At 41.5% G+C, this 144,179-nt stretch overlaps 1 protein-coding gene across 3 annotated transcripts; it reads left to right on the top strand.

Moving 5' to 3' along the window:
* The first annotated feature begins 31,036 nt into the window (after positions 1-31,036).
* On the top strand, positions 31,037-136,630 carry ocrl (OCRL inositol polyphosphate-5-phosphatase). Of its 3 annotated transcripts, XM_080187588.1 has the most exons (24): positions 31,037-31,182; positions 38,266-38,345; positions 66,114-66,205; positions 75,596-75,634; positions 79,414-79,521; positions 84,980-85,099; positions 87,334-87,442; positions 91,173-91,334; positions 92,456-92,557; positions 94,711-94,825; positions 95,253-95,369; positions 99,839-100,026; positions 101,397-101,508; positions 102,359-102,468; positions 104,896-105,031; positions 109,035-109,145; positions 111,470-111,635; positions 113,721-113,956; positions 116,078-116,101; positions 121,364-121,480; positions 125,399-125,483; positions 127,448-127,575; positions 129,574-129,685; positions 134,252-136,630. In XM_080187588.1, exons 1-24 carry the CDS (start codon positions 31,141-31,143, stop codon positions 134,374-134,376), a joined length of 2,736 nt encoding a protein of 911 aa, XP_080043714.1. In that variant the 5' UTR covers positions 31,037-31,140; the 3' UTR covers positions 134,377-136,630. The 3 variants fall into 3 exon arrangements, with proteins under 3 accessions (XP_080043714.1, XP_080043715.1, XP_080043716.1); XM_080187589.1 differs by lacking the exon at positions 116,078-116,101; XM_080187590.1 differs by lacking the exons at positions 31,037-31,182; positions 38,266-38,345 and adding an exon at positions 58,760-58,765.
* The last annotated feature ends 7,549 nt before the right edge of the window (positions 136,631-144,179 follow it).

Raw genomic sequence — 144,179 nt, 5'->3', positions numbered from 1 at the left:
AGGTTCGATCAAGGTATTTAATAAGGCATTAGATATGTATATAAATAGAAACAATGTGCAAGAGTTCAGGGAAAAGGCAGGAAATTGGCATGAAGTCACAATGTTCATTTAAAAAGCTGGTGCAGACACAATGGACTAAATGCCTCCTTTTGTGCTGTAACAACTCTATGATTATGTAGGCACCACAGTTCAGGAAAGTTGCCAATAGTGCAGAGGATGTTTGCCAGGACTCTACCAGGAAGGACTTTGGTTATGAGGAGAAATTGGAAAGTGCCCCTTAAAGCAGAGAAGGTTAAGATGTGACCTTATGGAGCTTTTTAGGATGATGAGAGGTTTTGATGAAGTAGATAGAGAAAAGTTACCTGTCTGGCAAGTGTGTCAATAATAAGAGATCATAGATTCAAAATAATTGGAAAAGATCTAGAGGGGAAGATAAGGAGAAATTGTGTCACTCGGAGAGTTGTCAGGGCCTGAAAAGGCATAGAAGCTGATTCTATAAATAACTTTAATAGAGAGTCAGAGTTGAAAATGAAGAACCTGCAGGGTTATGGACAAAAATCAGAGATGAAGAGTCAAACGTGACTGTTCTTTGAAAGACCCAGCACAGGCCTAATCAGCTAAACAGCCTCCTTCTGCACTGCAAATGTAATTAAAGGTGAAATCTTATGCCCTCCCTTGAGGCGAGTTTGGTTGTAGAGTGTCATTTAATCCGATTGACGGGGACAATGCCTCCTTCCCACCACCACCCCAATTGTCAAGGTGGGAGGGCCCATGGAGAACTTTCCCACCCTGCCATCAACTGAGGCCTTTAAATTGGCAATTAGTGCCCCTTGAAAAATTGTATCCCACTACCACTGGTACTACTTCAGCAGCAAGTGGGGTGTCATCAGCAGTGAGATGACATGCAAACACACAGGGAGTCGCTTGTGGCCTCCCAGGGGGCCTGACTTAGAGACATGGCACTGGGAAGGAGAGTTGCTGAGAGCCATCCCTTTGCCCTTGCTGCTGACCCCTCCTTCCCTGCACCCACCCTGTGACCCTCCCCTGTCCCTCACCCCTGACTTGGGGTCCAGCAATGATCCCTGGTCTCAGGTCGGTGTTGTATCAACAGCAGCCATCATTTCTAATTGCCCAGCAGCACTTGGTAAGTGGGATCTCTGCCCCCAAGGCACCTTTATCCCAGGGGAAGTCTCACAACTGGCCGGTCAAGTTGCTGAGTGGCACGCAATGAAGTCAGCTTTCCTGAAAGAGGGCTCTCGCCAGCTGGCAGCTGAAGCTCCTGCTGTCTCCACATGATTCTGGCCTAACTTTCTAATAGACACATCACTGATGAGTAAACATGACAGTATTTAATAGATAAAAGCAAAATACAGCACATGCTGGAATCTGAAACAAAAGCAGAAAATGCTGGAAAATCTCAGCAGGCCTGTCAGCATTTGTGGAGAGAGAATAGAGCCAACATTTTGAGTCTGGATGACCTTTCGTCAGTGCATTTAATAGAATTTACGACATTCCACAATCTCTTTGGCACTGGTAATTTTATCATTTTTACATTTATTCTTTTTTTCCTCGCTCTCTTAACCTAATCTTTCTTTTCCTTTCTATTTCTGTAGCTGATTTTACTCTAATTCACCCCCCACTCTAATTCTCTCACACTCAATCATTCCTCTTTTTCTCCTTCAGATCCATGAATCTCATTTTTAAGGAGAGAGGCTGTTGGAGACCCATCATGGTCCCAGGTGTCTTGTTGATGTTACCATGCTGCTATCTTGCATTTGCAACAACTTTTCATGAAAAAAAAATCTCAAATGTGCAGGACAAATACAATGCAAATGCTGCTTAATGTCCTGTCACTGCAAATTGCAGCCCATTACAGCTTATGTTCAACAAGATTAAATTCTAAAGTTTAGAATGATGCTGTGAGATAATATAAATATTTATTTTAAACAGATTAATCTGCTTTCAAATGCATTAATGCATTTGAGATTGATATGCATGTAGTCATAAAATTGATATGCATGTAGTTTTAAAACTGAGCCATAAAACTGGCCAGAGAGGACATCAACCGTGTCTATGCTGATGGTGAAGTGGGCAGCTCACACTCAAGAAAGGTCCCTGCACCAGCTTATCCCTCAGCACTGTGAGTGCTTTTTTGTCCTGTTTTAGAATGACCTGCCATAGACTAATTATCTCTCCTTTCTTTCGCAGGCACCTTGGGAAAGTTCCTGAAGGCATCCACAAGCTGCCTGCCTCACAACAGGGCATCTGAAGCAGGCCAGGGCCCTCCAAAGGGTGCCTGCCAAGATAATCACAAACAGCTGTGTGTAGCAGTCAACAGATGGCCAGCAGCTTCACTGTGGATGTCAGAATAAGGGTAGGAAAGTTAAAAAGATTTTGAAGGACAATAGTGTTCACAACACGTACATGACGTACATAGACATATTGCACATTTCCTCTTGTGTATGCCTCTTTTTTATGATGAGCTGTTTTGCTGTCAATCAGGTGCACTGATGTGGAGATGCCGGCGTAGGACTGGGGTAAATACAGTAAGAAGTCTCACAACACCAGGTTAATGTCTGTGTCGATATGCGCGATCTTCTTGGAGATCTTCTCCACTTGGCAGTTTGCGGTGTCAATGGTAGCCATGATGTGGAGATGCTGGCATTGGTATTAACCTGGTGTTGTGAGACTTCTTACTGTGTTTAAATCACCATGGTCCCTCCCCCAATTTATTGCACATGTCATTATCATGGGTGTCTTGTCTGTGCTGTGTATTATCAGATAACCATGATGTGGACATGCCGACGTTGGACTGGGGTAAACACAGTAAGAAGTCTCACAACATCAGGTTAAAGTCCAACAGGTTTATTTGGTAGCACAAGCTTTCGGAGCACTGCTCCTTCATCAGGTGAGTGAAATTTCAGTTCACAAACAGAGCATATGAAGACACAAACTCAATTTACAAAATAATGGTTGGAATGCGAGTCTTTACAAGTAATCAAGTCTTAAAGGTACAGACAATGCGAGTGGAGAGAGGGTTAAGCACAGGTTAAAGAAATGTGTATCATCTCCAGCCAGGACAGTTAGTGAGATTTTGTAATCCAGGCAAGTTGTGGGGGTTACAGATAGTGTGACATGAACCCAAGGTCCCAGTTGAGGCCGTCTTCATGTGTGTGGAACTTGGCTATCAGTCTCTGCTCAGTGACTCTGTGTTGTCGTGTGTTGTGAAGGCCGCCTTGGAGAACCTTTACCCGAAGATCAGAGGCAAATACCCATGACTGCTGAAGTGTTCCTCAACAAAAAGAGAATACTCTTGCCTGGTGATTATCGAGTGGTGTTTATTCATCTGTTGTCATAGTGTCTGCATGGTGTCCCCAATATACCATGCCTCGGGACATCCTTTCCTGCAGCGTATCAGGTAGACAACATTAGCCGAGTTGCAAGTGTAAGTACCGTGTACCTGATGGATGGTGTTCTCACGTGAGATGATTGCATCTGTGTCGATGATCCAGCACGTCTTGCAGAGGTTGCTGTGGCAGGGTTGTGTGGTCGTGGTCACTGTTCTCCTGAAAGCTGAGTAGTTTACTGTGGACAATTGTCTGTTTGAGGTTGTGCGTTTGTTTGAAGACAAGAAGTGGGCATGTGGGGGTGGTCTTGGCGAGATGTTCATCTTCATCAATAATATGTTGAAGGCTCCGGAGAAGATATCGTAGCTTCCCCGCTCCAGGGAAGCACTGGACGACAAAGAGTACTCTGTCTGCCGTGTCCCGTTTTTGTCTTCTGAGGAGGTCGATGCAGTTTTTCGCTGTGGTGCATCGGAACTGTCGATCGATAAGTTGAGCGCCATATCCCGTTCTTATGAGGGCATCTTTCAGCATCTGGAGGTGTCTGTTGCGATCGTCCTCATCTGACCAGTTCCTGTGTATATGGAGGGCTTGTCCATAGGGAATGGCTTCTTTAACATGTTTAGGGTGGAAGTGGAGCATCGTGAGGTTATCTGCGGGCTTGTGGTTCAGTGAAGTGCTGAGGTGATTGTCCTTGATGGAGATGCGTGTGTCCAAGAACGCAATTGATTTTGGAGAGTAGTCCATGGTGAATCTGACAGTGGGATGGAACTTGTGGATGTCATCATATAGTTGTTTCAGTGATTGTTCGCCATGAGGCCAATGGAAGAAAATGTCATTGATGTATCTAGTGTATAGCATCGATTCAGCCCAGGATATGGTGCTCGACTCATCGATCGAAAGTTCCCATGCGCCACAGTGAAAAACTGCACTGAACTCCTCAGAAGACAAACACGGGACATAGCGACAGAGTACCCATCGTTGTCTAGCACTTCCCTGGAGCGGAGAATCTACGACATCTTCTCTAGAGCCTTCAATATGCCATCGATGAAGACGAACAACTAGCCAAGGCTATACCCGCACGCCCACTTCTTGCCTTCAAACAACCGCACAACCTCAAACAGACCATTGTCCTCAGCAAACTACCAGCCTTCAGGAGAACAGTGACCACGACACCACACAACCCTGCCACAGCAACCTCTGCAAGTCATGCCGGATCATCGACAAGGATGCTATCATTTCACGTGAGAACACCATCCACCAGGTACACGGTATATATGCTTACAACTCAGCCAATGTTGTCCACCTGATACGCTGCAGGAAGGGATGTCCCGAAGCATGGAACACTGGGGAGACCATGCAGACGCTACGACAACAGATGAATGAACATCGCTCGACAATCACCAGGCAAGAGTATTCTCTTCCTGTTGGGAAACACTTCAGCGGTCATGGGCATTCGGGCTCTGATCTTCGGGTAAGCATTCTCCAAGGTGCCTTCACAACACACAATGCAGAGTCGCCGAGCAGAGACTGATAGCCAAGTTCCACACACATGAGGATGGCCTCAACCGGGATCTTGGGTCCATGTCACACTATCTGTAACCCCCATGACTTGCCTGGATTACAAAATCTCACTAACTGGAGGCAATACACATCTTTTTAACTTGTGCTTGAACCTCTCTCCACTCACATTGTCTGTACCTTTTAGACTTGATTACCTGTAAAGACTCGCATTCCAAACATTATTTTGTAAATTGAGTTTGTGTCTTTATATGCCCTGTTTGTGAACAGAACTCCTACCACCTGACGAAGGAGCAGTGCTCCGAAAGCTAGTGGCTTGTGCTACCAAATAAATGGACTTTGACCTGGTGTTGTGAGACTTCTCACTGTGTTATCAGATAACCACAGTATGTGCCCCTTTTCCAGATCATTCTTGACATCAATGATGCTTCAGCTTTAACGTTATTGTACTTGTGGAAGGAATCTCATTCACATGCTTTGCAGGATCGCATCATGTTTACTCTTGGCTGTGTAAGATTGAGGCAGAGGTGGGTTTTTTATTCATCCATGGGACATGAGCGTCGCTGACTGGCCAGCATTCATTGCCCATCCCTAGTTGCCCGAGGGCATTTTAGAGTCAACCACATTACTGTGGCTCTGGTGTCACATGGAGGCCAGACCAGGTAAAGATGGCAGATTTCCTTCCCTTTAGGACTTTAGTGAACCAAATGGGTTTTTCTGACAATTGACAATGGTTTCATGGTCATGAGTAGATTCCTAATTCCAGATTTTTTTTTATTGAATTCAAATCCCACCATCTGCCATGGAGGAGTTCGAATCTAGGTCCCAGGACATTACTGAGTTTCTGGATTAATAGTCTAGCAATAATACCACTAGGCCATCGTCTCTCCTATCTTGTCTTCATTCTTGAAAGGTGAAGGTGTAGTATACAAGCAGAGATATGTTCACGCATGGATAAGGCTGATAGATTGTACAACTGCACTGACTCTATCTCTTGGTAGGTTTTTCATACTATGAGCCCAAACTCAGAACTTGTGCACACTTTCTTAGCCATGCACTCTTTCAGAGCATACATCTGCTAAGCTCACCAATAATTGTGGGCGTCTTGCCACCTCAAAGTGGCAAGCTGTGCCCCTTTCAGCTACATTATTATTCTGGCTCAAAGGTCAAATCTCGTGCATCTCTCACCCTGTAGCAGTGTCTAATGAGGGAATAAGTTTCACATCACAAAGTTAAGATGCAGCTCTGTGCGTTCCCTCACCTGAGCACTTGTCAGGGTCACTGATTCCAAATGGTGATTTCTGATGGGCAATCGAGCCTTTGAGCATGTTCTGTCAGCACACGTTGTTCATTTGGACAGTGTGGAGGGCAGCAATGGGATAGGATTGAGGCTGTACCGAAGCCGAAATGGGCTCTTTATTCGCCTGACATTTGCCTTGAGGGCTTCATGATGTGTGTGCATTTTGGATTTGGCAATAACCAGAGCTGGCCATGAGGAAACGATGGCTGTGTTAAAGAGGAGATATTTTAATATCTGGCTGGCAAGTGTTTGATGTCATCATGCTCAGGTGGTCTCCAGCCCCCATAATAAGCTGAGGATACATATAGCCCCGGATCCCTAACTGAGCGTGCCAGATGTCATGTGATTAGGAAAAAATGTACCACAGAGAACCGAATCATCTCTAAATGTATTCACAGCAGCAGAACATCATCGCCTGCCTTGTCCCAAGTGTGAATTATCTGATTTTCCATCAACGTTACACAGAGCACATTGTTCCATTTGCTTCACATGGATCTCCTTTTGGAGTCTTGTCAGATTTAAGGAATACAGCTATCAGCCCACTGAGGATTGTGCAACAGCTTCTGCCTCTGTAGGCTGTCATTATGATGTGGAGATGCCAGCATTGGACTGGGGTAAACACAGTAAGAGGTCTCACAACACCAGGTTAAAGTCCAACAGGTTTATTTGGTGGTAAAAGCCACTAGCTTTTGGGATTTGCAGCAGTTCTCAGAACTTCCACTCACCTGACGAAGGGGCAAACCCCGAAAGCTAGTGGCGTTTACTACCAAATAAACCTGTTGGACTTTAACCTGGTGTTGTGAGACTTATTAGTGTGGCTGTCATTACAACAGGAATACTGGAAGGACGCTTGAATAGGCAGAACCTTCTTCTGTCTGATGCTGGGACACCATCCTCCAGTTAACACCTCATCTCAGCGAGGCTTCATCATTCTTCAAATGATCAGGATAATGTGAGCCTGATGTGTGACTATTCATTCCCGTATTGAATTGTGGGTGAAATGAAAGGAATAGTGACTGTGGTGTTCACACTGGTCCGTGATGGAGGGCATTTGTCCAAGACGGTGCTCACCTCTGCTCGTTATCCTCCTGGTGGAATCTGGTGGCAATGAGGGCCTCACATCAAAATTGCACCTTGAGGATCCCTATGGTGCACTGCACCAATGCTCTGGTAGCAGGGTGAACTTTGCGGTACCTTCACTCTGCAGGAGTCTTAGACGCCACAAGGGCATTATCAGCCATATCTTTTGAGGATGCCTTTGTCACTGAGCAGTGAGTCCTGGATCCTCTGTGGTCCCTAGAAGGTATCAGGGATCTGCAATTCTTTGAAAAGCAAAGGTAGTTTTAAGGGATTTATGTTTGTATTGGTAAACATTAGAAATAAGATATAGTTTTTAGTGAGTTTAATTTAATGTTTCTTTGCTTGGAAGGGTAAAACTGTATAATTAGACTCAAGCTGGACAAAGCTGCTTGTACAGGTAGAGGTTAGTTTCAATACCTATGGTGATTCTATTGTGCTTAGAAAGGGCTACAGCGCGAAGAGTAAATCAGTCAGAAAAGGTTTGCAGCTGTTGCTCAGCAACTGGAGGCCCTGTTAAAAGAAAAAACATGTTTTTTGTTCTTAGTTTTAGCTGAATATATTGCAGTTATAGGCAGGATATCAGGGAGTGAAGATCGCTCGACTCTGCCCGGAGAAAGATTGGACAGGATGAGAGCTGCAAAGAGGCAGGCTTCCTCAAGTACCAGTTGCTGCCTAGAGAACCAGAGAATTGGAGCAGAAAGCATGTCTAAGGCAACTGTAGTTAAAAGAACTGAGACCAAGGTATTGTTCAGAGAATTCAAGAAAGAGTAAACAAAGTAGTCTGAGTTAAAGAGACAATTGCAGTAACCAGATTTAAAGTGGGACAGCAGACTTCAGAATTAAAGCAATCGTTAACAGTTTGTACAACAGCCAAGAAAAATAAATCCTAAAGGGAGTGGTTTAAAATCCTGGATGGGATTCCCGGTCAAAAGTGGAGAGGAAGCTTGTTTAAAAGTGTCACTTGGAAAACCTGGACTGGAGTTTGGAATGCAAATCACTAAGGGAAAGTTATTATAAGAGAAGGTTTTAAAGTATGTTTTTGGGAATGGAGTTTGGAAACTCTCATGTGATCATCATGTAGGGAGATTCTGAGGAGAAATCCACAGACACTAACTTGGGTTCAGAGCAGAGGGTGTGTATTTGACCACAGTCATCTTGTGTGCTTAAACAGAATTTTGTTTGTTAATGAGACCATTACAGTTTAAGGCGTACTTTGTAATCCATGTTAATCTTAAAATCTGTATGTAATTGTTAAAATGAGGGGGGAGTAAAGGAGTATTGTACAATAATCCAATTTTTCATGTTTAATAAGTGTTTTGTCTTGTTGTTAAAACTAATTAGTGGTCCCGTGGCTCTGCTCTTCCATATTTCCAGGGTTCCATTCTGGAATCCTCCAGTTCAAATGTACCATCAACTGAGATTATAATATGATCTACTCAAGAGGTATAAGTCATGGACACTTCCTCCATTTATGGCACAAACCTGCATGATAAATTTCTTATTACTGAGAAGCTGTACATTGACCGAGCGTTAACCTTTCTAGTTTATGTATTTGTGGACCTTGGCATGAAAAGCATCCAAAATCTCATGAGTGCATTTGTGCTTGGACACTTGAACAATCCCACAGGGGTTCCTAGTGGAGCCCTGGACTGAGCCAATACTGTAGGAGTTCAGAGCAGCTGTTATTTTCACAGTCACCGCAATGGATTCCTCTCAGACTCCAGGGGTCCAATTCCTGGAAAATTTGGCAAATGTGAGTGTGGGAAATGTGGGTTTGTGGTGCTGTTGGCAACTGGTTCTCATTCACCTGCAGGTAAGACATGAGAGCTCTGTACACCCTGGCTTTTACGAGCTGCCTACACACAAATTTTCTGTGAAACTCAACCTCTGTTGGGAGGAGACCCTGATGACTCTTGGTCTTGAGGGTTTTACTCTTCCCTTTGGTGAAACAGACACCTCTGTCACAATCTTCTTCTCTCCGGCCTGCAAGCAATAATGAAGACAGCAATAAATCCAACATCCATCTTCCTGATGGTCCCTTCTCTGCAGTATCAATGAGCAATAGGCAAGGGTAGGTATTAGTCTTCAAAGTTTCTCTTCTTGTCAAAGACTCATCAGTGCATGCATGTCCAAGCACTTTGTTCCCATGGCAGAAAGTACCTCCCCATCCACCAAACATGACTGACTGCTATGTTGTTGCTTTAGCCAGGCAGTTGAATATGTGAATTTCAGCCCAGCACTGGGTGCCTCATTCACTGCACTCTAACATTAAACCTTTCGTAATAAATATCAGGGAAAATGTCTAGCCAGAAAATGAGATTATTTGAGGTGAGCCTGAGGCTTCTCTTCTGTGAAATGTCCAGTACCAAATTTCCAGCAGGCTTTTGAAGCTTGTCCAGATGTCCAATTGCTTTGGAATTCATCCTTACTCTGGGAAATATGCATAGAGTCATGGAGTCATAGAGGTTTACAGCATGGAAACAGGCCCTTCAGCCCAACTTGCCCATGCTGCCCCTTTGTTTTAACCACCAAGTTAGTCCCAGTTGCCTGCGTTTGGCCCACATCCCCCTATAGGCACCTTACCCACCTAACTGTCTAAACGCTTTTTAAAAGACAAAATTGTACCCATCTACTACCTCTGACAGCTTGCTCCAGATACTCACCACCCTCTGTGTGAAAAAATTGCCCCTCTGGACCCTTTTGTATCTCTCCTCTCTCACCTTAAACCTATGCCCTCTAATTTTAGACTCTCCTACCTTCGGGAAAAGATATTGACTATTTAGCTGATCTATGCCCCTCATTATTTTATAGACCTCTATAAGATCACTCCTCAGCCTCCTATGCCCAGAGAAAAAAGTCCCAGTCTATCCGGCCTCTCCTTATAACTCAAGCCATTAAATACTGGTAGCATCCTCGTAATTTTTTTCTACACTCTTTCTAGTTTAATAATATCCTTTCTATAATAGGGTGACCAGAACTGTACACAGTATTTCAAATGTGGCCTTACCAATGTTTTGTACGACTTCAACAAAACGTCTTAACTCATGTAATCAATGTTCTGACCAATGCTGAATGTCTTCTTCACTACTCTGTCTACCTGTGACACCACTTTCAAGAAGATATGAACCTCTACTCCTAGATCTCTTTGTTCTATAACACTCCCCAACGCCTACCATTAATTAAGAAAATCGTGCCCTGGTTCGATCTACCAAAATGCATCATCTCGCATTTATCTAAATTAAACTCCATCTGCCATTCGTAAGTCCACTGGCCCAGTTGATCAAGATCCTGCTGCAATCCTCAATAACCTTCTTCAATGTCCACTATGCCATCAACCTTGGTGTGATCTGCAAACTTATTAACCATGCTTCCTAAATTCTTATCCAAATCATTAATATAAATGACAAATAACAATGGACACAGCACTGATCCCTGAGGCACACCACTGGTCACACGCCTCCTGTTTGAAAAACAACCCTCTACAATCAATCTCTGCCTCCTGTCATCCAGCTAATTTTGTATCTATTGGCTACCTCACCCTGGATTCCTTGAGATTTAACTTTATGTAACAACCTACCAGGCAGTAACTTGTCAAAGGCCTTGCTAAAGTCCAGGTAGACAACATCAACTCCATTGCCCTCATTGACCTTCTTGGTTACCCTTTCAAAAAACTCAATCAAATTTGTATGACATGATTTTCCACTCACAAAGCCAAGCTGACTGTCCCTAATCAGTCCTTGCCTCTCTAAATGCCTGTAGATCCTGTCTCTCAAACTACTTACCCACCACAGATGTGAGGCTCACTGGCCTGTAGTTCCCAGGCTTTTCCCTGCAGCCCTTTTTAAACAAAGGCATCTGTGGCTGTAGATGGTTCAAATATCTCTGCTAGGGGACCCACAATTTCATCCCTAGCCTTCCACAACGTCCTGGAATATACACTTCATCAGGTCCTAGGGATTTATCATTGATGCATTGTAAGACTTCCAGCACCTCCTACTCTGTTATATATACACTCCTCAAGACATCACTATTTATTTCCCCAAGTTCCCTAACACACATGCCTTTCTCAACAGTAAATACTGATGAGAAATATTAACTTAGGATCTCGCCCATCTCTTGGGGATCTGCACATAAATTACATTGTTGATCCTTAAGTGGTCCTATCTTCTCCCAAGTTACTCTTTTGGCCTTTATGTATTTGTAGGATTTCTTTGGATTCTCCTTTGCCTTATCTGCCAAAGCAATCTCATGTCCTCTTTTTGCCCACCTGATTTCTCTCTTAACTACTCCAAATCCTCTTTATTCTTCAGGGGATCCACTTGATCCCAGCTGCCTATGCATGTCATGTGCCTCCTCCTTCTTCTTGACCAGGGCCTCAATATCCCAAGTCATCCAGGGTTTCCTACTCCTACCAGCCTTGCCTTTCACTCTAAGAGTAATGTGCTTACCCTGAACCCTGGTTAATACATTTTTAAAAGCCTCCCAGTTATCAGACATCCCTTTGCCTGCCAACAGACTCTTCCAATTAACTTTTGAAAGTTCCTGTCTGAAACCATCAAAATTGGCCTTGCCCCAATTTAAAACTTTAGCTTTTGGGCCAGAGCCATCGTTCTCCTTAGCTATCAAAAAACTAATGGAATTATGGTCACTCATCCCAAAGTGATCCCTCACTAACACTTCTGTCACCCGCTCTTCCTTATTTACCAAGAGGAGGTCAAGTTTTGCCCCCTCTCTAGTCAGGCCCATCCACATACTGAATGAGAAATCCTCCTGGATACACTCAACAAATTTCTCTCCATCCAACTGTCTAATACTATGGCTATCCTAGTCAATGTTGGGAAAGTTAAAATCCCCTACAATTACCACTTTATTTTTCTGGCAGCTATTTGTTAATTCCTCACGTATTTGCTCCTCAATTTCCTGCTGACCATTTGGGGGCCCATAGAAAAACCCTATCAAACTGATTTCCCCCTTCTTATTTCTCATTTCTACCCATATAGACTCAGTGGCTGAAACCCTCGGGTATATCCCGTCTCAATACGGCCATGAGGTTTTCCCTAAACAGAAGTGCAACTCCCCTTTCCCTCTTAACTCCTGTTTTATCTTTCCTATAGCATCTGTACCCTGGAACATTGAGCTGCCAGTCCTGTCCTTCCCTTAGCCATGTTTCAGTAGTAGCTATAATATCCAGTCCTATGCCCCCAACCATGCCCTGCATTCATCTGCTTTGCCCATCAGGCCTCTTGCATTGAAATAAATGCAGTTTGACCTGGACATGCCTTGCTCTCTGCCCTGCTTTTGCCTGACCAGTCTAGTATGAAGATTACTAACACTGCCTTTACTATTTAATGCGCTCTATTTAACTTCTGTGCTGTCCTCAACCTTCTCTTCTATCTCCCTACTACTTTGGGTCCCACCCCCCATGCCAAACTAGTATAAACCCTCCCAAGTGACTCTAGCAAATCTCCCCACCAGGATATTAGTCTCCCTCCAGTTCAGGTGTAACCCGTCCTTCTTGAACATGCTATGGACAAGGGGTTAAAACAAGGAGATTGATTAGTGTCACTTTGTGCGATGAATAAGCATCAATGCTTCACTTTGCTGGTTCCCTTCATTGTCACTGAAAGGTTCCTAACATGTCTCAGCTGTGCTCCTCATTTGGGAATATTTCTGCCCGGTTTCAAACCAGGGCCCTTCCACATGTGAGAGGAATGTGATAACCACTACACTACAGAAACATGTTTCTTTAATTGCGCCCCCCCCCCCCCCCGCCCCCATCCCAGCACATGCGCTTGCCCTCCAATCTGCCCACAAAGGCCTCACCAACAGAACTTCTCATTTTAATTTTGTTATGCGTCATTGCTGCAGGCAGGAGGATGGTGGTACAGAACTCTCACTGCCAGGCCAGCTTGAACCCACTCTGTGTAAGCAGAGAAACCCCCCCCATCAGGTTTCCCTCTCTCACAAACCTCTCAATCTTCCTCTATACTTGTTGCTCCCATCAGGTAGCATGGTGTTACAGTGGTTAGTATTACTGCCTCACAGTGTCAGGGACCTGGGTTCAATGCTCAGGAGATCAGGAGCTGACAAGCTGCAAGCACAAGACTTTTTGAACCCACTGTAAAGAGGAGCAGAAATTCCCAGGGAGAGTAACAGATTCAGATCAGAGACGATCTTTGATCCATCTAGCCCAGCAGTATTCCACTGGCTCATTTCTACAAACACTGAATCCTAATTGTTGATAAGAACATGTCTAGTTCCTTCTTAAACTTGTACCTTTGCTGGTAATATAAATTTAACTAACATCTTGCATCTTTTTGTGTTTGTTACAATCTGGACATCAGAAGATTTGGGAATTATTACTTTCTGGGTACTTCAACATGGCTTTTACAAAACCTTAACGATCCCTAAAATCTTCAGCTGCAGCTCAGTTGTAGGACTCTTGTTTCAAAATCAAAAGGTCATGGGTTCAAGGAATATTCCAGGACTGGAACACAATGGGCCCAATTTTACCATCACGTTGCGCCCACTTTTGGGCACGAAAACATGGTAAAGTCGGGCTTGAGGTAAGTAGCACGATCCGCGCCCGCCTCTGCACTAGTTCCCCCTTTACCAAAACGTGAAAATGTCCATGATTAGGAGCACGCCTGAAACAGGCATGATGACTATTTAAATGCATTTGCACTTGCACGCATTTAAATCGACTTAATGGGCTGTAAGCCCAACTTTACCTGCATTTCCCCCTTTACCACCACGTTCGCCCATCCAGAATTGGCATGTGACTGACATGCTCCGTAAAAGTCTAATTTGGGCACTCCAGTTAGTGAGGAGGTAGGTGCCTAGCGTCCAAAGGCTCTCTGCTTGAGATTGGTGAGAGGGGGAGAGGAAGGGGAGGGTCTGCTGCCGCTCTGCCTGAGATCAGTGGAGGGGAAGAGGCGTCCACTGCCTCTCTGCCTAAGATCGATGGTGAGGGGGGAAGAAGGGAAAGGGCCCGCGATCGGTCTGAGTGGTGGGGAGTGGTGCGATAAGGGGGGTCAGTAATGTTGTGGGTGTGGGGCAATGTCTGTGGGAGCCAGAAGGAAGTATTATCCGCACAGGAAGGGTGCAGCAGGGGAGCCGCAGTCTATCATTTTTTTTCTGAACATGTGCAGTTGGAGGTGCTGATCGAAGCTGCAGGGTTCTGGATGCATTAAATCCCTCCCAGAGACTTCTGCAGTGCGATTCGGAATTGCTGATATTTTTGCAGGCAGCATGAATATGAGGGTGCCTCAGAATGGGTCTAAAAGTTTCACTCCCAGTTTCAAATCTGCCCTGCCACTTAGAATCTAATTGGTAAAATAGAGCCCAATATGAAGGCTGATATTTCAGTACAACACTGAGGGAGTGCCAGTACTGCACTATCAGAGATGCTGACCAGAATTTTCCAATCCCCCCCCCACCACCTCGTCGACAGAGGCTGCTGGCCATTGTCCACCATTAGCATCTTCCATTCCCAGTGAACTCTATGGCATTCCGCATGGTTTGTCCACCCCGACTCGGTAACACCAGAAGCTCCAGCCAGCAGGAATGGCCAGAAACTCCTTCTCCCTGTCTTTCTGATGGGATGTTAAACGGGGGCCCTATTTGCCTGCTTGGATGGACTTAAAAGATCCCAATGACACTATTTTGAAGGTGTGTAAAGGAGTTATTCTTGGTATTCTGGCCAATACTTTTCCTTCAAACAACATCATCAAAAGCCAGTTAAGTGGTCACATTGCTATTTTTGGGAGTTTGTTGTCAACAAATTGGCTGCTACATTTCCTGCATGGCAACAGTGACTATATTTCAAAAAGGATGTGTATGGGGTGTCAGGGAGGGGTAATACCTCTGGTGGGGGAACATGTCGCATCCTTTTCAGTGTGGTTTGTCCAGCCTTTGTCCCCACCTGGTACTCAGTTCTCACCTGTGGCTCCCCGTGGCTGTTTGCGTGCAACAGCGGCCACACCCTGGGCAACGGCTTCGACAAGCCGGCTAAACCAGGTGAGGGTAGCCGACTGATCTCAACCCAGTCTCTCCCAGCGTGTGAAGACAGTCTCCGGCGAATGATGAGGAGATACAGCCTCTACTTGTTGAAAAATACCGTCTTCATCGGGCCTGTCAGAATGACCCCTCATCAGCTACCAAGAAAAATGCTTTTACCAGTGCTCGCAGGGCAGTCCAGAATAAACTGCGTAAAATGTGGGGTGCCTGGCTGAGCACCAAGGCAGATGAAAGACAGGGATACGCTGACAGGAACGACTTGAAACAGTTCTAAGAAGTCCTCAACAGTCTCTATGGACCTCAATCTCTCGGGAGCTCCCCCTTCAACTCTCATTATAGAGAAAGATCAGATCCTGCAGAGATGGGCTGAACACTTGGAAGCCATCCTCAACTGACTGTCATCTATTAACAATGAGGCAATAGACAGGACTCCCCAGGTCGATATCAACAGCGCCATGGATGACCCACCAGTAGCAGCCAAAGTCACGAATGCTGTCAGCCAGCTATCCAGCGGCAAAACCCCAGGGGCAGATGCCATACCCACAGAGATCTATAAAGCTGCTGGTCCTGTACTTATCAAGAAGCTCACCAAGTAGTTCCAGTCCTTTTGGAAGCAAGGATCCATTCTTCAGGAACTTAAAGATGCTTCCATCGTACACCTCTACAAGAGGAAGGGCAATCGGCAAGTACGTGACAGCCACCAAGGAATCTCGCTGCTCTCCATCACAGGAAAAACCCTCGCAAGAGTCCTGTTAAATCATCTGGTCACTCATCTGGAGCTGGGCCTGCTTCCAGAGTCACAGTGTGGCTTCCGCAAAGATCACGGGACTATTGACATGATTTTTGCTGCTCGCCAACTTCAGGAGAAGTGTCAGGAGCAGAATTGTGAGCTCTACACAACCTTTTTTGACCTTGCGAAAGCCTTTGATGTTGTAAGCCGACAAGGCCTGTGGAGGATCATGTCAAAGTTCAGCTGCTCCCTTAATTCATTCAGTTGGTACGTCAGTTCCAGGATGGCATGATGGCCAGAGTACTGGATGGCGGAGAATCCTCTGAGGCGTTCCCTGTCACCAGTGGTGTCAAACAGGGCTGTGTGCTCGCACCCACACTGTTCAGCATGATGTTTACTGCCATGCGTGAATGATACCTTCCAGGACAGTGTTGTTGGAACCAGCCTCAAGTACAGAGTGGATGGGAAGCTCTTCAACCTGAGGAGACTTCAAGCTATTACCAAAGTGAAAGAGACTGTTCTGAGAGACTTCCTCTTTGCTGATGATTATGCCCCATATACTGGCTCAGATGTGGAGATGCTGGTGTTGGACTGGGGTAAACACAGTAAGATGTCTCACAACACCAAGTTAAAGTCCAACAGGTTTATTTGGTAGTAAATACCACTAACTTTCAGAGAGCTGCTCCTGGCTTGCGACATCTCACTTACTGTCCTGTCTGGAGCTAATACACATTTCTTTAATCTATGCTTAATACTATCTCCACTCACATTGTCTGCAACTTTAAGACTTGATTAGCTGATTAGCTGTAAAAACTTGCATTCTAATCAGTATTCTGTAAACTGTGTGTGCCTTTATATGCCCTGTTTGTGATCAGAACTCCCCACTCACCTGACAAAGGAGCAGCTCTCCGAAAGCTAGTGGTGTTTACTACCAAATAAACTGTTGGACTTTAACCTGGTGTTGTGAGACTTCTTGCTGGCTCAGGGCCAGAGATGCAAGTCAGTATGGACAAATTTTCCACAGCTTGTGACAACTTTGGACTCACCATCAACATTAAAAAGACTGAGGTCATGCACCACCTTGCTCCTCATGCACCGTACACAGAATCCATAATCACAATCAAAGGGCAGAAACTACAGGCAATGAACCAGTTCACTTATCTTGGCAGCACTCCCAAGCAGTGAATATTGATACAGAAGTTAACTGCAGAATAACAAAGGCAAGTTCTGCTTTCGATAGACTGCGCTCCACTGTATGGGAACATCGAGGAATCAGCCCAGCAACAAAACTGAAGGTCTACAGTGCCACGTACTCACTACCCTGCTGTATACCTGTGAAACATGGACTGTGTATCGAAGGCATGCAAGACAGCTCAATCATTTCCACATGACTTGTCTTCACAGAATATTATGTATCAGATGGCAAGACAAAGTACCAGACACTGAAGTTCTCTCTAGAGCAAATCTCCCACCAGTCCACACACTGCTGATGAGAGCGCAGACCCGGTGGACTGGTCATGTCATCCATATGTCAGATGAGCGCATACCCAAGCAGCTCCTTTTTGGGGAAATCTCTGCTGGAAGACGCTCACATGGAGGGTAGAAGAAATGTTTCAAAGACACACTCAAGGCCTCCCTGAAGTCACTTGACATAGACACAACCACCTGGGAAACGCTGGCACAAAACCACCCTACCTGATGCTGCCTCATCTACAAAGGCTGTCAAGCTCACAAAGCAAGGTGTATTGCTGAAGCACAACTTAAACATGAGCTGCACAAGTCCAGAGCCACCAGCGCAACAACTACAGTGTCTACACAAGTCTGTCCAATATGTGCCAGGACATTCTGTGCCCGAATTGGCCTGATCAGTCATTTCGGACATACCACAACCAGCCTCAAAATGACTAATGGTGTCGAGGTCCTCATTGATGATGATGGGCGAACAACAATGTTTCAAAAAAGCACTCTGTTGATTGTAAATTACCTTGAAACATCCTAGTCATGGAAGATGCTATATATATGTTAGTCTTTCTTTTTAAATCTTTTTCCACTATGTGCCTATCTTGCAATGTTGTCCAAATTTATTTGAATTATGTTCAATGAGTTACCGTTTAAAATGCAATGGCACAAGAATAATGTTGGAAATATGTGCTAAGTGGAATCCTCAAAAAACTATGAAGACATGGGCCGGAATTTTACTGCCACGACTGACCTGGAATCGGGGTGGGCACAGCTTGCAGAATGGAATTGGCCTCAGGTGGGATTTTATGAGCCTCGCTTGAGCGAGGTCGTAAAATACCAGCAGCAGCGTGATCAGGTCAGTTTGATTCCAGTCATACTTGTTTCTCATTCCCTGATCTAAATGCCAGAGGGTTGTGAAAGCTGATGTCGAAACATTTCTGATTTCACTGGGAATCAAGGATTTGGGAAAGTAGAGTTGAGACAGAAGATTGATGATGATCTCATTAAATGCCAGAATGAGCTTGAGGGGCTGTATGTGTGATATATATATTGTATATTGAGGTTTGGGATGTGGACTGCCCCTTTAAGAGTGCAGGTCAGGTGACCCCTGGGCAATTAGCTCCTTTCAATGTGGGACCCTATTGGTCAATCTCAGACCTGAGTGTGAATTAGTGCACATTCAAGTTACCAAGACTACCTCATGATTCCTTATGTACCTTTAATCCATAAGGGCATATGTAATCATATGGTCTTCTTCTGTTCCTATTTTTTACATTCTTTGTGTTTTTCTCTTTACACAATGTTTATCATTCCATTTGAAAAGCATGCTTAGGTAAGGAACAAGACAGGTAGCTGAACAACTGAAAAAACAAAGTAAATTTGTGCTAAGGGCAGATTTGAAAAAAGTTGAAGAACAGAGGCAATGTGTACTCAAATCACCAAGAGGAACGTGTTGAGTAGGATGTCTTACAAAATGCTGGAACGAGGAAAAAACTATTGCTCATTGCAAAGTTCCTGTTTCTCTGTAAAACAACTTGTGTGTCATTCTAACGATTAACTTCCTCAAGGTCACTGTAAGGCATTTGTGCAAATAAAAGTAGATACTTACTCCTCCACTGAGGTGCCGAAGGTTATTTTCACCTTGTTTTTAACTATTCTTTTCCAGGATGCAGGTGAGAATTTATGCTGCACACTATGTGATGGTGCCTATGATTTGTTTTAATTTGATTTGATTTATCATTGTCACATATATTAAAGTGTAGTATCAACATGCTGCACTTGGTCGAAGTCATTAGGTTACATTTCAGCTTCATTTGAAGCAATTTTTTAAAGTGGCATCTCGGCCTTTTGGCTAAGATGTAAATTAGATCAAGCCTTGGAGGAGGAGCTACACCTATTCTAATCAGCTTGAATCATGTAGGTCAAGCCCAAGACAGGACGTGAGAGCCCTGTCTTGTCAGCTTGGATCGGGAATGTCCCAACTTGTTGGGACTCTGAGTTGGCTTTAATTTGACTTGATTGGATTGGAATAAAATAAACAAAAAAAAATTAATGTACAGTGAAAAGTATAGTTTCTTGCACACTATACAGATAAAACATACTGTGCATGGAGAAGGAAATGAGAGAATATGGAATCATGATGTATATTTGTCATTTTTAAAAAGATTCACCACAAAATTTGGCTCCATAGCTACTCCTTCATAGCTACTGCCACCTTGTCTTTGAAAAGTTTGTCTTTGAAAACTATGGGTTGCTTCAGCTCCACATTAACAGGAATCCCTGGATCAGCAACTGGCGAACACAGGTCCATCACAGGGTACACCTATTGATCTCCTGTATCAGGCCCAACTTTCTTCCTCAAATGATCCACATGCTTTCTTACACGGTGACCTTTCACTTCTACAACGTAAGAGACTGGTCCCCTTCTTTCTCTGATTTTGGCAGCCATCCATGCCAATATATGAGAATCTATGCTACACACCGGGCCCAATTTTACCATCACAACGTGCCTGTGTAAGGGCACGAAAACTTGGTAAAGTTGGACATGAGGTGAGTAGCTTGATCCGCGCCTGCCTCCATGCCAGTTCCCCCTTAACCAAGGCCTGAAAATGACCATAATTGAGACAGCGCCTGAAACGGGCATGACAGCCATTTAAATGCATTTAAATGGCTGCACACCCAACTTACTGACATGTTCCCCTTTGCCACCACTTTCACCCATATAGATTCGGCACAAAAAACCCACCTATGCCTCAATCTTACACAGCCAAGAATAACCATGATGCGATCCTGCAAAGCATGTGAATGAGATTCCTTCCACAAGTACAATAATGTTAAAGTTGAAGCATCATTGATGTCAAGCATGATCTGGAAAAGGGGCACACACTGTGGTTATCTAATAACACAGTAAGAAGTCTCACAACACCAGGTTAAAGTCCAACAGGTTTATTTGGTAGCACAAGCCACTAGCTTTCGGAGCACTGCTCCTTCATCAGGTGAGTAGGATTTCAGTTCACAAACAGGGCATATAAAGACACAAACTCAATTTACAAAATAATGGTTGGAATGCGAGTCTTTACAGGTAATCAAGTCTTAAAGGTACAGACAATGTGAGTGGAGAGAGGGTTAAGCACAGGTTAAGGAGATGTGTATTGTCTCCAGCCAGGACAGTTAGTGAGACTTTGCAAGCCCAGGGAAGTCATGGGGGTCACAGACAGTGTGACATGAACCCAAGATTCCGGTTGAGGCCGCCCTCATGTGTGCAGAACTTGGCTATCACTTTTTGCTCAGTGATTCTGCATTGAAACTGATAGCCAAGTTCCGCACACATGAGGACGGCCTCAATTGGAATTTTGGGTTCATGTCACACTAAATGTAACCCCCATGACTTGCTGGGTTTGCAAAATCTCACTAACTGTCCTGGCTGGAGACAATACACAACTCTTTAACCTGTGCTTAGCTCTCTCTCCATTCACATTGTCTGTACCTTTAAGACTTGATTACCTGTAAAGACTCGCATTCCAAACATTATTTTGTAAATTGAGTTTGTGTCTTTATATGCCCTGTTTGTGAACAAAATTCCCACTCACCTGATGAAGGGGCAATGCTCCGAAAGTTTGTGGCTTGTGCTACAAAGTAAACCTGTTAAACTTTAACCTGATGTTGTGACACTTCTTACTGTGTTTACCCCAGTCGAACGCTAGCATCTCCACATCATAACTCAACGCTAGCATTATTTAAAACACTCACCATGAAATTTTCACATGAGGTGCTTTGGCCTTTCTTTTGTTGCTACAGTGTCAGTGGAAATACTGTGTACTGTGTTCCTTGAGGAGCTCACACAAGTTACTGGAATCAGAGGGAGCTGTGCTAACCTTTCAAGGAGTTAAGTGGATTTTGAAAGCCTCTGTGCAGAAGGCTTTCTCTCAGTCATGACAACTTTAGCTGAAGTCCCTTTAGGGCTCCAGAGTGACAGAGAGATGGAGCGAAGGTAGTAGAGAGGGAAAGCTGTGCACAGAGGGAGATGCAGGAGGGTTCTCAATAAGAGGCCCTGGGTATTCAGATAACACATCTCCTGCTTCTGGCTTAGGAGGAGCAGGGTCTGAGGTGTCTTCTTCAGCAGCAAAATGATCACTGAATTGTGCGACTTCCTTCAACTGGGCCTGAAACTGCAGAACAAGACAAGCACAGCACATTCAGTGGCTCTGGCAACTTCAAAAGTGACTTGTTGTGGCTTCTAAACAAGAATTGATTTATTAACAATAACATATAAGATAAAGGCCTGGCAGAACTGCAGGATACATGTCTAATTGCTTCTCCTCCCTGGTTCCATCTGAGGTTGCACCCTATCCCAGGATGTGTACCCTTGCTCTCGATTGGCTCAACTTCCCACATGGCTTCTCCATAGAGCCTGACCTGATCACATGGCCCTCAAAGGATCACTCCCTTAAAAGGGGTCACATTCCCACATTCCTTCCGCCTCATTCCCGAGGCAACCTATGAATGAAAGAAAGCAAACATCATTAAACATTGATGTACATGACACATCAGGGACATCCTGAGGGAAAAACTCATCACAAAGCCAACTGTGTAATCGGAAATTGACTCAGGCAGCCAATGAAATTACTTGTAAATGCCGCCATTTTGCTTAATTCAGATTGCAATCCCATAAAAATCAATGCCACCAGGTCTACCCCAGAGTAAATAACTTCCCATATCTGATCAACACAGGAATCTTCAGATCACAGTTCTCAGAGCAGATCACGACTCAGTGTAACTTTATGGCCTGCATCTAGTTTTATTTATAAGTTGATCAAAAATCCCAGCATGCTTAACTCTCAGCCAGAGTAGCCCTTTTAAATGCAAGATTGTCATTATTTCTGTGTTAAAATCATTGCCGTAATCATTCTTTCTCCATCTACAGATCACATTGCCATCTGATGTCCCCTGTAATTCCTGAGATCCTTTCTCTGCATTCTCCAATGATAGAGCTATCTCAATGGCTTTCTTTAGATTTAAATTGGGTTCTACCAATAATTATTTTTGACTGTTACCCCATTAATTCCACAGGCCAGCCTATCTCAAAGCATATCATTCAGAGGAGCCCTAGGTCACAGTGCTTTGCTAATTTTCACAGCTTGGTCAGAAATTCAGTGACAGATCTCCAGGGTTTGCCTTGCCACATTAAAATGATGTCACTGGAGTATTAAAGATAGTTTAGGGTCATAATAGCTTTTAACCAAATCCCTCAGTTCATTAAAGCTTTTGGAGTCGGGGGCATCTGGATTGGTCAGGATTTTGATTACACTGAATGTCAGGACTCCACTTGTCATCAACAGGATTACTTTTTGCTTCACATCCCCGTCAATGCTGTTGGTACAAAAAAAATGCACGCATTCTGCATACTGGGCCCAGTCTTCTTTGCTTACATCGTAGGCTTCAAGTTTCATGAAATAGGTATTTTTCTTATCGGAGGATTACTTATCTCAATAGTAAAGGTTGTCTGAAGGGAAGAGAAAAAACTTGCTTTAGTCCTTGTTGCCAATGTAATAATCTTACTGAGGCCAGTCTCCTGTGATCAATCACCTTCTAATTTACAGTGATTTCTGAGTACCATCCAATGGCTGCAGAGTACAGGTCAGTCTTGAGTCTGTCAACTGAGTGGAGCTAGCTGGTTTCAAACCCTCTGATACTCCTTCCCTAATGGGCAAGCAATCGCCTAATAAGAAAGCTCATATTCAATGAGGTCCATAGGGGCATCTATTGATGATCCCCCATGCCGTCATTATACAAAAACTTGGATAAAAGCAGGCTAAAATGTAATGTAAAGTTTATTTATTAGTCACAAGGAAGACTTACATTAATACTGCAAAAATTACTGTGAAATTCCCCTCGTCACCACACACTAGTGCCTGTTCGGTGTATACGTATGTGAACTAATGCTAAGGTATCTGCATGCGTGTGACACAGAAGCAAAAAGGTAGCCAGTAGCAGTATTTTTTGCAGGTATCTCTCTGGAGAGTAACAAATTGAGAATTTTGTTCAGGTTAACAAATTTGGAGACCAGGTGTAACATCAGCACACTCAGGTTTGTTCATTATGAGCTGCCCAATCATGGAATCACATATAACAGTAAATGCTTAGCTACAGTGTAGAAGGAGGCCATTTGGCACATCGAGTCTGCACCAACCACAATCCCATCCAGGCCCTATCTCCATAATCTCTTGCATTTACCCTAGCAACTCCCCATGACACTAAGTGGCAACTTAGCATGGCCAATCCATCTAATGCACACATTTTTGGACTGTGGGAGGAAACTGGAACACCCGGAGAAACCCACACAGACACGGGGAGAATGTGCAAACTCCACATAGCTACCCAAGTCGGGAATCGAACCGGGTCCCTGGCAGTGTGAGGTGGTAATGCTAACTGTACCGCTTGATTTGGGTTTTGCAAACTCAGGGTCGTGGACTATGATCTGTGCTCTGCCTATTGAAACCAAGAAAAGGAACAAGCTCTTTGATTCAATCAACCAGTCGCTGGGATATAAAGCATTTCTTAAATAGTCTCCTTTTATAAACATTTTTGTGCCAACACTGGCCCAGTCACAAGGTTAGCTTAGCCACCATTCAGAAAATGTAGAATTCAAAACAAATTTTGTAACAACTTTTATTTACATTGTATATTTAAAACATCTCAAGGTACGCTACAAAGGAACCAAGAGAAAATGAATGTAGATATAAAGGAGATATTGGAGCAATTGCTAAAAGTTTGTCAAAGACATAGATTAAAAAAGTTGAAGATGAAGAGGAAAATAGAATGAGGAAATATAAAGGTGAGATTGTAAGAGTGTAGGAATAAATGCGTCATTTTCAGGTTGGCAGGCTGATAACATTCGAGTACCAAAAGGATTAGTACTGGAGCCTCAACTATTTACAATCTGTATTAATGATTAAACTGAGGACCAGCCTAATGTATCCAGGTTTGCTGGAGTCTAGAATGAGGCGGGCATAGTCTCAGGATAAGGGGACATTCATTTAAGATTGAGATTAGGACAAATGTTTTCACTTAGAGATTGTGTATCTTTGGAATTATCTACCTTAGAAAATTCTGAATGGTCAGTCATAGAGTATATTTTAGGCTGAGTGAACAGATCTTTGAATTCAAGGGAACCACAGGATAAGAGGATCAGGTGGAAAAATTAAGTTAAGTTTGATGATCAGCCACACACTTTTTGAACGGCAGAGCAGATTGAGGGGCAGTACTCCTGCTCCTATTTAATATGTTCTGGAATGATATTGTCATATTTTGTGAGAAGTATAAGAAAAATAAGCACTAGTGTTAACACTTATAAAAGATTAGAAAAACAGAGATATTGGAGATTCAAATATAGATCCTTTAAAATTGGGAGAACAAATTGATATAAATAAAAACATATGGAAGCTAAGATTTTGCAACTAAGAATCTCACTCCAAACCTAAGAGTAATACTGGATCTATATGAATTACTGTTTAAGTCCCAGTAATGAAATTGTGCCTACTTTTTTTGGACACTTTATTATAGCAAAAATGTCAAACTGTGGGTCGAGTACAAAAGAGATTGAATAAAATAAAAGGGATGAGAGACTTTGAAAATAAGGATAGACTAAGTAATTTTTAAATAAGAATAAAGAAATTATTGTGTAGATGTGCAAAATTGTAAGATTTTGATAATAGCATATAAATGTACGGTCATCATCAAATAATGTTTTTATGTAAGCAGCTATTAACACGTGGAACCAGACACAACGATGGAAGAAAATCCATAATAGTCTTTAAAAGAGAAATAGATAATATTTAAAAGAAGAAAATGTTTAAAGCTGTAGGAAAAAAGAAAGATATAATAAGACTAAGTCAATGGTTTTTAGCAAGCCAGTACAGACATGATTAGCTGAACAGTATCCATCCATTCTGTAAAATTCTGATTCTATTATGGAGATTTACAAATTCATCGATTATCCGCCTCTATACACTGCTGTTTTATCCCCTTTCCTTTTCCTCACCATTGGAAGCAAAACTCCAGTTATCTGCACTGTGCAGAGCTCTCTTCCTAAGCTTCTCTAATGCTCTTCACTCTCTACTGTTAGACCCATCTTTTCAACCAATCTTTCAGTTCTCTCTTCAAAGTCTTCCACACTCATTTAGCATTTATTCCCAACATTTTTTCTCTCTGTGGATACCCTGAGCCATTAAAAGTGCCAGAAAAAGGCACAATGTCATTATTATTGCACCCAATTTCAATTAAAAAAAGACTATAAATGGAATGTCGGTTTGTTCATGCACATTATATTAATCAAGCTATTGTTTTCCCAGAAGTTTCTTGATCAGTAACTCTCCTTCTCTTTCCCTCCCCTGGATTCACAAAAGAAGCAAACTGCCAGTTCCAGACTACTAAATTCTGAGAAAACTATGAATAATGAAACTCAAATTCTAGGGAAGTCAAGGCAGACAAAGGACTCATAGATATTAGCAGGTCCAAGGCTGGAATTTTACCAAGCTACTGGAGCTGGGCTGGGGGTGGGAGGGTTGGTAAAATGGCTTTAGAAAGGAAATCCGGTATAGTCCCATCACCATAGGACATTGCCAGTGGTGGGAGTAGCACTAGCTCATCTGCCAGCATACCCAATGTAGGTAGCCAATTAATTCAAATCAACTGGCCTATTGATGACCATTTTACTAGGCTTCCAGGATTCTATGGGCATCAGAATGGCTCCCTGCCACAGTGGGAGACTCAGTAAAAAGTCTGACAACACCAGGTTTTAGTCCAACCTATTTATTTGATAATATTCTCACAAGCTTTCGAGGGGTTACCCTCTTCGTCAGGTGAATGGAGACTCTCCATTCACCTGACGAAGAGGGTAACCCCTCGAAAGCTTGTGAGAATATTATCAAATAAATAGGTTGGACTAAAACCTGGTGTTGTCAGACTTTTTACTGTGTTTACGCCAGTCCAACGCCGGCATACCCACATCATGACTACAGTGGGAGACTGCCAGCTATATTTAAGTAGCCTTACAGCATCTTTCTGGTGTGAGAAACATTCCTTCCAGGAGGCTCCATGCAGCAAAAATGGGCTGCCTGATATCAATGCCCCCCCCACACCCCACCCCACCATTAGCCCCAACATTGCTGCTGGAGGGATCAACTGTCCAATTTTGCCAGGATCTGCCTGCCTGTCTGGCCTGGCACATGAACATTTCAACATGAAGATGCCATTTCTTTCCCCTCATTGCCTTAGCACTGGTTATCTATATTGGTGACACTGATCTCATAATGGGTTGCCACTAGTATAATATTGTAGTTCCAATTAATTTGCCTTGTAGGTTTGGACCAATATTGTGATCCATATTGGAACCAAGTTGTATGGAGAAAATCCTGGCCCAGATGTGTCCAATTCAAACATGATGCTAGATTAAGCTAGATGTGACTGAATCATCCATATTTGTTGGCCGTAATAGTTGTACTCTTTAATGGAGATGCAATTTCTAAATAAAGAGAACTGCATCTGAAAATACCATGTTATAGCGAGCAAACCATGAAAAATTTGGAATGTTTCAGTAAAGGTACAAAGTTAAAGGAAGCTGCAAAGAGCTTTGGAATCTGGATGACCAAGTAGTATAAGTGTTAACAACTGGAGGTTATATTAAGAAAGGTTATAGGTTTAATCAAATAAGAACCAAACTGAATAAAGTTTACAAAATGTAACACAACTTCTTTTTTATTAGCCAAAGTCTCCATGCAAAGATATGGAGAAAAATAACAATAGCAATAAATAAAAGCTTATCTGTGCAAGATCTGTTAAGCTAGAGAACAAGAAAACAAATTAAGTAAATTGATAGTAAATGCAATTGGCATGCTGCCCCAGGCATCCCAGAGTAAAGCCGAGCATTCCAGATGAAAGCAAAACACTCAACTTAGCTGAAGGGCAAAGTTACTTATTTCTACCCAAATTACATAGGGTAAGTTGGACATTTCAATCCTGGAATAAAAAATGCTACATCATTGGAGATGTTGGCCTTCAGATGAGAGCTTAACTGAAGGCTTTATCTTGGCTCTGATACATATTTGAAAATGAATAGTGAGTTCAATGTGTCCTGGCCAATATTCCTCCTTCAATGGGCTACACAAAAAAAAAGATGAACTGGTCATTCATTTTGTTGTTGTTTGTAAGATACTGCTGCAGGCAAAAAGCCAAATATGTTTACATAACTATATGTTTTCCAAGTAATTATTTCAAACACTCTGCTTGTCGTACTTTCAGAAATATCTCAATGTTACTGCTAAACTGTACATGTGCATGGAAGGTACTGCATAAGCCTTGTTTGTGTTAAATACCACATTAAAAAATGAAAGGTACTGCACATTGAGAAACTGGTGCTCACAATAATACTTTAAAGGCAACATTGATGGTAAGTTGTTAGATAAATTTAAGCCTATTTGTTTCGAGGGGACTAATTCAATAAAATATCTCCATTCAGCTGACCCCTCAGAAACCATCTCCATCTAATGTTTTGTATCAGTTTTAGCCGGAGAAACATAAAACAATTTGAAAAATGAATGAATCCTTGTTCTGTTAATTGTTCATTAAAAAGTTCATACCAAATTAAAATCAAAGTTGTTAACACAGTGATGGGTAATGTAGGCTAGTGATTGGGCCACGAGTGGCCCTTCTTTAATTTTTAGATTGAAGTCAGGCTTGTTAACTGATCATGATTCTATAAATAAGATTAAATTTAATATGCACTGAATATTTCACAATGAGTTGTAGAAAATTTTTAATGATTCATATATTAATAAAACTGCCAACAACTTCAAATGGTATAAACAAAAGAAACATTTATGGATTGGAGACAGAGGGAGTGCATGGCTCTCATAATCAATGTTGTGCACAATCAGGATGCACCTCTCTTCACTTGCCCTTTTTTAATGTCATACCTGTAGGAAAAAAACAAATGCAGTGAAAATCAGCAGAATGTGGCAACCCTACACGTGGGCAACTGTCAACAAAATGTTTTGTGGGCTATACTCAGAACCCAGGTGGACTTCATGTGGCCCCCAGGCTGCAGGTTGTTCACCAACGCTTTAACATCAACCTGCCCATCAAAATGAGTAACAATTACAAATACACAAGTATTTTAATAGTCTGTACAGAAAATAATTGAGATTGAAGCACTAACACAGAACAACACTGACTAGTAATGTTTGTTTAACTGGTGGGCTATTTTTTAACAGAAAGAAAATCCCACCCTCCCCCCACATTCACAATGTTTATAAATACTGTAACTACTGACACTGATCAGCCAGGCACCAGCAACAGTTGTACCTGTCCACGAGCACGCACACTTTCTCATGTCATTTTATGTTGAGAAATAGGTCACTGATACTTCTAATGTTTGACACTGCAATATATAAGCATTAATATTTTGTTTAAAGCATATATGTTGTACAGTTCTGAATGACCAGCTTCCCTACATTTTGGTGCGTTTGTATGACTTGTACTTGAAGGTAGAAGTGACAATTGTAGTGCATCTTATTTGGTCAACAATTTTCAGTGTGCTATACTATAGTTAATTCTTGTTTATCAAGGACAAAATATCAGAAGGTTTAGTAACTGCACTATATTCAATTACACTTTGCCAATTTAATACCTGCCTAACATATCTAACTAATATTTATGTGATGCAGACCATGGTACAATAATCTGTGCTGAGCTAGAGCCAGTGAGAGCAGAGATATTGCATAAGGACAATGTACTTTGAAAGGAAAATGCTAGATTGAAACACAACCTTACCTTTCTTCTGTATGATCTGCACCATTTTTGATTCACACAGTGGGAAATGCACTCGCTACAGTACTTGACCAAAAGGGTTTATTCAAATTAGTGATCTTTACACACATTCAAGAATTGGGGTGGAGAAAGCTATACTGAGAAGATCTGACAAAACATTTTTATGCAATTTCAGATTGCCAGGCTGTCTGCAACTTTTGCAGCCAGAATGGGTCCATGTTTCACAACTGTGCAATGTGTGTGAGGTTACAGCTTCTGTCCCATTAGTTGAAGAGACTGCTCTTCAACTTGTGGATCCAATTCAGTCACATATTTCTGACCTTTGTTGACTGGTAATGGAGAGTTGGATGTTGGGCACGTTGGAGAACCTCCTCCTGGATTTGTTGCTAAGCCTGTGCAAAGATAACAGTTTCAGCTTAGATGCAGCCTGTGGGGTTGATCATAGCTTTGGCCGTGCCTGGGTGGGGTTGGTGCTAGAGAAGGCCCATGTGTTCTGCCCAGTATACTTGAGATTTCCATGGCCAGTGGACATCTCAGTACCTGAAAATGTACGATAATTTCAGAAGATTCAAGCCAAAATGTTACAGCTGTTCATGCCAGCGGGATTTTCCCATCCCTTTGCAATGAACAGAAATTTGGCTGTGCGCCAAATTCTTTGACTTCGCTGCAATAGCAGCGTGAAGTGAACAGCCATTAAGATCACACCTAGAGTGTTTATTTCAGTCCAGTGTAAACTCAGTTTTTTTTATGTATGATTTGAGTTTAGTACCCTTCCTAAACTTTTTCCTTTGTTTTTAATGTCTCCTTATGGGTGCAGTTAATGAAAGAGCTGTCCCCATCAGAAAAATGTTAGTGACCAGATTCAGGAAAGCAAAAAGCTTTGCAACCTCTTTTAAATAAACTCAGTTGTTTATTTTGAGATAGTAAAATTTGTCATATTTAACTTGTAATCTATTGAGTGGCAATCCTGCCAACCTTTCTGTAATGACACAGGAAGCCCAATGAGAAACATAATCCATTACAGGATGTAAAGTAAAATCACTACTGTGCTGCAAACACACTAGTCTTTGCCATTCTTCTTGGCAAACCAATTACACACTACTTCCTGCCAGATTAGCAGGCTCAGTCTGGTTCAGCAGAGTGGCACACTGGTTAGCACTGCTGCCTTACAGAGGCAGGGTTTGATTCTGGCCTTGGGTGACCATGTGGAGTTTGCACTTTCTCCCTCTGTTTGTGTGTGTTTCTTCCAGATTCCTCCTGAACATGTGCAAGTTAGGTGGATTTGCCATGTTAGATGCACAGGGGTAATCCAATGGGAATGCAGCCCGGACATACTGTCTTCCACTTGCTTCCGTCAGGAAAAAAATATGAATGTCTGAGGTCATATTCCAACTGGCTCAAGAACAGCTTCTTCCTTGCGGCCATCAGACTTTTGAGTCAGCCTATCTTGTATTAAGTTGATCTTCCTCTACACCCTAGCTATAACTGTAACAGTTCATTCTGCACCCTCTCCTTTCCTTCTCTATGCACAGTATGCTTTGTCTGCACAGTGTGCAAAAAAATCCTTTTCATTGTATACTAATACATGTGACAATAATAAATCAAATCAAAATATGGTTAACTTTCAAATGGCCTAGCAAACCAAACCTGTCAGTTTAAGGGCAGTTAAGGGACAGGCTGTAAATCTGTCCCAGTGAAACGCCCGCTTCCTATGGGCGGCGCCGCTCTTGTCCTGCCTCCGTGGGAGGGCCGAGCTCGTTGGCGTTGGATGACGGTAGCACAGTGATGTCGCTGAGGTGAAGGCGCCCAGAGCCGTGGAGAAACAGCGGGTCTCGGGAGCTGCGTTTCGGGAGGTTGCAATGGAAAAGCCGGCACCCAGAGGGAGAGGGAAGTCCGTGATAATATCCTTCCAACTGGGGCAGGGCGAACACATCAGCCGGGGGGGTCCGGGACCTTAGCAACTGGGAGAGACAATAAACACAAGCCGGGGCCAGCTGGAGCGGCAAGGCCGGGCCGGGATCTTGCTGCCGGCTGTCACTGTACAGTCCCTGGGCCGGGATCTTGCTGCCGGCTGTCACTGTACAGTCCCTGGGCCGGGATCTTGCTGCTGGCTGTCACTGTACAGTCCCTGGGCCGGGATCCTACTGCCGGCTGTCACTGTGCAGTCCCTGGGCCGGGATCTTGCTGCCGGCTGTCACTGTGCAGTCCCTGGGCCGGGATCTTGCTGCTGGCTGTCACTGTACAGTCCCTGGGCCGGGATCCTACTGCCGGCTGTCACTGTGCAGTCCCTGGGCCGGGATCCTACTGCCGGCTGTCACTGTGCAGTCCCTGGGCCGGGATCTTGCTGCCGGCTGTCAATGTCCAGCCCCTGGGCTCCTTGCACCGATGCAACTTGTTCAGTCCTGCGACCATGTAAAATGTGCAGTGACTGTGATCTGTTTACTGTATAATTCATCCTTTGTGTGTGTGAGTGAGAGTGTGAGATTAATTGTAATCCGGATTTGGTTTCTGGAAATCTGTGCTTCCACTGTTCTTAGGAAATATTTGTTTCAATTTGTTGCCGAGTTGATGTTCAGGAGTCTGCCCCTTTTTCCCGCTTTGCCACTAACTGGATCAGGAATGTCCTCTTGAAAGCTCTTTCCAACTTCTCACAAAATAAAGAATTGCATTTGTGTTATGCTGATTTATGCATGGTATAGGGTCCCGAATATGATACCATTGCAACCCTTTGGTACTAAATCCAAATAGTACACCTTTGCCTGAGCACGAAACGAATGTAGATGGCTCATTGCGCCATGTGGGAACAGCACGGTTGAGTTCACCCTATCCTAACCTGATACCAGCCTGTGCAGTTGGGATCACAGATCAAACGGGAGTAGGATTCCTGATTATTTCCTTTGCTGCTTTTTCCCAACACCAGCAACTGAGCATGCACAGACCTTCTTGTCTGTATAGCTTAATGTAATTTCACGTGATGCTTTTGATAACGAGCTGAAATGACATCCTGTTGCAAACAACAAAATGGGTCATGCATTTGTGTGGTTTTAATAATTCAGTTTAAATGTTTGCCATCAAAGATTCCAATTTTTAAAATTAATTTGTAGGACATGGGTTTTGCTGACTGGCCAACATTTATTGCCCATCCCTAGTTGCCCTCGAAGGTGGTGATGATTGAATTGGTGCAGTCCATGTGCTGTGGGTTGACCAAAATATTGCTGGGGAGGGAATTCCAGGATTCTGACCCTGTGACTGTGAATATAATTATTCATAGAATTGATTATTGCTGCACAAGTACCAATGAATGAATAGTATGGAAATATATTTAATAGTATTAGATCACCCAGCTTTCAAATGAAAATCAAGTATTTTGATAGATTTACCAGATCTGATCTTGAAACAATAATGTACTTGTACCCCAAAACGGAAGTTCCTTGTTTCTCTGTTTTGCATAAATAAGATGTTAAGTAACTCTTGCTTTTCATAACTGCTTTATACCGGTGAATCTGCTGTGGTATTGCACATGGTACAAAACCACAAAAGGAACTAGGTAGATCCAGGCAGCTGGGAAAGAAGTAGAGTAAGCAGTGACATGCCAGCTAGTTACAAGCAATGCTCACGAACAGGATAAAACTCTTTACCACAGTCCCATGTGTGTGAATATGAAGTTAGTTTTAAACTGAAGTAGTTACTTTTTGGTTTTGCAGCATTTGGTTATTCTTATCCGCATTACTAACACTGTGTAGCACGCATTGATTGCAAAGTCAAGAGGCTTTTCTGCAATACTAACTTAAATGAATGAAATGTTTGCAACTCCTAAATTTCTTATCTTGCTTTCTGGTGATGAACGGTTGGCTTTATGATCAATTCATTTCTTATGAATCAAGATCCCTGCTAAGTTGTTGATGGATAATATCTAGTGGTTAGTAGACGCCAATAAGAGAATTAGTAGAAACACTAACCTGCACAGCGGTTTTTGGACAGTGATCAGAATTGGCAGGAACTCATCATCTTTTTCGATGTATGAATCCTCCTATAGCACACACCAAATAAACTGGAAGAGAATTACAAAATATCCACCCAGCTAACCAGCGACCACTGCTTTCTTTTGATAGGTATACGTCTTCCGTTAGGTATACGTTCTGCATCATCAATTGCAGTTATATTATCAAGAGTGTGTACTGTTTGTGCAATATGATAGCAATGGGTTAGAAGCCACACCAAAAGCCTCCTAGTTGTTTGTAACAGATTCCGTGATCTCACAGGTGCTTCTTGTTTAGGCATTGGAGAAAATACAGTCAAAGACATCCAAATAAATCTTTTGGATCAGAAATGTAAATCACAATTAGGTTAAATAAATTGTAGAAAAGTAAGCTTTTGGAACAACTTCATGAGTTATTATTCTAAGGAGTGCTTGTAAATTGATCACTAATAATGCTGCAGACACAAATTTGATAGTTGGGATCACACGTCCCAGTTCGGAGGAGAACTTAGAACAATTTAGATTTAAGTATATTTTGCCATCATTTGCTGAATGTTTGGAATGTGCTGCCTGTGGAAAATGAAAAATGGCATCAAATTCAGCAGGATAGATATTTGACAGTGAAATGGGGTTAAGAAGTATGATGCTGTTTATTTTGTTTTGCGTTTTGGCCAATCCGTTGATCTCCAGGGTTGCAGTACCTTTTCTAGAAGATGTCTCCATTTTAAATTTGCATTTCCTCATGGTACTTAGTTGTATTCGCCACACTAAATTTTAATAAATTGGACATCTGTTATGGTTATAGCATTATGGGCAGCACGGTGACACAGTGATTAGCATTGCTGCCTCACAGTGCCAGGGACCGGGGTTCGATTCCTGGCTTTGGTCCCTATCTGTGCAGAGTCTGCACGTTCTCCCCGTGTCTGCGTGGGTTTCCTCTGGGTGCTCTGGTTTCCTCCCACAGTCTGAAAGACATGCTGGTTAGGTGGATTGGCTATGCTAAATTCTCCGTCAGCATACCCGAACAGGTGCCAGAATGTGACGAATATGGGATTTTTGTAGTAACTTCATTGCAGTGTTAATGTAAGCCCACTTGTGACACTAATGAAATAAAAGAATTAATTAGTCTCCTCATGCAAATTGTGAAGCTGTACAGCAATGGTTCAGTGTTGGTACTCTCCACCTCTCAAGTCAAGAAGGTGTATGTTTAAATCTCACTCCAGAATCTGAAAAAAGTAAGTTGGCACTTCTGTCTAAGCAATGTGTTTTCTAAGGTATTGTTTTTTGGGTGAGACATTAAATTGAAGCTTTGTCTGCTAGTTCATTTGAGCATAAAAGGTCTTGCAGCACAATTCAGAAAATTGCAGGGAGTACATCTGTTGGCCTGACCAAGCTTTATCCATCAGCCAATACCACCAACAGTGGAGTACTTGGCCATTTATTTAATTACCATTTGTACAACCAAGTGAGAGAGAAGCAAATTTAAAAATACAAATATATCCTACCAGTTTGAACTTTAATTCCCCTCAGGCTATCCAAGGATAAAACAGGGTTTCAGAAATTTAGATATGATATTTAAAAAATAACCTTCCACGTTTACCATTGTTCTTATGTACAAACTAGCTGTACTATTTCTTTGCCCCCCGAGACATTTATAACTGGACCTTATTTCTCAGGCAGCTGGTGGGAAAATTGTTGCATTGTGCTACAGGAGTTGTATTAACTGGAGTGAGGCAACAATTGGCATGAATTTATGAAAAACTGGTGTAAAGGTTAACATGTAGTTCAAGAAAATAAGTTTATTTTAAACAATGCATATTTTTTACTGACTGAATTGCAATCTATACTTCTAGCAAGACAATTATAACTACAATGAATACAGCAAAACAAATTTCTGTAAACTCTGGTTATACATGGAATAGAAAATAATTTGTACAATTTCTATGGATGCTTGTTGATTTTTGGTGAATTCATGTTGATATGATTGTATTAATACTTCCTTCAGAAATTGTGGAGCACTTTAGTGATCCTATTTGTAATAATTCAGATGATACACTGTTCCAGAAGGACATAAGTATTGTGCAATGTTATGTACAATATGTTCTGTTGCTCTTTATGGTCACAGACCAACTGCTACCAATTAAGCATGAGGGAACCTAAATTTAGTTGACTCTTAGATTGCAGATCTGAATGCAGGCCTTTTTATTCTGGCGCTGAAAGAAGCGGAAAGTACTCAGAAGTGCCCATCAGGGACCTTAACCTGACTGAAAGAAAAAGCCATTTTCCTACCATTGATTGGGAATAGACTTGCATTGCTTTGTTTATTCTGGTACTGAAAGAACTTTTAAGGTAAAACCCAGCCACGTTATTGAATTTTTTTTGAAGGTTAGAAGAGGAAACAATTTTGCTGTGGGGTGTACTTGATTATGGGGACGAATCTATAGGTTAAGTGTGCATGCGAAACATCTTAAATATCAACAAAATAGATCTGGTATTGTCATTGAGCATAATATTGGATTACCCAGAATAGCAAAGGACATGTTAATATTTTAAATGCAGTCCTGTCCAAACACATTTGAGATTCACTATTATTGCAGAATGAGGTGGGAAAAAATCAAATCAACCTCAACATCAAGAAAGCTACTGATGCAGTTTGCAAAATCTCTGCAAATTGTTTGCATTCAGAATACACACATCTGATTAGGAGATCCAGTCGATGTTTTGGGGGAAAGGAGTGAAATCCTGGATTTTTGATCAAGCTTGAGGTGATGAAAAAATTTAACCAATAGAAAAAACATTTTAATAGCTAAAATATTGTGCCAATTTTCAGACCTACAGTAAAATAGTATTCAGTGCATTAGACTGTATCGTACTCCTATTATTATGATATAGAGATGCCAGTGTTGGACTGAGGTCGCACTGTGGCACAGTGGTTAGCACTGCTGCCTCTCAGCAGCAGGGACCTGGGTTGAATTCCCGGCTTAGGTCACTGTCTGTGCGGAGTCTGCACCTTCTCCCCATGTCTGCGTGAGTTTCCTCTGAGTGCTCCAGTTTCCTCCCACAGTCCAAAGATGTGCGGATTAGGTGGATTGGCCATGTTAAATTGCCCCTTAGTGTCAGGGGGACTCGGTAGGATAACAATGAGGGGTTATGGGAATAGGACATGGGTGGAATTATTGTCAGTACAGACTCAGTGGGCCAAATGGCCACCTCCTGCACTATAGGGTTTCTATGATTTGAAGATGAGAGGTCACATGACAGCAGGTTATAGTCCAAGAGGTTTATTTGGAATCGCAAGCTTTCGGACTGCTGGTCCTTCATCAGGTGAAGTGGAGAGAGGCATGCAGACACAAAATAAATAGGGGGAGTGACAATAGCCCGATACCCATAGGTAATCAACAGTGTCAACAGATAAGTACAGACTGTAGTGTAGTGAAGACCGACTGAAAAGCAAGTCTTTACAGGTAATCGCGAATGCTAATAGATAAGTGCAAGCAGTTGAGTGTAATCGGTATATATAAAGTGTCAACAGGCTGTATAACAAGTGAAGGAATGACCTAAGAATTTAAAACAGAGTTAATTACAAATGATCAAAGGGTTAAAAAAGGGGGTAGCATGGATATGTTGTGACAAAAGGCTTGTTTCCATGCTGTAAACATCTATGACTCTATAAGATGATGCTTAACACTATGCAAACTAATTTAGGCAGAGAGATCATCACACATAATTAAGATGTGCATGGTATCAAAATAGGACAGTCAGGAAGATTTTTTTCCCCTGCAGAATAGTATGGTGGGGTTACATGTAGCGCAATATGAACCCAAAATCTCGGTATCAGTTTCTGCTCAGCAATTCTGCGTTTTTGTGCATCTCGAAGGCCGCCTTGGAGAACACTTACCCAAAGTTTGGAGCTCACCCTTTAATTATTTGTGATTATCTTGCTGCCTTAAATTATCGGTTCTTAGATCATCCGTTCACTTGTTATACAACCTGTCTGCTTTTTACATACTGATTATGCTTAACTGCTTGCACTTATCTATTAGCATTCATGCTTACCTGTAAAGACTTGTTATTCAATTGGTCTACACTGTCTGTACTTTCACATTAACACTGTTGATTACCTATGAGTATTGGGTTATCGTCACTTTGCCTATATATTCTGTGCCTACGCGCCTCTCTTCACTTTACCTGACGAAGGAGCAGCGCTTTGAAAGCTTGTGACTTCAAATAAACCTGTTAGACTACGACCTAATGTTGTGTGACCTCTCATCTTTACCTTATTACAGGCATTTTCTGACTTAACCTTAAGCAGCGCCATCTGCTTTACAAGATAGAAAGTCAGCTAGTGACTTTGAATTCAAAGTTTATCAGCAAACCTAACTAACTTGTGATTTTTGTTTAAATTTACTCTGATTGTCGATTTAAAACAGAAAATCTTGGAACAGGTTAAAATACCTGTAGTCAGTTACCTATACATTCAATCCGGTATATTGTGTTACATTCCTTATTTTCAGTACTAAGTGAGAATCCAAGTTGGAAAATGGCTTTATTTGTTGCTCTTTTTTGATATTCTGTTCTGACTTTCCATTGACTAGTTTAATATACAATAACAGTTTGTATTGGAATATTTATACAGCACTTTACTGGCTTTTGATGAGTAGAACCCTTATTTCTTTGCTATTTTAAATAAGAAATTTGAGTTTATCAAATGCAAGTGGGATAATAAATGAACAGGCAGTCATGCAACACCAGTAAAAGTGTGAATAATTATAAGGCTGTTACCAAATTGCTCGTCAAGGTATAACCCTTGATTTAATTGCTGTCTTGCAATTTCCCCATTTGTTCCCCTTTTACTCCATCCTGCCTCCCAAGTCTAATTTTTCTATATCAGAACTTTGTCTTTAAGAAAGCAGATGTAGTGTTCCTGATAACCGGCAACTAGTACTATGATTATATGTTTTCTGAAAATATGTTTGATCTGAAGTGTTCCTTAATAATTTGAAAAGCTGTCAATGGTTCTGAGCTAAAAGATGGAATGAAAGTACCCAGGGTTTTGTATCTCGTTGAAAACAAAGGTGAATATGAGTAAGTATATGCATGTTTTTATTTGGTTTTACACTTTTGCTGTTATGTATTCAAATTGATTTCGTAGAGTCACCTTAACTACCGTCTCAAAGAAAATGCCAGTAATATCACCTCTTGGTTAGATATAACAATCTAGATCAGGGTTTCCCAAACATTCCCAGCTGCGGAATCCTTTTGACCTCCCAAGAATACCGAATGAACCCCCGAGAAACATCATTATTGCTTTGAAGAACCAAACCACATAAAAAGGTAGACCGTCTTCTATCTCATATATATTCATTTACTGTGATTAAAAGTCCTTCTGTTAAAAATGTATCATCATGGTCATACCTTTTTGTCGTTTTTAATGGGAGGAGTATTACTGCTCCTTTGTTTCAAGTAGAAAGAGTGCTGCTGGAATCCTGGACTCCCACATGCTTGCACATGCCCACACATGCACACCACGTGCACACACACCACATACTCTCGCTTGCACATTTATCTGCCCTCCCTCTCATCCTCTCACTCACCTTTGCTCCAGTATCCGTGAGCACTCTGATTCAATTTAATTTTGTGCTGTTTCCATCTTGTCCGATTGGATTCTGGAGAAGCCAGCCGCTCATTGGATGAGCTGGAAACAAGATGAAACTCAAATTGTACTGATTTGCCTGGTTTGGTGTGGAACAGCTGTGAGGCTCCCACAGAACATAGTTTGGGAACCTCTGATCTAGAGGCATGTGAACAGATGTGAAATTAAAGTAGTCTTTGGTAGACTTGTGTGATCCAGGTGTTAGAAATTTAGATTTAAATTTGCCACAAAAGGTTCCTGTGTAAGAAATTAAATTGGCTGTTACTTATACTTGTACAAACTGGTTTCTTCACCATTATGTTTATGAGGAATAAGTTAATTTTGGTTTCTGCCAAGTACGGTAAGAATATTGATGAGAGTTTCTGTAAATTTGTAGATTTACCCATCTTGCATCCCATTATTTATAACCTTGGATTTTCTTTCCCTAAGAAATGGTGGGATGGCCTAGATTGCATATTTTTATTTTGACTGCCATCAACTTTAAAAACTTATAGTCAACATCAAATGATTCTAAGTTAGTTAAAGTATAGATCATAAATTTGTTCTGTTCTCCCCACCATCGCAGTAATATGGCTAAACTCAATTGTTCTGGACATTGACTGCAACCTGGTGGAGCACCAAAAATATACCTAGTTCCTGCTTGGCCCCTATCTGTTGACTCTGACTCGTGCAAGAGTGCCATTAATTTTGTCAAAATGATTCTGTTGCATTTGCTGTTGTACTATGAGACAATTTTCACAATAGCGCCAATTTGCATAGGTAGACTGAATTCTCGTGAACTGAAACTTGTGTTTTATTCATGGTGGTGTATGCCTTAAGTTTAGAAAGAAACATGAAATTGGAGTATAAAAGCACAATACGATGCAGACTAGAAGTCTGAAATGAAACCAGAAAAAGCTGGAAGTACTCAGCAGTTCTGTGGAGGGAAGCAGTGTTAATATTGCAGATCGATTTCGCCAGACCAATGTTGGGTTTTAGTTTTAGCTCAGTAATATCACTCTTGCGTCAGTCATGAATTCAGGCCCTACTCTAGACACCTGACCAGATAATCTAGGCTGAATCTTCACTGTAGTACTGAATGAATGCTGCACTTTCAATAAGAGCCAGAATTTTACATGCCGCCCCAAAACCATAAAATCCTGCGTGAGGTCTGTCTCTTACCCACTCTGATTTCCGTGGCAGGTGGGATGGTAAAATTCCAACCCAGCTGACTTTCAAATGAGGTGTTAAATTTAGGTTCTTTCTATAGGATGAATGTAAAATATCTCTATTATTTGGTGAACAGCAGGAGAAATTTCCCTGCATTTTGGACAGCATATATATTTCAACCAACACTTATAAAACAAATTTTATGTTAATTCGTCTCATTGTTGTTTCAACTAGGACCTAGTTGAATGCAAATTGTTTCTCTAGACGACAGTGTTTTAAAAGTATATTATTGGTTGAGAACTTTTTGGAGCGTCCTGAGTGATGAATAATGGACTACAAGTGCAAATTTTTTCATTCCTTCAATACATATAGGCTAAAAGTGTTTGGTTAAAGTTTATATACATGTTGAATAGAATTGTACTGATTTGCCAGGTTTGGTGTGGAACAGCTGAGAGTCTCCCACAGAACGTTACGGATGCAGATACATATTACATGTATTCAAACTGCCCACTATGTGAAACAAAGTTAGATTCAGTTCACAAGGTGTTGTTTATCCTTTATAGAGAAATATTTCTTAAGTTATAACAAGTAATGGTATTGATTAATGCAACATTCAAGCATGTCTCTTAAATGTGGCTTCAAAATGAGTTGTTAAATGTAGTTGATCTGAAATCTAGTTCAGCCACAGACTTGAGATTTTTTTGCCAAACTGAAACTAGTGCATTATTTGATTCACACCATAATTCTAATTCCATGCTAGCTCATTCGTTTCAACTAAAAGGGTTGCAAAATGAGAGTAAGGGAATTTGCTGAAATTATATAGTCTTTGGTGAGTCGCATCTGAAATGTTATATAATTTTAATGTCAGACTTAAAGAAGGATACACTTGCCTTAGAGAGAGTGAAATAAAGGATCTGCAGTTTAATTCCTATGCAGAGAGATTATGTGAAGTAGGCCTATTTTGTCTGGATTTCAGAAGAGCGTTGATCTCTTAGAAATATGTAACATTCTGAAACACATTTTATTTATTCTTTTCCGGGACTTGGACATCTTTGGCCAGGCCAGCATTTTTGTTGTTTATCCCTGAGAGCCCTTGAGAAGGTGGTGGTGAGCAGCTGCCTTGAACCACTGTACTCTATGTGGCATCCACAGTATTCACAATGCTGTTAAGGAGGGAGTTCCAAGGTTTTGACCCAATGACAGTGAAGGAATGGCCATATCGTTCCAAATCAGGATGGTGAGTAGCTTAGAGGGGAACTTGAAGATAATGCAATTAATTCCAGGTTTGGAAGGTGTTGTTGAAAGAGCTTTAGTTTGTTGCTACAGTGCAAGTTGTAGATGGTACACACTGCTGCCACTGTGCATCAGTGATGGAGGGAATAGTTGTCGAAGGTGGTGGATGAGGTGCCATTCAAGCAGGCTGCTTTGTTGTGGGTGGTGTCAAGCTTCTTGGGTGTTATTGGAGCTGCACTCATCCAGGCAAGTGGAGAACTATTCCGGCACACTCCCAACTTGTGCCTTTTAGATTATGGACAGGCTTTGGGAAGTCAGGAGGTGAAATACTCTCAGCACAATTCCCAATCCTTGACCTTTTAATATGGCCACAGTATTTATAAAATGGTTAGTCCAGTTCAGTTTCAGTTTAATGGTAGCCTCAAGATGTTGATAGTGAGGGATTCAACAATCATAATACTATCAAACAAGGTTAGATTTTCTCTTGTTGTAGATGGTTATTGCCTGATACTTGCAGATGTTACTTGTTAAGCATGAATATTGTCCAGGTCTTGCTACATGTGGGCACGGGCTGCTTTAGAAACTTAAGGAGTCACGAACAGTGCTGAACATTGTGCAGTCATCAGCAAGCAGCTTTTCCCTCTTCTGACCTGATGATATAGGGAAGGTCATTGAAGCAGGTGGAGATTGTCGCATTTAGGACATTACCCTGAGAAACTCCTGCGGTGATGCTTGCTAGGATTGATGCAGAAAGATTATTTTCCCTGACTGGATAGTCCAAAAGCTGGTGACATTATGTCAGACAACGGGGCCGACAATTTGGGGTTGAGATGAAGAGAAATTTTTTCGTTCAGAGGATTGATGATCTGTGGAATTCTGTGCCACAGAAGGCTGTGGATGTTTCATGGAAGTGGTAAGAGCTGAAATCAACAGATTTTTGTGCATTAAACGAATTGAGGGATATGGGAATAGGGCTGGAAAACAGAGTTGATATAATAATAGGCTTGTCCAACTTTTTTGTGCATGGGGTCACTTTTCAATTTTATCTCACTCAAGGGGCTGATGAGCAAATTTTGGCACACTATATTAAACATGAATTTCAACAAAATGTTCACATATGAAGAAAAGAGACAACTTGCTGACCAAGAATAAAGCAATGTCAAAGCAACTAAACACCACCTTCCTGTCAGCCAATCTGCTTTTACACCCAGGTCCAGAGCCAGTCTTTCTACTGCTTCCCTGCCTTGCAGCCACTCTTTCTCGCTCGTGATGTGCTTTCTATCTCTTCTCCCTCTCTTGATAACTTCCCTCCCTCTCCAGCAGACTCACTGGCGTCAGTGTTTATGTTTCATGTTGAAGAAAGCACACTTGCTCGCTGCTCCTCCAGTCGGAGACTGTTTTTCTCCTACGTTTGCTTAATGAGTCTATGAGAAGCAAACTTGGATGAGAAGCAGCCTGTGATTGGAGGAAAAGGTCCTTATAGAATCTTCTGATTCACTTACCTGGCATTTTAAACACTGAGACTACAGGCCAGGATAAAGAGGCTAGGTGGGCTGCATCATCCTGCAGTCCATGGGTCAGACAAGCCTGATGTATAAATTTAGCCACACACAACGGTAGATGAAGCTTGAGGAACAATGTTCCTCTAGAATCCATCATGAAAGGAGAAACACCTAGAATCCGTCATGAAAGGAGAAACACCTAGAATCCGTCATGAAAGGAGAAACACCTAGAATCCGTCATGAAAGGAGAAACACCTAGAATCCGTCATGAAAGGAGAAACACCTAGAATCCGTCATGAAAGGAGAAACACCTAGAATCCGTCATGAAAGGAGAAACACCTAGAATCCGTCATGAAAGGAGAAACACCTAGAATCCGTCATGAAAGGAGAAACACCTAGAATCCGTCATGAAAGGAGGAACACCTAGAATCCGTCATGAAAGGAGGAACACCTAGAATCCGTCATGAAAGGAGGAACACCTAGAATCCGTCATGAAAGGAGGAACACCTAGAATCCGTCATGAAAGGAGGAACACCTAGAATCCGTCATGAAAGGAGGAACAGCGAGGCACCTAGAAAAGAATGGTTTGATTGAGCAGACGCGGCACGCATTCGTTAAGGGGAAGTTGTGTTTAACGAATTTATTGGATTTCTATGAGGATGTGACTAGTGCAGTAGACAGAGGGGAACCGGTGGATGTGGTGTTTTTAGATTTCCAAAAGGCGTTTGATAAGGTGCCCCACAAAAGGTTGCTGCAAAAGGTTAGGGTGCACGGAGTTGGGGGTAAGGTGTTAGCGTGGATAGTGGATTGGTTGTTTAATAGGAATAAATGGGTGCTATTCTGGTTGGCGGTTGGTGACGAGTGGAGTGCCGCAGGGATCAGTGCTGGGGCCTCAACTGTTTACCATTTACGTAGATGATCTAGAGGAGGGGACTGAGTGTAGGGTAATGAAATTTGCTGATGACACGAAGATGAGTGGAAAAGCAAATTGCGTGGAGGGTGTGGAAAGTCTGTAGAGAGATCTGACAGGCTGGGCGAGGACCTGGCAGATGGAGTATAATGTTAGCAAGTGTGAGGTTATCCACTTCGGTAGAAATAATAGTAGGAAGGATTATTATTTAAAAGGCGAAAAGCTGCAGCATGCTACGGTGCAGAGGGACCTGGGGGTCCTTGTGCACGAATCGCAAAAACCCAGTCTGCAGGTGCAGCAGGTGATCAAGAAGGTGAATGGAATGTTGGCCTTTATAGCGAGGGGGATAGAACATAAAAGCAGGGAGGTCTTGCTGCAACTGTACAGGGTACTGGTGAGGCCGCAGCTAGAGTACTGTGTGCAGTTTTGGTCACCGCACTTGCAGAAGGATATATTGGCCTTGGAGGGAGTGCAGAGAAGGTTCACTAGGCTGATACCGGAGATGAGGAGGTTAGCCTATGAAGAGAGACTGAATAGACTGGGTCTGTACTCGTTGGAGTTTAGAAGGCTGAGGGGGGGGGCATCTATAGAGACATATAAGATAATGAAGGGGATAGATAAGGTAGAGAGATTCTTCCTGCTAAGAATGGATAGCAGGACTAGAGGGTACAGCATCAAGATAAGGGGGGGGAGTTTAGATCGGAGTTGAGGAGGAACTTCTTCACTCAAAGGGTGGTGAATCTCTGGAATTCTCTGCCCTTTGAAGTGGCGGAGGCTACCTTGCTGAATATATTTAAGTCACGGGTAGATAGGTTTCTGATAGACAAGGGAATTAAGGGTTATGGGGAGAAAGCAGGAAAGTGGAACTGATCCACTTCAGATCAGCCATGGTCTTATTGAATGGAGGGGCAGGCTCGAAGGGCTAGCTGGCCTACTCCTGTTCCTATTTCTTATGTTCTTATGTGGCCTACCCCAGCATTTATTTACAATTTAAATGGTTTTTTGTCTTCTGAGGTATATAAATCTGGACATTGCCACTTCATTAGTTCCTTTGCCCTTAGGCAGGTTCTTATTCTTGGTAAGCTCTGTAGAGACAAGTCCTCTCCATCCCTCCCCCAGTCCACCCACCACCTTCAGAATACATTTTGACAAATATTTACTTCGCTGTACACTTAGTCTATGCCTAATACATTGTAACTTTATAGATCTTTGTAGGCTTGGTGAAAGAAAAGATGATCTGTTTGTTTTATCTGATGTATCTCGTTAGTTGTGAGACTTGTTATTTGGAAAATGATTGATTCAAGCTATTCTCAATTATAGTTTTGTTAGAATAGAAACTTATATTTGATTTAACTCTAAGCAAGTTTTGTGGTACCAAGGTATGTTTCACCTTCGGTTTTGGACAATGTTTATATCTATTAGTATGTGACTATTTACCTAGAAACAGAAATCTGATGTCCCTTCCTGGCCTCTCCTATGTGTAACTCGAGCCCAACACCAAAGTAGTTGACACTGAAGTCTCAAGTACTCTGGTTAGTAACTCACTTGTGCAAAACCAGCTTATCAATAAAGCAGCTGGGGATACGATAAATGTTAGCCATGTTAGTGGCGCTCTAACCCAAGTTGGAATTTAAAGGCACCTTGTTGTGAACTAATGACTTGGCTATGTCCTTTTGTTGTTGTTGAAAGTGGAAAAAAGCATTCATGTAAAGCCTATTGGCCTGTGTGATGATCTCCCATGTTGGATCCTGTCTATATTTCTGTCAAGCCAAATTAGTTACTGTTTATCTTTCAAATGCAGACTATTGGAATTATTTGTGACTATCTTTCCATATCAGATCCTGTCTATATTTGTCTTGAGCGAAAACTAATTAACTGTTAATCTTTCAAATGCAGACTATTGGAATTATTTAAGGGTTATTATTGGGAGATTATTTATTCTACGGAGCCAGAAAACCACTTTGATAAACCTCCTGCATCAGACTGTTGTGGTATGTGAATAATAAGAAAGATAAGATTGCTTGCTGTATAATTTATCAAAACATGCTTTACTTTCTGAATTACATCAACAGCAGCTTGGTTATATAGCATTTTTGTTGCAACAAAATGTTTCAAAACTCTCCAGAGTTTGTGTGGATACTGCAGCATTGTAGGGGAGCTGACCAATTGGAGAATTAAGTTTTGAGGAATTTGGGAGGAGAGAAGGACGGTATTAAAAATGAGGGCCAAAAGAAAAATTTTGGAATGCAGACTTGTCACAACCAAAGGCTTCTGAGACGGCAAGAAAAAAACTGACAGTAACTTAGGCTTGAAAGTATGCTACGTATACCCTTGTGATGGGAAAACATGATGAAATTATTTCAAGATCCCTATTTAACTATTTTTTCTCATTTAGACATAGTTGTTTTGCAGTCATTAATGTATTTATTCTGACGTATTGGCAGGTTGGGGTATGAAAACATATTGGGCATATTCCGACAGTAAATTAGGTGATGTCAAATTTGTACCTCAACCCCATTTACTTACTTATTTTGCATCACTTGATTTGTTTATCCAACAAAGACTTGTGAATTACAATCTTTAAATTTTCAATTTGCAAGAAGAACAAAGAAAATTACAGCACAGGAACAGCCCTACGGCCTTCCAAGCCTGCACTGACCATGCTACCCAACTGAACTAAAACCCCTTACCCTTCTGGGGACCATATCCCTCTATTCCCATCTTATTCATGTACTCGTCCAGACAGCCCTTAAAAGTCACTTTCGTGTCTGCTTCCACTACCACCCCTGGCATGAGTTCCAGGTGCCCACCACTGTCTGTGTAAAAATACTTGCCTCATACATCTCCTTTAAACCTTGCCCCTCACACCTTAAACTTATACCCCCTAGTAATTGACTCTTCCATTCTTGGAAAAAGCTTCTGACTATCTACTTTGACCATGCCCCTTTATAATCTTGTAGACTTCTATCAGGTCACCCCTCAACCTCCATCATTCCAGTGAAAACAAAGCAAGTTTTTCCAACCTCTCCTCATAGCTAATGCCTTCCATACCAGATAACATCCTGGTAAATCTTTTCTATACCCTCGCCAAAGCCTCCACATCCTTCTGGTAAGCTTGGTTGCATATCCTTTTTGGAGAGAAGGTTCCAGATTCTAATATGGTCTCTGTCCTGGATTCTCCTACTTGAACAAGTATTTATTCTGAACATATCAAGTCAAATTATCATTTGTTTCAATGGTGACTACAACCACTCAATTGTCATTGAATCCTACCAGGTTTCCTAATGTTCTTTAGAAAAGGAACTCTCTCACCCTTGCTTATTTAGCTATAAGTGACTTCAGACCTACAGCAACACGGTTGATTCTTACCAGCTCTTTGAAGTGGTTTAACAAGTTAGCCACTTAGTTACGTCAAACTGTTACAAAGCAAGAATAAAACTGGACAGCCTGTTCAGCAGAACTTGAATTTTGGATATGATAAAGGCATGCCCGTCCTGGTCAAGCCTGACAACATTTTGCAATAATCTCTGCGGACTTCAGCAAAATTTAGGATTAGACCAACAGCCTGACATTGTCATACAGTGTCAAAACTTTTGACATGTGGTAGCCTACCAGCATGTTTTTGCAAATATGCTTTGGCTACAAATAAGGCAAATTCAATCAGTCAGTTGCACCTCATCAGGCTACCTCAAAGATGGAAAGTGTCATTGACAGCACAAAGTGCTTATTCCCCAGTAACCTATTGAGAAGTGCTTTGGTTGGGTTCTGTCAAACCTCTTGACAGCATTGGCTCAACAATAGAAAAAAGAGCTGAATTTCAGAAGTGAGATGAGTGACTGCATTTGACATCAGTGCAAATCAGTGGAGCATCAAGGAGCCCATGTAAAACTGAATTCAATGGGATTTGGCGGGGTGGGCAGGTCGTGGTGGATGGGGAACTACCCACTGGCTGACATAAAGGAATACGGCTGTGGATGTTGGAGGACACTTATCTCTACATCAAGACAAAGTACTGGAATCCCTCAGGATAATGTCCTAGTCCATTCATCTTTTGGCTGTTTCATTAGTGACTTCCCTGGCATCATAAAATTAGAAATGGGATGCTCATGAATGAGTACACATTTTTTACTTATTTATTTTTGGAGTGTGAGTGTTGTTGGTAAGGCAAACGTTTGTTGCCCATCCCTAATTGCCCGAGAGCGGGTGCAGGTGAGTTGCTTTCTTGTGCTACTGCAGTCCATGCAGGGTAGGACCACCCAGAGCAAGAGAGGGAATTCCAGGATTTTGATCCAGTAGTGGTGCACAAACAATGGTATAATTCTAAGTCAGGATCGTGTATGGTCAGTTCCATTTGCAACTCCTTTGATACCAAAGCAGTCCCTGCCCACATGCACAAGGCATTCAAGCTTAGACTGATGTATGGCATTACTGTTAATTGCCAATAATGACCATAACAAAAGGAGAGTATCTAACTGCCTCCCTTTTGGCATTTAAAGACATTACCATTGCTGAATGTCCCACCATTGAATTTCTGGGATCACCATTGACTAGAAGCTTAACGGGATCTGTTACATAAATACTGTGATCACAAGTGCTGGTCTGGGACAGGGTGTTCCGCAATTTCCCCCTCGCCTCCTGACTCCATATAAATTTTACACATCTGCAAGGCCAAATCGAGAGGGGTGTGATGGAGTAATCTCCTCTTATCTGGAACCCCAGTAATGCTTAAATTTTGATACCACCTAGAACAAAACAGCTGTTTAATTAGATCTGAGCTAACAGCTTGACCGTTCATTCACTTAACCAATGATGCATCTTGACAACAGATTGTACAACATGTACTGTAACAACTTGCTAAGACTTCTTCAAATAGCATCTGCAACCTCCTACAAACCCTACCACCTAGAATGACAAGGGCAGCAGTCACAATGATACACCACCATCCCCAAATCAATCACCATCATGATTTGGAAATGTATTGCCAAACCTTCATCGTTGCTAGGTCAAAAATGCTGGAATTCCTTCCTTAACAACACAATGGGAACATCATAATAACAGGGTTTGCAACAGCTCAAGAACAGTATTAGGTTTTAAGGTCAATTAGGAATAAGCAGTAAATAGTCAGTGACACCAAAATCCCCAAAATGATTAAAGTTGAGAGAATTTTTGGTATTATGTATACTGACCTTTAGTGACTTGTATACATTGACAGCAAAATACCTTTGCTTCTCCAAAGCCTCTAGTTCCTCACCATTGAGAAGTCATTCTGATTTTGTCTTCAATCCAAAGTGGTTGGTCCACTCACTGAACTTCATTTCTCATAGTTTTCCCCACTCATGTAGCCTATTGTTTGCAACTTCCTGATCCCATTTGCACACCTTACTGTGCTGTCTAATTTAGCACCATGTATGTGCCATTAGTATATATAGTGAAAGGTTGAGGTTACAATATAGACTTTTGGGAACACAAATTGTTGCATTCTTCCAACAAGTAAAGACCCCTATGTCCCTAGTTTTGTCTCCTGTCTTTCAATTGATTACCAGCCCATGCTGCAGAGTTGCTGCTAATTCCATACTCTCTCATTTTTTAGTGGGAAACCTTATCAAATGCCTTTCTGGAGGTCATAGAATTCTGCCAGTACAGAAGGAGGCGATTTGGTCCATCAAGTTTGCACTGACTCTGCAATAGAGCATCCTATCCAGGTCCTAACCTTGTAACCCCATGTATTTACCCTACTAATCCCCATAACCCACACGTCTTGGCACACTAAACAGCAATTTAGTATGGCCAATCCACCTAACTTGTACATCTTTGGACTGTGGGAAGAGACCCACGCAAACACAGGGAAAACCTGCAAATTCCACATAGGCAGCTACCCAAGGCTGGAATTGAACCCAGGTTCCTGACACTGTGAGGTAGCAGTGCTAACCACTGACCTCAAAAAATTAAACTAGATGAGTCAGATATGTTCTATCCTTCACAAATCAATACCGACATTTTGATTAGTTCATATTTGTCTCTAAATCTGATAGATTCCAGTAACTTCACCATAATAGAGATAAATTGATTGGTCTGTCATTACCTGATATCTCTCTTCCCTCCCTTCTTAAATAGTAGCATTTGCAGTTTTCAATCAAAATACACAATTCTGTGTCCAGCCTACCCAATTGCAATATATTTTGCATCACAAAAGCCACACTCCTGGTCCAATTTGGAGGCCAAGTAATATCATGGAAGAGATGAAGAAACAAATTTAGAAAATTCCAGGGCAACTGGGATAAGCATTCTGAGAATTGCTCTCCTCTGCACACTTGACAAGTGTGTCTTTTCCTCATTATTAGTGGTAGATTGTAAAAATCATTAGTTTAATATTCCTTGTATTTTTCTACATCTGTTTTTGGTGCCGCATCACTTTCTCATCTTTTTGTTGCTTTTTACAAGTCTCTGAATCTGCTTGCATTTTTGTAAGTTTTTAACTTATTTCGTTGAGAGCTCAACCCCGCCCCCCCAGTGGAATTAATTTTATTGTAGACTTGAAGATCTTAGCACTTTGAAAGTGTAGATCATATCACCCTTAAATGTTGCATGAAGGAACAGCAACATGTTGTGAGGGAACCTGTGTTAGATTTAAGTTGTGCTTTTTGAGGTATATTTTCACTAAAGCAGGAACTGAACAGAATGGTAAACAGAGAAAGGAACTTCTAAGGAAACAAAAGCAACAGGGGCAGTTGGATGCACTTAGGAGCACGAAGGTGATGGAAAGCTTCGTAGATAGGAGTTTTAGAGACGTGGTCACACCTAAGGTGCAGCAGATAGATGGGTGACTGGTAGAAGGGGCAGGCAGTCAGTGCAGGAATCCCCTGTGGTTATCCCCCTCTGTATCAAGTATACCGTTTTGGATATTGTTGGGTGGATGGCCAACCAGAGGATAACAGCAGTAGCAGCTAAAACAATGGCACCATTGCTGGCTCTGTTGTTAAGCAGGGAGGAACAAAGAGCACTAGAGCAATAGTTATAGGGGACTCAATAGTTAGGGGTGCAGATAGGTGCTTCTGTGGACATGAAGGAGACTCCAGGATGGTATGTTACCTCCTGGTGCCAGAGTCCAGGATGTCTCTGAATGAGCAGAAAGCATTCTGAAGGTAGAGTGTGAACAGCCAGAGGTCGTGGTACATATTGGTGCTAATGACATAGATGGGAAGAGTGATGAGGTCCTGCAGCCAGCAGTTTAGGGAGTTAAATAGAAAGTTAAAAGGCAGGACTTCCAGGGTTGTAATCTCAGGATTACTCCTTGTGCCACGTGCCAGTAAGGCTAGTAATAGGAAGGTAATGCAGCTCAACACGTGGTTATACAGCTGGTGTAGAAAGGAGGATTTCAGATATCTAGATCATTGGAGTGTATTCCCGGGCAGGTGGGACCTGTACAAGAAAGACGGGTTGCTTCTAAACTGGAGGGCATAAATATTCTGGCTGGGAGGTTTGCTAGTGTCACACAGAATTTAAATTAATTTGACAGGCGGGGTGGAAACCGAAGCAAAGGGGAAGTAATTGAAGGGGAACCAGAGAGTAGGGCCAGTAAGACTCAGAGAAAGAGCAGGCAGGGTGTGGTTGCTAATCAAAGAGGGTCTAGTGGACTGAAGTGCATTTGTTTCAACGCAAGCAGTGTAACAGGTTATAGAGATGAATTTAGAGTTTGGATTTGTACTTGAAACTATGATGTTGCTATTACAGAGGCTTGATTAACAGAAGAGCAGAATTGGCAGCTTAACATTCCAGGATACAGATGTTTCAGGCAGAATTGAGGGGAATATAAAAGGCCGGGGGTTGGGTGGGGGGGGGGGGGGGGGGGTGCGCAAGTTGCATTACTGGTTAGGGAAAATATCAACATCTGGCATGTGGGAGGCTTCCAAGTGTAAACTGATAGAGATTCACGACCGGCACATTCCTGTAAGGATGAACGATAAATATGGCAAGTTTTGGGAACCTTGGATAACGAAAGACATTGTGAGACTAGTCAAAGGAAAAATGGAAGCATTTGTGCAGGCTAGGAGGCTGGGAACACACAAAGCAAGTTTAGACTGCAAGGAAAGTAGAAAGAAACTTAAGCAAGGAGTAAGGAGGGCTAAAAGGGGTCACGAAGAAATGTTGGCCAGCAATATTGAGGAAAATCCTGCAGCATTTTATACATATGTAAAGAGCAAGAGGGTAGCCAGGAAGAGGGTTGGCCCACTCAAGGACAAGGGGAGGTGGGGGGGTAATCTATGCATGGAGCCAGAGGAAATGGGCAAGGTATTAAATAAGTACTTTGTGTCACTTGCTTGATGAGGAGTCTAGGAAACGGTGTGCAGATAGTTTGAGTCATGTTGAGATCAAAAAGGAGGAGGTACTGGGGTTTTTGAGAAACATTAAGGTAGACAAGTACCCAGGGCCTGATGGGATATACCCCAGAATACTGAGAGACACAAGGGAGGAAATTGCTGGGGCCTTGAGAGAAATCTTTGTATTCTCACTGGCTATAGGGGAGATCCCAGAGGATTGGAGAATAACCAGTGTTGTTCCTTTGTTTAAGAAGGATAGCAAGAATAATCCAAGTAATTACAGGCCGCATTATCCTCATACCACAAGAGACTTTTTGTACATATTGATTGAGATAGTTGACATATTTTTAAAATATGTACTTAGAAGACAAACTAAATGAATAATGTAAATTGGTACCAATTTACCTCATTTACTCAGTGTTTACTTACAACTGCGCAGTTATTCTGGAATGTACTGCATATTTGTTGTTTATAATAAAGAAAACTTAGAGGGAACTTTGATCAGTGCATGCATACTTGGAGGATTGATGCCTTTGTAGAGACACTGGTAATTGATTGCTATTTGTTTAATTCTAGTTTTGAGAGCTGACATTCTTAGTTATGTAAGATATTTCCCAATTAAAATTGATCTTGCTACATTTTTTTAACAAATGTACTGGAATTGGTTAAATTGATGTAAGTGGCATTGCAATTATTTGCTTATCAAGAAAATAAAGGAACTTGAAGTTTGCAAACATTTTAAAATCCTTTGTAATTTTGTAATTTTTTGTACATGGATTCTGAAATAATTGTGGAAGCTTAAAACAATGGTGAGAAGTAAGAAATTACCTCATAATTTCTACATTGCAGTTTGAAATGTGATCATTTAGTGGTGCATACCTCCATCTTTTATACTCTAGAGTTAGCAGTTTCCTCTCTGAAAACGATGATGTTTATAGGTTTGATACTAATGCAATGCATGTACTAATATTAACATATGCACGTCTTTTTACCAGTGCTTAATGCGTTCCTGACCTTGCAAATTTTAGTGCCTCATGTTTATTTTATTAACCTATTAAAATGGTTTCCTCAAAATATCGTTAAGTGTGTAGCATTTTCCATTTGAAACACTTCCACCAATTCCAAACATTGTTTTGTGTGTCTTGCCAAAATACATTGACTGGAATTTTCCCAAATATCAGCAAAGGCTGATGGAGGACAGGAAAATCAGCATTCAATCGGCTGGCACCAACCTTGCAAAAAAACTTAAAGGGGTGGGTCGCACAACATCAATCTAGTGGGGCAAGCAACGGTTGAGGCCACCCTATCAGCAACTTTGTTTTTTTGAAGATTGAGGCATCATTATTAAAGGCCACTCCAGTGCACAAAGTTCACTTGGATGACCCCCCCCCCAACCATGAAAAGATGCACTCATCTGAGCTCCTCTGAGAAGGCTCATCTCCAGGTGTAGGCCACGGGAGACTGGTCATGATTCATGCTTGTCTGCCCTCATACCAACATGAATGGACCTTCTTGCGAGGGATGTGTTATCCAAGCTTAAGAGGTCTAATAATGATATGTAAATATATGGTAATAATATTGTGTCAGGAATCCAGTTACATCACTGGTGGGAATGGCGGGGACAATTGCATCACACTTTAACGTTGGTGTGAAATGCAATTTGGGCATCTCACGAGATACTTCGTTGTTGTCACCAACCCTCCCAATTAACAGTGGACTGGAGATTTCCCTCCAAAGCTACAATGGTGAAAACAAAATTGCAAAGAATAAATACTCCTGTTTTCTAATTGACTGTCGATTTCTTTGTAACTTAACAATTGTGACATAAATCACTGTATATGTACTACAGCAACATTACTCATTAGCTGCATTCAGTGATGTTTTCTGCCGGCCATGATGTTCCTGGAGGTGACAAGACCGTGACAACTGTCACTGTCACAGAGGTTGTTTCACAGCAGATTCACCACTGGGGCTGAAGTTCAGAGGAATGGAAGTGTCCTCATTCTGTTGACCTGGAGTCTTTGAAATTTTGGAAAGTCCCAGTCCTGCTCTTGATAATGCTGTGCTACGACACTAAAATGCACTCTGCTTAATGTTAAATAGACAGAGTAGTTCATTCAGAGTACTAGAAAAATGCAATGCTTAATGAGTTTTGGGCTGAAGAAGTGAAATAATCATCCTGCTAATTGAAGAATATTGATACTGGGTGGCTGAGACTGAAAGTGGTATATTTCCCAACAGTAACATGCTCTCCTGATGAGCAAAGATTAACAAACAAAAAACCTGGCAATGGAAACCGTCATAAATACAGTGCAATAAGTTTCAATTTCGGGTTCACATGATACTTTATTGGACAAGCCTTGCTTTTATATTTAAGATGTCTTTCAAAAATAAATATTGCTGGGTTGCTGCAATTGTCCATTAATACAGCACCTAGACATGAACGTTCACTGCTTTTGTAAATGGGCAATGCAATGGAAATCTCGAATGCTGTAGTTGCATTAAAAACTGACTCGTCGTTTCTATCTAGTGCTATTTTTTAAAAATAAAAGCAGACATGTTATTGGATGTTATGTTTAGCTTATACCTTTTTTAAGACTGGCAAATTGAAGTAGACAATAACTGTAATCTGCTACATTGTACAGTTACGGGTTTTCTTTGCAGAAATTCGTTCAGCAGACCAGGAAGCGATAACTATTTCTGGTGGATCTTGGGCCCAAAATCATATACCTGCCGTGGAGTAACTAGATTTGTTATCTGATCCTGTTTGTTCACAAAGGCTTTGTTTTCCAACCTTAAATGGTGAATGTAGACATTCACTCGGCTTTTATGATCACTATTGGCTTAATGCCAATTTTTGTTGCAATGTCTCTGTTTACACAATTAATTTTCTATTTGTTTTTTACATAAAGATTTTTTTCTTATTACTGGCTTGAACTGCTATGTAAGATTTACAATATTTTCACAAATGATTATCAAATATTATTAGTGACAGTAAAAATGCAATATTGCATTTGGAGATGATTTTGTCCAAATGCTGCATTTGCTTTTATAAAGCACTGCTGTAATATGCAGTGGTTGGAATGTTGGATAGTTCCCCTTAACTCCCGGGCTGTCATCCTACCTGAATGATTGCACACTTTTACAAATGTTTCTTTTTGACCTATGGATTGCAAACAAACAGGAAACACTACTTTTTCTAAAGAAATGAGTAATACTTGACTCATCACTAAAATTCTTCACTTCAGTAGAAATATTTGAGGAGATCTCATGGAAATATAGGATAATAGGAAAGGCATTATAGCATAACAGAAATAAAGAGAAATTGTAACACAGAGCATGATAAGCTGCTCAAAGAGGGAGGGGAGCAGGAAGAAGGGCTCACAACAGGCAGCCTTACCTTCAAAGGTATTCAGGAAGCCATTCAATGAGGAACATTGTGTTAGATATTTCTACTTCACTGTGAATATCCTCACTGAAATCTGCCACTTGCAGCAACCACAGCTATAATCTAAGCAAGGTGAGGACACGCTTGCTAATCACTTCACAGTAAAGGGTGGCTATGAAATTATATGCATTGAACCCAATCTAGGTCTGAGTAAGGGATGTTTATAACATCTAATGCATTGCTACCGCTGTGGCTGTAACACGACTGGTGGAAACTTTGAATGGGGAGACAAGTTAACCTTTCAGGATGCCCCCCGAGTAGCTCTGGCCCGAGGAAGCCAGGATTCGGATTGCACCATCTCACCATGAGTGTCACGGTCTGGTTTGGTTGGCTGACAAGCAACAGCAAGTCCACTGGCTGAGTGGCAAGTATGAGAGGAAGAATGCTTTCATTCTGACAGAGGACATCGGGTTCACACCCCATAGTCCCATGGTCACTTTCCTTGGGCGGTAATCTATTGGAGGATGTTCTTCGAGCATTGATACCTGCAGTCATAATGACAGAAGTCTGAGATTGCATGGCAGCAAGTTGATCACTTTAGCCTGAGCTTCCACTGCACCCAAACATTGAGTGAATTCTACTTGTGCTGCAATGGGAGCTTTGATGTTGGCTATCATGCATTACTTCATGGTTGGATTCGCAAGTATGGGAATGGAGTAGGTCACTACTTGCTAGAACAGATGGACTGCAATCTCTGTGTAAGTCCTCACATTTCTTGAAATTGCAAGCAGGTTTTGTGGCAGACTTGTTAATATGTCAATTATTTCTTCATGCGTAGTCGTAAACTGTGTTCTGTAGCCTGCCCCATCAATGTGTTCACCTAAGTCTTGTGCAGCAGAATGTGTGAGCAATCTCACACTCCACTGAGCTGGTGACTGTTCTCCTGTAAATGAGGGCATGCAGGCATGGTGTCTCACCACGTGTAAATCCCACCTCTGCCATCCTCATAAATTGCACCCAGGAACAGTTTCTGAGTTGTTTGCTGAGAGTGTGAAATTGAATGACACTGTTCCTTTTTCACTGTCTGATTGCTCTTCCACCTCTGCCTGCTCTTCCACCACTGTCTGACTAGATGGCAGTTCTTGGCTATCTGAAAGCAACAATGTAGAATTATAACATGCATGGGAAGCAAAGCAAGAGATAAATGCTTACATCATCTACTGCTTGTAAATCAGAAGAAAAAGATGGGAGCCAAGAAGACAAATTTGACATGAAAATCACCCATCTGTGATTTCAACCTTCTGTGATGGCCTGTCCAATGATGTTGAGCACTGCCTCCTCCATGGTGCAAGGACATGTAGTTACACCTGTCACCACTGACTAGGTCCTGTTGCCTCCAGTTATGACCAGCTGCCTTACAGTTCCCTCTATATTGCATTAATTTGTGTGGTGCAATGTGTTTTGATAATGTAGTAATCATTGTTGAATAGGTGGCATTGTATGTCTGCAAACTGGGATGTGGGTATGAGGCTTTCAACAGTTCTAAATGCTTAAGAGTGCAAAGAAGCTATAAATGTTGGGTGTAAGTCTTGATTGATAAGAGTGGGCAATTGGAGTGTGGTACATTGAGCAGTGTTTGAAGCTAGCTGTCCAGTTTGTGGCATATGGCATTTGAATGACCACTTGTGAAGACCATTGAATTTTTGCTGCATTCAGTGATGTGTCATTGATATCTGTCCCACTGCCTTTACAAAGTTTGCTTGAAGACTGTCCTTGTCCCCTGGGAGATCAGCAAAAAATTTGCAAAAAATTATATGAATATCAATTTATCATTTTAGTTTATAAAGGGGGTGTAGTTGGTGATGCAGGGCAACATCATCCTGGTCCAAGTACTTTATGCTGTTGTTTCAAATATGTAGCTTCAAGGTAATAACTTGAAGTATAATCTTGAAATATTTAAAAGTTAAGCATTAAAATATTTGGAAGCTGGAAAAATGCAATATAAAGTGTCCTTTTGGACCACATGCTTTGTGAGTTAACATGTATGAACTGTTGCAATGAATTTACTATTATCACTTGCATCTTTTTCTTATCCCTCCCTAAAAATTTTGAATTACATGTTATTGATCAAGTAGGACCATAGAATCTTCTCTATCAATGAGCAGGCAGTTTGGGTTTTAACTGCAGGTTTTCATTGAAAGAAAGTAGATCCAATAATGCTGCACTCCTTTAGCACTGTATTTGATTGGCAGCCTGGACTAACAAAATAATGAAATTGCAGCACTTTTCAGGAGTTTAATGACTCAGAGGGCTTCACAGACAATTACATTTTGTATTGCATAACAAAGAAAAAAGTGCCAGTCAAATAATTTGTTTTATTGTGTTGTTTGACAACAGTCCTGCACTTCTCACATAGTACTGCAGGATCTTTTGGATCCATCTGGGAGCGCAAACTTCAATTTAATCTCATCCAAAAGATTGTTAGTACTGATGTTCTTGTTCTTCCTGTTATTAGATGCTGAAGTCCTGAAGTTGGACTTAAAACTTCTGTTTATTACTGAAATCAAAAAATAGTGAAATATCTTCTTTCTCAAAATATAAGGTGTTTGTCTTCCTTTTCTCATTCAGAATACTTTGTTTATTCTTGTACTGAGGTTTGTGGTATTTGCAAGTAGATTTGTTTGTTTTTTCCACATAAAACCTCCCTTCTCTTCTAAGTTTACACAACATAAGGATTTTTTTTCTCCTTATAATAAATCAATCCTGAAGAAATTGTTGCAGCATTGCCAGGTAAAAATTTTCCACCACTACCTCTCAAAAGATCAGCATCAAAATATAGTAGCTTCCTAGGTCAGTGTCAGGGTGACACCCTGAAGTCCCTCAGCAGTGCAAAGAAACTTACCTCAAAAATAGTATTATTCTGCTGAATTGTTATATTAATGATATTGAAAAATTAGAAAAAAATTTTTTCCACCCGTGCACATCTGGTATTTTATAAATTTTCTACCTGCTTGGGTATTGTAGTTGCACAGGAACAGCATGAAAACAACTTATGTTTCTTTCTTTTTTTTTCTCCCCTCTCCTCTCTTCCTCCTATTCCCTCTTTCTGTCTTTCTCCACAGGATCTTGAACTTTCTGGTCCCTTCAATCTGGTGTCATGTGATATGGGTCTCCTGCTGTGCTTGGGGCACTGCAGTTCCAGTGTAGGAGGGTACAAACAAATTCCCATGTTAAATTTCACTCCAGCCCATCCCCAGGTGAAATTTCCAATTTGGGCTCCTCACCGATAAGCCTGTCTTTCTGAGGGAGAGTTCTTGCAAACATTCCTAACATTAATCAACCAGTTTCATGGGTAAGGTGTAGTGTTTTTTTTTTAACATTTTTTTGTGTAGTCACAAATGTTACATTTAGTTCTGTATTCTCAATGTATTGAAAGAGAAAAGTTGATAAGGAGAACCAGAATTTATTTGATTTTTGTCATATTTGCTTCTCGATGTCGACACTGAAAAATGTTTGCTTATTTCTGCTTAATCATTCCTCATTAGCAATTACTAGCAGAATCAAATGTCTTCAGATTTAATCATTTGGGCCTTTTGCTAAAAGGAGGCCTCACTTGAAAATTGTCAGTGATTTTCATGCTGTATGTAGTTAGTTGACCTTCTGAAATGTACTGCTTTCAGATGGAATACCTTTTAGTAGAGATCAATTGCAATTTATAGCATGTAGATGTAGATTGAAAATAGTGACAGTGTTAAAATTCTTAATAGTTCAAATATGTGTATTGTGATATAAAATTGCAAATTTGACAGCTGTCAAAGGGGCATGCTTGGTGCCAAACAAGGGAACGTCAATAGTGTTATTGTGGTTTTTAAATTTATACTTTCAAATTAATAACTGGAAGGATAGTTTTGAAGTGCAATCCATTTAAAAGTATAAGTATTACATTTGTACAATATACAAATGCTCTTTCTTGTACACTACATGCACAAAATATGCTTTGTCCTACAACATGAATGAACTATTGCATTGAATTTACCGCTATTTACATCTTATGAACCTTTTTTGAAGACTTTGCATTGGTACCTTTTTAATTTTGTATTTTGCGAGGAGCGTCTTTGGGATAGTTAATGTTCTTAAAATATTCCAGGAAGTCAGAATATTGTACTTAATTAAATTAATTCCATTTCAGAAAAGTAGCAGATTCCAGCCTACGCAACCTGATATTTGATAAGTGGTCTAATGTTCTTGTGATTAATATGAAATTAGTAAAAAGTCTATTTGTTTTATTATTGTGCTTGGCTGCCATCACATCTTTTATGTGATTCCTTCAGCTCTAGAGATTATAGAGTATGGGGCTATTGTACAAAAGTTAAGTCAAAACCATTTATTTCTCAAGCGTTTCTGACATATTTTGGTGTTGTATTCACTTTGGTCAGCGTGGCAGATGTCAGATGCATTTGTGGAAATAGGAAGTATTATGATTTCCTTTGGCAAAGGAATTTGGGAGAGACTTGAGTCAAAGCTAAAGTAGGGACATGCCTTTGATTCATAGGCCATTTGATAAATAGCTCTGCAACTCAGAGATATTAATTAGGGGTTTACGTTACACTAGCATACCGGACCTGCATTTGGCAGCACTAAGATAAGTCAGAAACTCTGATATTAAATAGCCTAGTTAGAAGAAAAGCAATCCAGTTGTAAAAGATGCTTTTATATTCAATGAAGAATGACCTTTTTTCAATAGTGAAGAGAAAATTAAATGTAATAATTATAAATCTAGTTAGACCTTTCCACCAGCTGTGCTCTAGCACTTTAGTTTTGTATTTCCCAGTGTCTCAGCCCCTGCAATGGTGCTCCAAGGAGCTCTACTTCACTGTTTCCAAAATTGTTTTTTCCAATGACATATAGATAATAGGTGCCATCCTGAAAACAGTGGTACCATTCTGGGTGCAAACCGCAAACCAGAGACTTCAATGTAAAATTCAGACAGATACCTCAGTTATTCATGAGCTACGTTATTGAAGTCATTTTCTTTGGATGAAACGTTTAAATCCTTCTGGAGGAAGTAAAGATTCAATGTTAGTACTGTATTTTTTGAAGAAAACTAGTGCCTCTGGGATTGAACAAGGCACACATAACATTTGAATTAATATATGCTTCGAAACGACCCTCTCCTTGGTTAATATACATAAATCAGTAGCTCTTTTGAGTTCTTTTGAATGATTTGATGGTGTTCATGACCAACTTTATTTAGATCTGCATGATCTCCCCGTGTCTGCATGGGTTTCCTCCTGGTACTCCAATTCTTCCCACAGTCCACAGGGCATGTTGGTTGGATGCACTGGCCATGCTAAATTCTCCTTAAGTGTACCCAAAAAGGTGCTGGAGTGTGGCGACTAGAGGATTTTCACAGTAACTTCACTGCAGTGTTAATGTAACACTACTTGTGACACTAATAAATAAAAATAAACAAATGCTGAATTTGGAGCTCAAGATAATGCCAAATGACTGATACAATACCAATTTGTTTTGTGATTTTAATATAGTGAGTAAAATTATATTAATGTATAGTTACTGAAGAGCAAACAATGGCTGGACATCAAACAATTAAAATGCTAATATTATATAATTAAAATTGGGCCACTGTTAGAAGCTGGCAGTGTTTTACGTCATCTCATGGTGTATTGTTCAAGGCCTGGGATGAAAATATCTTGAGATGTTACATGTAATGGGTAGAGTCAAAAGATACTTGTTAATATAATGCAAAATACTGTGAATGCTGGAAAAACAGAAAATGCTGGAAAACCGCAGCAAGTCAGACAGCATCTTTGGAGACAGAATAGAGCCTTCGTCAGAACTGAGAGCTAAAGAGAATCAGTGGAGAATATATAATGAGGGGTGGAATGGGACAAAGAGAATGTAAATGAGGATACAGAAGGCTGAGAAGGTGTTTAAAAAGTGTGCATTAAGTGATCAGAATGCATGAATGCCAGAACAGAGGTACAGATCGTTGAAGGACTGTTGGGGGGAGGAGTGGGGTGGAGTGTCCAAGAAGGAGAGCTGGAATGGAAAGTTGGAAATGGAAGTGAGAATGGATGATGAAATGGATGAATAGGATGAAATAAAGTAAAATAGATGGGATGAAGGTGGAGGAGAGTGTTCATGCTCTGAAGTTGTACTCAGTGTTCAGTCCAGAAGGCTGTAAAGTGCCCAATTAGAAGATGAACTGCTGTTCTTCCAGTTTGCGTTGGGGTTCGCTAGAACATTGCAAAAAACCAAGGGCAAACGTATGAACAGGAGAGCAGGGTGATGTGTTGAAATGGCAATTGACAGGAAGGTCAGGGTCCTGTTGTGGATGGACCGAAAGTGTTCAGCAAAGCAATCACCCAGTCTACGTTTGGTCTCTCTGATGTGGAGTAGATCGCGTTGGGAGCAGCGAATGCAATAGTCTCAACTGAAGGAGGTGCATGTGAAGTGCTGCTTGACCTGAAAGGGGTGTTTAGGACCTGGGACAGTGAACAGGGAGGAGGTAAAGGGGCAGGTTTTGCGCCTTCTACAATACTTGCTAATAATTTATTTAAGATTTGCATTTCATTAGCTCCTAATCCTATTCATAGTGAGAATTTTAAAATGCTCCATAAAGTCATTGTTTCTCCCTCAGACCAAAGCTACCATCTTCCAAGCTTCATGATTTGTGTGTCCTTGTGTGATTCAGCAAGCCAGTCCCGAAGTTTCAGGGCTTTGGGCAGAGCGGACCAGCACTGGGGGAGGGTCATTGGAGGCACACTCCCTTCTTCTGCTTACGTCACTTCTTTTTAATGAGGCTTTCAGAGTGTCTCTGAAATGTTTTCACTGCCCTCCTTGAAATCGGGCACTGTCTTAAATTATGAAAAGTGGATCAGTGTTGGAAGCCGGTTATTTGGCATGTGCATGGATATACTTTGAAATATAATATCTGTAACGGAGGCAAGCTGGCTTCTGGCCTGAGATGTAAACAGCACGGTTGGAGTCTCAAATGATTCTCTGGCAGTGCCTCACACATTGGGTGTGATCATTATGAATTACTGCACCTACGATTGTAGCTGCAAATAAAACAGTTCTTTTTAATAAAATGTTCCACAGCTGCTGTTTGCTTCTGAGTATTACTGTCAGCAATGTGTGGGACAGTCGATACCTGGAACATTCATGACTGCAGTTTGTGCGCCTTTGAAGTCATTGGGCGTGCTCATTAATGTTTTTGTTTCCGAGTTGGAAAATCTTGACACAAAATAATCTCAACTAAGTAGTCTGCCAGAAGACTGAGGAAACTTGCTTTAGTCAATGGCAGATCTTTGCCATAAAGAAACTAGTACAATTATTTTTTGTAACTAATAAACTGTCAAAATGCCTCTATGTAAGACTTTTTTGATATCATGATGATAACAGCTATGTACCCTCTTGGCTGCCATCCAATTACTAGGCCTGGTGTTTTTCCTGCATTTTATGACTAGATTGCTGAATTTTCTTTCATTCTCTGTGTAGAACTTGTGATGGGTTTCGAAATAAACATTTTTGTATTGCAGGTAAGGTAAACCTTCTAGAACATGTTTTGAGTACAACATAAGATATCTGGGCTGAATGGCCTGTCTCTATGCCATATATCTCCCATGTATGTATTCCTGTGTAATCAGTTCGCTACAAAAGCGAAAAACTGTAGATGCTGAAATCTGAAATAAAAACAGACTCTAGAAATAATCAACAGCTTTACTAGCATTCCTGCAGTGAGAACAGAGGACGGTTTTGTAACTGGGCCCATCCACTGACTAGAGAACCAGTGCTGTGGCTATTCCTGGCTCTTCCACCACTACCACCACCTCCTCCACCTCCCTCCCTCTCCCCCCCCCAATCAAATTTGATGTCAGTTGGGCACGAACTGTTTGGTGACAAGGTCTTTGGCATCTTAGAGCAAATGTCCTGTTTCCAAGAGCTGCTGACCAAAAGCTCTCCAGTGCCAGCAGTTAGGAGAGTTAGAGGAAAGATGAGGCAGGATCACCAGGGCCAATTATAGAGACCTTGTCTAGGAGGAAAGTTTAAAAAGACCGGAGAGGCTCCCTAGTGGGAGCGATTTCCCTCTTCTCCTTCCCCAACCTCCAAGCCACAGGCACTTCCGGTCAGATTTCGATGCCAACGTGGATGTGACCCTGCCACTGCTGGTTGAATACCAACGGGCTGCCCTTCAGGCTAGGAGAAAGTTGGGCCAGAATTCTCACTACAAAGACTACGGGAGTGATCTTACCATCGGCACAACGCAAAATAAAGTTGGGTGTAAAGTGCTTAGCATAATTGGTGTCAGTTTTCACAACTGGTGCCATTTTACGAGTGCCGCATTTCCAGCACGGTCAGCCTTGTGCCAGAAATGGGCAGAAGGCAGGTTAATATATGGAAATGTGTTATAATGCTGTTTTACATCTGCTTAGCGAGCCCGGCGCTCAATTGTCTAGACCACCCCCCCCATGACCTCACCGGGTAAGGTTTGCACTGGTGAGGAATAGATACTCTTCCCGTGAACAGGGAGCAGTCGACTTGGCCTTGCGGTGCAACTGGAGGCCATTGAAGCCCCCCAGAGAGGCTGAGGGCAAGGTGGGGATGCCTCTTGGGCAGTGTCAGACTGACAATGCTACTCTGGCGCCATGGCAGTCATGATGTGTTGATGCTGACATTAGATTGGGGTAAACAGAGTAAGAAGTCTCACAACACCAGGTTAAAGTCCAACAGGTTTATTTGATGGCAAAATCCACTAGCTTTCAGAGCGCTTGCTGCTCCTTTGTCAGGTGAATGGGAGTTCTATTCACAAACAGGGCAGATAAAGACACAAACTCAATTTACAAAATAATGGTTAGAATGCGAGTCTTTACAGGTAATCAAGCCTCAAAGGTACAGACAACGGATGAATGAACACAGCTCGACAATCACCAGGCAAGAGTGTTCTCTTCCTGTTGAAGTGTTCCCCAACAGTCATAGGCATTCGGCCTCTGATTTTCGGGTAAGCGTTCTCCACGGTGGCCTTCACGACACATGACAGCATAGAGTTGCTGAGCAGAGACTGATAGCTAAGTTCCACACAAGAGAGGACGGCCTCAAGTGGGATTTTGGGTTCATGTCACACTATCTGTAACCTCCATGACTTGCCTAGGCTTGCAAAATCTCATTAACTGTCTTGTCTGGAGATAATACATTCTCTTTAACCTGTGCTTAACACTCTGTCCACTCACATCGTTTGTACCTTTTGAGATTTGATTACCTGTAAAGACTGTCTTTCCAACCATTATTTTGTAAATTGAGTTTGTGTCTTCAAATGCCCTATTTGTGAATAGAACTCTGATTCACCTGATGAAAGAGCAGCAAGTGCTCCAAAAGCTAGTGGATTTTGCTACCAAATAAACCTGTTGGACTTTAACCTGGTGTTGTGAGACTTCTTACCAGGGCAGTGTCAGGGATTGGAGCCAGTGGGGGGAGGGGTCTGGCTGCCATCTGCATGGATCGGTGGAGGGGAGGGAGAGGGGCGTGCTGCCACTCTGCAGGAATCAGTGTAGGGAAGGGAAGGCAAGGGGCCCGCTGTCACTCTTCAAGAATCAGTGGGGGGAGGGCGGCAGGTGAACAATCAATGGGGGAAGGGGTGGCAGAGGGAGTCAGTGGCGATTGCACCTTGGGCCCTCACTATTGGTGGTGCATGGGGGGTGCTGGCGCGGGACAACCTGCACTAGCATGGGCTTGACAGCTCTCTGTTCTGCCAGACCCCTGCTACTGCTAATGTGCATGAGCAGCATTAGAAACCTGCAATGAACACTACCTTCCTCTGCAGGGTTTTGGGTGCGTTCAAGTCCCACCCATGGGCACCTGCAGTGAGCAACAGGCATGGTGTTATTTTTGCAGGCAGTGTCTCTGTGGCGTGGGGGAGAGCCTGAAAACACACCCAGGGGATTTTCCCAGCCATGTTTGGGGTGTACTTAGTTTAAAGAATCTCCAGCACTCTGCATCACAGAGTGCCTCAGAGAGATTCATGGTGATAAGGCGCCTCAACCCGCCTGAGAGGCTGGCAGCACTGCGCCAGCACCAATCTGTCAGTGGGGAGAATGGTGCATGTGTATTAGCACCCCTCACTGCTGGCTTCCAATTAATGGTCTACCAGTGTTATCCCTGACACACACACGTACGCTCAATTTCTGGTGCGAAGCTGATTACATCGGATTAAAGGCCCTGGGAGACTTGCAATTGTCCGGATGCCGGTTGCAAGTCCCGCTACAAGTCCTCAGCTGATGGCTCCTGGCCCACTGCAGTACTCAAGCAGTGCAGCAGGATGAAGAATCCTGGCGTTGACTCCTGGCTGGGAGAACGTCCTCAACCCATCCCACTCAGGATGTAATTATCAGAAGGCGATGCAGTTTCCTGCACCTTCCTGCCCATTATACGCATCCCATTTCCCTGCTCACTTCAGGGGAACATTAAATTCCACCTGGATTTAAAGTTTCAGGTCTGCGAAGGAAAGGTCACAGACTGGAAAAATCAACTTTGTTTCAGATGCTGCTTGATCTATTAAATGCTAACATTTACAATTCTCACATTAGCACTTTGTTTTATGCTGTTGGAACTTTAGACACTTTTATTAATTTGTTGCAATTGTTATATAGTTAACTTAACAAAGCTCATTCTGTTTCTTCCAGATTATTCATATCCGCAACTTCAGAAGCTAATGTTGGAACCATCGCTGGTCAGACAGTGATCCCTATTAATAACCAGTTTCACATAATACAAGGTACATGGAACAACAGCTGACAAATTTTTAATCTGTAATGATGCCAATTAAAAAGAAAATAGTGAAAAATGTGTTCTTAGAGTCATAAAGGTTTACAGCATGGAAACAGGCCCTTCAGCACAACTTACCCATGCCATATAGTTTTTACCATTAAGCTAGTCCCAATTGCTCGCGTTTGGCACATATCCCTTTATATTCATGTTACCCATGTAATTGTCCAAACACTTTTTAAAAGAGAAAATTGTACCTGCCTCTACTACTACCAACTCTGGCAGCTCATCACCTTCAGTGTGGAAAAAAATGCCTCTCTGAACCCTTTTGGATCTTTTTGCTCTTACTTTAAACCTATGCCCTCCAGTTTTAGACTCCCCACGTTTGGGAAAAGATATTGACTAGCAGATCTATGATCCTCATTATTTTATAGACCTCTAAGATTATCTCTAATCCTCCTATGCTCCAGAGGAAAAAGTCCCAGTTTATCCAGCCTCATCTTATAACTCAAACCATCAATTTCCAGTAGCATCCTAGTAAATCTTTTCCGCACTCTTTCTAGTTTAATAATATCCTTTCTATAATAGGGTGACCAGAATTGTACACAGCATTCTAAGTGTGGCCTTGCCAATGTCTTGTGCAACTTCAACAGGACATCCCAATTCCTGTATTCAGTGTTCTGACCGAATAAACCAAGCATGCAGAATGCCTCCTTCACCATTCTGTCCACCTGTGACTCCACGTTCAAGGAGCTATGAATATGTACCTGTAGATTTTTGTTCTGTAACTCTCCCCAATGCCCTACCATTAACTGAGTAAGTCCTGCCCTGGTTCAATCTACCAAAACGCATCACCTCACATTTATCTAAATTAAACTCCATCTGTCTTTCGTCAGCTCGCTGGCCCAATTGATCAAAATCCTGTTGCAATCCTAGATAACTTTCTTCGCTGTCCACTATGCCACCAATCTTGGTGTCATCTGCAAACTTACTAACCATGCCCACTGAATTCTCATTCAAATCATTAACATAAATGACAAATAACAGTGGACTCAGCACAGATCCTTGAGGCACACCACTGGTCAAAGGCCTCCCGTTTGAAAAACAACCCTTTACAGCCACCCTCTATCGTCTGTCATCCAGCCATTTGGCTACCTCACCCTGGATCCCATCAGATTTAACCTGATGCAACAACCTACCATGTGGTACTTTGTCAAAGGCCTTGCTAAAATCCTTGTAGACAACATCAATTGCACTGTCCTCATCTACATTCTTGGTTATCCCTTCAAAAAACTCAATCAAATTTGTGGGACATAATTTTCCATCACAGAGCCATGCTGACTGCCCCTAATCAGTTCTTGCGTCTTTAAATGCCCTTAGATCCTGAATTTCAGAATACCTTCTAACAACTTACCCACTACAGATGTGAGGCTCACCAGCCTATAGTTCCCAGACTTTTCCCTGCAGTCTTTCTTAAACAAAGGCACAACATTTGTCACCCTCCAATCTTCAAGCATCTCACCTGTGACTATCGATGATTCAAACATCTCTGCTAGGGAACCCGCAATTTCCTCCCTAGCTTCCTACAGTGTCCCGAGATGCACTTCATTGGGTCCCGGGGATTTATCTATCTTGATGCACTTTAAGACTTCCAGTACCATCTTCTCTGTTATATGTACACTCCTCAAGACATTACTATTTATTTCCCCAAGTTCTCTAACATCCATGCTTTATTCAACAGTGAATCCTGATGACAAATATTCATTTAGGATCTCATCCATCTCTTTGTGGATCTGGGCATAGATGACCTTGTTGATCCTTAGGAGGTCCTACTCTCTCCCTCATTACTCTTTTGCCCTTTATGTATTTGTAGAATTTCTTTGGATTCTCCTTTGCCTCACCTGCCAAAACAATCTTGTGTCTCGTTTTTGCCCTCTTGATTTCTCTTGACTCTGTTCCTACACCCTCTATACTCTTCAAGGGATCCACTGACCCCAGCTGCCTATGCATGTCATGTGTCTCCTTCTCCTTCTTGACTTTCTTAATTTTAATCTTAATCTGCCTTCTGTGATTATATATGCTTGTTTTCCATTTAAATCAAGTTGAATAAATTTGAGTAAATTGATTAATGATTTGAATTTGGTATTATGATGCAATGTAATATGATATGGAGAAACAAGATGTGGGTTTTTGAGTCTGAATTTCTTGCATGGTCTCAGCTATATCGTTGAACAATTACTGAGCGTAACCCAATGCTTCACTCAAAGTAAAAGGGAAGGAAAATATGGAGCTTAAAGCTCTGATCTCAATCACCCATCAGCATCCAGTTAGAGTAGTTCTAGCAGAGGCCTGAATGAAGATTGCCTGCCTGTATGTTGAAGATTTTTGCATATTTGAAGCAATTTTTTTCATCTTCCTGGCTAACAGGTTTTTTGGGAGAAAATAAGAATTAGGGCCATGACCAGTAACAAGAATGTTTGGCAATGATTGTTTTCCTCCTCCTATTTAACTTGTGAATCCGCATTTATCTGAAACTAATGTGACAAACCACTGCCCCCCACCTGTGAACCAATGTATTCACCAGTAAAGACTATCTTTGCTCAGTGGTAAAAATGAGAATTCAGCGTGCATAACAAGAGACAAAATTCGCGACCATCTAGAAGGTCAAGGGCAGATGATACCTGGGAACATTCCTACCTGGAGGTTCTCTCCAAGTCCTGACTTGGAAATATGTCGTCATTTATTCACAGTCGGCAGGTCAAAATTCTGGACTTCTCTCTCTAACAGTACTGTGGGTGCACCTACATCTCAGGGGCTAGAGGTTCAAGAAGGCACCTCACCACCACCACCACCTTAAAGGCACTAGGGATGGCCAATAAACATTGGCATCTCCCACATCCAATAAATGAATTAAAAAATATATTGCTCATGGAGGCAACTTGCTGGACATCCTGATACCCATAGAAAGAGGAGATCTAGATACATGGGTTATGGGCACAATGGGTAAGTAGATTGGGAGCAGAAGCAGAAATTATCTTGAAAATATGACAAAACTACATAGGTTATTAATGAATACTTTCTCATAAGAACATAAGAAATAGGAGCAGGAGTAGGCCATCTAGCCCTTCGAGCCTGCCCCGCCATTCAATAAGATCATGGCTGATCTGTCGTGGCTCAGTTCCACATTCCCGCCCTCTCCCCATAACCCTTAATCCCCTCTCTTATCAAAAACCCATCAACCCGCGTCTTAAAAATATTTAGCGAGGTAGCCTCCACCACTTCAACGGGCAGAGAATTCCAGAGATTCACCACCCTTTGAGTGAAGAAGTTCCTCCTCAACTCCGTTCTAAACCGTCCCCTCTTTATCTTGAGGTTGTGCCCCCTAGTCCTACTATCCTTTCTGAGTGGGAAGAGTCTCTCCACCTCTATCCTATCCATCCCATTTATCATCTTATACATCTCAATGAGATCTCCCCTCATTCTTCTAAACTCTAACGAGTACAAGCCTAATTTATTCAGCCTCTCCTTATAGCTCAACCCCCTCAACTCTGGCATCAGCCTAGTAAACCTCCTCTGCACTCCCTCCAAGGCCAAAATATCCTTGCGTAAGTACGGCGACCAAAACTGCACACAGTACTCCAGCTGCGGCCTCACCAATGCCCTATACAGCCGCAGCAAAACCTCCCTACTTTTATATTCAATCCCCCTCGCTATGAAGGCCAGCATCCCATTCGCCTTCCTGACCACCTGCAAGCTGGGTTTTTGCGACTCATGCACAAGGACCCCGAGGTCCCTCTGCACCGTCGCCTGCTGCAGTTTTTCGCCACGTAAGTAATAATCCTTCCTACCATTACTCCTACCAAAGTGGACCACCTCACACTTGCCAACATTAAATTTCATTTGCCAGTTCCTGGCCCATTCGCCCAGCCTATCTAGCTCCTTCTGTAGACTCTCCACACCCTCCGCACAATTTGCCGTTCCACCAATCTTGGTGTCATCAGCAAATTTCGACACCCTACACTCGGTTCCCTCCTCCAGATCATCTATATAAATGGTAAATAGCTGAGGCCCCAGCACCGACCCCTGGGGCACTCCACTAGTCACCATCCGCCAATCCGAATAGCACCCATTGACCCCCACTCTCTGCCTCCTATTTGACAACCAGTCCTCTATCCACGCTAACACCCTACCCCCAACTCCATGTCCCCTGACCTTCTGCAAAACCTCTTGTGAGGTACCTTGTCAAACGCCTTCTGAAAATCAAGAAAGACCACATCCACCGGCTCTCCGCTATCCACCGCCCTAGACACACCCTCGTAGAACGCCAGTAAATTTGTCAGACACGACTTCCCTTTAACAAAACCGTGCTGCGTCTGCTCTATCAAGCAATTCCCCTCAAGATGCCTCACTATTTCCTCCTTGATGACGGATTCTAACATTTTACCTACAACAGACGTTAAACTAACCGGCCTATAATTCCCTGACTTTTGCCTGGCACCCTTCTTAAACAACGGCGTAACATTAGCCGTTTTCCAATCTTCCGGCACTTCCCCGGAATCCAGCGACGTCTGGAAAATAACCACCAAGGCATCCACTATCACCTCCGCCATTTCTTTCAGAACGCTCGGATGCATTCCATCCGGTCCTGGCGACTTGTCCACAATCAGCCCCTCCGGTCTGTCGAGCACCGCCTCTCTAGTAACAGTAATGTCATTAAGACCCTCCAGTCCTACCACCTTTCCATCGCTAACACCCGGCAAATTATTCACGTCCTCCTCCGTGAAGACAGAAACAAAAAAGTTATTCAAGACCTTAGCCATATCCCCATCCCCTACCACTAAGTTCCCCTTCTCATCCTCTAAGGGTCCAACATTCACCCTAGCCAGCCTCTTCCTTTTTATATATTTATAAAAACTCTTGCTATCCTTTTTTATATTAAGCGCTAGCCCAGCTTCATAGTTTCTCCTACCCTTCTTTATCAACTTCTTTGTCAATCTTTGTTGACATTTAAACCTCTTCCAATCCTCTTCTCACCCACGACTGTTAGCTACTCTAAACGCCTCCGCTTTTAATTTAACACTTTTTTTCACCTCCTTCGTTATCCACGGCTTATTACCTCTCCTCCTACTGTCCTTTTTGACCATCGGAATAAATTTCTGCTGAGCACCAAGAAAGATCTCCTTAAAGATCCTCCACTGCTCCTCAGCAGACCTACCTTCCAACGCGCTCCCCCAGTCCACATTCGCCAATTCTTCTCTCATCCTACCGTACTCCCCTCTTCAAACAAAGGACGCGCGTCCGGGAACCCACTTTGTCCTCCTCCATCTGCACCAGAAACTCCACCATACAATGATCACTCTCCCCAAGAGGATCCTTCACTGCAAGGTCCCTAATTCTACCTGCCTCATTACATAGCACCAGATCCAAGATAGCTCGCTCCCTCGTCGGCTCCAACACACACTGTTCCAGGAAACTATCCCGGCAGCATTCCAAGAACTCCTCGAGCCCACCGCGTCCAACATGGGTCGACCAATCTATATGTAGATTGAAATCCCCCATAATTATGGCCGTCCCATTCCTGCACGCCGCACTTATTTGCGCGTTAACAGCCCGCCCCACCTCCAGATCATTATTCGGGGGCCTATAGACGACACCCACCAGCGTCTTCCTCCCTTTGCTGTTCCTAATCTCTACCCACAACGATTCCACTTTCTGCTCCTTGGCTCCAATATCATCCCTTGCTACCACCCTGATGCTATCCTTAATCAGCAGAGCTACGCGCCCCCCCCCCCCCCCTTTTTCCTCCCGCCTATCCTTCCTAAACACTTGATACCCCGGACATTCAGCTCCCAGTCCCTGTCACCTTGCAGCCGCGTCTCTGTAATGGCCACCAGATCATATCCATTTGTGCTGATCTGCGCCACCAGCTCATCCACTTTATTCCGAATGCTTCGTGCATTCACATAAAGTGCCTTCATCCCAGCCTTCACCTGGACCCTATTTGCCGTAACGCCACCAACTATACTCACGCCCCCTACACCCTCTATTATTGGGACATCCTCAGCCTCTTCCCTTACCTGTACCCTCTCCTTAACTTTAGACCCTGTAATGTCACCTACCCTCGTGCGCGCGCCCCCCCCCCCCCCCCACTAATTAGTTTAAAGCCCTGTCTACAGTCCTCTTTACTCGATTCGCCAGCACTCTGGTCCCAGCACGGTTCAGACCAATCCCATCCCCCCTGAACAGGTCCCACCTACCCCAATACTGGTGCCAATGCCCCATAAATTCAAACCCATTCCTCCCACACCAATCCCTGAGCCACCCATTCACTTCCTTAATCCTATCAACCCTACTCCCGTCTGCACTCGGTTCAGGCAGTAGCCCAGAGATAACCACCTTGTCGGTTCTACTTTTTAATTCCATTCCCAGCTTCTCATACTCCCTCCCCAGATCCTCAGTTCGCATTTTGCCTACGTCGTTGGCACCCACATGTACCACCAATGACCGGATTCTCACCCTCCCACTCCAGGTTCCTCTGCAGCCCAGATGCGACATCCCGGACCCGAGCACCAGGCAGACAACACACCCTTCTGTGCACTTTGTCATTGTGACAAAGGACAGTGTCAATACCCTTCACCCCACTATCCCCAATCACTACTACATTCCTTTTCACCTTCTTGCCTCTGTCCTGCTGCATCACTGTACCGTGTGCAGTTTGCTCACCGACCTCGCCTCCCTCGTCCTCGTCCAGACTGGAAGCAAGAACCTCAAACCTGTTATGCAGATTGAGAGGCTGAGGCCTCCGCTCCTCACCCCCCTTCCTCCTCTCAGCAGCCCCCTCTTGTTCCTGACCCTTAGAGTTAGCCAGTCTAGGGGGGGGTGGATGTCACTTGCACCCCATTGACAATGGCACCCTCTTTCCCCCGATGAGCCTCAGTGTCTGTGGCTCAGAGGCCAGCTCATCTACCTTGAGCTGGAGCTCCTCCAGCAACCTGCACTTACTGCAGACATGGTCACTGGGAAGGACCCTGGGGTCCACCAGTTCCCACATCATACAGAAACAACACATCACATGCCCCTCCATTATTCACTGTAGTAGTACTGAAAATTTCCACACGAACTCACCTGGTCCTTTTTCCCCCAAGCCCTTTTGATATTAAGCCCTAATAGCTCACTCTGCTTCCCCCTCACTCCGCTGCCCGCTCCGACGCTGCCCGCTGTGTATACCAGGCCTCCTTTTAAACCTGGCGCTGATTTAAAGCTTGCTGGCCCACAACTCCCTTCTAACCACTCCCTCAGAATTCTTAAAGCGGTAAATACAAAAAGCCCGCAAAAATACTTTTCAATGATTTAAACAGTTCTACAAGGAACAAAGTGCTTTAAACTTATTTAAACAGGTTTTTAACAGGTAAATTCTTATCTCTCTCTCTGCTCCTTCACTCGCAAAAGCATACCACCCTATTCATCCAAATTTATCCAATTCTACCATTCTCCTTAATACTCTAAGGGGGATAAAAAAATTTCCTCAATCTCTGAGATCCCCAGCTCTGACTCCTTTGTCCTTTTCTCCCACCAACCATAATACTACTATTCCTCAGCTTTTCTTTTTGACTCTTCCATGAAAGTTTTTGTTTCCACCAGATTATTCGCCTTCTGCCACATTGTTATTACCACTCCAAGGGCACCTTTTGTCACTGCTTCCTTAAGTCCAAGGTGGGCAAACTTAAATCACATTTGAAATTTAGAAACATCGTAACTAGAAGCAGGAGTAGGCTGTTCGGCACTTTGAGTCTGCTCCACCATTCATCATGATCTTGTCAGATCATTAAATTCAATATCCTGATTCCTCCCCACCCCCATTCCTACTGTCATTGCTTTCTCTTCAAAGACTTGCATGTTCAAACTACATGTTTTAACTGTTTTAAATGTAGCTGCCCTTTTGAACATGCTGTACCCTCTCAGCTCTCCCAAAACGCTATTTTCAAACCCCGTCATAAGATCAAAGCAAAACGCTGCGAATGCTGGAATCTAACAAAAACAGAAAATGCTGGAAAATCTCAGCAGGTCTGACAGCCTCTGTGGACAGAGAATGGAGTTAATGTTTCAAGTCTGGATATGCCTTCGTCAGAGCTAATGTTGCTCTGACAAAGGGCCATCCACACTCAAGACAGTAACTCTGTTCTCTCAAATCCTTTCAGCCTGCCTTGGACACTGACCAAAGTCAAGAATAACATTCATTGTGATGGGATCGTGCTGAATTATCCTTTCTTCCCTCATTGACATCTTCAGTGTTTCATGTAGTCAACTACCCAGACTTCCCCTTTGCCTTCCATATGCACCCATTTGAATTTATTTCTGCATGTTCAAACACAGCCAGCATATATTCAGCAATGACTTCTTTCCAAATCACAATATCCTGTCTGGAAGCTCCCCAGTAATCTGTTCTTGCCCCCTCTTTTTTTCGATCAAATCCCACAGTGCAGAAAGAGGCAATTCGGCCCATCTAGTCTGCACTAACCACAATCCCACCAGGCCCTATACCCATATCCCTACATATTTACCCACTATTCCCTCTAACCTATGCATCCCAGAACACTAAGGGGCAATTTAGAATGGCCAATCAACTTAGCTCGCACTTTTTGGACTGTGGGAAGAAACCAGAGTACCTGGAGGAAATACACGCAGACACGAAAATGTGCAAACTCCACACAGACAGTGATCCAAGCTGGGATTTGAACCCAGGTCCCTGGAGCCATGAAGCAGCAGTGATAACTACTGTGCTGCCCTTGACCTTTTTCTTGACCTTCACAATATTCTTTGTCAATGCCACAGTTGTTCTTTTATCATTGAAATTATTCTGTCACTAAAGCCACTTGTTTAAGAAATGTAAAACCATGGTATCCTGTTCAATTCAGAGTTTCAATTCTAAGGGCCATTGATTTTGACCTGCATGCTTTGTTGTTGCTGTTGAAACCCTTATCCACATTTTAGTTAACTTCACCTCAGTTTCTCTAATGTCCCTCTTGTTAACCACCTATACCTCCCACCCCCATCACTAACCATAATTGACTCCAACACTTGAAAATATGGCTGCTCTTTTCCTGATAAGCCCACCTGTCACCTCCATTCTTATTGACTTCTTCTCAGCATATTGAGTTTGAATTTGGCTTTGTTTTCAAGTCTCTTCATTGCCGCTCTCTTCCCCTCCTATCCTTGATCTATCTTCCCCTCCCACATTCTTCAGTCCTACAACATTGATCCCACTCTCTGGAATTCTCTCCTTATATGCATTCTTTAACATTCAGCATTATATGTTCTAATGATGAGGGAATTTTTAGCTACATCTCATGCAATAAACTCAGGTACTTACCATAACTAAGAATATTTTGCATCCTTTCAGAGGCCGAGGAGGCACTTTTAATAGATGATCCTTTTACACGTGAGTACTCTTTAATAACTTCTATGAAATTTTAATGTAAAGGCAGAGTGGTGAAGCTTTTTTGCTTGCAGATAGTCTTCATTTTTTAACAAGTATACTGAAAATAGAATTATCCATCCATACCAGTTTGATCAGTTTTAATTGATTCTGGGAGATATTATTTGTTTTTTTTGGTCTAGGCATTACCAGAACAGTCTTTTCCCCCAGCTTCCCAACACAGGACTCCATGTTCCTCTTATGTATTAAGGCTCAGGGCTTGCTCAGGTCTTTTGCTGCCACACCTGGTTTGGTCTCCTGAGCTCTAATCCATCATCTGGAATTTTCTTTCCTGATTTTGGACTTTGAGGTGTAAATACATAAATTAATGAAATAGGGGTGATCTATTCTATGACAGAGACAGTACTCCAATTCTCAATTTATCTAGATTCTAAATCTAGCCTAGGTGAAGGGGAGACGGCATAGTGGACTGATAATCTTGAAGCTCTTGCTCTGGCCACATGTGTTCAAATCTCACCTCAGCAGCTGGTGGAATTTGAATTTGGTTAATAAATCTGGAATTTAAATCTAGTCTCATTAATGGTGACCATGATAGCTATTATTAATTGTTAAGAATATGCATCTGGCCTACTCATGTCAGTTAGAGAAGGAAATCTGCCATCCTTACCTGATCTTATATGTGATTCCAAACACACCACAATGTCCTTCAAAATGGCCTAGCAAGCTACTCAGTTTGAGGTTAGTTAGGGATGGGCAACAAATGCTGGCCAGTGATTCCGACAACCCATGAGAAACATTTTTAAAAGTCAAACATAGCAGCCTTGAAGTAATGATGCATTATCTTACGAAACTGAAAGACCAACCACATACTGAACTATTTTCTGTTGACACTTGCCCCAGAATTAGAAAATGCCTGAGGACAATAGACTTTTACCTAGTCCACCTCTTGCCTGCTCAGATTCCCATGGTGGCTGGGATGAGAAAATCCTCCTTGCCTCACTATGTTGATTGCACCTATCCAAATATAGAAGAGACTTCCAGTTAAGAACAAATTGTTCACTGGTACCCAGATCAGCTTCCGATTTGTCCCAAGCTTGGCTTTCCTCCATTGGAAATGATGAACATAACAATATTTGGGTTTCAACTTCTGCTTATGGTTCTTAATGACAACACCAGGTTTTAGTCCAACCGATTTATTTGATAGTAAACTCACAAGCTTTTGAGGGGACTGCCTCTTCGTCAGGTGAATGGAGAGTTCTGGCCTCAGACAGAGCATATAAAGCTTTATCTGTGCTTTATATGCTCTGTCCGAGGCCAGAACTCTCCATTCACCTGACGAAGAGGCAGTCCCCTCGAAAGCTTGTGAGTTTACTATCAAATAAATCGGTTGGACTAAAACCTGGTGTTGTCAGACTTTTTACTGTATTTACCCCAGTCCAACGCCGGCACATCCACACCTTAAAAACCCAACAGGTCAGTTTGCCCAGCAATAATTTGCTTTTACGCCTGTTGAAGGATTTTCTTTCTATGAGTCATTTATCTCCCTCTGTCAGCTATTTTAAACAAAGTTATCTTACAACCAAGGTCCCTGCAGATTTGTTCATCTTCTTTACAGCTTAAGCTTTTAAGGGGAAAACACATCTTCTGTTGGCATTTCACTCTTCAAAAATGCTGAGTGGTATCCAATCACTTGTTCCCTGGGTGCTGCTAATGATTGGCAGTGTTCAAACGCAGGTGAATTCTCTCCTTAGTCAATCAGTGTGCTTCTAATTTAGCTGATACAGTTGCGTCCATCTTCCAATATTAAAATGTTTTGCTTGTCTCCCATGGTCAAGATCAGTTGATGGAAAGACGCATGGGAATTTCTAAGCTGTGTGATGTATTACTAGAGTTAACATGGTTCACTTCATAGCGCATTTGACCCTAAAGAATACCAGGACTAGAGAACGTAATTTAAACTGACCATCGAGTGCCGCATTGTTCAAAGAGCTGTCCTTTGAAGAAGGAGTCTCCTTGGCTAACATTCTTTGTTAACCTCACCAAAATACAGATTTACTCATCCTTTGCCTCATTGCTATGTATGACATAGTTGATGCAATTGTCTACATTGGAGTGACTGCATTGCAAAAATAATTCATTTGACGTAATGCCCTGAGGACATGGAAGATGTTAGATAAATGTAACCGTGTTGCTATCGTTCTCTCCTTAACCATTTGTTCTTTTTTTATTTATTAGTGTCACAAATAGGCTTACATTAAAACTGCAATGAAGCCACTGTGAAAATCCCCTAGTCGCCACACTCCAGCATCTGTTCAGGTACACTAAGGGAGAATTTAGCATGGCCAGTGTAGCTAACCAGCACATCTTCCAGGCTGTGGGAGGAAACCAGAGCACCCAGAAGAGAGACACGCAGACACGCTGGGAGAATGTGCAGACTCCGCGCAGACAGTGACCCAAACCATCTCTGGCACTAATCATTATGCCATTTGGATTACACCAGACATGAGAACATAAGTAGGAGCAGGAGTAGGCCATCTAGCCCTTCGAGCCTGCCCCGCCATTCAATAAGATCATGGCTGATCTGAAGTTGCTCAGTTCCACTTTCCCACTTTCTCCCCATAACCCTTAATTCCCTTGCCTACCAAAAACCTATCTACCCGTGACTTAAATATATTTAGCAGGGCGGGCTCTGCCACTTCTACAGGCAGAGAATTCCAGAGATTCACCACCCTTTGAGTGAAGAAGTACCTCCTCAACTCCGTTCTAAACTGCCCCCCCCCTTATCTTGAGGCTGTGCCCTGTAGTCCTGCTGTCCTTTCTGAGCGGGAAGAATCTCTCTACCTCTACCCTATCCACCCCCTTCATTATCTTATACATCTCTATAAGATCCCCCCTCATCCTTCTAAACTCCAATGAGTACAGACCCAGTCTATTTAGTCTCTCTTCATAGTCCAACCCCCTCATCTCCAGTATCAGCCTAGTGAACCCCCTCTGCACTCCCTCCAAGGCCAAAATATCCTTGCGCAAGTGCGGCGACCAAAACTGCACACAGTACTCCAGCTGCGGCCTCACCAGTGCCCTGTACAGTTGCAGCAAGACCTCCCTGCTTTTATATTCTATCCCCCTCGCTATAAAGGCCAGCATCCCATTCACCTTCTTGATCACCTGCTGCACCTGCAGACTGGGTTTTTGTGACTCATGCACAAGGACCCCCAGGTCCCTCTGCACCATAGCATGCTGCAGCTTTTCGCCCTTTAAATAGTAATCCCTCCTACTATTTATTATTCTTGCCAAAGTGGATAACCTCACACTTGCTAACATTGTACTCCATCTGCCAGGTCCTCGCCCACTCGCTCAGTCTATCTAGATCCCTCTGCAGACTTTCCACACCCTCCACACAATTTGCTTTTCCACTCATCTTTGTGTCATCAGCAAATTTTGACACCCTACACTCAGCCCCCTCCTCCAGATCATCTATATAAATGGTAAACAGCTGAGGCCCCAGCACCGATCCCTGCGGCACTCCACTAGTTACCAACTGCCAATCAGAATAGCACCCATTGATACCCTTCGACAAATTAAGGGAGCCAACTCCATTCCTTGCTGCCCTGGTCAATCCAAACTCTCCCTGTTTTATTGCCACTATGTCAAAGCATGATTCGGTTACCTCTGAATTCACTTGCTTTCCTTATTGGCATCCCAAACAACACACATTTTATTTAAGCACTGTTGGTCACTGCCAACAGTTTCCATGATTGATTGATTAATTTGATTTTTTTTAGGCTTATGTAGGATCCGTATACAAGGGGACCAAACGAACTACCTCTTTGAGCTACCAGATGATGAGTACTGCATCAGCTTCCTCACTGAAGTGAAAAAAATTCAACAAGGTAGATGAGTCCCTTGAAATGTAAGATAGGGAAAATGTTGGCTGCTTTGGTACAAATATAAAACATGATCTATCTTCCACACAGTGAACCAATTTGAAAAATACTTAAGATGAGCTGAGTAACTGAAAAATTTAATTGTCCAAGCAGCTATGAAAATGCCCCTAAATTGTAAGTGGTGCAAAATTAAATTCCCCTTTGATTGTTTTGTAGATAACATATGCTGCCAGAATGGATACAGATTGAGCTGCCCACTAGTCTATAAGCCATGGCAGACTGGCATTTTCTAAGTTAATTGTATCCAGATGCTTTTAAAGTCTTGGGCATCATTGATTAATATCAGGTTGATAGAGCTCTTCCTGAGAAATTTCCTATATAATGTGTTTGGAGAGACAGATATACTATTAAAGCTTGAATTAATAATTTCAACCAATGGTATGGCACTAAGCATTTCATAATAAATAGTTAAAAACAAATTGTTTTGATGTACTGTATAGGAATGCCCAAAATATATCCTTCAGTATTTATTCTGTGAAAGTCAACATTACTTTATCTCAGTTTATGAAATCTATTAATAAAAAACATTGCTTTTTACATTGTAAATAAGGTGGTATTACTAATGTTGAAAAGATTATTCAAAAATTAGTGGACAATTGTGGGTTGAGTTTGATTTCACAAAATGATTTTACTATTTTTATGTAATACTTTTTGTGAAGAATTTTTTGTGAATAATTAGAATACAGCAACGTTGAAGTGTACTAGTTATGCCACGAGCCATTGCCAAAGTTATGGTTTAAAAAAGAGTTAGTTGAGACACTGCCTGGGTTTAACATTGATAACAAGAGAGTATGAGAGAGGCTGTTTATAGCTAAAGTTGACATAACCAGGTTAAAATCCAACAGGTTTATTTGGTAGCACTCACGTGATGAAGGGGCAGTACCCCGAAAGCTCATGCTACCAAATAAATCTGTTGGACTTTATAACCTGTTGTGAGACTTCTTACTATACCTACCCCAGTCCAACGCTGGCATCTCCATGTTAAAGCTGATAAACCAGCAGGACCAGAGAGGATGAGGGAAATAAGGAGAAAATTGTGGCGACACCAGCAATAGTTTGCCAATCTTCTTTTATACAGCAGAGTGTGCCATAGGAGAATTATAAATATTATACTCCTGTTCAGCAAAGTACTTTGGGTAAATATTATAGCTATCAGCCAGTCAGTTAAACCTGAGTCATGGAAATGATCTTAGAAATTTTAGTTCAGGACAAAATTAATAGTCAGTTTGACAAATGTGGATAAATTAAGAAAAGCCATCATGAATTTGTCAAAGGCAAATTGTGGTCTAACTAACTTGATTGAGTTTTTTTAGTGGAATAGCAGAAAAGGTGATTGAAGGTAATGTGGTGTACATGGGCTTCCAAAGACAGTGGGTGGAATTTTACCAGCACGTCTGCCCAAGTTTTCCACAGTCCTGCCTGAGGCTAATGGAGAATGCCATTCTCCGAGCCGAGCCTGTCCCCAGAATCGGGGCTGCCATGTCAGTAAAATTCTGGCCATTATGTTGCACATAATAGGCTTGCTAGCGAAGTTCAAGCCCATGGAATAAAGAAGAAAGTAGCAGCATAAGTATAGTGTTGGCTGAGTGTTAGGTATTATGAAAAGTAGGATGGGGGGGTATTTAATTTAAACAGCCCTGATTTCTCCCCTCACCATCGACCCATAACAGAAAGATGTTTTGATTTTGATTTCTCCCTTTATACGAGTTGTTATATTTCCAGTCCCTCTGTTCTGATGTGATCCAATATCAATTAATACCTCCATAACAAACCTGAGATGGGGCAACCTCAGAGGATTAGTTTATTTTCACACATTTAAATGTGAGAGGAGGTTTGCAATGTAGCCTCCATTTCACTCATAGACTAATAAAGGGTATTAATCAATTAATTACAGAATAAAGCCCACAGAGTAGACAATTATTGTTTCACTGTGTTGAGAGTCCAGAATTGAAGTGCAATGGTGAATTCCTACGCAGAGGTCAGTAAGCTGAACTAATGCTGAATAATTCAGTTTTCCAGTAGACCTGACTTCCACAATGAGATAGGTATGCAGAGATGAATTAGTCTTGTAGGCAAGGGAATAAAAGTTTAGGACGGCAATTCTCCCATCCTGCCGTATTAATTTTCCAGCACGGCAGGCTGGGAGAATTGCACAGACAGCAATTTACAGGATTCCTGTGAATGTTCACACCCTACCAGCGGTCTGCTTCGCACCAGAAATCAGCATGGAGACGGGGCTAGTATTTAAATGATATTTTACATATCATTTAAATGCTGTTAGCGAGCCTGGGACTGAATTCTCCAGGCCCGCTAGCCTCTCCTATCTGGCTGGAGTGAAAAGTGGGAGTAATCGGGGTTCCCAGGAGAATGGGCAGGAGGATGGATAGAGGATTGGTTGTCAAATAGGAGGCAGAGAGTGGGGGTCAACGGGTGCTATTCGGATTGGCGGATGGTGACTGGTGGAGTGCCCCAGGGGTCGGTGCTGGGGCCTCAGCTTTTTACCATTTATATAGATGATCTGGAGGAGGGAACCGAGTGTAGGGTGTCGAAATTTGCTGATGACACCAAGATTGGGGGAACGGCAAATTGTGTGGAGGGTGTGGAGAGTCTGCAGAAGGATCTAGGTAGGCTGGGCGAATGGGCCAGGAAATGGCAAATGGAATTTAATGTTGGCAAGTGTGAGGTGGTCCACTTTGGTAGGAATAATGGTAGGAAGGATTATTACTTACGTGGCGAAAAACTGCAGCAGGCGACGGTGCAGAGGGACCTCGGGGTCCTTGTGCATGAGTCACAAAAACCCAGCTTGCAGGTGCAGCAGGTGGTCAGGAAGGCGAATGGGATGCTGGCCTTCATAGCGAGGGGGATTGAATATAAAAGTAGGGAGGTCTTGCTGCAGCTGTATAGGGCATTGGTGAGGCCGCAGCTGGAGTACTGTGTGCAGTTTTGGGCGCCGCACCTGCGCAAAGATATTTTGGCCTTGGAGGGAGTGCAGAGGAGGTTTACTAGGCTGATACCGGAGTTGAGGGGGTTGAGCTATGAGGAGAGGCTGAATAAACTAGGCTTGTACTCGTTAGCGTTTAGAAGAATGAGGGGAGATCTCATTGAGACGTATAAGATGATGAATGGGATGGATAGGATAGAGGTGGAGAGACTCTTCCCGCTCAGAAAGGACAGTAGGACTAGGGAGCACAGCCTCAAGATAAAGGGGGGGGCGGTTTAGAACGGAGTTGAGGAGGAACTTCTTCACTCAAAGGGTGGTGAATCTCTGGAATTCTCTGCCCGTTGAAGTGGTGGAGGCTGCCTCACTAAATATTTTTAAGACGCGGGTTGATGGGTTTTTGATAAGAGAGGGGATTAAGGGTTATGGGGAGAGGGCGGGAAAGTGGAACTGAGCCACGACAGATCAGTCATGATCTTGTTGGGTGGCAGGGCAGACTTGAGGGGCTGGATGGCCTGCTCCTGCTCCTATTTCTTATGTTCTTATGTTTCTTATGCCCCCTGAGTATGGGCATCCTGGCAGTGCCTGCCTGTGCTCCAGCATTGTCCAAGGAGCAAGGTGCCTATTCCTAGTAGGAAACCTTGGCACCGTCATTTTAAAAAAAAAAGGAGCCTAGATGGAGAGAAACAATTTTCTTTTGCAGGTGAACCAGAGAACACTGATCTAAGATAAATGGCAAAAAAAAAGCAATGATGGAATGAGGAAAATCATTTTTAATTGAGTGAATGGTTAGGATCTGGGATGTACTGCCTAAGTATAGTGGAGGCACATTCAACTGTAATTTTCAAGTGAAGCCATGGGGTAGGGGAGTAGGAACAGCTGATTTGTTCCTGCTAAAATCCTGCATGGACGTTCCCTGTGCTATAGCCATTCTGATTCTAAGTGCATGATTTCAGTTTTGTGAAACTTTGACTTCTACATGGACTTTAGCAAGGCCTTTGATAAGTTCCCTCATGGCAGACTAATACAGAAGGTGAAGTCTCATGTAATCCATGGTGAGCTGGTAAAATAGATACAGAACTGGCTTGGTCATAGAAGACAGAGAGTAGGGATGAAAGGGTGTTTTTCTGACCAGAGATTTGTGATAGGTGGTGTTCTGCTGGAACTTCTATTGTATGTAAAATATATTAATAATTTGGAGTAAAATGTAGAATGTAGCTGGTCTTATTAGTAGATTTTCAGATGATACAAAGGTTGAGGGAGCTGCAGATAGAGAGGAGGATTGCCAGAGGATACAGCAGGATATGGATAGGCTGGAGACTTGGGTGGGGAAATGGTACATGAAATTTAATCTGGATAAGTGTGTGGTGATGCATTTTGGAAAGTCAAATGCAGGATGGAAGTATACAATAAGTGGCTGAACCCTTAGAAGCATTGACATACAGAAGGATCTCAGCGTTCAGGTCCACACTTCCCTGAAAGCAGCAACACAAGTGGATAAGGTGGTCAAGAAGACATGGAATGCTTGTCTTCATCAGTCGGAGTATAGAATATAAAAATTGGCAAGACATGTTGCAGCTGTATAGAACTCTACAGTTAGACCACATTTGGAATACTATGTCCAGTTTTGATCGCTACACTACACAGAACGTGAAGGCTGAGGGTCAGAAAAGGTTTATCAGTTTGTTGTGTGGTCTGGAGAGTGTTAGCTATGAGGACAAACTTGGTTTGTTTTCATTTGAACATCAGAAGCTGAGGGCAACCTGAAAGAAGTTTACAGAACTACGAGAAATGTAGATAGAATGGATAGTCAGAGCCCTTTTCCCAGGCTAGAAATGTCAATTATGAGGGGACATTGGTTTAAGGTAAAAGGTGGGAGAGTTTAAAGGAGATACGAGTGGCAAGCTTTTTTACATAGCAGGTGGTAAGTGCCTGGAATGCACTGCCAGAGATGGTGGTAGAGGTAGATTCAATCACAGCGTTTAAGAGGCATCTCGATAGATACATGAATACGCAGGGATTAGAGGAATATAGACTGCATAAAGGCAAAATGTCTTTAGTTTAGAAAGACATCATGTGTTGGCACAGACTTGGTGGGCCAAAGGGCCTATTCCTCTCTTTCATTTTTAAGGTACATCTTTTTCCTAAGGCTGAATTTTGAATATTTATTTAGAAAGCATGAAGTCATTCAAAAGTTGATTATTGTAGAAGACTATTAGGCATATGATGAATATTAGTTAGAGTTTATGTGTAACATTTGTACAATTAATTGAATGAATGATTAAACAGCCTACCAACTGTACATTAAACTAAAGAAAAGTCTATTTTTAAATCAAATCTAGCTCTCTTGTCAAGAAATCACTTAAGGAGATTTCTTAAGTTTGATGGGAAACCAAACATGCTTTATTTGCCATTTTACTTCTAGTTATGGAAATTGTATGACTTTTTCTTTTTCCATTCAACAAGCCTTAACTAAAAGCATTGTGGCTGAGAAAGTGATAAAGGATCCATTTGGAATGGAATCAGCAAGCTGGCCCCAAGTATTAGACCCATTACATGGCAAACCAAGTGGAGCAGTTAATTCAGGTAATTGGTGCAAGATATTATTTGGCAAATGTCTTGAAAACTAAATGGCGAAAGTTGGATGCACAACAGTTGGATGCACACCAGTCTGATGCCTGAATTTATTTACTTGGAACAGCTGTAAAATATTTAAGTAGCTTATTTTGTCATTGCTATGAAATGGGATATATGATTTTGGCAATAACTCGCCCAGAAGTTGGTCGAGAGATGTAAAAAGAGAATCATTTAATGTTCTCATAAAATTAATACAGAATTGTATGTAAACATTAGAATATATCTCCTTTAGTACTTTAATATCAGGTACATTTAATCTAAATGTTATCTCTGTAAGTGAATGAATTTTGAGTGAGCTAAAGTCTTGCTCATTGTTTCTCATCCTGGCCCATACCTATCCTTCACATCGATTCGTTGAGCTTTCACATTAAAGGTAGATTGTGTCCCATTACCTCGGAATGTATGTGTCCATTGCCTTTATTGGTGGCAAACTGCTACATCTGTGAACAATTCTCATCAGGTTACTGGTCATGACCTACCTTTCTGATAGACTGCGCTGACTTGAATTTATTGCTATTTATCACAGAATACTTCTGACTTAATTTCCTCATAGAAGGAAATGCATGATGTCAGTCATATTGAATCAGTTCATCACATGACGACTTTTTGCTTATGTGTATTATGAAGCTTCATAAATAATATACAAATTTTGTAAGTGAGTAGAGTTTGATGCATTTTAATCTTCTTCAAGATTTAGAAAGAGTTGCGTGTGTAGAATGCAGTATTACATAATTCATCACATTTGTGCTGTCTTGTAGTTTTAAAAAATATGTTTTGCATGGAGATAGAATTCTTAGAACAATTAGCATTGTTTTAGGTATATACAAGTTTTTGAATGTCACAATGTCATTGTTTTTTTTAATTAATGCAGTAATCTGATTCATTATATATTAATTTTATTATATTTTCAAGGACTCATGCCTCCTTATTAACAGATTGAATGCAAATCACTATCATGAACTATGTTAAATGTTACAGCTAAATGTTCGATTTGGACGGAGTTTCAATCCATATCAATAGAAGTAGGTTTTAGACAGATTAAAATTGAAATGTTCTGTTTGCATGTAGCTTTTCAAGGTCAACAATATGTCCTGTGTATATTTGTAAATGTACATGGAGTTTGTTTGTAGCAAGAGAAGAAAATGTAGGTGAAATTTTAAGGAATGGATATTGTCAAAAACCTGAATCACTTAAATTCTACTTAAGTTCTTCTTAAATTCTTACTGTGTAAGGACGACATGCATACCTGCTGTTCAAAATGATACCATGAGATCTTCCACATTCTGAGACAGACTGAATCTTAATTTAACACATTTGAAAGATGACATGTTAGACAGTGTAGCAATCCCTCAATATTGCACATGCATATCAGACCTCATGTTAGAGGGACTTGAACCCACAACCATCTGACTCATTGGTAAGAGTGCTACCAACTGAGCCATAGCTGGCAATCCCATTGTGAAAAGAACACAGAAGCTACAGATGAAAGTTAAATGAAAGGAAACTGAAAGCTCCCTGTTGAGTCAGTCAACATGGGATAATGCAGCCCAGCACCTTACTTATTCTCACCCCTCCAAACAACTTTGATGGCTGAAATGAAAATGGTGGTTGTAAAGAATCAATTTGTCATTTCCATTCTATATCATTATCTCCATACATAAATAATTCCTAGGAAAATTTGGAGGCGGATGTAGAAATTATAATGAATCTATGAGCATGGATAGCATATTACTATAAAACAGCATTTATAGCACATTTCCTGTTATACTGGGGGGGCCTTTTACACTCCCCACTCTTCTCTCTCCACCCTCCCTAAAACCGAAGTGATATTAAATCAATAACCCTCTGATTGGTATGCTCCCACCAATGTCTCTAATCTCATGTTTTGTTTCCTGAGTCCTTCTGCTATACCCTTTGTCTCTGATAGCTAGGTATACATCTGCAGACTTCCCTGACCTGCAGTCGACCAGCCCCTCAATCTGACCCACTGCCAGGTGGGAAATGGAGCAACAAAATGCTGACACAGTACTGTTGTGAATATGACAAGACCTCAGCATTTCCTGATTTCCAGACTCGTGCTGCTTCCAGAACGTTGTGTTTGATAGTGTTTGCAAATCTGGATAAATTATGTAGTTTAAGAAATTCTTTCAAGTTGGTTACTTAGCAGTTTTCTTCTCTGTTAGAGTTTAGGTTTGATGATGATTTCACTGATATTTTAAATCTGGAGAAGAAGAATCAACAGAATCAAACTGGAAGCAGTTTTGCATCTGTGGCAGTGCCCTCTCGTATAGAGTGAGTAACATATCTAACTATCACGTTCCACTATGCTGCATTAGCTGGGACCACATTTGGGCTACTAAAATTGACTTCAATATCCATAGTTAAGTGTAGGGAAGGGGAATTTGATTTGATTTATTATTGTCACATGTATTAACATACAATGAAAAATATTGTTTCTTGTGCGCTATACAGTCAAAACATACCGTTCATAAGAAGGAAACGAGAGTGCAGAATGTAGTGTTGCAGTCATAGCTAGGGTGTAGAGAAAGAGCAACTTAATGCAAAGTAAATCCATTCAAAAGTCTGACAGCAGCAGGGAAGAAGCTGTTCTTGAGTCTGTTGGTGCATGACCTTGGACTTTTGTATCTTTTTCCCAATGCAAGAAGGTGGAAGAAAGAATGTCCAGGTTGCGTGGGTTCTTAATTATGCTGGCTGTTTTGCTGGGAAGTGTAGACAGAGTCAATGGATGGGAGGCTGGTTTGCATGATGGATTGGGGTACATTCTGGACCTTTTGTAGTAACTTGCAGTCTTGGGCAGCACAGGAGCCATACCAAGTGTGATACAACAAGAAAGAATGCTTTCTATGGTACATCTGTAAAACTTGGTGAGAGTCGTAGCTGACATGCCAAACTTCCTTAATCTTCGGAGAAGGTAGAGGCATTGGTGGGCTTTCTTAACTGTAGTGTCAGCATGGGGTACCAGGACAGCTTGTTGGTGATCTGAACACCTAAAAACCTGAAGCTTGTAACCCTTTCTACTTCGTCTCCGTATTACGTAGACAGGCGCATGTTCTCCTCTACGCTTCCTGAAGTTGATGACAATCTCCTTCGTTTTGGTGACATTGAGGGAAAGATTATTGCTGCTGCACCAGTTCACCAGATTCTCTATCTCACTCCTTTATTCTGTCTCATCATTGGGCTTTGAAATTTCCAGTCACTTACTTTTCAGTGATCTTGGACGCCATGTTCAAGATCGAGCGTGAATCTTTCATGATTCAAGGAGTAGAAAAATCAAACAGGGTTTTCTCCATTCCTCTTTAATAGGAACAGGTCCCTCAAGCCGGATTGATATGTCAGGAGAGATTGAATTGGTAAGGATTATGTTTGCTGGAGTTTAGAAGAATAAAGAGGGAACCTCACAGAAACCTGTAAAATTCTACGTGCTAAATAGGGTAGATGTAGGAAGGATATTCCCGATGGTGGGAGGAGTCCGGAACCAATGGTCACAGTCACATATGGGGTAAACCATTTTGGACTGAGATGAGGGGACTCTTTTTCATCTAGAGAATGGTGAGCCTGTGTAACTCTTTACCACAGAAAGCAGTTGAGGCCAAAACATTGTGGGGGTGATTCTCCCATCCCATTTTGCTGATTTTTTTTTTAGTGCAGCATGACAGGAGATTTAAATGGAGCTGGATTAGTGCGATCTACTCTGGGAGCCCAACCCTGAGTGCATCTCCAGGTGCCATCAGCTCCACACTGGAAATAGCTATGGAGCTACATTACAAATGCAGGACGTCATTTTACTCTATTTTGAATGCAATTAACGAGCCCGGGACTGATGCCTCTCGACTTGCTAACCTCCACCCCGTCCCCCTCTGGCCAGGAGTATTTCACTCCAGTGGGGTTTACAGGAGCTGGCCCAACTCCACTGGAGTGAACAGGGTGAACAGGGAGAGACCACGCAGACGCTACGACAATGGATGAATGAACATCGCTCGACAATCACCAGGCAAGACTGTTCCCTTCCCGTTGGCAAACACTTCAATGGTCACGGGCATTCAGCCTCTGACCTTCGGGTAAGCGTTCTCCAAGGCGGCCTTCACGACACACGACAGCGCAGAGTCGCTGAGCAGAGACTGATAGCCAAGTTCCACGCACATGAGGACGGTCTCAACAGGGATCTTGGGTTCATGTCGCACTATCTGTAACCCCCGTGACTTGCCTGGGTTTGCAAAACCTCACTCACTGTGCTGTCTGGAGACAATACACATCTCTCTAACCTGTGATCAGTGCTCCTTCCACACACATTGTCAGCCACTTTAGGACTTGAACAGCAGGTTAGGTGTAAAGATTCGCATTCTAATCAGTAATCTCTAAACTGTCTGTGCTTTATATGCTCTGTCCGAGGCCAGAACTCTCCATTCACCTGACGAAGAGGGAGTCCCCTCGAAAACTTGTGAGTTTACTATCAAATAAATCGGTTGGACTAAAACCTGGTGTTGTCAGACTTCTTACTGTGAACAGGGTGCAGTCAGAGCCCCCCAGAGGGTCGGGCGGTGGGGGTGGAGTGTGGGGGAGGTTGCTCCCTAGACATCCTGGCACCGCTGACCGGACGTGGAGCAGTGCAAAGAGGGAATGGCCTAATGGGGCCAGGATCTGATGGGGCGATCGTTGGTGGGGGGGAGGGTGGTACCTGCTGTCCAGATTGACAGATTGTTGGGATTGGTGGGGGAGGGAGGGAAGCCAGCAATCGGGGGAGAGGGATAAAGGGCGGGGAGGGATAAAGGGCGGGGACAGTTGCTGGAGGTTGGAGTGGGCTGGAAGGTTTGGGTAGATGGGTGTTGGGCTGGGCCAGGCATGCTTGTGGTGCCAGTGATCAATCCATGGGAGGGTGAGAGAGCTGGCGATCTGGGGGTCGCAAGGCTGGCAGATGGGCCATTGCGCATGCGCTGATCTCGATGCTGACAGCATGTGCAGTGGCCTGCCCGCTCATCGCTATGCTGCCAGCCTCTCCAGGGGAAATAAGCTCCACCCACTGATTTTCAATGGGATTTACGTGAGTATACTCGGCAGTGCACAGAGTGTGGAAGATTCTGCTCTGTGCTTGCACTGAAAAAAATAAGTGTGATTTACTCCAGTTTTCACGCAAATTCTGAGAAGTTTTGGGCCAGTATGTTTTCAAGGAGTTAGATATAGCACTTTGGGCTGAAGGGAATCAAAGGATAAGGTGGTGCGGGGGAAGTGAAAACAGCTTACTGAGTTGAATGATCAGCTGTGATCATAATGAATGGAGAAGCAGGCTCGAAGGGTCAAATGGCCCACTCCTGTTCCTATTTTCTTTGTTTCTATAAAATCTAACAATATCTGATTAATTTCTTCTTGAACTGTTCATTTTTTGTTCCACCATCACTGTCTCAGTGGCATTATTAATGTGTGAGCTTTGACTGTTAATTTCAGCAGCAAGTACATAAAATAGTCTAAAGTGTATTTACATTTCCAAGAAGTATTGGAAATCCTAGCACTTTTTCTATTCCCAACACAGAAGGACACCATGGCAAATTGTAGTACGTGCTCTGTCGTCAGGAGAGCAGAAATCAAACCTGGGATTACTTTGTTTTGCAAGGCTTCAGCCTGCTTGTGTTCTGATTCATTTTTTGACTGGGCAGTGCCAATTAAGTCAGCCTAAAATTAGTTGGCTCTTCCCACAGCTTCAAATTGTGTATTTTAATTTTTAAGCATGGTACTCTGAACCTAATACCAACCAAATGTTTTTTCACATATAGGTAAAAGCTGAAGATACCTCCCACTGAGGAAGTTAATCCTTTATGCTTGATTTAAAAACTTAAGTAATGTGACAACATCAATTGGTGCTCTATTATTGTCTTTAACACTGATCTATAGAATACAGATTCATACTAGCTGTTATTCACATAGTAAGTTCTTATAGTAGTGTATATTCATCCCTTTCTGATTTATTTTCATGCACACTTCAAAGTAACTTAATTTTCTTTGCCTATAGACCATCTACTGAGAAGGATGGGTCACGGAATGGACAACCAAGAGTGTCCAATACAATGCGAAAAATGTTTGAGCCAAGAAATCAATCTGTGGCGAGAGAAGGTCTCATTAAACACTACCTTGCACGACGTGAAAAAGAATTTGTCAACATTCAGAACTTCAGGTCAGTATGTTCTTCCATTTTATTATGTGGAATTCTGAAACTAATGACAGCAAGGATTCTGGATTTTTTTATTCATTCAGGGGATGATGGTTCATTTAATCTTTTTAACATTTGTTATCGAGAATTTATTTTTGTCTTCTTGTTCTAGGCCTGTTTTATTCTAAGAGCTTAAAGCTACATGACACAAGTCCTTTGTTTATTACTTTGAGAAGCAATAAATCATGATCAAGTCTGAAGCTTCTGCTGTCTAACATGTATTTGAATGAGTATCTTCATCCAGACAAACTAGTCAGAAGACTTGTGTATCTAAATGATTTTCATCTGCTCTTTGATGCCATTTTCCTACTGATTAAGTAATTGTTATTATCAAATTTTCACACTTTTCTCTTGGAAAATAGTGTGAAGTAATGGAAAGATTTTCAGACCAGCTACCAGTTTTTAATATAAAATAAAAACAGAAAATTCTGGCTAAGCTCAGCCGGTCTGGCAGCATCTTGGAGAGAAACTGAGTTAATGTTATGAATCTTAATAACTCCCCTACAGAACTGAAGAAAGGTAGAAATGTAAAGAAGATATAGGGGGCAATCTTGAGCCCATGCTCTCCATCCACGGGAATGGTGCAAGGGCTCAAGATCTGGCTAAACCTGAAAATCGTGGATCTTGCCAGGGAGGTTGCAGATTCCGATCTTCGCCGCCCCTCGCTGGCAACATAATCAGGTTCACACCCATAACAGATGTGAACTTGATTCTAATACATTCTAATAAATTTTAATTGTAACTAAAAATTCTCATTTACTTGACTGAAGGCTGATGTGAAATATTCGTTCAGCACTCCACCAGTGTTCTCTGACTCCATCTGCAGATTGCCCCCTTGGACTTTGATGGACCCAATTCTTTCCCTGGTTATCGTCTTCCCATTGATAAAGTCAATCAATGCCCAAGTATAATTTAATATGAGAAAGGAGTAAGCGTGCCTAAGACAGTTTCACACTTGTGCATTGTGTGAATAGAACCAGTGTAATTTTGAAAGAGCTAGTTGTTGAATTTCTCTTGGGAATGTTCAATCTTAAATCATTCATCAAGTGACTAGATAAAACTTTGATCTTTGATTCTGTTTGTAGGTTTTTCATTGGTACCTGGAATGTGAATGGACAATCTCCTGATACTAGCCTGGATCCCTGGCTTCGTGCTGACCCTCATCCACCTGATGTGTACTGTTTAGGGTAAGTAAATAATCATAAATAAAACAAATGTATTTTAAATTTTGTTCCAAAATATTGCTGGCTACACCAGCACTTCTTGCCAATACCAAATTACCTTTGAGATATTGGTGGTGAGTCTCCTTCTTGAACTGCTGCAGTCCATATGGTGTAGCTACACCTATAATGCTACTGGAAAGGGAGTTCCAGGATTTTGACCCGCTGACAGTGAAGGAACAACAATATACTTCCAAGTCAGGATGAAGTTTGGCTTGGGAGGGCGGACAGGATTTGAAGGTGGTGATGTTGAAACGTGTACAGGCTTTGTCCTTTTGGATGGTAGAGTTTGCGGGTTTGAAAGGTGCTATTAAAAGAACCTTTATGAGTTGATTAATGCCAGGATTGAGTGAATGTTGAAGTTGGTGAACTGAGTGCCAATCAAGCAAACTGCTTGGTTATGGACAGTGTCACAGTTCTTGAGTGTTGTTGGAGCTGCACTCATCCAAGCAAGTGGGGAGCATTCTGTTATATGATTACAGTAAGAAATCTCACAACACCAGGTTAAAGTCCAACAGGTTTGTTTGGAGTCACGAGCTTTCGGAGCACTGTTCCTTCACCACATGAAGGAATACTGAATCATCCCCACTTTTGACCTTTATAATGGAGAAATGGTCTTTGATGAAGCAACTGAAGATTGTTTGGCTTAACTGCATTTCTTCAGAAATTTCTCAGGGTTATGTTCTGGGACTGGGATATTTGGCCCCCCAACAACCGCAACAACTTTCCTTTGTGCTAGGTAAGACTTCAACCAGTGGAGAGTTTTCCCGCTGATTTCCATTGAATCAGTTTTGGCCTTCTCAATGTCCACTCATCAAGTGCTGCCTTGATCTCAAGTGCAAGTCATTCTCATCTTGCTTTTGGAGTTCAGTTCTTTTCCCCATGTTTGGATCAAGGCTGAATTGAGGCCAGGAACTGAATGGTCGTGGTGGAACCCAGACTGAGGTGTCATGAGCAGGTTGTTGCTATGCAGGTATCATCTGACAGCACAGTCAATTACACTTTCTATCGCTTTGCTAATGATCAAGAGTAGACTGATGACTGGGTTGAATTTATGCTAATTCTTGTGTTCAGCACATACCTGCAGTTTTGCACATTGTTCGGTCGATGCCTGTATTGTAGCTGTACTAGAACAGCTTGTCTGGGAATGTAGCCAGTTCTGGAGCACAAATCTTCAGTACTGTTGCAGGAATGTTGTCATGGCCAGTCAGTTTTGCAGTTTCTAGTGCCTTTAATCGTTTCTTCATATCAGATGGAGCGAATCAAATGGTCTGAAGTCTGGCATTAGAGCTGCTGGGAACCTCAGGCTATGGATCATCCACATGACACTTTGGCTGAAGATTGTTGCAAATGCTCCAGCCTTTTTTTTTTGCAGCTAGGCACCCCATCATTGAGGTGATATTATTGGAGCCTGCTCCTCAGGTTAGTTTAGTTGTTGTCCATCATTCACTACTGAATATGGTAGGACTGCAGAACTTTAATCTGATCCATTGTTGACTATGGAATCACTTAGTTTTGCTTATAGCCATTATTGCTGTTTGGCATTCAATTAATCCTTCATTGCTGCTTGCCAAATTGAAAACTCATATTTGAGTGTGCCTGGTACTGCTCCTGGCAACCTCTTCGGCACTCTTCATTGGACAAGAGTTGATCGCTGGCTTGATGGTAATAGTAGAGCGACGGAAATGCCAGGCCATGAGATTACAGATTGTGGTTGAAACACATTCTGCTGCTGATGATGCTCCACAGCACCGCATGGCTGCACAGGTTTGAGTTGCTTCACCTGTCCTAAATCTATGGCATTTTGCACATTGATGATGCCATACAACTCCTTGGATGGAATTCCCAATGTGAAGACAGAATTTGGTCTCCACAGGGAATGTGTGGTGGTCACTTCGACCAACATTGTCATGGATAAATGCACCTGTGACAGGTAGATTGATACAGGTGAAGGCAAGGTCAAATAATTAGCAATTTATGACTTACTTGCTACAAAGAATTCTAGTAAATAAGTCTAATGAGAATTTTCTGAAAAATAAGTACATTACCCTGCAGGAATTATTTTTACTTTTGGACTTGAGTGTTGACTTCAAACACTGGTTCTTTTGCTTGTTTTTAAGCTTTCAGGAGTTGGATCTGAGTACCGAAGCATTCTTTTACTTTGATACCTACAAGGAGCAAGAATGGCTAAATGCTGCAGAAAGAAGTTTGCATCACAAATCCAAATATTACAAAGTAAGTTACACTGGCTCCAAACTGCAGAAAATTAGTTAAGTATCTGAATATTTGAAAGTAAGTTACTGATTAGTTATCTACAAAGATTCAAACACAATCTCTGATTATTTTGATGGACTAGGAGCCACTGTTTCAAAATGATGGGTTGCTCATTTAAGACAGAGATGAGGGGGTGAATTTTCCCATTCTGCCTGCCACAGGAATCATAGTGAGGAAGGGGCAGAGCATGGAATGGTCTGTTGACCTTGGGCAGGATTTTCCAATTTCGAGTCGAGTGTGGCCAGAAAATCTCTATCTTAAATGGGCAACCTGTTATTTTGAAACAATGACTCCTGGTCCTTTTGTACATTTTCATATCACTCTCAGATGCTGAGAAATGCAAAATGTACTTGAATGTTTTTTTCCTTCTTTGTTTTCCATGTTTTAGGTGAAACTCATTCGTTTAGTTGGAATGATGATGATCGTGTTTGCGAAAAGGGAACACGCAAAGCATATAAGAGATATAGAGGCAGAGACCGTAGGGACAGGAATCTTGGGAAAGATGGTAAGAACAAAGTTAATCATATCAATGAAGGAAGTGCACGTAAACTGTCAATATCCTATCTATTCTGTTTTGAAATACTAAATAACCTATTCATTTCCAGCAATTTTTATTATGTTTAGTGGTTGCTGGAAGAACTTGCCATCTTCCATATAAAGGTTAAAATGTGATGCAAAATGGTTCACATTTTGGGTTCAGATCTTCGGTCTCCAGATCGTGGGAGACCCAACATACCTAGAAAATGTAAATGGGACCTCTCAGAAATCCCAATGCGAGTATTCTGAGGAAATTGCCCAGGAAGTGTGAACTTCCAATGAGCAATTTCCATGCTCTCCAGAACCCTCCAAAGAAGTTAGAGATGAAGACTTTGCATGGCTCATCTTATTTACCAGGATAGTTACCCAAGAAATGTTGGACAGAAAATACCTAGCCTAATAACTGGTTAACTACAGAACTGACCAACCAGTCACTCACACTGATCATGACTCCCCCTCAACCCCCTACATTTTCCCCCTCTCCAGTCAGATCTGACTAGCCCTAGACTTGATTGACTCCCCCTGCAATCCAACCTATTTCCCCACCCCATCTCTGACTAGCTGCCGAACCACTCCCTGATCTGACTTGATAGCCCTACTGCCTGACTCCTTACAGGCGTCCAACCTGACCTACCCATTTCACCCATCTGCTGCCCTGCACACCTGCCATCCTACCCCTTTATCCACTTACCTCATCCCCTTACCCATTCTAACCTTTAGCCAACTACCTTTCCCAACATACCCTTACCCACTTATCTAGTCCATCCCACCAATTTAACACTCCCACATACCTTACCTACCCCATCATCTTACCCATTTACCTTCTCTCTGTAGCTTTTCAAAGAAGCTTTGGGACATTTAAACTCTTTACTTACCAGAATACAGTAGCTATTGCCATAAAAGGGAGAGTGGCTTCTGCACTAATTCTGTGCACTACACCCACTGAGGTTTTTTTTTAATTCATTGTATGGAATGTGGACGTTGCTGGTTAGATCAGCATTTGTTGCCCATTCATAGTTGCCCTTCAGAAGGTGGTGGTTAGCTGTCTTCTTGGATCGCTGCAGTCCCTGAGATGTAAGTTCACCAGCAGTGGTGTTAGGGAGGGAGTTCCAGGATTTGGACCCAACAAAAATGAAGGAACAGCATTATATTTCCAAGTCAGGATGATGAGTGGCTTGGAGGGGAACCTCCAGGTGGTAATCTTCCCAGGCATCTGTTGCTCTTGTCCTTCTAGATTATAGTGGTCGTAGGTTTCAAAGGTGCTGCCTAAGGAACCTTGGTGCATTCTGTATATGGCACACACTTCTGCCACTGTTTGTCATGTTGGAGAGATTGAATGCTTGTCGGAAAGGATAGCAATTAAGTGAGCTGCTTTGTCCTGGATGGTGTCAAGCTTCTTGAGAGTTGTTCATGCGGCACCCATCCACATACATGGAAAGTATTCCATTGCAGTCCTGATTTATAGTCTTGTAGGTGGTGGACTTTGGAAGGGTCAAGAGCTGAGTTACTTTGGATTCCTAGCCTTTGACCTGCACTGGTAGCCACAATATTTATATGGTTAATCTAATTCAGTTGCTAATCAGTGGTTACCTCCAGGATGTCGTTAGTAAGGGATTCAGCAAAGATAATGCCATGTCAAGGGGTGATGGTTAGATCCTCTCTTGTTGGCGATAGTCACTGTCTGGCACTTGTGTGGTGTGAATGTTACTTGTCTCTTGTCAGCCCAAGCCTGCGTATTGTCCAAGTTTTGCTGCATTTGGACATTGACGGCCTCAGTATCTGAAGAATCTTGAATGCAGTGCTGAATATATGAAGTCATCAGCAAACACTTCTGACCTTATGGTGAAAGGAAGATCATTGATGAAGCAGCTGAAGTTTGTTGAACCTAGGATGTTATCCAGAGGAACTCCTGCAATGATGTCCTGGAACTAAGATGATTGACCTGCAACTGCCATAACGACCTTCCTTTGTGCCAGAAATGACTCCAGCAAGCAGAAAGTTTTCTCCCTGATTCACAGTATCACCAGTTTTACTAGGGTTCCTTGATGTCATATGCTTGTCAAGGACATTCACTCTCATCTCACCTCTGGCATTGAGCTCTTCTGTCCATGTTTGAATCAAGGAAGTAATGAGATCAAGAGCTCAGTGATCCAGTCAGAACTGAAACTGAGCGTGCAGGAGCAGGTTATTGCTAATGATCCTTTTCAGCATTTTGCTGATGATCGAGAGTAGACTGGTGGGACAGTAATTGGCCTGGTTAGATTTGTCCTGTTTCTTGTGTACAGGAAATACCTGGGCAATTTTCCACATTGCCAGATAGATGTCAGTATTATAGCTTGGCTGGAATAGCTTGTCTAAGGGCATGGCAAGTTCTGGAGTGCAAGTCTTCTTCACTATTGCTGGAATATTGTCAGGCTCACAGCCTTTGCATTATCCAGCTGTTTCTTGATGTCATTTGAATTAGCTGAAGACACCTGTGATGTTGGAGACATCTGGAAAAGGCCGAGATGGATCACCCATTCAACACTTCTGGCTGAAGATTGTTGCGAATGTTTCAGCCTTATCTTTTGATGTTGCACACTCCATCATTCAGGATGGGGTTATTTGTGGAGCCTCCTCCTCTGAGTTTTTAAATTGCCCATCACCTTTAACAACTGAATATGGTAGGACTGCAGAGTTTCGATCTGATTGGTTGGTTGAGAAATCACTTAGCTCTATTTGTTACTTGCTGCTAATGCTGATTGGCATGCATGTAGTCCTGTATTGTATTTTCACCAGGTTGATACCTGATTTTAAGTATGCCAAGTGTTGCTCCTGGCTCTGCTGCATTCTTTATTGAAGCAGGGTTAATCCCTGTAATGTTAGATTGAGGGATATACCAGGCCATGAGGCTGCAGATTGTGGTTGAGTACAGTACTGCTAATGGCCTACACCTCACAGATGTCTAGTCTTGAGTTGCTAGGTCTGTTCGAAGTCTATCCCATTTAGCACAGTGGTAGTGCCCTGCAACACAATAGAAGATATCCTCAATATGAAGACGGAACTGGGTCTCCACTCAGACGGTGCGGTAGTCATTCCTACCGATTCTGCCTTGGACAGATGCACCTGTGGCAGTCAGTTGGTGAGGATGAGGTCAAGTATATATTTTTTCCTCTTGTTCATTCCCTCACCACTTGCCCGTTCCCAGCGTAGCAGCTACGTTCTTCAGGACCTGGTGAGCTCAGTCTGTGGTGTTCTCCGAGCCACTATTGGTGATGGTGCTACCAAGCTATTATTGGTGATGGACATCGAAATCCCCTACCTGGAGATCATTGCTGCTGTCAGTGCTTCCTCCAAATGCTGCTCAACATGAAAGAGTACTGATTCATCAGTGAAGGGGGAATGGTAGATAATAATCAACATATTTTACCTGGTGCCATGAGACTTCATAGGATCCAGAGTTGATTTTGAGAACCTCCAGCACACCTCCCTCCTGATTGTATGATACTGTGCCATCACTTCTGCTGGGTCTGTCCTGCCGGTGAGACAGGAATGGGGAGGGTGGTGTCTGGAATGTTACCTCTAAGGTATGATTCCATGAGTATAACTATGTCAGGCTATTGCTTAACAAGTCTTTGAGACAGCTCTCCCAATTTTGGCACAAGCCTCCAGACTAAGGAAGAATTTACAGGATGGACAGGACTAGGTTTGCCATTGTTGTTTTTGGTGCATTGTCCGATCCCAGGTGGTTCGTACAGTTTCATTTCTTTGTGTGGCTTGCTAGGCCATTTCAAGGGGCAATTAAAAGTCAACCACGTTGCTGTGAGCTTAGATCACATGTAGGCCAGATCAGATAAGGATGGCAGATTTCCTTCCTTAATGGACATTCGTGAACCAGTTGGATTCACTAATACTTTACTCAGTTGGACGTGAAGGATCCTCCATCAGAACATAACTCAGAATAATTGGAGGAAGGGAAGTGTCTACTTTTTGGTCTGATTCGGGTCAGAGTAGGGTTTCTGATCCTGATCGGAAGATCTAGACCATGATTTTAAAGTCTCAAATTATTTTTTAAAATTCTGAGGAATATGTTCACTTTTTGGTGTAATATTGGGACTAATAAACTATTAATATAAAGATAGCTAGTGAATCTTTGAAACTTACCCTAACTCCATGTGATGGATTATTTAGATAGGTTTTACTGTCAAGTGTAGGCCTAGGAAAGAATAGTTTGCCACACTGCATTGCCTCATTTAAGACTGATCTAACATTTGTGTGGTACTCTGCAAACCTTCCATTAGGATAAGCTCAACATGTTCATTATTGTTTTTGTGCTACATGAGCAAAGTCACTGTCCCTATTTTAAAATATCATAAGGTCCCGCCATCTGTATAAAATGTACAGGTTTGTGCCAGAGTGGCAAAAGATGAATTAACATGTGAACGTCCCCCTTCTCAGGGTAATAAAGGTGGAGTGGCAGTGCGATTTGTTTTTCACAACACAAGTTTCTGCATAGTGAACTCCCACTTGGCTGCTCACGTGGAGGACTTCGAGAGACGAAATCAAGATTACAAAGACATCTGTGCTCGCATGACGTTCCAAGTATCTCAGCAGAATCAACCTTCTATAAACATTAGTAAACATGAGTACGTATGGAAAAGGGCTCGAGGAGTATCCGCTATTGTGGGATAAGTTGATGTTCAGCCTAGTGTTTGTGTACTGATAGAAACACAGGGTGCAATCTTACTGCCCATTCGCGCAATGCTTCCGCTGCAGTAAGGCCAGAGAATTTGGAGGCCTGCCAAATCGCCATTCACTGCAGTGGAATAGGAAAATCTCATTGGCGTGAAGATTCTGGCCACAATCTTTATTTTGTGTGAACGTGTGTATAAATTTTGTGATCACCAGGATGAAGAATATTTGCACTGAGTTATAAGGTATTGTTTCAATTCAATCATCCGGTTTCTGAATCTAGTACTTTGGAGTTACAAATGACATGTTCAAAAGCAGTATAATTCTCCATTTCCTCTGGCCCAACAATGTGTGTCACATCCAATCTCAGAAGAACATCCTATTTTACCTTACTGTAACTTTTCCTGAATCCGTTTCCCATTTTGGTTGCAAATTAGTACAATGTTTTCTGTTATAGGCCTATGCAAACTTTGGAAACTGGAATGAGTGTGTTTAAAGTGATTCTACTTAGGATTCTTCTGAAGAGCATACAAGGGAACTTCTGTCCCTTTAAATGTAAACCCAGACTACAGAAGTGAAAGGCATCCAGTTCCTGGTCTTAATATCAGACTGGACAATTGGGCAGGCATTTAAAAGAAAAAGAAAAGCAGCACTATGTTTCAGTTTCACATTTTTCAGCATAGTTCTTGTGTTTAATGCAACAAGTTGACTGTCAGTGTGCGCTTGTGATGAACTTAATTGGAAATATATAAGAAAGCATGTCACAAAATGAACACTCACTGTCTATTTGGGTGTGTCTTGTAAATTAAAGAGCCTTTCCATTGTGTCCTTGTCCTTTTCAATCAGTGAAAAATATAGTGCAGATTTTTTTTGTAAGAAGTAACATTTAATCAAATTTAAAACTGTAGTACTGTATTCTTGACAACAGAAATAATCTGTTTAAAAGCAACACATACAGTATTTTTGGGCCTTGTCTAACATCTGGCAGTACTGATTTGTTGAAAGCCATCTGGGTAAATTTGAAACAAAGCACAATTAATTATAATGCAGAATAGATAGCGTAGCTAATGTGAACTGCAACTGCGAACCAAGTAATTTAGGACTTCTGGAAAGGCAGGTTATAAATATTGTCTATCTGGAAAAGGTGTTCTCTTATACTTACGACACAGTGCAAAACACTTTCCTGTTTGAACATAGTACTCCTTTGTGAATGCAGATTGTAAAACTACCTTGTGCAGTATGGAGAATTTTGCATGTAATGTAGTCTCTACATCTATCCAAATCAGTTTTATGACCTTTATGTTATTTATATTTCTTGTCTCAGTGTTGTTATTTGGCTTGGGGATCTGAATTACAGACTCTGCCTCCCAGATGCCAGTGAAGTAAAGTCATTGATAGAGAAACAAGACTTAAAAAAACTTTTAGAATATGACCAGGTAGGTAGAATTAAATATTTCTGATTTGATATCATCAGTTTAACTGTTCGACCTGTAATTATAAGCAATGTATTTGAAAATGAGATAATTTTGTTTGGTACTGCTAACTTATGTAATTATACTTCAGAATTTCAAATAATCAAGTTTTGTGACTAGTTATTAAAACATGCAGGTTTAATGGTTATACTTGCAACCTGTTTTAATATTGAAACTTTGTTAACAGAAACACTTAAGTAAATGCAGAATGCTGAAAAAAGAGCAAAATACAAAATTGAATCATCAGCAATTGTTCAAATTCTAAGTAACTTTTCATGTTGAGCAATATGATACTGAATATCTCTTTACTGCTATGTTTTTTTTTGAAATTCAGCATTTTTTTCAAGTAATATTTATTTCATCAGTATTGGCTTTAAGAACTCTATATGAGCTGGTCCATTTAAGGTCAAATTGAAAAATAGGACAGAGGCAGAGGTGGTGGTGGGGAGCACTAAGATTACCAGTGTGCTGGCAACATTTTGCAATGACTGAATTATTCCTTTTTATTATTGACTCACATTGCTTAGTTTTGGAAGTAGCCATTTTCTCTTCTGAAACAAGTATATATTTTAAGAATCAAAGGGAAAAGTAAGTCCTACTAGCAATATAAACTTTGCAGATTGGAGAAAGGTTGTTGTTGTTGTTTTTGATTTTGTCTTCACATATAACTCAGTGTCTTTGACATCCTTCAGTTCTTCTGCAATCGAGGAGGGTGTCATTTTTTCACCTTTTTTTCTTTGATATAATTAGGAGCATTATTTGATTAAAATATGTCTAATATTTGATTATGACAATTTATAAAAATGTTTTTCAGTTGAATATCCAGCGCAAAACTAAGAAAGCTTTTGCAGACTTCAATGAAGGGGAAATTAATTTCAAACCAACTTACAAATATGATACCAAATCAGATCGGTGGGACTCAAGGTAATTAATCTTAATGGACTGGTTTATGAAGAGTGGTATCTCACAATAACCCATTTGCAAAGGTGTTGTTTAAGTTGCCTGTCATTGAATTGATTAAATATCGTGGCCAATGGTTTACATTTCAGTTAGTTCCTTACAATTTTTTTTTAAATATTTGAAAGCTTTTAAGACATGTTCATTGGTGTCCTTGCACCTTTCTTTAAAAAAAAGCTAAATTTTAACAGCCTTCTCAAATACCCACAGATAGACAGAATTAGTGAAAAAGTACAAATTTGGAACGGGAGCATGTTTGTACACTTGCTTTCTAATTTAGTCGAAAGATCACAGAAACTCAACTTGCAATGGCCATAATTTTCATTTGAATTTTTTTGAGTTTGTGTTTTGTGCTGGCTTGGCTGATCTTAGGAGCAGAAACCCCTGTCATTGCCTATTTTAATTGTACAGTCCTAGCTAGGTGTCAGCTAATTGCTACTATTGGATTCATTTTGGCTTCTCTCTTCACATTTCAACCCAAATGATATTCTGCACTCTGGCACTAATGAAAATTTAAGATAAAATCAGAATATGTAGATGCAATCTGAATTAAAAACTAAAGTTCTGGAAATACTCCACAAGTCTCATGGCATCAATGGAGGGAGAAACAGTTTATATTTTGAGTTGAAAGAGTCAAGTGGCTTAACAGCCTCTGTGTTCAAAGGATTATAGATGGTAGTATGGTACAGTGATTATCACTGCTGCCTTACAGTGCCAGAGACCCAGATTGGGCAACTATGGAGTTTGCACATTGTTAATGTGTCTGCATGGGTTTCCTTCAGGTGCTCCAGTTTCCCCCCACAGTCGAAAGATGTGTAGGTTAGGTGAATTGGCCGTAGTGGATTAGCAGAATAAATGTGTGAGAGTATGAAGATAGGGCCTTGATGGGGTGTTCTGTTGGAGATTCAGTAGGCCAAATGGCCTCCTTCTGCACTGTAAGGATTCTATGATTACCCTCTCTGCCATTTCTCATGATACCATCACTATACATACACCCTTCACCTGTCAGCATTCTAAAGAGACCATTCCAACCATGACACACTCTTTCATTCTCACCATCTTGTCCACTTTACACGCACCTTCCCGTGTAATACCTGCCCTTTTATCTTCTGCCTCCTCACTGTCCAAGGACTCAAAACTCTGTCCAAGTGAAACAACAATCTACCTGTAGTTTTTTTTCAGTTTGGAATACTGTCATCATCACTCATGTTGTGGTCTCCTCTGTGTTATGGAGCCCAATCACAGAATAGCCACAGGGTACCAACACTCAGTCTGTAGGTGTGACCCCAGACTTCCAGTTGCCTGCCATTTTAATTTGCCACGTTACACTCATACTCACATTTCTGTCCTTGTTTTGCTGAGTGTTCCAATGAAGCCCAAAGCAAATTCAAGGAACAGCACCTCATCTTCCAGTTAGGCACTTTACAGACTTTTGGAATCAACATTTGAGTTCAACTTTTTCAGATCATGAATGCTGTTACCTAGTTTTGATTTTTCTTCTGGCGTGTACCAGTTTGAATCTTATTCTCATATATTTCTTTGAGACAGTATTGTTCGTTATTTTTTATTCACACTTTGTACAAATGTTTTGTTTCTTTGCCACAACTGTTACCACTGCCTTTGACTTTTGTGCCTTGGCTTTTTAGAATTTAATCCTCTGACTCTCTACATTATTCCAGATCATATTTTACTTATTAATTGGCAGTGGTTTATCATTTGTGAGAGGGAATAAAGTCAGAAATGGAAACAAAAGTTCTCATCAGGGTGTAACTCCTCTTAGAAGTTGAGACATTATGTTAAATTTTACCAGTGCACTGGTTTAAAATATCCAATATTGGGTGCCAAGGACATAAATATTAGTTTTTCACTGAAAGTGCAAAATTCAATCAAATACATATTTTTACAAAAATATTTGTACTCTTTGAGAAAGCTCTATCAATTATAAGGTTGTTCTATTTAAATGTGTTCCTGCCTAACTAATTTTTTTAGCGGAGGGGGTTAATTTTTCTCACCACTCTATATCGTTTGAAAATTACAATGATGGCTTCCATTCCTGGAGTATTAGGAATACTGGCTACCTCCCTTGGTAGAGAATGCCAGTTGGAAGGCTGTCACAATTTCTTTTAATTGAGGTTTGTTTGCAACACAGGAAAAATTGGCACTGTTTATTCCTCTCTCCTAGCCCCAAACTCCCTCTCTTCCTCTGTCTCAAACCTTGCCCACAAAATCAAGGCAATGTTAAATCTCTAAGATGCTGACAAATCATGTAAACCATGAATTAGAAAGATGCATGCTTTCTATCGGTTTTGATATTTTGCCTACTCCAAATATTTCCTGTTTATTGTATCCCAAACTTATTGTACTGCTATGACACATTGACTTTTTCCTTGGCAGTGGCAAGTGCCGTGTCCCAGCATGGTGTGATCGTGTACTCTGGAGAGGTGAAAGTGTACATCAGAAAAGTTATCGAAGTCACATGGAGCTTCGAACCAGTGATCACAAGCCTGTCAGCTCACTCTTGGATGTTGGGGTATATATTGTTTATGTGTCCACTTCTCTCTCTTGTGCTACTTTTCTATTGTACATAATCTTTCCAACAATTATGCTGAAAACAAAATTGGTTAGACCTGTTCTTTCCTCTCCCACTACAATTCTATAATCTGTTCTTCCAAATCAATTCTTCTGAGTTTCATGCCACTTTCTTCCCCAGTCTTTGAATTTGATGTTAACTGATTTCTGCTTCCAGGGTTACCTTGTCTTTCCTCATACTCTTTTCAATTTTGGTGTTCAACGCATTCACCTAATGATCAAAATAGGATTAGATTAGGAATAAAGGTAGTGATCCCAGATTGAATCACCTAGAAGTGGTTGATTAAATTTAAAAAGGGATGCTGAATCCAATTTGAAAGGTTAAGACAGAATCTTCAGCACATGCAGATTTAGAATTATCAAGAAGCAATTTAGAGTAGTTCAAGTTCAATGGGTGAACACATCAGGGAGGGAAACGTATTACTTGTTTTAATTATATAAATAAGGTTATGTATAAACAGGTGGGGATGGGCATTCATTTGATTATTACATAAACAGACACTCAGGAACAGAACTGGTGGGTTATAGAGTTGAAAGTTATACATTTGTAATGTTTCTCTTTGAATAAATCCAAACTGAATAAGGATTGATTTCTGGTTGTTTTCTACACCAACTGGCCATCAGAAGTAGTCAACCTGGACTCACCCTTAAGGTTGGGATGTGCTTCAGGTCTAGTTAGTGATCAAAAATAGGAGGATGTGTCTTCAACAGAGGCAGATAAGATGACCCCAGATGTGGAGTCCTGAACTTCACCCTTATTGAAGAGTTTGAGGTTTTTGCTTTGTGTGAATGACAGCAGGGTGCAAAACTGACCATGGCACTGTAGTACAAGAGTCCAATAAAGTGGAGAGAGTGAGTATAATATTGGTAAGGGATAGAATAGTCAGGTGGATCCATGTTGGTCTCTGCAGCAGTTTGAAATGTATGTTGCCTGCCTGAACCAGAGTAAAGGGCATTTATTTGGGGCTGGAGGAGAACTTGGAATGGGAGGGGAAAATCCAGTTGTCATGCTCCAAAAAGGAACTGACAATCTATGTATAGTGAGGTTCGGTTTGAGGGTCTAGGCCAATTCATTAGCAGCAGCATCTCGAAGGTAATAATCTCTTAATTACCACCTGAGTCATTTGCAGATTGGCATATAATCAGATGGATCATGTTGTTGAATGGTTAGATTTTATTTTGATGGAGATGATAATTGCCTGACACTTAATGTTGTCCAAGCTTTTCAGACTGCTTAATTACCTGAGAAGTTGCAAATGGAAGTGAACATTTCAGTCATTATCAAACATCCCTATACCGGGCCTTATGATGGAAGGAAGGTCATTGATGAAGCAGTTGATGATAATGATTGGGCCTAGTCACTACCCTGAGGAACTCCTGCAGTCTTGCTGCTAGGCTGGTGTGATTGCCCTCCAGGAGCCAAAACCATCATCTTTTTTGCTAGGTATGACTCCAGTCAGTGATACAATGATATAAAGATAGGTAGGAGAGTAAGCTGCAAGGAGGATGCAAAGTTTGTAAAGGGATATCGATAGGTTGAGTGTGAAAGAAGATGGCAGATAGAGTGTAATGTGGGGAAATGTGAATTTATTCACTTTGATGGGAAGAACAGTAAAGCAGAATAATGGTGAGAAATTGTTAAATGGTGTTCAGAGGAAATTATATGTCCTTGTACAAAACTGTATTGTGGGTGTTCCTACAGCACATGGACTGCAGCTGTTCGAGAAGACAGCACACCACCACCTTCTCAAGGGGATACAGATGGGCAATAATTACTGGCCTAGCTAGTGATGTCCACATCCCACTAATCAATATAAAACGATGAAGTTAACATCCAGGGCAGGAAGCAATTCATAAGGCAAATGATATGTTGACCTTTATTGGAGGAGCATTGGATAACAAAACTAAGGAATTCTATTGTACAGGACTTTGATGAAAAAACACCCGGAATACTGTATAAGATTTAGTCTGTACCTAAGGAAATATGTTCTTGTCTTAGAGGCTGTGTAAAGAAGGTACAGGTAACAGACCCTTATCCCGAAGCTCTGGTGTCCCAGATTTGGGGATTTTATGGATTTTGGATTCTAGGCCTAAGCCTGGGCCTTGTAATACATAAAATAAAGCATTAAGGACAACATGGTTTTATTCAAATTACTTCCCAGAGCATCAATATTAGCCAGTTTTCAGGTCCTTCCAGATTTTAGGACGCTAGATCAGGGAATCGAGTACCTGTACAATACATTGATTCCTGGCTGAGAGGATTGTCACGGGAGGAGGGTTGAGTAGAATGAGCCAATACTGTCTGGATTTTAGACGAATGAGTGGTGATCTCAGGTTCTGAGGAGTCTTGACCAGGTAGACAATGAGAGAGTGTTTCCATGGCTGGAGAATCTAGAACTAGACAGTATGACAATACGAATAAGGGTTGGCCAATTAGCTCTGAAATGGAAGAAATTTCAGCGCTTAGAGGATTGTGAATCTTTTAAATTGTTTATTCCAGAGAAATTGTGATGCTATGTCATTTCAGGTGCATTCAATATTGAGGTAGATGGAATTAAGGTCCCTAAGATAATCAATGGATATCGGGTCCAGGTTAAAAAATGGAATTTGAGATTGAAAATTAGCCATAATCTTATTGAACGAACGACCAGTTCAAGATGCTGAACGGTTTACTGCTCCTATAGTCCAGATAGGGAATCTGTCTTGATGGGTGGACATATGAAATGCTATGACACTATTTAAAGAGCACGGGACTTCTCCCAGTGGAACCAATAGCTATCGCTCAGCTAACATTTTTTAAAAAGGCTAATTATTCAGTCATCAGGATCTCGCTATGCACCAAATTAGATGGCATTTCATATATTACGTTAACTATAATTCAGAAGTATTTGTTTGGCTGTAAGAATGTTTGGGAATATTTGGAGGGTCATTAAAAAGCAGTGTATAAATACAGGTTCTTTAAGCATGAATATAGTGTGTTGTGACCTTCCTGCAAATCTGAAGAAAGGGGGTAATTTCCCCCCGCTTTCTTTCAAAATGCTGGGCAGACTTTAAACTGGGAGAGTTTCAGATCCTTCTTTTAGACGTGTTTTCAGCATCTCCACCCCCGTACGGACTCTGCCTGCAAAATTTTGAGCAAGTGTATTCCCCAAATCAGAAGTCTGTGGGTGGACTTAACATGCTGCTGCATGTGCACATTAGCAGAAGCAGGGATCTAACAGAAAAGAGAAAGCTGTCAGGCCTCTGCTAGTGCAGGCAGCTAAAGAGCTCACCCCCCCGCGCAATCGCAGGGACCCAGGGTCCCTGCTGACTCCTCCCAACACCCAGACTAATCATGGACCTGCCACCCTTCCCCCACCAATCGCGGACCTGTTGCCCTTCCCCCACCCATCGCTGCAGAGCGACAATGGGTTCCCTCCCCTCATTAGCCCTGCCCCAGCACAGCCTGGTGGGCATTGCACAGGTGCCAGGGTGGCACTGCCAGTCTGTCTTGCCCTCAGCCTTCCCAGGTGGCCTCAATGGCCTCTGGTTCCACCAGCAAAGCCAAGTCAACTGCTCTTCATTCGTATAGAGCTTGTTGATTCCTCACCGGCAGGAACCTCTCCCAGCAAGGTCATAAAGGTGGCTGCGGACCTGGACGATTGAGTGCCAGGCTCGCTAAGCAGATGTAAGACTGTATTAAAATAAATTTATGTGCATTAACCTGCCTCTCGCCCATTTCCGGCGAGAGGCTGACTGCCAGAAATCTGGCACTCTTCAAATGGCACCAATCACACAAACCAGTGCCAATCGCGCTAAGCGCTTTGCACCCAACTTTACCACCATGTCATGCCCAAAAACGGGTGCAACGCAATGGTAAAGTCACCCCCATGTTAAAAATGTAAATATATGTAGAGTGTGTATCTAAGAGAAAGATCAGATTAACATCTTCCGTTCTGTTGTAGGTGAAAATTGTGGATGAGCAGAGGTACAAAAAGGTGTTTGAAGATATTGTTCGAGTGATGGATCGGATGGAGAATGAGTTCCTACCTTCTTTATCCCTTAGTAGAAGAGATGTAAGTGCATATCTACTAATCTTGTTTGAGCATTATCAAGCCTTTGGTCAGCTACAGTATTTTGAGCTTTTAGTATAATTGATTCTAAATGCCTGTAGCCTATGTGAAAACCTCCTTTTATTGTACATGTCTATATATGTGAATTATCTTTGCCAGTGTTGCAACTGAATGTACCAGGATTGTAGTCCTGGACCCATTAAATGTCACTCTTCATGGAAAAAGTATTCCAGGATACTTTCTTGCAACATTCAAAAATAGTAAAATGGAAACAAAATGCAGATCAGACAGCATCTGGAGAGAAAAATAGTTAACATTTCAATTCGATAACCTATTATAAGTCCATGAGGACCACTCAGATGGATTCTTTTTCTATTCTGGTTACCAGAATGCTGCTTAAATTGTTGCAGGTCAGAGCAAATGAATGAAGCTGCACGGCAACTATAATATTACCACGTTTTGTGATCTGTGCCTGGAATATTAAATGTCTATCATTCAAGTCGTCCTGCTACAGTTAAAATTACATTTCTGTTCTTTGGTCAGTGTTTCTAGGATACATAATTAGCCTGTGCCGTATTTTCTATTCATAATACTGTTTAGCATTTTGAATTAACAATGTGCCATACAGAACATCCTATAATATAAGATTCAATGAATGATGTAACGTGTTTAATAATAGTAATGGGGGAGTATATCATACAAGTAATGCTAGCATGGGAAAAATATGGTTAAGTAACAAAGATCATCTTTGGTTTAGTGACATTGCTGGAAATTTCCGTCATCCTGCATTCATTCAGGAGAGGTGTAGAGATAGCATGAAATTAGATGTGAGGGCAAATGATGTCATGCCCACCACCTTGAGACGTATAAGATGATGAATGGGATGGATAGGATAGAGGTGGAGAGACTCTTCCCGCTCAAAAAAGACAGTAGGACTAGGGGGCACAGCCTCAAGATAAAGGGGAGGCGGTTTAGAACGGAGTTGAGGAGGAACTTCTTCACTCAAAGGGTGGTGAATCTCTGGAATTCTCTGCCCGTTGAAGTGGTGGAGGCTGCCTCGCTAAATATTTTTAAGAAGCGGGTTGATGGGTTCTTGATAAGAGAGGGGATTAAGGGTTATGGGGAGAGGGCGGGAAAGTGGAACTGAGCCACGACAGATCAGCCATGATCTTATTGAATGGCGGGGCAGGCTCAAAGGGCTAGATGGCCTACTCCTGCTCCTATTTCTTATGTTCTTATGTTACCTGCTTCCACTGGTGTTTTACCAGTGATAAATTAGGTGGTGTGCAGTCCACCTGCCCTTAGGCCAATTATTTTCCTTAAGTGGCTGCTTAAGTCCCTCTTTCTGTATTTTACCTGCAGCAGGTGCCCAGGCTATATTGGCAAGGGTATCCCATGGTGACTTTTCTGTGGGCTTTAGGAGTGTTCTTCCTCACCAAGACCACTATGCCCCATAGAGCCTCACCTCCCCTATCACCTCTGCCTAACAGAACGGAATCTGGCAAGTCTACCCCACCTTCTCCAGCTTCCATCACTGGCATGTTTTGTGGACTTTTGCAATCCTAGCACTGGCAGCTATCCTTAGTGGCACTGCTGTCTCTGAAGAACTGACACCCCTCTGACTGGCAGCTTTGGAGGTGGATCATTCTGCCTGGAGGATGAGAGCCGCAAGGGTACTAATTGCCTGATCCCCATAAAAAAGCATTGCTGAGTCCAGGGTCAGTAAAGGCAGATGGCCCCAACTTCCTAAGCAGTGGGCAGGGTCACCTCCTCCCCATTAAATCCCAGCCCACGTTTTTCTGAGATATTTTTCCACAGAGGTCCCAAATAATTATTCTTACAGCAATTCAAAGTTCTCCATTATAACATTAAAAAAGACTGTCAAAATTGACTACATTAAAGGAAGTAATGTAATAAGCCATTTTAGCGGCAAAGTACTACTCATTAGGGAGCTTAGAATCAGTCTAAATTTTTCCATTTTGCAGCTTAATATGTCTGTCATTAATGAGTCAGACAAATTGTTTAACTGTGAATTGGATACTGTATCATGGAATTTGAAAATTTTCAAATACCACTTAGCATACGAAACATTAGTTTTTACAGGACATTAACGGTTTATCCTTTCAGAGCTTTATGAAAGTGGCAAAGTGAAAACAATAGCATTAGTGATTAAAAATCTACAGGTCAATTATTCCAAAATCTTCGAGATACCCTGGATAAGTATTTCTTTTTAAAACAGGCACAGGTAATTCATATATGTATTAAAAACATATTTTGGAATAATGAAGCATCATCGAAAGACAAATGTTTTATTTCCTTAACTACAGTTTACATTTGGGGACGTTAAGTTCCGGCAGCTGCAAAGGGAAAAGTTTCAGATAATTAACGATGGACAAGTGCCATGTCATTTCTCCTTCATTCCCAAACTGAATGACAGCTATTACAGCAAACAGTGGCTACGGGCAGAACCTTGTGAAGGATATCTTGAACCAAGTAAGTAAACTATGAATAACAGCCACTATTTAGTGCTCTAGTAATATAATTGTGCCCACGCAGGTCAGTGATTTCTAACAACCCAAGTTGAATTATACCTATAAATAATTTTAATGTTACCTTAGTCCCTAAACTTAAAACTTCAGTATTATTTGTAGAGGTCAGAATGAATTTATTTCTAGTTTCAATCCTAGCCTTTAGTTTCCAAATTTGTGTTATACGTGGCATTGTTGAGAAGAAGGTTTTTTAACCAGTAGTGCTTGTGGATGTTCTTTTGATCCAATTCCTGTCCCACTCCTTTGATCATTCCCCACAGCCCATCAGTTTTTTTTCCCATCATTAATATTTTAGCATCAACCTTTGGAGGAAAAAGTCTGCAAAATTTATGTTTTGACAAACGAAAACTGTTTAATTTCATGCACGGCTCATGGAGCCACAAGTTTATTTCTCAATATTACAAGGCCTTCATGTGCTTAAATTTTCAACATTTGTTCCACAAGTTGTGGATCTATTTTTTTAGCAGTGGCTATTATCTTTCTTGACTAAAAAAGTCATATCAGTCCCTCCATGACTGGGTGACACTGTTAGCACTGCTGCCTCACAGCACCAGGGACCCGGATTCGATTCATAGCTTGGGTGACTGTCTTTATAGAGTTTGCACATTCTCCCTGTGTCTGCATGCGTTTCCTCTGGGTGCTCCAGTATCAAAGAACAAAGAAAATTACAGCACAGGAACAGGCCCTTTGGCCCTCCAATCCTGCACCGACCGTGCTGCCCGACTTAACTAAAACCCCCTTCCCTTCCGGGGACCATATCCCCCTATTCCCATCCTATTCATGTACTTGTCAAGACGCCCCTTAAAAGTTACTACCATATCGACTTCCACTACCTCCCCGGCAACGAATTCCAGGCACCCGCTATTTTCTGTGTAAAAAAAAATCTGCCTCATACATTTCCTTTAAATCTTGCTCCTCGCACCTTAAACCTCCCACAGTCCAAAGATGTGCTGGTTAAGTGGATTGGCCATGCTAAATTGCCCCTTAGTGTTAAGGGGACTTGCAGAGTAAATAAATGGGGTTACGGTGGCATTGTTGTCAGTGAGGGCTCGATAGGCCAAATGGCTTCCTTCTGCACTGTAGGGATTCTATGATAATGAGCAAAACTTGACACTCAAGTCAATTGGTGAATTTTGACAATGCATCTTTCTGTGCTTGAACAGCACTACAAAATATAAATTGTTACATTCACTGAAAAGTAAAATTGACAAATTAAAATCTCATTATTTTCTAGGCTGGAACTTTCTGGCCTCCTGTGGCAAGCTTTAGGGCAACAGAGATGACCCCACACGCAGAAGGGCCACTCACCCTCCTAATGAATAAGGTGAACCCCTCACAACAGAGCTCCCAGAGTGCCCCCCGTAGCTGTACAAAGGGAGGTGGAGGAATTAGAGATCAGGTGCTTAGTAGGTATAAAAATCGTGGACTTAACAGTAGAAGATGAGGATAAAGTAATAGCGTTTGTTTCCTCACGTCACATTCTTTCACAAATCATCTTAAATCTGTGCCCTCTCATTTTTGGTCCGTTTATGAGAGAGAGCAGTTTCTCCCTGTTTACTCTGTCCAGCCCACTTATAATTTTGAACATCTCTATCTAATCTCCTCTTAGCCACCTTCTCTATGAGAGAAACAGTCCTTTATCAAAAGTACTATTGGCTGTGAAGCACTTTCAGATATCCTGAAGTTATGTTTGTTTTCCTGCGTCTTTCGTTGCACCCTTCAACACTCTGCTTCTGGCTTGTGTGATATTCCCCCTTTCATGTCCCACCTTTGGCATTAAAGGATTCAACACTCTTCCCTGCAGTTATCCTCTCAGCTCTGCTCTATAAGAATCTATATAAACTCCGCTTGGCAGGCAAACTCTATCACATTTTTGGATTTCTCACTCCGTGGCTATTCCCTACTTATTTCAGTTGTGAGTTGGGACTTCCCTTTTGAAAGTATCATATAAATACAAGTAAGCTATGGTTTAATCTAAGTGTCTATATTTAAAAAGACTTTCTGAATACTTGTAAATGTTCTCTCTCAGCTGAGTCTGTGGAGATATCACTTGAAGTTTATGTCGGCAAGGACTCGGTGACATTACTAAACTCAGCTGAAGATAAAATTGAGGACATCTTGGTTTTGCATCTGGATCGGGGGAAGGATTATTTCCTAACAATCGGTGGAAACTACTTGCCAAGCTGCTTTGGTACATCACTTGAATCACTGTGTCGAATGAAGAAGCCAATTAGGGAAGTGCCTGTCACCAAGCTTATAGACCTGGTAAGAATTTGAAATGATGTTAAGAAAAGGTTGCATTATTAGTGTTTTACAAATTTTGGGCACTGCTTCTTGCAAATCCGTCCCTCTCCACCTGTCCTGATTTAACTGAGTGACCAAATCTGCATTTACTTGTCAGACACTGATGCATTAAACAGAGACCCTTCAGCCCATCATGCTCCTGCTGGCACTTTAAAATTAGCACCATTTTCCTGCTCTGATAATCCTGCAATTTTTTTCCCCCTTCAATCCAATTATAAACTTTCTTTTCAATTTGACAACAGTGACAGCTATGACGTTAAATGAATAACCTTTGCCATAGAATCCCTAGAGTGCAGAAGGAGGCATTTGGCCCATCACATCAGCACCGCCTCTGACAGTACCTTGCCCTATCCCTATAAATCCACATATTTACCTTGCTAATCCCACCAACCTATCCATCTTGGGACACTAAGGGGCAATTTAGCATAGCCAATCAACCTAACCTACATATCTTTGGACTGAGAGGGAACTGGAGCACCCAAGAAACCCAAATAAGCAGTCACCCAAGGCTGGAATTGAGCCTGGGTCGCTAGCGCTGAGAGGTAGCAGTGCTAATCGCTGTGCCACCATCCTGGAAAACTATTGCTGATATGAGTACATTCTGTTCATTGTTTCAATGTGGCTCTATTGTTAGATACATGCAAGTGCTATTTGTTATGAAGAAATGGTTCTGCTGGTAAACGCAGCAGATTGCTGGCCTTTAGTTGTTACTAACAAACTAATGTTGAACTTCTGTTCTCATTGAGGCAATGGTGTTTCTGTGGCTTTTTAGTTACCTCTAAATAATTTGTTTAAATATAAATAATAGACATACAATGAAAATGCACATGAAATCTGCCCTAGAAGATTTTAAACCATTACTTAATTGTCTGATGATCTGAAAATGATAAGCAACTGTACAAGTTAAAAGATATGATTTTTGCAAAATTACCCTCCGTTCTTCTCTTTTGTACTGGGTGAGTGTGTGCCTATCGGGGGATCAATAGCAGAGAGTACTATTACTGGAGAAACTTATTTGGGAGCACAAGCATATTTAGGTGGATGAGTTACTTCTATTGCATTTACATTGTGTGCTCTGTATATGCCACTGTTTACTTGTATCCTGGAATGTTTGCCTTGGGATTTTTCCTTTCTTGTTGTATCTTCGCCAACAGCCACTATGATAACATTCATCCAGTTTTACAGTTCGGAACTGTTGCAAGTTTTAGTTTATTAGCAATGATGTTCTAGCTCCAATCAGATAGTGTGTTAGTTTAAATACTGGCTTTTCTGTGTTCAGATCTGGCCAGAATGATTGTCTACTTTTTGCTAACAGCCCACATGAAATCTGTGTGTGTGTATGTATAATATATAAGAAATATGGACCCATGTCATAAAACTACCCAAAATACAGCATTAATTGTCATTATTTTGATAATCCTAATCAAAGGGGAATGGTGTTGTTGGTTTCAAGGAAGTTAGTGTGGGAAACTGGAAAATGTCTGATACAACAGGGAATAGACTAGGGTGAGAGTACATTGCAGAAAGATATTTATTGAGTCTATTGTTCTATATCTGATCTGAAAGTATTAGCTGTTAACACCCTGTGCCTAAAATGAAGGATATTTGATTCTCTAGCATTCGAATCCCTTGTCTTGATTAGCACAAAAAAGTAAAAAATATAAAGCTCATCTTTTTACGCTAATTTAGTCACTTGAGGTTAAGGATGGTTGGTGCACGTTAGTGGAAAATGTCACATTGATACAATAGGAAGTACGTTTTTGAGGTTGCGGCTGGATTATGTTTTTGGAACAGAATAAAGGAAGCTTTATCCTAAATCTTCCTTTCCTCTATCTGACTAAGAGTATTTTATTATCACACACAAAATCTTTTCAAAAATTCTCACATTTCCCACTTGCTGAATTATACTTCCTCAGGTTCACTCTTTTTTTTACAAAGTGCGTATTTTGAAAGTCAACACTCCAAGGAAAAGTAGTAATTATAGTTATGCTTATCACAATTCTTTGAATCTGCACAAATTTTTCAGAAATCTTTCTCTGGCTGATGCTGTTTTTCTCTTTCTATCTCTTGTGCTGTGTTCAGGATGATGACCGCATGTTACAGAAGGTAATGGTACACTTGGAAAGCATTAGACTAATACTGATTGATTACATCTAATCCTTTCTAAATATTTCACAGATTTTGAAGGTTAGAACTATTCTGAGTCTCCCCAATGACCTTGGATATAAAGTCACTGGTGTGCTACTGAACCACATAAACCAGAAAATGCCAGATTTGATTTCCAAACTGATTGAGTTATCCAATTACATTTGATCTACCGCTATTGGTCTCTACACCCTGGATAATAAGGTTTAACTACAAATAGGACCCCTGTTTTTTCATCATGACCCAGAGATACTTGTTAGAAAGTGCACAAAGAATGATGTGAGTTGAAAAGAAATTTTACCACCGTGACAAAAAGGGCCTTACGACTCTTCCTCCAAGTAGTGAGCTAAGACTGGCACTTTCCTTCCTTTTCCCCAAGTTAAATTGAGTAGCGAGTAATTCTGGCACTTGAAATGAAAATGTCTTGGTTGGAAAACCAACACTTAAATTGTTAGATGTGATTACATTTTAAATAAAATAACATTGCTGGGTCAGAAATGCCAGTAAAGAAAGTAGGTTTTTACTGCTGTCTTAAGGAACATTCTGTTAAAGAGGTTGGAAGATTTTTCCTCCTCCTCCTCCCTGCCTCCATGGATTGAGGTTGCTTGAGTATTGGTATCTCATTGAAATGACCATTCACTTATGAATTCTGTAGAGTCCTACAGAGTATCTAGTGACTGACTGCTTGACCTTGCAGTGCACTGCATCTGAATCCAGTTCTATTGTTGCCCAAACTCTGGGGGCGATTCTCCCAATATTGCTGAATTGATGAGAAAACTAGTCTAGATTATGACTGTTTTTTCATTACAACTTCAGACTGAATCTTCCCACTCTGTGCAATGCAGAGGCCACAATTGTAAATCTCATTAAAAACCTTGGGGGGGCAGGCCTATTCACACTGGAGTCTGACAGCTCTGGAACTCTGTGCATGTGCAGTGGCCACAATCTATCAGTCTCACTATTTGCTGGCCAGCTCGATCGTTGGGCAGCCGGGGACCCTCGCAGTGCTGCCCCTCCGGCTCCCTCTCCCTTATCACGACCTGATTATGGCCCTAATGCCCAGTCCTCTGCACCCAGCAGTGGTAATAACCCCACCCTCCTCATCCCGGCAGACTTCTACCATCCCCCCCTCCAGCCAGGAGGCAGACCAGCTCGCCCCGATCCCTGGCCCCCCTCCAGCCCAGATCAATGCTGCCTGCAGAGTGGCAGCAAAACCCCACCCCCACCCTGATCCTAAATCGTGCCCACAATAGGCCCTGCCCCTTGGCACTGTCTGATGCCTGGTGGGCAATGCCAAGGTGCCATGGGCATTTCCCCTTGGGCAATGCTGGGGGCACAGGCTGGCATGCCAGGGTGCCCATGCCAAGCAGTCACCACCCCCAGCCACCCACTCCCTTCATTCCAGTGGGGTCTCCTGTTAGTTCCCCAAACATGAGGAGCTACTCTAAACCCCAACTGAGTGAAATACTCCTGGTGGGGTGGGAGATGCTATTGGGCCCGGCACAGAACTTGCAGAGGCCACAATCGTGAATCTCATTAAAAACCCGGGGGGGGGGGGGGGGGGGGGGGTGGTGGGGGCAGGGTCTATTGCTACAATGACATTTAAACTACATTTAAAATACATTTTAAAAAATTTAAATCATTTACCTCTCTCCCTGCTGGTTTCCAGTATGGTCCCAGCTGTGGTTGTTCTCTGGCTGTGGGAGATCCGCATGTGTCAGGAACACATGCGTGAATCCCTCAAAATGGCAATTCTCCCAAGCCAACGTGCCAAAAAAAGTGTCATCAGGATGGGAGAATCGCTCCCTGTGCGTACACAGCAATCACTGAAGAACAAGAATGATTGAACAACCTGGTTGAATTATTTTACCACATTCCTCCACAGCCTGGAGACATTGAAATCAACTACGTTGTCCCAATTGATGTCCTGTCTGAAATGAGCTATCTCAGCATTAAACTTGTTGTCTTCAATATTAAAATAGGGAGCCTTTGACCCAGACCATTGGAGGCACCTCCTAGGTGTCACCTCAATATAACATAAAAGGTTCAGTATTGATGCCTGCCAAACTATCTTCCTGGAGCACTTTTGGTGAATGTAATCCATCAGTAGTTTAAAAAAGGACCCACGGATATTTCATGGCACAAATACACTGTTGCATTTTTTTTCTTGTGTGATTTTTAAAATATAGTACTGGCGCCTTAAGAAATCCAAGAGAGGCTGACTGACTTCGAGTTTTCAAATCTTACCCTGCTATCAACTAACATTTATGGATTGATCTTGCTGTTTTTTGAACTAAAACTAATTCATAATCTGAAGTATCTGTAGGCTGGTGAACCAAGTGATCTGTTAACATTCACAGGAACGTTTTTACTCCTCAGGTACTCTTTGTGCAGAACTGCAATGCTCAGTTAGCATATCTACGCTACTTATACTGTTAAGTGTAGAAATTTGCAGAACCTGCCACAGCATATGGTCCAAAATTGCTTTAATCATGATACAAATCTAGTTCCATATCAATCTAATTAAATATTCTTATTTGCAATGATGTGGCCTGCTGAGAAGCTATCTCAAATTGCAGCTGTCTTTTGGGGCATTTTTCTAGGGCAAATAGGAATGCAAGTGAAAATAGCAAACCTTACAAAGTATCGATGGATAAATATTAAATTGAAAAACATTAGTTGCTGGTTACAGGTTAAAGCTTATGCAAGTAGACAGACAATTGTAAAATACATAATCCTTAAATTTTCACAGCATTCCTGAATACAAGTCAGAGTTATTTGTGGTATGGCACAGAGGAGACCATTTGGCCCATTAAGTCCATGCTTGCTCTCTATGGAACAATCCAGTCATTCCCATTCTCCTGCTTTATCACAGAGCTGTGCAAGTTTATTTACTAATAGTGCACATCCAGTTTCCTTTTGAGATCATTGATGGTCCCTGCTTCCATAACTCTGCTGAGCAGCAAGTTCCAGGTCAGTACCACTTGCTGCATTGGAATGTTCTTCATTGTGTTCTCCCTGCATCTTCTGCCCAAAACCTTAAATTGGTCTTTCTTCGTCCTTCTACCCATCAGCTAATGGGAACAATTTTGTTTTGTCTACCTTGTCCAAATCTCTCATAATCTTGTGCACTTCCACCAATTTCCTTTGCTCCAACGAGAACACCTTTAACCTAATTATGTACCTAAAATCTCACCTCGTTGGAACCATTCTGGCTAATCACCTCTGATAATCTCCTCTGCACCCCCTCAAGGACCCTCATATCCTTCCTAAAATGTGTTGTCTAGAACTGGCTGCAATACCCTAGTTGCGCTTTTAACAGAGCTTTATAAAGGCTCAGCTTAATTAGACAAATTGTATACAGAATACCTCTGTTTATGAAGCCCAAGGTTCCATATGCTTTGCTAACCACACTGTCGAAACATTCTTCAGCCTTCAAAGATCAATGCATGTGCACCCACAGGCACACCCCATCTGTTCTGACAAATATATCACCTCATACATACCTCATAAATTCTGTCTGCCGCTTGCCTGCCCTTCTGCTAACCAATCTGTGTCCTGATGCAGTTGATTAATATCATCCTCGCTGTTTGTCACTCACCCAATTTTGATATAATTGGCAACTTCTGACATTTTATTCTGTATTCCAACATCCAAGTCATTTATGCATCACGAAAAAGCCAAATTAGTTTGCTTAAATATGAAATCTGTGGAATGTTTTGCTATGTTTTTGCTCCTTTTCATGTCACTCTTAATGCTGGTGAGAATTCTCTTCTGACCTAAAGGCAACGTCAGCAATTGTGAATGAGGTAATAAAAGATTGTATAAGTTAACAGAATATTGAACTGTCAGGGCTGAATAACATACTTATATAGCTGTGACTTTAACATTCTTGGAAATAATAGACTAGAATTGACACCTTTCAAGGTGCAGCAAAATGAAACCTGTTGCTATCTCTTGGCAAATGCTGTATTTTTGCATCATTAATGAGCAATGTTCTATTTGTAGCTTTTGCTGATTTTATTTAGCTAAAATTTGCTGACTTCTCTGTTCATGTTTTATTTTCCTCTGATATTCATTTTTTTTGCTATTACTGTTTCTCTGATCTTTAACAATCCAACCTTTCCATTTATTATATCCAAAATGCTTTCTTTTCCTGCACTGCATCTCTGTTAACAGTGCTTGTAGAATACCTTTACATATTAACACACATAGTGAGCACATTGAGATGAGTCCTGATGGAATGACTACTTTTCAACTATGTAAGTGATATTTGTCTCCAGCTTCCAACAAAATGTTGACTTTTTTCTCCTAGTGTTACCTATGTTTGAAAAAAAAACTGAAATATTTCTACAAATGTTTTCATAAATTGAAAACTGAAATTTGAAGATTTTAATACATTTTAGCTCTTTAAGATATGTTGTACAACTATGCAGTATAATATTGATTTGATAGTTGAAATATTGTCAAGCACACACAACCTCTCCTGAATTTGCAATTTCTACATTTAAGATAAAATAAACTTGAAATAAACATTACTGCTAATGAAGAGTTCAATCCTAGTCCAACACTTTTTCTGCCACTTCTCCCACTCTTCAGTTCCCTAGAGAGTTTTTATCACTCTGTCTCCCTGTCCCTGCATTCCTTTCTTTCCCACAACTCAATTTAAAGCATTGCTTCTTGAGCACCCAGACAGCTATGTGCAAGCAGGAGGGCAAGTGCATCCGTGCATTGTTATCATCAGATCAAAAATTAAGATTTATGCAAAGTCGTCATCACTACTTTCCCTTGTGGCATAATGTAATGAAATAGATCATGTTCTAATAACTCCTGGAATTTAAAAAAAAGCTAAATATTGCCAGAGTTCAAGTCGTAGCCTTCATGATACTAAAGGACTAACATTTCTGAATATGGCATTTGGCTACAGCGGACCATTATCACTTAGAACTTAGAAATACTGCAGATTTTTTGGAAAAGAAAAACTTTTGTTTTTAAAAAACTAATAACTCATAGTTCCAACTTCTTTGCAAAACTTTGATTTTCATGACGAAGATCAATATTATAGCTATAAAAGATTATAGAAGTAATGCAAGGTCCTATTGTACTAAATCAACTAAAGTCTAGATCATGGTCGGATTTGAATGAGCCCTACCAGTCAGAAATGACTTCTCTCTTTCCAGCAACTGACCCTGATATGTCCAAATTGTTTACTGTGTTGAACAGGAAAAATCTCGTTTTGCGTTTGTCTCAATGGATATATCATCTGACAATAAACCTCTGCAGATTCCAAAGGAAATTTGGTTGTTAGTGGATCATCTCTTTAAAAATGCAAGTCGGCAGGTAGGTGTAACAAATTTTCTTTTCATCTGTTCAATCTCTAAGCTTTAATTCTTAAGATGGCAAAATACAGATGGGAGGTATGACTATAGGCAAAGCCTTATGATTTTTAGTTTGCTTCTTCTGATAAACAAAGAAAATGGCAAACTAAATGCTGATTTTGGCTAATAAAAGGAGTTCTATCTGAACTGTTGTGACTTTGCAAAAACATTTTGGCTCTATTACGATTAAGTTTGTCTGTTTGAAGGAATGGTCTTTCGGTAGCCTTTCCACAGTTTTTATAATCCGATAATTATTTTCTTTTAATTTTTTTTGCATTTGCCTCTTCTTTCTTGCTTGAAGTTGCTGACTGCTGCTGGCATATGATTCATTGTTATAAAGAGAGCAAAGAAAATTACAGCATAGGAACAGGCCCTTCAGCCTAACAAGCCTGCACCGATCATGCTGCCCGATTTGAACTAAAGCCTGCCGGGGACCATATCTCTCCGTTCCCATCCTATTCATGTATTTGTCCAGATGTCCCTTAAAAGTCACTATCATATCTGCTTCCACGACCTCCCCTGGCAGCAAGTTCCAGGCACCTGCCAACCTCTGTGTAAAAAAAAAACAGAATGGCCTCTTACATCTTCTTTAAACCTTGCTCCTCGCATCTTAACTCTATGCCCCCTAGCAATTGACCCTTCTACCCTGGGAAAAAGCTTCTGACTGTCCACTCTGTCCATGCCCCTCGTAATCTTGTAGACTTCTATCAGGTCACCCCTCAACCCCCCTCAATCCAGTGAGAACAAATCAAGTTTCTCCAACCTCTCTTCATAGCTAATGCCCTCCATACCAGCCAACATCCTGGTAACTCTTTCCTATACGATCTCCAATGCCTCTGCATCCTTCTGGTAGTGTGGCGACCAGAATTGAACACTGTATTCCAAGTACTGCCTAACGAAGGTTCTATAAAGCTGCAACATGACTTGCCAATTTTTAAACTCAGTGCCCTGGCTGATGAAGGCAAGCATGCCGTATGCGTTTTTGACTACTTTCTCTATCTGTGTTGCCACTTTTAGTGGCTGTGTACCTGTACACCCAGATCCCTCTGCCTGTCAGTACTCGTAAGGATTCTGCCATTTACTGCACGTTTCCTATCTGTATTAGACCTTCCAGAATGTATTTGTCCAGATTAAATGCCATCTGCCATCTCTCTGCCCAGGCCTCCAGCCAACTTATATCCTGCTGAATCCTCAGATGGTCCTCACCGTGTCACAAATCCACCAACCTCTGAGTCATCTGCAAACTTACCAATCAAACTGGTTATGTTTTTCTCCAAATCAATTATAAATGTATATATTACAAACTTCAGGAGAAGTGTCAGGAGCAGAATCGCGAGCTCTACACAACCTTTGTTGACCTCGCGAAAGCCTTCGACACTGTAAGCCAACAAGGCCTGTGGAGAATCATGTCAAAGTTCGGCTGACCCCCAAATACATTCAGATGGCACACTAGTTCCGTGATGGCCAGAGTACTGGATGGTGGAGAATCCTCTGAGGCATTCCCAGTCACCAGTGGTGTCAAACAGGGCTGTGTGCTCGCACCAACACTGTTCAGCATGATATTTACTACCATGCTGAATGATGCCTTCCAGGACAGTGTTGCTGGAATCAGCCTCAAGTACAGAGTGGATGGGAAGCTTTTCAACCTGAGGAGACTTCAAGCTATTACCAAAGTGAAAGAGACTGTTCTGAGAGATTTCCTCTTTGCCGATGACTGTGCCCTGTATGCTGACTCAGAGCCAGAAATGCAAGTCAGTATGGACAAATTTTCCGTGGCTTGTGACAACTTTGGATTCACCATCAACATTAAAAAGACCGAAGTCATGCACCAACTTCCTCCTCATGCACTGTACACAGAACCCATAATCACAATCAAAGGGCAGAAACTACAGGCAGTGGACCAGTTCACTGATCTTGGCAGCACCCTCTCTCAAGCAGTGACTATTGATGCAGAAGTTAACTGCAGAATAGCAATGGCAAGCTGTGCTTTTGGTAGACTGCGCTCCACTGTATGGGAACGTCGAGAAATCAGCCCAGCAACAAAACTGAAGGTCTACAACGCCATGGTACTCACCACCCATCTGTACGCCTGTGAAACGTGGACTGTGTATCAAAGCCATGCAAGACAGCGCAAGCATTTCTACATGACCTGTCTTTGCAGAATATTACTCATCCGATGGCAAGACAAAGTACCAGACATTGAAGTTCTCCCTAGAGCAATTCTACCACCAGTCCACACACTGCTGGTGAGAGCGCAGACCCGGTGGGCAGGTCATGTTGTCCGAATGTCAGACAAGTGCGTACCCAAACTTTTTGGGGAACTCTCTGCTGGAAGACGCTCGCATGGAGGGCAGAGAAAAACGTTTCAAAGACACAGTCAAAGCCTCCCTGAAGTCACATGACATTGACACAACCACCTGGGAAATGTTGGCACAAAACCGCCCTACCTGGCACTGCCTCATTCACAAAGGCTGTCAGGCTCATGAGGCAAGGTGTATTGCTGAAGCACAACTTAAGCACGAGCTGCAAAAGTCCAAAGCCACCAGCGCAACAACTATAGTGTCTACACAAATCTGTCCAGTATGTGCCAGGACATTGCGTGCCCACATTGGCCTGATCAGTCATCTTTGGACGCACGGCAACCAGTCTCAAAATGACTAATAGTGTCAAGGTCCTCTTCAATGATGATGGACAAACAACAAAAATGAAACAAACAGCAAAGGTCTCAGCACTGATCCCTGAGGAACGCCACTTGTTACAGCCCTCCATTCAGAAGCGCACCCTTCCACTGCTACCTTCTGTCTTCTATGACCGAGCCAGTTCTGTATTCACCTTGCCAGTTCACCTCTGATCCTGTGCGACTTCACTTCTGTACCAGATTGCCATGCGGGACTTGTCAAAGGCTTTACTGACGTTCATGTAAACAACATCCACTGCCCTACCCTCATCAATGGTCTTCATCGCTTCCTTGAAAAACTCGATCAAGTTAGTAAGACAGGACCTGCCCTTCACAAAACATTGTTACCTCTCGCTAATATGTCCTCTTATTTCCAAGTGGGAGTAAATCCTGTCTCGAAGAATCCTTTCCAATAATTTCCCTACCACTGACATATGGCTCATCGGCCTGTAATTACCTGGGTTATTTTTGCTACCCTTCTTAAACAAAAGAACAACATTGGGTATTCTCTAATCCTCTGGGACCTCCCCTGTAACAAGTGAAAATACAAAGATTTCTCTCAAGACCCCAGCAATTTCCTCCCTTGCCTCTCTCAGTATTCTGGGGTATATCCCACAGGCCCTGTGGACTTGTCTATCTTTAATGTTTCTCCAGGACCCCAGTATCACCATCTGTTTGATCTCAACGTGACCCAAACTATTTACAAGCCCTTTCCCAGATTCATCATCCACCAAGTCCTTGTCTTTGGTGAACACTGACACAAAGTACACGTTTAATACTTCGCCCATTTTCTCTGGCTCCACGCATAGATTCCCTCCTTTGTCCTGAAATTGAAAGAAACCAATTTCAGAAACAAAGTAATGCCTCTTCCATCCCCTGCCACTTCCTTTTCCTCCAGAAGAATTACCGACGCCATGTAGTTGTACCTGGACCCTCCTCATCTATATAACCTCCTGATTTAACAAGCTCACTAGGATCATCATTTTTTAGTGTTACCTGCCAATAGTAGGAAGCTTGTAGTGAAGAGACATGCAGGCTCGAACTAGAATTTCATCAATGGAGTGCCTTTTTTTTTGTTGCTTTCCTCAAAATGGGCAACCTCAAATTTTTAGATCATTGTACAGAAAACCAGAGTTTGAAATGTGAGTTTTCACCGGTGCAGAGAATTTAAAAGTTTTCATTAACTTGCTGCTGTTTTGACAGGAGGACCTGTTCCAGACACCTGGTACACAGGAGGAACTTCAACAGATTTTTGACTGTTTGGACACAAGCATTCCACAAACCATTCGTATCCTTTACACTAGAACCTGGAGCCAGAGTTAATTTTTTTTATTCTTTATTGGGGTGTGGGTGCTGCTGATAAGGCCAGCATTTTTGCCCATCCCATATTCATTTCCCTGGAGAAGATGGTGGTGAACTGCTGCCTTGAACAGCTGCAGGCCTTCTGATGCAGCCAAACCCACAGTGCTGCTGGGAAGGGAGTTGCAGGATTTTGATCCTATGGCAATGAAGGAATGGCGATATAGTTCCAAGGTAGGGTACAGTCCACCTTGGTGGGGAGTTTGTTAATGATGGTGTTTCCATTGTGTGTGCAATCCTTATCCTTCTAGGTGGTAGAGGTCATGGGTTTGCAAGGTGCTGTCGGAGAAGCCTTGACGAGTTGCTGCAGAGCATTTTGTATGTAGTTCTCACTGCAGCCACCATCAATGGTGGAGGGAGTGAATGTTGGATGGGCTGCCTACCAAGCATACTAAATTGTTCTAGATGATGTCAAACTTCTTCAGTGTTGTTGGAGCCGCATTCTTCTAGGCAAGAACTTCTGATTTGTGGCTTGTAGATGATGGAGAAACTTTAGGGAGTCAGGAGATGAATTACATTATTTATATGACTTTACCAATTCAGTTTCTGGTCAATGGTAAAATGCAACATGTTGATAGTCGGGGAATCGGTTATAGTAATGCTGTTGAGTGTCAGGGGGAAATTGTATTATTCTCTTTTGTTGGAGATTATCATTTCCTGATGTTTTATGACATAAATAAGAATCCTGACAGGAACCCTGGATGACTTGGGATGTTGAGCTCTTGGTCAAATAGAAGAAGGAGGCGTATGACATGCATAGGCAGCTGGAACAAGTGGATCCCTTGAAGAGTGAAAAGGTTGTCGGGAATAGAGTTTAGAGAGAAATCAGGAGGGCAGAAAGGGAACATGAGATTGCTTTGGCAGATAAGGCAAAGGAGAATACAAAGAGTTTCTACAAATACATTAAGGACAAAAGAGTAACTAGGGAGGGAGTAGGACCTCTGAAGGATCAACAAGGTCATCTATGTGTGAATCCACAAGAGACGGTGAGATCCTAAATGAATATTTCTCATGGGTATTTACCACCCAAAACAAGGTCATCATAAACCTTTTTGCTGCTGATGAGTTATTTTAAGGTTTCCAAGCAGGCAACTATGTGGTATTAAAGAGTTGGAGTACATAACTTCACTGTAGTAAACTCATTGTGTGGGGATGCCAGTGTTGGACTGGGGTGAACAATTAAGAAGTCTCACAACACCAGGTAAAAGTCCAACAGGTTTATTTGTTGCAAACGCCACTAGCTTTCGGAACTGGCTATTCCTTCATCAGGTGGGTGGGAGTTCTGATCAGAACCAGTTCCAAAAGCTAGTGGCGTTTGTTACAAATAAACCTTTTGGACTTTAACCTGGTGTTGCAAGACTTCTTACTGTGGTAACCTCATTGCCACAGAATTGCCCCTCTTAATTGTTTTTATTAAGGGGACCAAATTGTTCTGATGCATCTGTGGTGGTTATCCTTTTTGCAGCATTGTAAAGTATAGAAAGCCTGCTTTCATCCTGGCAGTATATGTATTATATGCAGGAAAATAGATAAGAAGGAATAAGGACACAAAAAGAGGCTACGTGCTTCATTTTTTTTGCACATTATTTCTCTGGCAATGATTTCAATAAAATAGTGCAAAAAGCTGACGAATTCTGGATGAAAGGTTGTTGGATATTGTGTTCACTCAGTTGAAAGTTTTGGGAACCTATTTTTCACTTGTCAAACCTCCAGTTACCTTTAACTCAGTGTGCCCTCATTTTTATAAAAGCCTAGCTTTATTACAATCCCATATAATTCAACATCTGATAGAAACCATTTAGATATTCTGTGCAAAGCCAAATTCGTATCACTCTTAGATACTCAAATCAATACCAATCAATGCTGTTCATATTTCCTGATTTTGTGTACTAGCTGGCAGTAACCATTCAGTGGCTGAAGCTCTGCTGATCTTCCTTGAAGCACTCCCAGAGCCTGTGATCTGTTATGAGCTGCATCTTCGATGTCTAGAAATTTCACCTGATATTCGCAGCTGTAAACAGGTAAGAGTTACAGCTCCGTGATTGTTCTGTGTGACTATTATGATACTGCATATAAAATAAGATCACAATTGCTTAATGATTCATAATTTGTACAGATATATTTTATTCTCTGTATAAAAAAAATATACCTAGGCAACATATCCACCTGTTTAAACTTATATTTATATAGGGCCTTTAACATCAATTGGATCAGTGTGGCTTTAAGTCATTAACAGAAGCACAATTTGTAGCTGTGGTTTGAAATAAACAGAGAATTTGTATGGAAAGTAAAATAGCATCATAAGTTTTTAAAAAGTAGCATTTTCATGGACAATTCAATAATAAGCAACCAGTACAAATCTATAACTTGTGCCCTAACACTTGGTTCAAAAAGTCCTTGACTATCGTTCCAGATTTCCCACACTACGTGTTTCTGCATAACTAGGTATAAAGAATGCTGACTCATCTGAGCTCAAGATGTTACATAGATGCCAAATTTCTAGGGCTTGATTTTATCAGAAAGGTTATAATTCTCAGTCAGTAATTAGAGATCCCAGCTAGACCACGGTAGCACAGTGATTAGCACTGCTGCCTCATAGTGCCAGGGACCCGAATTCGATTCCTGGCTTAGGTTACTGTCTGTGTGGAGTTTGCACGTTCTCCTTGTGTCTGTGTGGGTTTTCTCCAGGTGCACTGGTTTCCTCCCACGTTCTGAAAGGCGTGCTGGTTAGTTGCATTGACCCGAACCTGGGGGTGGTGGTGATAGTGGTCAAGGTGGCCCAGATATGTTCAAGGGCCCATTGATTGGGTTGTGGTGAAGTCGGAAGGCCAGCGATGCAGGGGTCCCAGGGGCTGATCGGGAAGCTGGCAGTACATGGCCACTGTGCACGCACTGATCTTGGCGCTAACAGATCGGCGCATGAGCAGTGGCCTGCTCAGCGCTATGCTGCTAATCTTACCAGCAGGAGTAGGTCCCGCTCACTGATTTTCAGCGTAAATCGTGCTGAGGCACTCTGCAGTGCAGCGTGTGCAAGATTCATTTTGAAACTCCCGCTGAAGAAACAGCAGGATTTACTCCAGTTTTTACACAGATTTGACACTTAGAATTTTTTTGGGAGAATCACCCCCAGGATGTTTGCATTGCCAAGAGCATAATTGTTAGTTTTTCAAGAAAGATAGATAGACTTGTGAAAATCCCCAAATTGAGCAAAGAACCCAGAATCCCATCTGAATTTTTTTATTCAGTAACAGATGACTGTCGTGGCTTCTCCAAACGAATCATTACAAATGCATATGCCTTTGCATGCCATTTCCCACGTTCTATGTCACAAAAATTCCCACTTGCCGATAATTCTCCATCCTTGTAAACCTCTGATACCCTGTCAGTCATCAGAACAACTTGTAAATCTACATATGACTCCAAAACCATCTAGAGCCTAGTTGCACCGTACCTGTCCAAATCTCTATTCCAAACTGCATCTTCAGGACCTCAGTTGCTTTCTGTTGAGCCATCCTACACTCTACTAGTAACAGAACCTTTAGTAATCCCACTCGCTGAAATTCTCTTAAGTATCTCCTCCTTTCCTTCAAAATCCTCCTAAGAACCTACATCTTTAACCATTTCCTTGATTTCCTTATATCTGCTTGGGTCTGGTACCAAGTTGTTGAGTGCCTTAGGGCTTTTTGACAAATTAAATGCCACACATAAAGTCATCATTTGTCCATATGTGGTGCAGAGGCATATTATCCCTGAATCTCTGCATATTTATCTGAAGGCTGGATCCGTACAAGTAAGATTTATTGGATAATTATTAGATTTTTAAAAATCTTGTTTTAAACAGCATTGCATCCGTCATGCAATGTAATGGGTATTTCAACATTAAACTCCATAATATCCTGTTATTCATTATTGTAGTGTTTTACACTATATTTTGTCACACTGAATGTTTAATATCAAGTTGTTGTGTTGATGAATTTTTAAATCTTCATATTTCCATAATAATTTTCTTTCTTTCCCAGTTGATTACCCAATTGCCACGCAGCCACAGAAATGTATTTAAGTACTTGATGGCATTTCTGCGGGAATTATTAAAGCATAGTGAAGACAACAAGCTTGATGCCAAGATGTTAGGTAAGAAAATTTGAGCTGTATCATTAATAGAGAATGTCATGGTAACTTTTCTGAAATACTCTCGATAGAAAGGTGGTAGGACTGGAGGGTCTTAATGACATTACTGTTACTAGAAAGGCGGTGCTCGACAGACTGGAGGGGCTGATTGTGGACAAGTCCCCAGGACCGGATGGAATGCATCCGAGGGTTCTGAAAGAAATGGCGGAGGTGATAGTGGATGCCTTGGTGGTTATTTTCCAAACGTCGCTGGATTCCGGGGAAGTGCCGGATGATTGGAAAACGGCTAATGTTATGCCGTTGTTTAAGAAGGGTGCCAGGCAAAAGGCGGGAAATTATAGGCCGGTTAGTTTAACATCTGTGGTAGGTAAAATGTTAGAATCTGTCATCAAGGAGGAAATTGCGAGGCATCTTGAAGGGAATTGCTTGATAGAGCAGACGCAGCACGGTTTCATTAAAGGGAAGTCGTGTCTGACAAATTTACTGGAGTTCTATGAGGATGTGTCTAGGGCAGTGGATAGAGGAGAGCCGGTGGATGTGGTCTTTCTAGATTTTCAGAAAGCGTTTGACAAAGTGCCTCACAAGAGGTTATTGCAGAAGGTCGAGGGACATGGAGTTGGGGGTAAGGTGTTAGCGTGGATAGAAGATTGGTTGTCAAATAGGAGGCAGAGAGTGGGGGTCAACGGGTGCTATTCGGATTGGCGGATGGTGACTAGTGGAGTGCCCCAGGGGTCGGTGCTGGGGCCTCAGCTTTTTACCATTTATATAGATGATCTGGAGGAGGGAACCGAGTGTAGAGTGTCGAAATTTGCTGATGACACCAAGATTGGGGGAAAGGCAAATTGTGCGGAGGGTGTGGAGAGTCTGCAGAAGGATCTAGATAGGCTGGGCGAATGGGCCAGGAAATGGCAAATGGAATTTAATGTTGGCAAGTGTGAGGTGGCCCACTTTGGTAGGAAAAATGGTAGGAAGGACTATTACTTACGAGGCGAAAAACTGCAGCAGGCGACGGTGCAGAGGGACCTCGGGGTCCTTGTGCATGAGTCGCAAAAACCCAGCTTGCAGGTGCAGCAAGTGGTCAGGAAGGCAAATGGGATGCTGGCCTTCATAGCGAGGGGGATTGAATATAAAAGTAGGGAGGTCTTGCTGCAGCTGTATAGGGCATTGGTGAGGCCGCAACTGGAGTACTGTGTGCATTTTTGGGCGCCGCACCTGCGCAAAGATATTTTGGCCTTGGAGGGAGTGCAGAGGAGGTTTACTAGGCTGATACCGGAGTTGAGGGGGTTGAGCTATGAGGAGAGGCTGAATAAACTGGGCTTGTACTCGTTAGAGTTTAGAAGAATGAGAGGAGATCTCATTGAGACGTATAAGATGATGAATGGGATGGATAGGATAGAGGTGGAAAGACTCTTCCCGCTCAAAAAAGACAATAGGACTAGGGGGCACAGCCTCAAGATAAAAGGGGGGCGGTTTAGAACAGAGTTGAGGAGGAACTTCTTCACTCAAAGGGTGGTGAATCTCTGGAATTCTCTGCCCGTTGAAGTGGTGGAGGCTGCCTCGCTAAATATTTTTAAGACACGGGTTGATGGGTTTTTGATAGGAGAGGGGATTAAGGGTTATGGGGAGAGGGCGGGAAAGTGGAACTGAGCAGCGACAGATCAGCCATGATCTTATTGAATGGCGGGGCAGGCTCGAAGGGCTGGATGGCCTACTCCTGCTCCTATTTCTTATGTTCTTATGTTCTCAGGACCTGAAACTTTTTTTCTCAATAACCATATGGCATTGTGCATCTAAGTAAGATTGCTGATGTATTAAATTTAATTATTTACTCTGATCTTGTTAACACTGTTTTAACAAGACTGAAAATGATTATGTTCCAAGAAAAGATTTATGCATTCTTCATTTCAGCTGAGGTATCTTTACTTGTATTATAATTTATTTAAAGTATTTATTGTGCCAATTTGATACCAAATATAGAAAATTTCCATCAGATCAGTTGGGTCATTAATGTTGCATTATTTATAGAAAAAAAATTCTTCCCTAATCTATATAATGTCATACATGGAATTTGGTAGAGAATTTTCACTTCTGGCAGTGATGGAAAGCAAGCAATTGTAGATTACGAAAAAGAAAATGAGCAGGATCTTATGATGAGTGGCCAATGTGCGATAGACTGTTTTCTGCCAACACCTGATGTTAAAAAATATGATTTCCAGAATAACGCTTTGGACTGGAGGTGCTGTTGTAAACTTTTTTTAAAGTTGCGACTGGAATGACGTTTTCACTTCTAAAGATTTAAGAGGTGAAAGGTTCAAATCACATTCAGGGAATTGATCAAATAATTTTGGCCAACATTTCAGTGTAGCATTGAGGGATGTGCCACTTTTCATTTGAAGATTAGGGAGTTCTACCTAAGCTATGGCCAGCACTTGTTAGTCAACCAATATCACCAAAATTAATTAAGAGGTAGTACAAACTTCTCTGATTCAGGACTCTCCCATTAGTGGACTTGTGTACCTGTATTTTCCAGCACAATAGCTGACCTGGGATAGTAACAAAAAACAACCCACGTTTAGTGAATGTATGTCACCACATGTCTCCAGGTTTCAAAAATGTTTTCTCTGCAAGACAGCACAGTTACTATTATAAGAATCTCTATGCATCTGACAGGAGTGCCAGCGTAGGTTTTTGTGCTCAAGTCTCTGAAGTAGAATTTGCAGTCACTATCTTCAGTCACAAACTCAGAGACCAAAGTGCTATCCACTGAACCCTAGTTGAAGCATGTTAAGCAACGTTGGGGGCAATCTTGAGCCCATTCCCACTGTTAATGGGAATTCTAGCAGGGGCTCAAGATCAAGAAGTTGTGGATGGTTCCAACGAGTGTGGGGGGAGAGCTGGACAGCTCCTGAGACCTCGAGAACTGCTTGGTGGGCTGGGGCAAGGTTTATTACTATTCCTTTAGCCATTGCATCCTAAATGCTGATGGTTGATGCCCCACCGCCTGCATGATGGTGTGAAGCACACCTTATCTACTTTTCTTTTTGGCAGAGTCCGGAGAGAAACACACTGGTTTTCTTGCTGGAAACAAAACTGCATTTTTTGGTAAAGGTATATCCATTGCCTTTTGGAGAATTCATTCAGTCATCTATTCACTTTACTGTTTCAGTGACTTCAGCTTTTTATTGTCGTCAAGTGAAGAAAGGATACTGCACCTTCAGGGAATTAAGCCTCAGAATCTTTAGTCTGTCTATAATAAAGCTTAACTTTAAACAAATATTCTGTCTGGGAAAATGGTCAAATCTTCAAAAAATTACAAATGAACAGCCTTGACATTGCTATGTGTGTGATTTAGCTGTGCGTACATTGGTTCCATATTCAGCTCAAAAACAGTGATGCCTCTACTTGAAGACTAACTAGTGGGTTGTGAATCGTCTTGTGCCATCTGAGGACATGAAAGCTGCTTCGTAGATGCTTGTTTCTTTGTTCTTAAGACAATTAGACATTTGCTTAATGAAAAGTGTGCTGGAAGTGCATAGTTGGCCAAGCAACATTTCTAGAGAGAAAAACAGTTAGCAACTCGGGTTACTAGAATGTGAAATGAACCTGAAACATTGCCTGTTTCACCACGCATGTTAGTTTGGTTTTGCTATTGTTGCCTGATAGTATCCATATTAGTTTGTTTTTGTTGTTATGATTTCATTTAATATTGTGCTCTACTTTTAATGTGTTCATAAACTGAGTAAAAGGACATGCCAGAATTGCCATCCCTCTTTCTTATAGACACTTTAACCACGTTCACACATGAAAAGTAACTGCTGACAGGCAGCTGTGGAAGCAACCCCCAGCAGGGGTCATTACGTTGAGGAGAAGAAGGGATAGAATTCAGGCCAACAGAGTAAACCATATACATCCAGTGGTTTTTGCTGTTTTAACTCTTGGGTCATGACAAGTGGGAAATTCTAGCTGTTGAATGCAAATAGCAACATCAGTTAATTCACCTTCACCATGACATGTATTCCAAAAGCTCCAAAGTAAATACCAGCCCTACAAACAAGACCCCAGCAGGGATCATCCCACATTGCCGGCAAGGGATATAATTTCATATGTGGCACTTGTGTCAAAAGTTGCCTTTCCAGCATTAGCTTGTTCAGCCATCAAAAGAAGTGAAGCAGATGATCTCACCTGACCTCACTAAAGTTCTGAAGTTACATTTCCATCATCCTTCACAAATGGAAGGGTGCCAGTGCTTGCAGGTGGCTGTTTGCTTTGATACACTGAATTTTTGAACTTGCCTCCCCTGCCTGTTTCAGCTGAGGATAAGCTAAACCAAATGAGAATTCACAAGATTGTCAAGTTTCTATTATGCCTGCTTTGCCCAAATATATTTGCAGAATTGACTTGGGCAAACGTTGTGAAATACAAAGCTAATTATTAGTTTGTCTTCTGTAAGCCAGTTATTAAACACGTTTGAAGACCAACATTATTGGATACATGGAAAAACTAGATTGAAGGCATTGGTATTTTCCTACAAGTATATTGTATAATTGTTTATTTTCCTGTGATTCACAGCTACCCTCTTTGCAAGTCTCCTTCTGAGGCCACCACCAAACTTAATTGGACGGCAAACCCAGTACGATCGACAACATGCTGTAGATTTTATCTATTATTTCCTGATAAGTGGAGATGAAGACTAAATACCAGGCATACTTCTGATAACATTCTCACTGCACTGTGACAGTAGCTGTATTAGTTGTGTTAAAATGGTGATTGAATGATACAGTAGATGAGACCTGTTTTTTTTTCATTTCAGTGTTGATCTGAGTGAAATGAAGGAAGCTCCATAAACCTTTCTCATCAAGTAGTTTAGAATGCTCGTCACATCGTGACCCAGCATAACCGTTCACCTTTCCAGTCGTTTCCCATAACCTCTTGTCAACCTGAATTTTTATTACCAATTACGTTGTCAATTTTTTTCCAGCATTGTATCTAAAAACATCTGTGTTTACTGCCATATTAATGGAAGTTAAAATGGGAATCTTTTATATAATTGAAGGTGACTGTAGGGCTGCAATGAACAAGGGAAGCTGCCTTGGATTGAACAAGGAATATACTGCTATATCACAGTATATAAAATCCACATTTGCTTCCATTGTCGAAACACAATAATCATAATTATAGCAAGTGAACAAAAGTTGTTACAACAGCAGTAAATGAGTATGAACAGTTACTCTTGTTGAGTACTTCAGTTCCCACAATTGTGGTGGGATTTTTATCTGCGTGATAAAATTCAGTTTCATTATGTCCTGACTAGACCGAGAGGTAAAGTATCTTTCATAAAAGATTGTTCTATTTTGGCAAGATATTAGCCTAGATTTCCAAGTCAAGAAGACTACATGGAGATGGTGGATTACATTGGGGCAAGAGGAAAAGAATGGGTTGACTTTTAGGGAAACAAATTTAACAATATAGACCACAAAACTGTCTGAAGTATGGTTAATGTATAAAATGTTACAAAATTGCTGAAGTTCCAGATGAGGGCATCTGTATAGTTCATATAGCTAACCCATCCTTGCGTTTTGCAAAATGCTATTCAAGAAATGGATGGAGCAAATTTTATTTGTCAATTTCATATTTATTGAATATTTGGTTTGTGACCTAAAAATAACATGCGCTTTATCTGGAAGGTAATATTCAGCCATGCATTCTAATTTCTATATGATGACATAAAAGCCTACTTTATCATTCAAGAGGAAATGAGCAATAGTGCCAATGCAATATATTCTTTTCCAAACCACTGAACTCCATATCCAGTAGATGGGGAATTCATATTCATTTCAGCCTGATTGGCTGAGTTTTGTCCATTTTCAGCTCACCATTTAGAAACACGTTTCCTGTTTGCCAGTCAAAGTAATATCGCAGTGCCATAGAAAACTCTGTCCTTTGACCAGAAAAGCAATGTTACGCAAATGGTACAAAATGTTTTTATTCAACTGAGATAGTGATGGGTTGAATCCATGTATCATTCAATCACTAGTAAAAAGCCATGTGATAATCAACTTAGGCTAATGTATTGTTGCCAGATCCCAGCCATGGGGAGATGAGCATGTGTACATATATTTAAAAATCTATGGCAGTGTCCTTTAAAGAAGAATTTATGTGTAGCCCAGAGTACTTTCAATATAATGTATTCTCGTAGGTAAGGTGCAAAAATCATTTTTCAAATACAGATGTCTCCTGTTACATTCACAATGTTTATACATTTCTGTAGAGACACATATTCAATCTCCGCATTTGATAAGGAGCAACTCCACTGAGAATATCAACACTACAAACCTTTGAGTTGAATTTCAATTGTCCTTGTTTTCCCATCAATGCATTATCTAGATGAGATGAATGGTATTCTACATTTGTACAATTAATTTGAATTTTTCATACAATTTGGCTTCTATTTGAGTTGAAAAATACAAGACTGTTAATTAGTCCAGATACACAGCAGATGAAAAGAAAGATAATGAAGCAGCTCATTTTCCAAATTCACTGTAACCAAGAAAAGCAGAAGCATCAATGTGTGATCTTGGGCTGATGTTTTTGCCAGCCAGCCAGTGCTGGCCATGTTAAATTAAAACATGGAAACCAAGAATGAAATTAAAGTCTTTTAAATTCCTGTCCAAAAGTATATTGAAATGTCTTGATCTGTTGATTAAAGTTTTTATCTTCACTGTTTTTATCACAGTAGTGAACTCAACAGACTCAATAAACTAAAAGATGGGACTAATCAAAAAGACCAGTTACAAGAAGTGTTCAGTGTCATTGGTGCAGAGGGCAGGTACTTAGATGCCAATCTATGATTCACAATTGTTTTGTAATACACTACAATGTATATTTCAGTCTCTAGGTTATTTCATTATCTTATGGTTAAATTTTCCAATTAAAATCAATTTAAATCTATATTCAAATAGCATCATTTGTCATTTATTTAAATATATGGTTTTTGTTTCTGTTATCTTGGCCTTTGACACATTTCTTAAGTCAATGTTGCTCCTTAAGCCTAAGCCCCTTGGGTATCAGAAATTGTGAATCAGGATATGTATTACACTGCAACTATTTCATATATTCACTATCCAGAAATGTTTTTGTGATATCTGCAAGATGCCTTATGTTAATTATGCAGACAATTAATTTAGCAAATAGAAATGAAGTGCAGCCAATTCCAGCATCATTTTTAAATGGTACAAAATAATATGCGGTAATTGTTACATTCTCAAATATCTAAAATATATACTGGTAAATCGTTTCTCATGAGAATTGGATTGTTATACTGTTCCATAATATTATAGCTGATGCAAGTGTTCCTGTTGTTAATCATATTCTTCATTCTACTTTCAGTAAGAAAAATGGAGCTATGTTCAATCCTGATATTCAGTACAAAGAAAATCTTTTTAACTGTGTTGTTCTTTCACTGCTCTATATTTATGATCAGATTTTTTTGAAACCACATGTTAAAGTTTAAATTATTTATTCAAACTAATGATTCATCTAGAAGTAGTAGTGATTTGATGCTGTGCTTTAACTGTGTAAGACTTTCCTTATACTGTACTGTGCATTTGTAATACTAGTCAATTACCACTCCATTGTATTCCATGTTAGAGTAATGTTTATTGAACTGCAATTGTAGATATTTGTTTCCCTTTTAAAAAGTTATAAATATGAATAATAAAATAAATACCTTGAAATCTATTTTTAGTTAACACTAAAACAAGCATCCATATTAAATGCACATGACATTGTCAAGTTCAAATAGTTCTATCACATAGGTGAGGTAGTCTCAGCTGTTGATTAAAACAAGCGCCAATAATTACTCTTGCAATACTGGGACTTCCCAGAAGTTAATCCCTTAGAAATGCTGAAGCTTACTTTAACATTATATTTTATAAGAATGTAGACAATTGTCTCCTTTGTATTTAAGAAGCAGCCTTTTAAGGAGTGTCTAAACTGTCTATAAGACAGATGCTGCTATTTGCTCAGGACAAAAACTAGATAAGAATTATGTTCTGCGAATGGAAGTGACTTTGAATGATTAATAATGTCAAGTTCAAAACAAAAATTGAATGGCAACAGAAAACAAAGCTATTGTTTTTAACATTTGTATAACTATTTTTTGTAGTATCTTGCATGATATATGCAGAGGATGTGTTCCAACCTACAGCAAAGTAATTATTTGAAACTAAAATGGTCACACAGCCATGTTTAAAGGTAGCACTTGGTCAACTTGGCACTTGCCTCTGTTTGCTGAAGCAGATTGCTTTTGTCATGTTCTCGCCTCAATAAGCAAAAACATGAAAAATAAGATTCAATCTGCAATACTTTGTCTCTTTGCTGCAACTGCTGCCACTTCCTTTGCCTTTTGTTCTAGGACATATTACCCTATCCCAAAACTTCCCTTTTGTTCTTCAGATCACAAATAACCTGTTCTGGTCCCTCCATGCATGACACTATAATTTTTAAAAAAGCCACCAAAGCCTCTATTTTCTCAGGAGGCTAAGGAAATTTGGCATGTCCGCTATGACTCATCAACTTTCACAGATGCACCATGCTTGGTGTGGTTCCTGCTCTAAGTCTGTAAGAAACTATAAAGAGTCGTGAACGAAGCCCAGTCCATCATGCAAACCAGCTTCCCATCCAGTGACCGTCTACATTTCCCGCTGCCTCAGAAAAGCAGCCAGCATAATCGAGGACCCCACACACCCCGGACATACTCTCTTCCACCTTCTTCTATCAGGAAAAAGATACCAAAATCTGAGGTCACATACCAACCGACTCAAGAAATGTTTCATCCTGCTGCCATCAGACTTTTGAATGGACTTACCTCATATTAAGTTGATGTTTCTCAACACCCTATCTATGACTGTAACACTATATTCCGCACCCTCTCTATGTACGGTAAGCTTTGCAAGAAACAATACTTATCACTGTATACTAATACATGTGACAAATCAAATTCCTTCTCCCTTTCCTTTTCAATGGCATGCGATCTACCACATTTCTCCTACAGTTCTGAAGAAGTCATATTTGAGCGAAACTGCTAGACCTGCTGCGTATTTCCAGCACTGTATGTTTGCTGCGGAGGCTGAAAATTTGAAATGGATTGCTTTTGTTTAAGTTGAGATTGTAATTCTTGGTTCACTCAAGAACAATACCTGTGCATTTGAAAGGGCATGCTGGATGGCCAAATTACAGATGTATGCCACATACCGTCTTTTTGACACTAAGATGCTCTGCACTATTCTGTTAGATCATCTTTCTCTATTTTCCTATTCTGTTGCAAAGAGATGCTGCAGGCTCTGCTCAGCTTAAAATCACAAGCCTATATATTTCTTGGCACTGAGCTTTACAGCTCTAATACTGAACATTACTGTGCAGATGGGCTCCAACACTTTTGTCCAAGTTGAGCACTGTTCATTCTGTCCTTTACTGTAAATGGGATAAGTCCTAGTTATTCAATTGCATGATGTTTAATAAATAGTTTCAAATTTGCTGAAATGTTATATGCAATTTTACTGTGTCACTAAACTAAACTTGATTTTGTCACTTATCCATGACATAGTACTTTCCTTTATGACATGCATAGCTAGAATCATCCTAGAATACTACAGTGCAGGAAGAGGCCCTTCAGCCCATTGAGTCTGCACCAAACACAATCCCACCCAGGCTCTACCCCCATATATTATACCCACTAATCCTTCTAGCCGACACATCCCTGGACACTAAGGGGCAATTACTTAGCATGGCCAATCAACCTAACCCGCACATCTTTAGACTGTAGGAGGAAACCCATGCAGACATGAGGAGAATGTGCAAACTTCACACAGACAGCGACCTGAACTGGGAATTGAACCCAGGACCCTGGAGCTGTGAAGTAGCAGTGCTAACCTCTGTGCTACCGTGCCGCTCTGTTCATCATTCAAACCGCGCAGAGCATGACCACAAAAATCAAGGCTGATGTTCCAGTGCAGTACTGAGGGAGCAGTGCCCTGCCTGAAATGCCATCTTTCAATGAGAGTTTAAACTAAGGCCCCATCTACCTGCAGAGGTGAATGTAAAAGATTTTGTAGCACAGATTCAAAGAACACAGAGTTATCCTGGTGTCCTAGCCAATAGTTACCACTCGATCACCTTCACAAAAAAAAGGTTATTGTCATGCTGCTATTTGTAGGAGAATGAAATGTAGCAGATGAATTGTTGCATTTCCGACTTGGCAATCAATGACTGTACTTCACTAGCTGTAAAGTACTTTGAGATGTTCAGTGGTTGTGAAAAGAACTATATAAATGCAAACCTTTCCCTGTAGTTCCAAAGTACTAAATCATCTTGCAGTGAATGCGCACTATGAGTTTAAAAAAAACAATCTGTGAATAAGGTTGAAGGCATAGGGTATGAGGTGAAGGTCACTTTGGTTGAGCTAACGTAAACATTGAAACCTGCGCTAAATTTATGTATTCCACCTTCCTAATAAATTGTGAATAGATATCTTTTCTTTCAATTATGAAGAGAAGAATTGCTTTTAGAATTATTACTCATGTTATTTCATGCCATTCAAAGTCATACACAAAATCAGCTTTCAGGCTAATATTTTCATCATACTAATTAATCGCAGTAACTGGGAAGTGGGAAAGAAAATTGGGCTGTGCAGTGCCCATTTTTAAATGTTGCGTGATTACCTAATAAGTCAAAAAATTAGGTCCAAGGTGGAGTGCACAGGTTGCCAGTATAGTAGAGGGATTTGTATATGCACACCTAATGACTGATGGCAACATGGCAGCTCATTACGTGAATTTGTGCATTAATACCAATATTACGATTTTCAAACTGCACATTCCAACAAGTGCCCCATCTTAACCTTGCACGGCTTAATGAATCCCACCAGTTATTTAAGAATCATGAACAACTTAGGTCACTTTCTGGTTATTTCTTTGGGGTGCTGGTGGAATGGTTTGTATTTTTGGAACTTTTCTATATTTGGCTGAAATTTGAATGGCCTCAAGGGCTGATCGGTGTTGAAATATTTTTCTTGTCATTTAAAATCTTATGTAGAAACAAGCATTGCTTCCAGACTTGGGTAACTTGGCAGGGCTTCATTTAGGATTTAAAAATGACTGGAGAAAGAAGAAAGGTCTTGCAGAGCAGGAATGAGTGGGGAGAGGGCCTCTTAGAGGGAAGCCATATACTTAGATGGTCATGAGGTAGTTTACTTTCCTCAGATTCAATGAAACCCAATGCGTAAGACACTTTCATAAAAGAAGGATAACTGCTCAACTCACATCTGTAGCCTCAGAGCAAGGCAAGCACCATCTTGCCTGTAGCTGTCAAGTTCACCCAAGCTGTTTTATGAACCTGACTCCTTTCAGCCGATTCCCAAGAGTAAATTCTTGAGAAGGAACTTCCTAAAGCATTTTCACTATCTCCTTCAACAGTGACTCCAGGGAGTCAGGAAGTATTGGCCTATCTGCATCAGGCATTACTGGAACATGGCCTGACCCAGTACAAATTAATTCATTTAGCATGGTCAAGCCTTAAGAGGCCAAGAGTGAAAAGCAATTGTTAAAGAGCTAATCAAAGTTAATGAAACTTATCTTAATTGACCATGCTAAATAAATTAATTTGTACTGGGTCAAGCCATATTCCAATAATGCCTGATGCGGATAGGCCAATACTTCCTGGCTCCCTGGAGTCACTGTTGGAGGAGATAGTGAAGATGCTTTAGGAAGTTCCTTCTTAAGAATTTATTTTTGTGCTAAAAGGCTAACTTAACCAGGACAATTTCACTGGGCTGGGAACCATCCGACGAAGTGATTTAATTCGCTAACTTCTGATTGTTCTGCCAGTTTTACAGTCATACGCTGGGGTTTTCTGACCTCCCCAGGGCAGCCGGCGGCGCGCTTGACTCCACCACACGCCACTGGGAAACCCGCGGCAGAGGTGTACTGTTGGCGGGACGAGAAGATCCCACCGGCGTAAACAGCCAGAAAGTTCTGGCCATAGTTATTGTGAAAGAGCTAGAAGGGCAAAATGCATTTGCACCTTCAGAGCAACTATTTTAAAGACGTAAGCCAAGCCCTGCAGTGGTCACATACCTGGCCTCCCAGAGGATCCCCTGCACCTTCCCTCTTCCTACTCACCCTCCCGCCTATATTGTGTGTAGTGCTATTTCCTGCACAATTACTGGAATTATGTATTGAAGAGTTGTGGAAGCAATAAAGATGCTTATTATTGAATGGAAGCAAGTAATTGATGCAACAAGTCACCTGACCTGAGGAAACAACGTTTTGGAGTTTTGCAAAGATTTGCTTTTTAAGTTTCTGAGGGAGAGATGTTTTAAGTATTGTTTATAATTATTTCTATATTAAGCCCATAAAGCTGCATCTAAATACCCTAGAGTTAGTATAAAATTTTATGTTTATCCAGAATTTTGATTCAAAATTTTTATTACTTCTACATTTGGACTGAATGTGTTCCCATGGCATCAAATAAATCTGTCAGCAACCAAAAGATGGTTCTGCCCATTATGTTATAATTCAGACTCTCCATACTGAGATGTAAAACTCTTTACCAATGTCAGTGCTGATACAACACCCAACTTTTAAAACTCAAATCTGGAATGGTTCAAAACTGTGTAATTCTTTCTCTGTTCAGTCTTGGCAATGTTATGCATTTTGGATCCTGACCTGTCATTATAGTTCTCCAACAATCACCAGATCTTTGCAGTGATATTGGTGTCAGCTCAAAGATTGTGACATTTGTGCTTCTAGACAAATCGACATATGCAGCCAATTTTTTCTATTAAATATAGCAACTATAGTGACATTATTCAGCATTTTCAGGCAAAAAAATGAGGCTGAATGTGGTAAATGTGCTACTTCAGATGTGTTTGGATTTTTTCGGAAGCAAAACACAAAAGCTGATCAAATACATGCAAGTCAGGAGATGTTCACTGTCCGCCATGGATATGCAGATTTAGTAATTACACGTCTCATTTAATTTTAAAAAAACTTATCCAACCAAAGCCTTTATCTGCATGCGTAATACGCGAAAATAATTTGCAATGTCTTAGCTCATAATAAACAGAAGAACCGCAGTATGATTTAGAGAAAAGCTTGTTTATTACACAAATGTGTATGCATCAAACAAAAGGATTAAAAGCTATTTTCTATTCTTGTGCAGTATTTTCTTCCAACTAGTGAGGTAGTATTCTTCTCTACTATGCAAAACCTATGACATGCAGTGCAAATTTCTACATCAATTAATTGAGAAATATTCTTAGAGACAAACTTGTTGGGCTTTGTGCAGACAACATCAATGCAAACTTTGCTTAGTGCACTGGGAAAAAGAATATGACAAAAGTTGCAAGTCAAACTATGGAAAAAAGATCTGTTTTTATAGTGTTCACATTGTTTATAACTGACTGCAAACAGCAACTGACTGTCTTTCAAATAACTTGGAATCCTTTGCCATGAAAGTTCATGAATATTTTTAAATTTACATTGTTCACCTTGTCAGGAACCAGGTAGTTTTTAAATCTACATTTGCGGGTGTTAGAAATAAGGCATAACTTTAAGTAAGTTTAATTTTATGTTCTGTATTTGAATGGGTTAATAACTTCTTCTTGCTACGGTAATGAGAATTTGTGACAGGAAAGCAAATAGAGTTTAAAGGAAACGAGATTATTGCTTAGCAACCAGGAGCATCTAGGTAGAAAGTGATTTTGAATTTAGTTTTAAGCTGGATCCAGGAGGAGCTGGACAGGATCAGAGAGTTTGGGAGAAAAAGCTGTCCCAAAAGAAAATCCAGAAACCAAGGAGTTGGAACAAAAAGCATGCCTCAGTCAGACAACTAAGTTAAAGGAATGCAGAAAATTGGGCGAAGCTAAAGTGAAAAGTAGAGGAAGTGCTCTGAGTTAAATAGATATCTGCAAAAAACAGATTTAAAGTGAGAGAAGCTAGGTATTAGGTAAATCTAAAGTTTGGTGACATTTTAATATAGCCTGTGGAGCAGTGGTGTTCTATTAGCCTGGCTGAGAGTTTGTGAGGTGCTTCAATGCATGTGGCAAGGCAGAGAAATGCCAAGAGGAAAGATTGAAAATCTGGAAGTGGATCCTTGGTGAAGGCCTCCAAGGGAAAGTATTGTTTGGGAGAAGATTCTGAGGTGTTTTGAGAGTGGAGTTTGGAAACATGTGGAAGTCGGAGTTCCAGCAGGATCAGTTGGCTCACAGTGTGATAATCATCTGGGCATCTGATGGAAATTCACAGAAGTTATATTGAGTTGCATCTGCCACTTGGTTTCAGAGTGTGGTGTGCCTGACCACATTTCACCAATGGGTTTACATGGCCTATTGAGAACATTAGAGTATAAGATCTATTTTGATTCCTTGTGCAATTCTTATAAATCTGTGTATATCTCTAAAGATACAGGTGGGGTGAAGGAGTAGTGTATATTAGTTAAT

The sequence above is a fragment of the Carcharhinus amblyrhynchos genome, chromosome 4, assembly GCF_965287045.1.
Source record: "Carcharhinus amblyrhynchos chromosome 4, sCarAmb.v2.hapA, whole genome shotgun sequence".
Taxonomy (NCBI): domain Eukaryota; kingdom Metazoa; phylum Chordata; class Chondrichthyes; order Carcharhiniformes; family Carcharhinidae; genus Carcharhinus; species Carcharhinus amblyrhynchos.
The sequence above is the reverse complement of the archived record's forward strand: the minus strand, read 5'-3'. Positions and strand labels throughout refer to the sequence as shown.

Bases quoted from the DNA above. Each gene is read 5' to 3' on its own strand.
- ocrl (XM_080187588.1), top strand. From the start codon at position 31,141: ATGGAAAAGCCGGCACCCAGAGGGAGAGGGAAGTCCGTGATA. The intron at 38,346-66,113 runs GTAAGTATATGC...TGTTTCTTCCAG, and splicing joins GAAAACAAAGGTGAATATGA to ATTATTCATATCCGCAACTT. The intron at 116,102-121,363 runs GTAATGGTACAC...TGTGTTGAACAG, and splicing joins ATGACCGCATGTTACAGAAG to GAAAAATCTCGTTTTGCGTT.